General features: G+C 37.3%; 2 protein-coding genes across 3 annotated transcripts in view; one reads left to right on the top strand and one right to left on the bottom strand.

Moving 5' to 3' along the window:
* Window positions 1–37,498: 37,498 nt before the first annotated feature.
* STT3B (STT3 oligosaccharyltransferase complex catalytic subunit B) lies at window positions 37,499–120,567 on the top strand. The gene is made up of 16 exons (XM_072412377.1): window positions 37,499–38,130; window positions 66,707–66,815; window positions 72,599–72,886; window positions 85,663–85,728; window positions 86,433–86,532; window positions 94,027–94,125; window positions 95,520–95,666; window positions 96,380–96,428; window positions 98,581–98,735; window positions 100,618–100,826; window positions 108,521–108,708; window positions 110,428–110,599; window positions 111,607–111,780; window positions 112,523–112,636; window positions 114,591–114,803; window positions 118,164–120,567. Exons 1-16 carry the CDS (start codon window positions 37,850–37,852, stop codon window positions 118,242–118,244), a joined length of 2,445 nt encoding a protein of 814 aa, XP_072268478.1. The 5' UTR covers window positions 37,499–37,849; the 3' UTR covers window positions 118,245–120,567.
* Window positions 120,568–139,261: 18,694 nt separating this feature from the next.
* The window catches only part of OSBPL10 (oxysterol binding protein like 10), a 195,768-nt gene continuing 190,850 nt past the window's right edge, over window positions 139,262–144,179 (bottom strand). For both annotated transcript variants that reach the window (XM_072412375.1, XM_072412374.1), the window contains one exon: window positions 139,262–139,642. In XM_072412375.1, coding sequence (XP_072268476.1) covers window positions 139,598–139,642 — 45 coding nt within the window. In that variant the 3' untranslated portion in view covers window positions 139,262–139,597. The remainder of the gene's footprint in view (window positions 139,643–144,179) is intronic.

The raw sequence follows: 144,179 nt of genomic DNA, 5'->3' as shown, positions 1-144,179 counted from the left end.
ATGCAAAACTTTGTGTGAGTTTTGATTTGTTCAGCAACTAACATCAGATGGCAACATATCATTATGTGGATCACATTGGTGGGAAAGGAAGTGTATGGTAAATATTTCTTCTGAATAAATCATTGTGTGCAAAGTATAGGTTTGGTTGAAGATTAGGCCATCTGGTTTATGGACTTCTGAAATGGCCAGGTATAAAGCCTCTCTAATTACAATGCTCACCATATCAGTCTTTTGGACTTCAAATGTTCACCAAAACACAAAATGTGTGGGAATATCATTCCAGAGCAAACAAAACAACTAGCCACAATTATCTAGTCAAAAGTCAAGTTGAGATCAAGATTGAAAACAAAACTATAAACCACCAGACATTATAGTGAAGCAAAATAGAATGCATTTTAGGATAGGGAAAAAAGTTTGGAAACAAAAAAGCAATCCAAATGCATACTTTAAAAGGCAAATTTAACTTTATTATAGTCAATTAGTAAAAGTTAAAGTAGTCCTTTCAGTGCCTTTCCATACACATCAGTGAACTTGAATGACAGTCTAGTATGTATCTGCCCTCTGGCAGAGATGGGTCTCAAAATAAGAATATTTATGCACAAAGCATGAATGCAGCAGAACCCTAGTAAGAACCATCATTCTGAGCATTAGTGGGGGTGGAAGCAGCAACAAGGAACCTGTCAGCAGGCTTATTGTACTGTGGTGAAGGTGGAAAAAAAATATGTTAACAGTCTGTACACTGTAGACTTGTAATATTACTCACTCACTCACTCCCTTTGAAAATGATTAACTTTTCAGCATCAATGATGTTATTTGATTTGAACAAGCAAAATACATTCACAGCGACATATCAAATCCCAAATGTCATGCTATTGTGCAGTTCAGTAAGAAGAGTCATTTACTGAGCACCCAAGCACTGCCTGCTCATTCATAGAAAGCAAAAAGACACATCCGGATGTGCTAGCTATGGTGTCTAGCACTGCAATTGTTATTGTCATACTGCAGAATCTTTCCAGCTCTATGCACTATGATTTTTCCAGGTTAATATATTTATCCTTGACTTAAGCTTTGAAATTTGCTGTTTAATTGTGGCTATCTCTGCACCAGCTGGGTTTTGGGTTGCAAAACTAAAATTTGCTTTGAAAAAGATCATAAAATATCCTAAGTCATTCTAAAAAAGTGATGAGTTTGCACAGTTTAGTTTTTCAATCTCATTTTTATGATCATGTTGTTTGATGTAGCCATATATATTATTGAATTTTATGTTGCTGTCCATGCAGGTTTTATTCCAATATGAAATAAACTGTAAAACCCATTGAGAACAGATAGGCTGTTATGCAAGCTTTTAAAAAAAAAAAAATCCACATGGTTTTTAGTCCTTTCTTTTGTTAATATGCTACGTACACTTCATATGAGTGGCATTAATAATCTACGGTACTCCAAATATTGGCAGAAACACTATTGTTTTTATGCTTTCTGAAAACCCCCCAAAAATCCAAAGAACTGAATCGACTAGCAACCTGGGTCACTTTCTACCTGGCACCCTATACATATTCCTTATGTTCCCAGAGCCCTTGGTGAAAACCACAGTCATAGGAGCATGAAATGTTTGCCTAGGCTAGGTGAAAATTCTATCGCAAGAAGTTAATTTACTTTGCCTAGTGAACAGTTTAAATGCTTTTAGTAAATCAGTCCCTGTGTATGTGACACATTGAGCAGTGCCAATGATATGACTTATGTGGACGGTAAGAATCATGGACATTTGGTCCTGGTTCAGTGTTGCCAAAATAAATCATCTTCACAGACGTATGATGGTAATCGGAAATCCACCACTTTTCACATAAGACAATCAGGATTTATACACTCAGACAACAGCTAATACATTTCAGGAAAATTCAATTAGCTGAGTTGCATCATTTTAACTGATCATCAGGCAATAACCATCTCCTATTCTGACTGTTTTAATGAAAATGAATGGTAATAGCTATAGGTGACTATATTTAAAGATTACCATTACTCTCTATATTGGCAAACTCCAATGTCATCAAATCTGAGCATATTTCTTGAGTAGCTCATAGATAAAAAGCTCTTTCATAAAAAAGGAGAAGGTCAAAAATATATAAGCCAAGTAAGTAAGGTTACGTAAGATTATGTCCATCCAAATCCAGAAAATACTTTTCTACCGGATCAAGATTATGTTTGCTGTAACATACAGCTGAATGTGATAAAATGACTGCGTCACTTTCCCTAGACATTATATATTTCACTTGCAAGTTAATGTTACATACAACATGTGATGGTTGCATTGGTCACAACATAAGTAGTGACAGTAGTAGTAACATAAGTTGGATAACATAAGTAGTTATCAAGCTATTTATGGCAGGTTAAAGTGCAGGGGTTATAACAAATGGATGAATCAACCACCTTTCTCCAGAGAGCCCTGGTTTATCTTCAATGGTTGTAACACACTGAACTCTGTAAAGGCAATCAATGGAATCGCTCAGCCGATACTGTACTGTACAGGCAAAAAAAGAAGTTGTTATAAAAAGAATAAATAAGCCACATTTAGAAATTGCTGAACAACATAAAAAAAATGAATGGCAGACAAAAGGAAATCACACCACTGATTAAGTTAGTTGTCATTACATAGGAAACATGCACTATTTGCCAAAAGCCACATTAATCATCTAGGCTAGCAGGGTGGGTGACAGTTTAATACAGAAATTCACAATGTCCGTTCATTCAAAATAATAAGCAAATAAATGATTGATGCACTAACAGAGTAGAGACAATTATAAGTTTGAATCAATGGCTCAGTCTCCTAGGTTTGTTTATTTGCAAATAAAATGTAGGGAAACGGAGCACAATTGAAAATATCAATGCATTGTCAATACATAAATTATATGGCTTGGTATAAAAATACAGACTAATTAACCATAGGCAAAAACTAATGTTAATCTCCTTCCATATAGTTGTTTTTCTTTTCTGACTATAGCACACTATAATTTAATATTTTTATTATTACTATTATTATTATTATTAATAATAAACAGTATTTATATAGCGCCAAAATATTACGCAGAGCTGTACATTAAATAGGGATTGTTAATGACAGACAGATACAGACAGTGACTCAGGAGGGGGAAAACCCCGCCCAGAAGAGCTTACAATCTAAGATGTAATGTGATAATTCTCCCATAAAATGAATATTTGGTGTCCTGAGATTTGTTCTTCAGCTCTGAAAATCAATGGTCATTCACAAGAGGCAGGTCAGATGAAAAAGGAACATTTCATCCCTACCTAAGGAAATGCTAAAAGAGTTATCTGTAAACTTAGAGATACGTTTAAAAAGAATTGATGGATATTCAGCTCTTTTCAATTCTACATGGGCTGATAAGCTGAGAATAACAAAGGTGATATGTTTGAATGATTGAATACATGTTTGAATGTTTGAATACATGTGTTACCACTCGCTTGCAGGTCTCCCTTTGTGCTTTGCCCTTCAGTCTCCTATAAAGATGTGCAGCCATATGCACTAGACTTTATGCACACTTACAGCTTCTCTGTTTACCAGCTTGCAGTATCCACAACCACCCTTTAGTCATATTCCTTCTGTACATCTCAGTATCCCTGGCACAGCTGGAGGGGATTACCATGTATGTCCTGTACCCAAATAACAGATTCGTTTTTGGTCATTATCCTGTCCTAATATTGGCTGTTAGTCCTTTATAAGCCTCTCTACTTCTGGGCACATGTTGCTGGACCTTCAACTTCTTATATGCTATGTGCTCAGCAATATTCTGTTTGCTTGACTATATGTAGTATACCCTGGCTTCACTCTGACATCCCTCTCTGTTTTTTTAAGGTTGGTCTGTTCTGACAATGATTTTTGCCTTGACTCTGGAGACTGTCTCGATCACAATTATTACTTGTCACCAGTCTTGACATTAGATCGTAATAATTTTAACCTGTTGTCTGTCTTGACCTTAGTTCTCAGTGCAACCTATTGGTCATCTCAACTCTGGCAAGGGGCCACTACACCTTCTGCTGTTATCCAACTAACGCATTCACTGGCTATCCCTACACTGAAGCCTTCTTTACCCTGCTATAAGAGAATTACAGAAACTAATAATACATATATATTAAAAGTGTAAAAACTTAATGATATGGTTTTCATTGCATTTTGCAACAGCTGATCAACATCACAAGCAGACCAGCACTGCAAGTCCCAGAGAATGCTGGCAGGAACCTCAACAGGGCAAACCAGAGGACCAAACAACCTTAAAACTGGAGTTCCCACACACTGGGCAATCCTCTTCAAAAGTGGTGGCTGACATAAAAATATATATTCACCAAATTATGTAGGGTGGTTATATTAGATCAAAAATCTAATACCAAATAACCAAATAGTGTACTAATTCTGGACAAAACAAAAAACTTTAAAAAATTGAGAACTAAACAATACCAAGATTAAAGATTCTCTAAGCACACATGAGCACAAGCCCCAACATTGTTTAGGTATATGAAATTCCTTAGTATAAAGGGAGGAAAACTCAATGCAAACAAAATACAAAGAAATAATATACATTAGTGTACTGTGAGTTGTGGATATATTAATTATAGCAGGGGTTTCCTGAAGAACTTAAAGTTATTTCAAGGGTTCCACCATGTTATCAGAGGGAAGGTTCTAGTGCCAGAGAGAAGGCTTGATGTCATCCTGGCAAAGTGCTCTGCAAATCCTATCACTACAAAGATGCAGAGAACACAGCTGAGACAGTGCTGCTTCATGCCATAAACTAAAAGGCAGGTTATGAATCCAAAAAGGTTTCTCAAAATGATTTTAAAAGTGTGCATGGACTAAATGTTTAGTTGTTTTTTAAAAGCATCTTGGGGACACCTAAAAAGAAGGCTTGCATGGTACCAAGGTGTGAGCAATTTTTACTTCATCACAACATTTGTTTATCTTGTTGTTATGCGGTACTTTTTATCTATTACTATTAAAATATACTTATTCCAGTCTGAAAATCAACTCTCTCTTTAAGAAAGTCACCTAATAGAGTCAAGAGTCTTTGTTCTTAAATTCAGAAGTAGTCCATTCACATTATAAATGCTGCACTCAAGAAACAGTTTTATATTTTAATTCACGTTGTCTTTTTTAACAACATAAATATACAGTGGAGAAGTAATAAAAATGTAAATTGCTTGATGGTGTTTCTGTTTATCACTGGGTTTACTGTTAATCCTTTAAATTCCAAACAAATTCCTGTTGTGCTTGGTAATACATGAAGCAAATACTTCCTAACATTTTATTTAGTTGAATTTTGTCAGATAAAATATCAGATAGCAATGTGACTTAAAATAAACTTTACTTGGTCCTAAACAATTTTAAGGCAAAAACAGTATTGGCGTGCAGGCACTCCCCCTCTTTCCACACAAATGTTGTGATTGCATTTATGTTCTTGAAAAGGTTGGCAGGGGGTGTTCACAGCTGTCTCAAAGTTGCCTTCTTTTGGTCCATGGGAAACCAAATGGGATGAAAGGGTTGTTGAACTTTGACTTAACCAGTATGATTTAGTCAGATATGCTGAGAATAACAATCCATAAACAGAGCCATAATTGTACTAACATTATAATAATAATACCTAAAATATTTTCTTTCATTTGGGAACTAAATACAGTTTACCAACTGTGCAAATGTAATATCTGATTATTCCAGTCCAAAGCATTGGAGTTTTGAAATGAATCACGATTCAATAACATGAACAAAAGTTTACACACACATATAAAAATAAGCTAATGACAGAACGGGATATGGCTATTAGGACCTAAGGGATTAAATAGGAACAACATTTGTTAAAAAATACATTGTTTTTACAGTTGCATATTTGCTAAAACGAATATTGTAAGAAGATAAAAGGCCATTTTTTTAAATTTGCAAGTAAGCACTAACAAAAATATATTATAGTTTTAGATTTTTTTGGGAGGGACAACAATACCAGTATCTCGGCTGATTTGAACTTAAGTATCAATATAAACAAATAAAACTAAAATTTTTTGTATTAGGTGATCACCATGTAAGATATATGTCTATCTGCATACATTAATCATCATTAATCATCATCATGGATAGACTGTCAATCATCATTAATCATACATTAATCATACTTAATCATACTTGAGTATTTAAAAGGTATTTTCTAGACTTACATTGCATTTGGGGGTTCTCTGTGTAAATTGTTCTTAAAACTGATTGAAGCCTTAGAGATTGGGTCTTGTAGGCACTAGGTTTTACATCTGTGTGTAGTTGTGTAATGCTGGCAGGCAGAGCAGAGTGGCACTATGGGATTGGCAGAAGGTGCCAGAGGCATGCCCCACTGTGGTCATTATCAGGAAGCCAATCTAGGTTGCAGAAGTGCAACCAACAATTAGGCAAGTACAAGACAAAAAGTGTAAAAATGATTGAGGAGATCAGAAGACCAAGCACTAAGACCCAACAAAAATTAAAACAGTATCATGCTTTTATCCTATCCCTGGAGCCCCTATTACCAGCAATTTGCTCAAACCCAGATATTCAAGGCCTAATGTTGGATGGTTGTGAGCATAAGGGGCAGCTAATGCAGATGACCTTTTTATCAGCACTAATTCAGCCACGTCTCTACCAAACCTCATCAAGACGATACAGGAATATGGTACCGTGTAATTTCAAAATCAACTATTCTAAGTCAGCGGCCCTCAACATCTCCATGCCCCAGACTCTTTTTTCATGACTCATCCCCTCTCTTTCCTTTAAATGGGAAGATAAAGCAATAAGGTATTTGGGGACCTTGATCCTGGCAGACCTATCGCAACTATATACTTTAAATTTTGCCCCAATACTTGCCATTATTATTAAAGACTTGGATTGCTGGTCTTCCCTAACTCTGTCTTTGCTTGAACGCATTCAGGCTAGTAAAATGAATGTGTTGCCGAGAATCCTATACCTTCTCCAAGCATTACCAATATTTTTAGCTACCTCTTTTTTTAAATCTTTGTACTCCAAGATATTCTGTTTTATTTGGGGTAAGTAGGGTCTTTTACTCAGCAGAAACCTGCTTTTTTGGAGCAAAGGAGTAGGGGTGTTGGGAGTTTCCAACCTATCTCTTGATTATTTAGCGGCCCATATAGTCCAAATCATCAATTGGTTTGAACACCAGGAGTTCAAACAGTGGATAGGAGTTGAACAATCTTTCACACCTGTGCCTCTCACGGCAATCCCTTGGCTGCCTAAATTACCCCAACCAGTTTGAGGATGCACCCTCTGATCTATGCCACATGGAAAGCATGTCAAAAACCTTTGTTTAGACTCCAATTATCTCCCTGGCCCTTGCCCATGTTTTCGATTATAGGTAACCCGTCCTTCCCTCCAGGACTAGAAGACGGGAAACTAGGTGAGTTGTGGGAGAGAGGGATTCAATGGGTGGTACACTTTGTCTACCAGGGTCAATAAGTTTCGATGGAGAAGTTGATGGCTGAGTCTGGTGGTTTTAACTGAGATTTTCGGAGGTCACTGCAACTCATGCATTATCTCAGGTCTCTTCCCCTTGAGTACAGAAAGTTGTTTGAAATAGCTTGTACAGGGAGTGGGCCGACCAGGCATTCTCTGTCTCTGGTGTAAGCTGAACTGAATTCCGCTCCTGAAAATTTCACACCCACCTATTTACAGGCATGGGAGGCGGAACTTGGGTACACACTAAAGGCTGAGCGAAGATCTAAGATTCTCACATCAGTGCACAGATCCTCCACCAGCAGTACATATCAAGAACTGAGTTTTAGAATACTTTCTAGGTGGTACAGGACCCCGGAGCGGTTACATTACAGTTACAGTTTTTTCCCCGAAGTATCCGACAAATGTTGGCAGTGTGCTCAGGATAAGGGTACTATGCTCCATGTTTTCTGGTTGTGACCACTACTGCTTCCCTAAAGGGAACAAGTGAGGACCCTCATGAAGAAAGTCACTACCTACAACATACCGTGGGATCCCAGGTTTTTCCTGCTGCACCATAATGTAATTTCAGAAAAAGCCAATAAAGGCTCTATTCTCAGACATCTTATTGTGGCAGCTAATTCACGTATTTCTCTGTTCTGGACATAAAAGACTATTCCAACTGTGGGTATGTGGCTTCATAGGGTAAACAATATATTGCCGATGGAGGATCTTACGGCCAGTTTAAAAGGTACCCAAGACAAATTCAATACTATGTGAGGTAGCTGGATTTATTACCAAGAAACTCAGGATTTTAAGCACCACCTAAGCCCGACTCTTTCAGTTTGATGTTGTTATGATCAGAACCAGCCTTCACTGTGTGCTTCCATATGGCAGACCAGTAACTATCTTGAGGCATTTTTATGTTTGTACAACCTATTGCTGATTTGATGCTACATGTCTAACCTCACCACGATTTTTTCTCTGTTTTCTGTAAACAAGACACAATACAATGCAATACACTGTTTTTGTATGTTATGACACTATCTGCATGGGTTTGGCAGGTTTTTCCCATATCTCCACAATTCCAAAAACATGTAGTTAGGCAATCTGACTTTCCTTCAAATTGCCCTTAGACTGTGTTAATGACATATGATGATAGTTGGGACATTAGATTGTAAGCCTCTTTGAGGGACAGCTAGTGACATGACTATGGGCTTTGTAAAGCGCTGTGTAATATGTCGGTACCATATAAATACTGGATAATACCCATTGAAAAATAAAATCTATTTTAAAGGACAACTACTATATATCAAAGAAGTGACTCTAAAAGGGTCTGTTACAAACCTTTATGTTAAATCAACTACATGACCATGTTTTCTGATGTCCAAGGTTGTTAGATGTGGTTTTAGTTCTACTGATGGTGTGTTCACCTGTATTCCAAAGGTGTTAGGCTGCACCATAAGCCTTCAATTGTATGTTGCAACTGCGACCTGAATTTCCTGAGCCATAGGGCTTTATATGCTATGTTACGGACCCTGTACATTATGCAAACTCTATACACTCCCATACATTTGGCATACACTGCTGTACTTTTCATACAATTCACCATGCACCCTCCATCACATCCCATCCCAGCTTTGCTTGAACCCTGCATTTATCCTATCAATAGACAAAACTGCTTTTTTATGCACCCTTAATTTTAAAAAGCACATGTAGGACATTTTTATTTTAGGCTAATTTTTACACTAGTGTATAAACAACAACCTAAAAACACTGGGCATGATATTTAAATAATCAAATATGCTGATTTACAGAGGATGTGAAAATCACATCACTGCCTGTTCTCCCAGTGATCACTGAGCGGCTGCAGGTGAAAATTGCCTCTAACTTGAATAGTATTTTTATTGTTTATCATTTTTTTGTGGCTTTGTTATGGTAATGAAATAAATAAATTCCTTTACAGCAGCAGAGAAAGTCCCATGTGCTGGCTCTTCATTAGCTATCTATTATTTTTTTCAGTGAAACACCTGAACACTGATGATAGAATTGTACTTCTTCTTTGTTAGCTGTGAGTTATCCAAATGACAATAAGGTTTCAGCATACAGAAGCCTTTTTTTGACTGATTCTGCAAATATTCTCATTATTCCTAACCCATGGACTTTCCACCTTTTAGTATACATGGAAACTGCTGTTAGTACAATATGTTCTAAATTCTTGCGGGCACTTTTAGATTCTGCTAATGTTACGCTTCAAGTACTGTATATCTGTTCCATACATGTCACTCTGAACTACATGTATCACTGTTGCCCAGACTGATGCAGAAAGGTCTCAGGATTTAATATACAATCCACAAAAGAAACATATTTTTAGCAGTGTGGATAAAGGTCAGAGCCCCTAATAAGTTATGTCTGCTTCTGTACCCATGTTAGGAAGGTTCTCATTCTTTTTATGTAATATTTGAACAAAAAGTTAGGCGAAATCTCCCCAGCATAGAATAAACAGTGAAAACTACTAAACAAAAAATGGCTATTTAATGTATAGGAGGGGATTACAGGCATCAAAATAAGGCTTTTGATTAAATGTGTGGAAAAACCCAAAGATAAGGGTCACTTGTTTTTATGACTGATGTGAAATGTGGAGAATGTCCCCTAAATATTTCCAGGAAGAAAAAAGCAATTGGACAGGTTCTTCTACCAGCAATTTCTGGCACTGACAAAACAAAAATGAATTGGGTGACACAACACATCTTCTATCTATGACCATTTTAAAACTCAAGTTTTTGTCTTTGCAAATGTTCACATTTGTTCTGTCAAACAGGAAAACTAGTCAATAAGGGTGATGGCAGATAGGAGCATTTAGCGTAGTATGCAAATGACTGGTTCTTAACTCAAACCTGTAGTGAGGAAAAAGAAAATCAGAATAAGTCATCACTACTAACATGCATAATTTTTCACAGCCACTTACTCAGAAAGTACTAAAGCTTCTGGATCAGCATGACAGCCAGGAGAATAGTATTATCAAGTCAGCTTTGGTAGCCTCCAATACATTCTTATAACGAGTTACATATAAAGTGGACTACATTTTTTACATTATATAAAAGGGTAGTGTTTTTTCATCCCCTTGCCTTCTATCTTTACTGCTGTGAAGGCTGCGGGTTACAGCCCCAGTGGTAAAGACTGAATGGATAATCCACAGCCTCCTGGGATGTAAAAAAAGTGGCAATCTCAGACATGAGCAGTGAGATTGACACATTTTTCACATTTTGCACAGTGCGAGATCGGGTGACAAAACAAGAAGAACCTACACAAAGAGGAAGAAGATGGTGGCACCTGCTTTCCAGTCCACTCCCCGAAAGAAGAAGGTGAAGACAGAAACGATGCTGGATCTTCTGGACTGAAGAATCCACTTTAACTATCTATACCAGAGGTCCCCAACCCCTTGTCCTAGTGAGCCGCGGCCATCTGAGAGGTGGGCCGCAGCTCTGGCCATTGCACCCACCAGCAGGGTCAGGAGTAGGACCCTGCTTGGGAGGGGGGGGGGCGCACCATCCAGAGCCGCAGAGCACTTCTCCAGGAGACATCACAGGCTTAGGGAGGTGGGCAGGTTGTGTCCAGAGGCTCAGACCTTCAATGGGAGAATGAGTGGGTTCTGTCATCACAACATCATTCTTGGGGAAATTTCTTCCCCTTTGAGTGACACACGGCTCCCCGCACATGTGCAGTCTGGAGTCTGTGCATTTAGTGGTCTGCGACATGCAAAAGGTTGGGGACCACTGGTCTATACCACATTGAAGTTGATTTACTGAATAGGTTTAGGCTATTTCCTTTTCCAATTGAACTATGATTCTACAAATAAATACTTCACATAGCTTAGAGAATGTGTTGAATATTCACTTTTGCAAAGAATACCCAATTGTGCAAAGGCATTTATAAAAACATGATTTTTATTTTTGAACATGACGTCTTCAGTAAATAAAGCTCAATGTCTCACAAGTGGGTAATGGAAGCTGCAAAACATAATTTTCTTTCCCAATGTTTACAGATCTCACTGTCAACTATTAAATTGGCAGATTTTAAATGATTCACAAGTACATATTCAGATACCTAACTATTCGCTTGAGTCTGTCTCCTAAGACTCAGTTATACCCTTGCTAGGTGCCACCATTTTGGCCTATTACACAGCTGTCAGTCATATCCTACACCTCAAAAACATTATGCCTTTGACAAGGTTTACTGACTTTGGTCAAAAAGTCAACGTTTGCATATAGATATTAGCACTGTCCAGCCTAAGATATATATTTTGCAGTAAAGACACAGTATGTTTCAAATAGCTGATGAAATGGGCAATGGAGGCGTCATCATGTGTACAGAATAAACAATGGAAAGGTTCACTTTATGAAACATTAAAAATGGTCTATAAGTATTCAATAACATTTAATCAAAGTGTTAGTTCAGGTTTTCAAGCACCTCTTTGAATCATTTTATTCCTATTTACATATCTTACCATATTAAATGCCATAAAATTCTCATACATTATGATATTTTTTGTAACTCTGTTGCTATTTAAAATGTGGTGCTGTTATTTGCAAAGTAAGTGATCAATACTGCAGACAAATTATTATTTTGTGCTAGAAGGTACAAAAAAAATCATGCTGAAAACAGCGAAGCACATAACTAGTTACATTTGCATCAATAGTATGATTCATGACAAGAGGATACAAGTCCTCAAATGTGACTCATACTTTGATTAGTGAAGTGTGCAGCAAAATTGAACTCTATCTTAAACTCTACATACCAGCCATCAGTATAATTAATTCAAACTACCTTGTAATTAACAGAAGCATAAAGTGAAAATGAAAAATTAACCTCCCAGTGTTATTTTATTAATAGACTTTAATAGGCCACAGGTTTAGAGGACATCACATATGGACAGAGAGGTAAACAGATGAAAAGGGAAGAAAAATCTATAACTAATACACATCCATGGGCTGTAAACCAGATGACAAATCTCTCTTCCACTGAACTGTTGATTTTAAATTTGTCCTTTGGAAATATAATAAATGTGTGCCAAGCTTATTTTTGTAACAGAAAATATATCACAGGCAAAAAAATAAAATCATTTAATAACGTGAAAATCAGAATGTACACTGAATGTAGCACAAGGTAACACTGTATTAGCACCAACTTAATGCCGTACCTATAAAAAAGAAAGCATTTACCCACCTTTCCTTCATATCCACATCGTATGTTATTCCAAGTTTGAAATTCTGAAACACAGAATAAATAGCCCTGGTGCCATTCTTGTTCATATTCAGTGGTTTGGAGACATGAGATTCCTAAAGACTAACTAAGCGTATGCAGAGGCTACTTGCTTCTAACAGTTTGCAATCTCCAATAATTACATGAATGCATTGCAGCATGCAAATCATCTTTAATAACTGCTGCTAATTAAACATTGAATACAAAAAGATATGTAGAGATGTTTTGGTTGTTTGTACAGTTTGTTTGTCTGCAGTTTCAAAGTAAATGGGGGCAAGCTGAATATAAACAATCATTATTTGCAGCTGACAACTCTTGAAACACATGGAAGAAAATGCACAGATTAGAGAATATATTTGCAAAGTTACTTGGTATACTTACATATATTAAAAAGAATCAGCAGTTTAACCCCCCTAGCGTTCTAACTCTGTCAGTTTTTTGATGCAAAAAGTTATCCTATTTTTATATTGTGGGCCTGTAATTCTTAGAATCATAAATTATATTATAATACATAATTATAAATCATAATTATAAAAAATAATAAAATATTAGACCACAACAATATAATTTATGAAAAAAAAAAAATTTACCAAAAATTTCTTACTGAAATTTTCCAAACAAGGGTGCAATATTATTGATAAATAATATAAATTATATGCAGATTTTAGAAAAAAAAATATTTACTTTTTTAGTAGACATCCTGGGTGTGGTAGATTTTGAAGCAGGGTGCTGCACAAAGCCCAACATCACAGTCAGGACAGTAGAACCTGGTTTCTTTGCCTTTCTTCCTTCCTCCGTCATCGGTCTTTGAGCAGCAAACCACGCACATCCTTGTAGGTGCCGCCTTCTTCTGGGTTGGTGGGATGTATTCAACAAAGTGACGACCAGTCAGGCGTTCTGATTACATAGTAATCCGCTTTTAAATTTCCCGCCCCCAGAATTCATCACTCCATCGAATCACCCGGAAGATGTCACACATCTTGCCGGGTGATGCGGTGGGGATGTCCCCGCCCTGCTCACTCTCCTGCTCCCAACACCCGGAGGCTGATTCAGGAGGTGCTGCCAGTGGGAAATCTCCGCTGGCATCACCCCTGGAATTTACTATTGATGATCGCATCTTTTCCGAGATGCGTGCAGCGGAGTGGTGGGGACTCGGGCGGTATTTAAAAGCAGATTACTCGGTAATCTGCTTTTGAATTTCCCACCCGGCCACGCCCCCCAATGGAGAAGCAGCCCGGCATCACAGTGGGATCGTGCGATTGCCGCTGGTGCGCGGGGCTAAGGTAAGGGGGACTCCCACGGTTACCCTGAGTGTGACACAGGGTTACCGCTTTTTACATTGTTTTCCCACCCGGAGTCACACTCGGGATTGCCGCTAGGGGGGGGTTAAGAAGGGAGTTGGAGTCTGGGGCCAGGTATGGAAGTCAGAGCCAAAGAAGTTATCTGGTGACGTCCTTTTTTCCAATGACATACATAGGATTCATAATGTCTACCAACCCTTTTCACTTTTTTCAACTTTATGTTGCAGCCTGATGCTGCAATTGTTTAAATTCTTTTTTCTCATTAATCTACACTCAGTACCCTATAATGATTGTGTCAAAACAGAATGTTAGACAATTTAATACATTTATTAAAAAGTAAAAACTGTCACATCAGTGGAGAGAGGATGCCATTGCCATGAGTAACAAATGAAAGCAGAATGTGTAGAGCAGAGGTCTCCAACACTTGGTCCGAGGCCTACTAGTGGCCTTCTGACAGGTAGGCTGTTGCTCTGGCTGGTGCACCCACTGGCGGGTCAGGAGAAGGACCCCGCTTCGGGGGTTGCACCGGCCAGAGCTGTGGACCATGTCTCCCGGAGACATCGCAGGCTCAGGGAGGTGGGCAGGTTTTGTTTCCAAACACAACCCGTCCACTCTCCCATCGCAGGCTCAGGCTCAGACTCAGACATGTGTTGGGAGACTGGGTGAGTTCTAGCATCATTATGTCACTCTGGGGGAAGTTTCTTCCCCTATGAGTGACACATGGCTGCCTGCACATGCGTGGTCCGTAGGCTATGCATTTAGTGGTCCGTGACCTGCAAAAGGTTGGGGATCACTGGTGTAGAGCACTGACCAGCGGTTCAGAAGGAATTCATCTGGAACTGGTAAGACTTCTTATTCTAAAAAAGTGCAGAATACAGAAGTGAGGTCCTAAGGTCTATAAGAGTGGATCTGTGACTGTGTCCCAGGGCAACATTGTCTCCCTGGATAGGGGAGCAATCTGGATAGGGGTACAAGTAAAAGCAGTCCCAGATTTGAGGGGGATCATGGATTGAGGGTAAAAATCCGACTTTGGATCTCCAGATACCTCTAAACGCATGTCAGTACTGTGTCCTACTTTATTGTAACATCACATGGGAATGTGCAAACTAACTTTTAAGTATGAAACCAAGTTTGGTACAGTAGACTATAAACTACTGAAGTCAGAATCTGCAGAGCAGAGGTGATCTTGGGAAATCAAAAGCACAAAATATTTTAACCGTGGAAGGGTAGAAAAATTCATGCAGACTTAATACATTTTCCACTTTTAAATAAATGTTTTTTAAAATAAACACACTAAAGATATACTTATACACATTAATTTTACTGCCATTCTTGTTGATTACTGTTTTGAATGTAAACAGCGATGGTCGTATTTTGTGCCTTCAAAGTAATTTTTCAGTTTTTTTCAAGTGAAAATAGGCACCTATAGGTTTATATTTGGGTATATACTATAATTTAGTTCCCAACTGAAATTGTGGAATATTCACAGGAGGAATATTTTAGTTTATAAATTTAATTCTAAATATTCAGAAAAAGAAATCTGTACTTTCAGAAGATGCTTTGTAATATAGGTATAAAATAGCCTTAATAAAAATTAGACAGCTTGGAACATATATCAATATCTGTTGCTTATACATGCATATAAATGTCATCATCATTTTACATCCACACCTCATTGCCTTGCTGCTCCTCCTGAATAGGTTTTCAATGAATGTCATGCTGGTGATGTATTTTTCCAGACTGGTTGAAGTAATATTTTTAGGTACATGCAAGCTGTGTCCACCATCTGGTGAATTCATGGACAGGCATACCTTTACCTAGTGCGATATCAATTTGAGTAAAATTTAGGAGCCATCAAGCATTTTAAAGTATCACCTTATAATTTTTTTTTTTTTTTTTTTTACAAGAGTTTTAAGAGTGGCGCTTATTCAGTGCTGCCCATTGTCATCTTCACCCTACACTTTTATGTTTCAAAATCCTGGAGCTATAATTTAAGGATAGCAGAAAATGTGTCCAATTGGACATTTAGGCATTGCTTAAGTACATGCATGTAGACCAGACTGGCTGCAAAGAGGCTTTAGGACATCAGCAATATTAGACCAAAAAAGTGAAAACAGCACTTTATTTTAAAAATATAGCACCTAGCACATATTCAGAAAAAATCTAATTTGGTTAAGGTATTACATTACATTATATAATGGCAGCCATTTTTAGTCATGTGAATGATATTTTCTTCTCATATTGACTTCACTGTGGAAAACTATATTTGTCATGGCAAATAATTGTTATTTAAGTTTAGTAAATTAAGCTGGTTGTCTACAAACTCTTGGTAATGGCCCTGCCTCAAACCATATATAATAATATTCTGTAAAATTGAACTCAATTTTTAATATCTAGGTATATGTGCTAGAAAACAGGATATAAAAAAAAAAGATATATCGCCATGATAATTTACCGTAGAGTACACACAGCTACAAACTTATACCTAATACTGTTACATAATATGAGTACAAAAAGGGTGAATAAATTATTGGGTACATGTAAAGCTACTAGGCATACTGTCTTTTTTTTTTGTTTTATTAACAAAATGGTCTATTGGCCTACTTCAGTTCTGGCATTCTACTGGAAGTTCCTAACAAAACGGAACCATCCAAAATGCAAAATATATTATATATATTTATATATGAAAAATGTTACTCATTCATTTAACAATAATAATACCAAACTTACTGGTAAAGCTATACAACCATTAAACTATCTTTAGTAAAGGCACATAAACATTAGATCATAGGGACTCAAAATGCAGCCTAAACAAAGCATAAGATAGCATCATGTATCATATAAACAACAAACTTGCCAAAGCTAAAACCTAAAGGGGAAAGGAGCAGGCATACCATGGTAGTCCATCTAAAACCCTGCCCATCAGTCTAGATGAGAGAAGTCTGGTGTCAAAATTCAGAGAGCAGAAGTTGTGTACCATACTGCATTACATTTGGCCATTATAATTGGCCAACAATAATTGGCCATTACATTATATTTCATTTTGGCTGTCATATTTTCATATTCACATATTGTGGAATATCTTTCATTTAACTTCACTAATATTGAGTCTGTCAGATTTCTGGGACCTAGCAATCTCCTGCTTAGCCACTGTAAAGATATATCCAACACTTTTAACTGGGAAGAGGGGATGCCATATGGTTTCCAATTCAGTAAGGCCTTGCATATATCCATTGGTAGAGGCTTGCCAAGAATAGTGGTTTCACAGCCAATGGGCTACTAAATATGCGTATCCAAATGTAAGCAGCAGGGTGAGGTGCTGGGAGAGAACTTAGGCGGCCAAGCAGGTGCATGGCACCAGAATGATAGGCACTTGACTTTCAGATCAGGGAGATTTTGAGAGCAGCCACATATTTTGAAATAGAATAATGAAGAGGGAATATCAATGAGAGATACAATAGAGAGATTAGGCTTGTATTAGGAATCACTACACTTAGTTTATAAAAGTCTCTAAAATATTGAAAGAATATAAATCTGAATAGAAAATAGAAGTGATAGAGGTTCATACAGTTAGCATCCTTCCAAAGAAAAAAAAAGAGGCTGGTGATTCAGGACGTGTTATACAGGAAAGAACATAATGGGAAATGGGGAGAAAAAAGTCCACAACACTACTATGAGTACTTCATAGAGTCCCATATTTTTAAAGAATTAATGGTGATCAAGTTATTTAATTGTGAGTGATTGCAGGGTAGCAAAGTACGTTATTTGTAGTGGGGCCAAATCCATAGCTTCCAAAGTGACTCATACAGGTCTTTCGGTGCGAGCAAGATATTTGGCAAGTATACTTATTTGGACTGCCTCATAATACCTAGTCAAGGACGGAACTACAAAATCACCCAATAGTTTAAGGAGATAAAAGTCCATGTTCATATAGGAACATTGATAGAGTTTTTTAAATGATAGAGGCCAAAAAAAGAAGGAGCCTGGAGGGGACATGCCATTAAAAATATAACAGCTTGGGGAACCTTGTCATTTTAACTGCTGCTATTCTTCCAAACAAAGAACGATGGAACCAATCCCAAGCATATGGGAGGCCTTTCTGCTTGGCAAAAAGGGAAGGACAGCTAGGTTTATATAGAGTTGTGTGAAGCTGTGTGGTAAACACAAAGATAAAGGAGAGCTGTAATGCGCCTGGGCACACAAACCACAACCAACTCCAGATATCCTTCAATCACGTCATAAAACACGACAAGGGTTAAGTCCAAATAAGCAAAGTACAGGAGAGTAAGGCAAAAGGCAGGTCAAGAACAATCTGAGGTCAGGGCAGGCAGCAGGCAGAATGGTCGTTAACAATCCGAGGTCAGGGCAGGCAGAGTTCAGGCAGAGTCAGGTTCAGACCAGGTCGCTATAGAAATGACAAATGGGATAAGCATAAACAAATACAAGGACGCACCCAAGCACACTGTGTTCACAGAGGCTTATAGCGGGCAATGGTGTACAGGACAGGCTCTCCTTAAATGGCCAGAGTGACCAATGACCTTCTGCCACCTGGCGCCATCTGATTGGAGAGTAACTGAATCCCCTAACTATGTCCCGCCCTGCGGCGAGGGAGCCGAGTGCCACGCCCTCGGGGGTACAAGAGGCACGAATGGTAGCGCGCACACCTCTTTCCACAGCACCCCTAGGACGTGCACTATTTTGCACATGCAAAGGAGTGCTGGGAAGAGGAGTTTCAGTAACCACGTCCATGGAGATGCAAGGGATGCCGCCTGGCTGAATAGTAGTTTGGCCAGGACGGATCCCTCCGCCTGCAGAGAGACACGCTGCGAGCAGGGCAGCAGTCTCGGCCACGCTGCCTGCTACAGCGGCGTCTCTCTCTACGGCTGGGATCCCCAGGCTCGCAGGACGGGTAAGTTTCTTACAAGAGCCATATCACATCAATGAAACCTATAGGAGCTCTTTTAGGAAACAAGGGTACTCAGAGAGAGTTAATAAAAGCTTCAGACTTTAATTCCTTCACCCCAAGCCATGAGATACTTACAAATTGGTAATGTATAGGGAAGAGATTATGGAGAGAGATTATGAAGAGAGATCCCTGGGTTTGTTAGAAAAAGAAGGTGAGCCACATCAAGAGCCATCATATCTGGAATAAAGTGATTGTCTAGGGGACAGAGGGAATCCCTTTATTGCTCTCAATATTCCAAAAGAGGATGATTATTGCATAAAATTCACTATGCCACAGAAATTATCCTTGGTAAGTGATCAGCAGTAAATGAACTCCAATCTTAGGCAATATTACGCCTATCCTGCATCAATAAGCATCTGGGCACACTTAGTAATGTGAAACACAAATGAAGAATATTTGGATCAATCATATGAAATCAAAAAGATTTTTTGAAGCTTGTGCATCACATAGTAAGCGGACTTGGTACGTGTTTAGATTGTCATAACAAAGACTTTAGCTGTAGCCTAAATTAACCATGCAAAAATAAACTGAATTTAAATTGTTAAAGCGTTGACATACTGCTAGCCCCTCATTTTTCCTGCTATATTGATGTGCTAAAACAGAAATATGCCTAATAAAATACACTTTAGAATGACTGACAAAACATTTAGTAAATTCTGCTAAATAGCAAGTATGATTTTGTTGTTAGCAAATAATTGGGTCAAAAAAAAAAATTCAGAACACAAAATTACTTTACCACTTTACAGCATTTCATGGCCCTTGATGCCATCATAAAAGCCTTAAAAATGCAAAATGTTTACCAGTTTTGTTAGTAATAGCGTTCACTAATTATATCCATATGCGCATTTGCTGTAAATATTCTTGCAAATATAACACTTATCTGAACATTTTGACAAGGTTTTTTCTTGATGTGTCATCGGCTGGCCACACATTACATTTACATTTTTGGTTTATCACCAGCTAGTGTAGTTTATTTAATGGCCTACCTGGAAAAAAAATAAACAGAATGGATTGCGTAAGTAGTTGCAAAATGGCACACGTTGCAATCTTATTGTGACAGCAGCTGTGTAACACAAGGCCTACCTGACAGAATATAAACTAAGTGCAGGGGTATTGCTGTACTCGAGCACCTATGACATATATCCTGAGTCTCCCACTTGGGGCCCTAAGTAAGTATCATCACTGCAAACACATCTGGAACATTGATCTCCAGCCCTGTCTACATTTTTCCAATGGTAACAGATCCCTGACCCCTCCACTCTTTGCTGTTTTGTAACATATGGATGATCACTGCACTTTGTATGCTATGTTGTACATAGCATATTCCTTAAAGAGGACTTATCAGCACATTTTTTACTTCAAAGGTGGCTAACTTTTACATAATAATACTCTTTATGTAAAGGGAGATCCTTCAGCAGTAAATACTGAATGGGAATCCCACAGTCTCCTGGAATACATATGTCCCATTTCCCAGGAGGCTGCAGGCTGCTCCTTCTGTGCATTCCCAATCTCTGGCATTCACAGAAGAGCCTTTCCTCTAATGTAAAAACATTTCTCATCCCATGCATGTGCTTAGAAATTAGCACTTTTTAAAAAAAATTTCCAGTAGGAGCATTACCCATAGAAGAAGAACCCTAAAGAAGATGGTGGCACATGAACAAAACAAGGAAGAAGGAACAGCACAGGACCAACTGGACTTGGACCGTGGAGGGATTGACAGCTTTCCACCAAACGTAAGTGTTATTTTTAGTGTTCCACTTTAGCACTACAATTCATACACTATGCTGTATTTAGCATATTTCTGACCACTACAGTTTATGTGATATTTTGTTTATATAATATATATATATATTACATAGGCCTGACCCAACCATTGCACTTTGAACTTATTTCTAAATGCTACATTCTGTAAGATGTCCTGTAAAATATTCTTGAGTAAAGTGTTCATTACTTCAACAGTTACTGGTTAGACATTACCAATTAAAAATTTCATGAAGTTATTTCTTAAAGTAGTATCTCAGACAAAGAAGTAACTCTATTACTGTATTCTACATTCTGCAAGAAAAAAAAAGCAAGCAACAGAAAAGTTAAAACCCGGAAAAGAAAATGTATGCAGGTTTGTGAGTCTTGTAGCACAATAATAAAGAAGAATTTTTCAACTGTACATCTGAAAAATTTAATGCTATTAGAAAAAAGTTTAAGTAAGACAAAAATGCATAGCCCTGTAACATCATAACATCCTCTTTGGTATTCTGATTTGCAATTTTCAGTAATAGCATCATTTCTTCTCTGGTGATTTCCTCCTCCGTTATTCCTCTTTAATGACAGGTCCCCTGCCAACCTCACATGACATGAAACTGCATTATCACATGCCTTTAAGCAGGGGTGTAGTAAGGTGGGTACGGAGGGCACGCCATGCCCTCACTCTTTTCAGGAATTTTTTTTGCAAAAAAATCTTTGGTAGGCTGCAGCTCTGGCCAGTCCACCCCCTGCAGAGTCCGGAAAAGGGCAAGAGTCACGGACCATGTCTCCCGCATTGAATTAAAGGCTCAGGGTCGTGGGCGGGTTGTCTCTCTAAACACAACCCTCCCATCGGAGGCTCAGACCTGAGATAGGAGAAGGGGCAGGTTCTGTTATCATGATGTCACTCTGGGGGAAGTTTCCCCTTTGAGTGACACATAGGCAGAAGTGTAGTCGGGCGGGCATGTTTACATGGATAGTACCGCCGTGCGCCCACTTCTTTTTTTTGACTTATAAGCAGGGGTGGGTTATCCCAGCATACAGATCCCCTGGGTAACTGACTTTTGCAGCTCTGACACAGATTATACAAAGGAAGGACCAAAGGGATTAAACCATTTATAAAAGGTTAAAAATGTATATTGGTAAAAACATATTTAGTTGTTTGTATATAAGTGGGATGCCTACTGTGTAGAGAAGAAGATAGACATTAATTCCACTTTACAGCATATTTTTTTCCTATAAAAAAGATACAGCACAATCAGCTGTTTCTAAGGATATGTCTAGACTAATGGTGGGGGATGTGGTGCCATTGCATTTTGATTTTATGAAAAATATTATTATTAAACAGGATTTATATAGCGCCAATATAGTATGCAGCGCAGTACATTAAATAGGGGCTACAAATGACAGACAGTGACACAAGAGGAGGAGAGGACCCTGCCCTGAAGAGCTTACAATCTAGGAGGTGGAGGAAGTATTTTAGAATATGTAAATATATATGAAAAATAAATCCTAAGGAGAGAAATGAGAATAAGTTGCATGGTTGGAAAAAAATGGAATTGGACAATTGTATTGACACACTCACTTTTACATCTACTATGCACACATTGGCTTTGTGCATCCTTGAACCACTACTAAAGGCAGGTCCTGGTGAATTATGTTCTTCATCCACAATGTTATAAAAATTTCTTCCCAGCAGGATTAAGGATCAAGAAAAATGTTACTTCCAAAATGGCCAAGGGGCATACTATGTTATCGTGTTAAGACTGACACGTTTTTGCTAGACATCTGTCAGAAGATCAATGTTGCTGTTTAGGTAGAATCTGATGGCTGTTTTGTGCTTAAGGTCAATATGTGTAATTGTTGCCTCTTTGCCCAGATAGGCACATTTACCATCACAGAAAATTGATCAGTAGCAGATATGCTTGGAACGGCCTTGCATTATGATGCATATTTCCAGCATGATAGGCTTTCTTTAAATGCAATGCATGCCTTTATTCATAACACTGAGGGAATAGCTAATATGCAGTACAGGACTGGAAGCACTTAACATTTTGTATTTAGGCCCACCACCTTTTTACAATGCTGATAGAGTGTAACAGAGTAATTCTTATTCCATTAGGAGAACATTTTATCCTGGTTTATGCATAGTCAACATAAGACTGCTAGGAAGTTGGAATAGCTACCCACAGAGCTAAAACCCCTCAATTGTGAAAGGTAGAGAAAATATAAAAGTATTTTTTTTTCACAAAAACTATTTTTTTTTTAACTATAATACTAATGTTATGTGCCCATTCTAGGGTTGAATAGTGCTTAGCTATGTTTTGTGTGCAGCAGATCATATTTGCATAAAATAAAGTGTAAATCATAAAGTGTGTTTAAATGCCTTTTAAATAATTCTGATTAATGCATTTGGGCAGAAATAAATTGAATTGCTCTCTGTGACCAGTATTGTGCTTTGCTTTTCTTTAATGCAAAGGAATCCAGTTGAAATTGACGTATTTGCCATGTTTTTTTCTTGTAATGCTTACAATTGAATTATCTACATTATTTTAATGAGATGTCAAAGCATGAACAAATGCATTATTTGCTTTACATTCAAGAAGCTGACTAGAATATGGTCTTGATTTTATAAAGCTACATGAAAGTCTTATGCTTTATAAAGTAATATGGTAATGTTTGTTTATGCTGAAGGTAAAGAAACGATAAAACGAAGAATTAATAAATAAGGCATAGATTTATTAAAGTGACCCTGTCTCATATATAAAGACTTGTCCAGACCTGAGGTTTTTTTCAAACAACAGTTAACAATAAACTAAATAGGTCCATACATTATTCTTTGATTGACCGATGGCAGCATTTCTGTGCAGTTCTCTGGACGTTCTCTGCCACTTCTGCAACCTTCATAGAATTGTTTGGTAGGAGTCTATTATTGACAAACTTTGTCAGCACTGGAGGAGTAGCATGCCAGAGATGTTACTGAAGAAGGTAGCCTTGTAAACTACAGTTACAGAGCAGAACTAACAGGCTATTGGAAGGTTGTGGAGGAGCGTGCAGTTTTCCTTATCCATCTGCCATTCACACACCCAGTGGAGCTTCAGAAGATTTAAGAACCTTAAAAAATCACAGTAGGTTTTTTTTTTTTTTAATTTGAATAGTTTTTTTTAAGATGTAGGTAGAAAGCTGATGACGTTTTTTGTAGAGTAACAAAGTCAAAAGTTATTAAGTTAATGTGTGCATATACACATAGTGTGGTGAATTTAGTTCTAATTTAGGTCTGTGAATATCCTTGAACTTTATGTCCCTTTTCCTGCACAGTGCCTGTCTGTTGTCCTCCACAAGCAATTAGAGGGGTTTATAAAAAGGAGTTTATGCCTATTGGTACAAATCAGCAGACCAAAAATACACAAAATTGCATTCGTGTGAGCCCACTGAGTTTTAGAGGTACATGTGGTGTTCTCTACAGACAGCTGCTGAAAACTGGCAGTGCGAAGTCCAGGCATAAAGACCTTGGCTGTGCAAGCCAATTACAGCTAAGGTTGCCCTGAAGATAAAGGTAAACTAAACATAGGTGGAAAAGTTTACAGACAATTACATAATAAAAGAGTGAGACACCTTTGGTGTTTACTCAGAGGCACATTCAGAATTCACAATATCAGTAGATGGAACCCAGCTGGGACACAGCACTGCCAAGGCCAGAACACTAACCTCTGAGCCACCATGCTGCCGACTTAAAACAAACTTCAGTCTTCTCTGGACTGTGAAAAAATAAATGTCACGAATAACAGGGAGGGAAACTGAAAGGTTATACTCCATACTAGGCCTCCAATGGCTAGGGAAAAGGGAATGGTCACCCCTTGCAGACACCCTAACCTAGCCCTAACTCCTAACAGTATGAGTATCCCCTGATGGTGGGAATACTCATACACAGGAACCTAGGCCCTACCCGCCCTGTATAGCCCTAGGAGTAGTGTCTGGCTTGAGACTACTGGTTCCTTCCCTTATGAAAGACCCAGTGTCTCCCTGAGGCCTAGTAAACAACAAAAGAACAAACACCAAAACACCAAAAGTAATGCAACTTATCTTAATAGCAGATATATAAGCAGGAACTAAGGATGGCACAACACACCAGCTCTTCACATCCCAGCAGTGAATATCAACCGCATAGCATGGAGTGTGAGGCCAGACTAAATGGAGGAGCAGTAATGACCACCAGCTGCAGCTGATACAAGGGGAGTGGTCATTACAAACAACAACACAGAAACAAGTAAAAACAAAGAGACTGTCAGATAACCTCATGTGTAGCTTGTCTGACGGATCCTCAAACTTCAGTCACGGAAGGGACCGTAACAATAAACCCAGAAACATCAACCAACTACATAAACCATGGATGTTGCAGATGAGTATATAAATTTGTCTCTTCAAAGAAGCTCATCAGAAATAAGACATTCCAAAAATTTGGGGGAGAGATTTTCTGTCTCCACTGAGCACTCATCTAGCAGTTCATAGGCATCAAAATTAGCAGTGGGTCAGGAATAGGCATGTTCTAATTTACAAAGAAGTAACAAAATGTTAGCTAGTTTAGGCTATCATTTGTCCTTTACCTCAAGCAAACTATATAAAAAAAGAAAATTGCAACCAGGCTGAATCTTTATTGAAGAAAGGGCAGAAAAACAAGTTTTTATATTCCTTGATGGATTTTTCTTCTCTGTCATATGTGATCACGTTCCCTTTTAGTTGCCTGGAACAATGCCTTTGGACTCACATACTGTAAAATGGCTGTATGTAGAAAGGCCAGCACTACAGACTATTATACCACAGCCTTGAAATATTTACAACTTTATTCATACGATTTTATCTCCAGCGGTGGAAGCAATCATTTATTTACACCACATAGCAATGCTATTGTAATATATATCTGAATAATATGAAAAGACTTTTACTTGAAAAGAAAAATTGTGCATAGCAAATTACAGATAAATGTGCTAACAAAGATTTCAAATAATATCCTCAAAACTTCTCAAACAGGTGACCTTTTTTTATTGAACGTACAGCTCTATACTATACAATAAGAGGGAAAAATGAAAACAGTATGTTGTTTATAGCAAGATGCATGCACAAATAATATATTACTGTATTGTATACACCGTTGCTATAGCAGAGGGATTTCTATTTCTTATTGCATTGACTCTTATGTAGTGGTACTTTCAATGGAAGAAAGGTTACCTGTTTCCAAGGTCCCATTCATAGCACCAGCGCTGGGCTCCATTGATTACCATAGCTCACAACACAAGCTCAGGCATTGTTTTTTTTTCTGGTGCCAAGTCTCACCAATGACCTACATTGATGTGTGCTACAAAAAATGTAGGACAGGTTCCTTTTAATCACAGCACATTGCATTGTGCACGTTAAAATGATAAAAGGCAGAAAAGATAAAAAAGGAAAAAATATGCTGGTATTTGTGTTGAAAAGGCAAAAAGGCACAGCATAATTCAACATATTAAAATTGTGCTGTGCGGGTGCTAATGCATTAGCTCTAAGTGGCAAAGTTTTCACTTAATAGGTTATAGACACGTCACATTTCACAATATTACAATAAAATCTTTAGTAGCCAAACCTGTACCGTAGAATAATGGCCTACTGACCTAAACAGATTGTCTGGGTAAATAGGTGATCATTTAGTAGTTTTACTTAGTGATCCTTTATTGGCAATTAAGGAAACTTCTGGAATATTTTGTAATAGGAAAATCCAGTCTTTGTGCTATGAATCATAATGTAGCCAGATTTGCACAGAAGGGAGATTTGGTTTCTCTTTAATGTTTTCTTACCCCCAAATGTCAGTAAATTATGAAGAACACTGAGCATACCAAGAAGAAAGATATAAAATGGATTTAGCTAGCTAGCTTTATTCCATTTTAGTGATCCCTGGAATAGTGGGGTTGATTTATTAAAAGAAAAAAGTTTGTGCTCAAGCAAAATGAATTATCCTCTTGCAAGGCACATTTCATTTAGCATAGTAAATAAGATGAAGCTCTGCTGACTTTAATCATTCAATCACATGCAAGTAAAAATCCTGTTTTGTGTATGTATATAGGAGTATATCTTTGCTTTCTGTGTTTTGTCCTAGCATCACTTGGATAGTAAGTACGTAGAAATCTCCCTAATGAGTAGACAAAAAAGCAATAAAAAAAAAAAACTAAAGGTGAAATCCAGCTTTCTCTTCAGTAATGCTCAGTTGTACAGGCTTCTCTTCTATACTGAATCTGCTTACTCAGATGTAAGTTCACAGTGTGCATTAGAAGTGGCAGCAAATCAGATAGGCAGGGCATTGGTATCAATTATCTCTATTCTCCTTGTTCTTTATTATTATTATTATTATTATAAACAGGATTTATATAGCGCCAACATATTATGCAGCACTGTACATTAAATAGGGATTGCAAATGACAGACTAATACAGACAGTTATATAGGAGGAGAGGACCCTGCCCCGAAGAGCTTACAATCTCACTGTCTCTTGCCCTTCCCTTTCATTCATTAGATTTCAGTTTTATTAATCGTGAAGGCTCAGCATCACAAGTGAGTATTAGTAGATTGGTCTGCAATGAGGATGGATGCTACAATGTTTTCAAGAAGCCAAGAAAACAATTTTTGGGAAGCACGATAATGCTAATAATGGAAGACAATAATGACATCAATGGGTACGAAATTATGTAATGGAAAAAGTTTTATTAAAACAACAACCACAAAACCATTATTAGTAGGTTAAGGGGAAGGGAGGCTAGGAACCAAGAATGGCCAGAACACATGTGCAAGGGGTTTGTTTTTTCTCCCTATAATTGCATGATTTCCTCTGGGTACTCTAGTTTCCTCAATATCTCCAAAAACATGTTAGGTTAATTGGATCCCTCAAAAATTGTCCTTGTAATTGTGGAAATAGGCAACACAACTAAAGTGTGGTGTGGGCTGGATGTAATATGGATGTTTGATAATAATTATAATAAAGAATAAAGAAAAAAGAATAAATCAAAATAAAGATTTTCTTTCAAAATAAGTTCTACTTGGAATTTTGATGACGAACATTTTAATAAAGCACAACTTTAAACATTTTCTAGGCTGTAATTATCAAATAATTTTGCCAGTATCATTTAAAGGAAAATTCCACTAAATGATGATATATGGATGAGTGGGGGCTGAGTTAGAGCTCTTCAAGTAATTTTTTGGCCATATATCCAGTTTCAGGGTCCTTTGATAAATACTCATTTTTCAAAGTTTTCATACTGAATTTGATAGTATGGGTGTTTTCGAAGATTTCCTGGAAATGCCTTTAGAAAACTCTTCACACAGCCACATTTATTGTACGTCATTATAGAAATCAGTTGAATTTATGTAAACTTGCACACTAAGATCCAGAGGGCTAGGAGGGATAATTACTCTCTGTAAGATAGTACAAGAAATAAGCATGATTAAGAAGTCATTTTGCACTTAATATCATCTGCAAGTTAGTGAATTAGCAGTGAAAATACTGATAGCCACACTACCTGTAACATTTTTTTCATCTCATTGTAGTACAGTGAAGTGGACTTCACTGGCTGGACCAGCAATTATTTGTGGGACTTTGTAGAGGTATTAGGTGAAAAATGTAAGCACAAATGTACATATAATTAAAGCAGGACTCAACTAAAAAAAAAAAAAAACTCACCTTTTTTTCTGCAGATCCCTTGATCTCTCCAGGTTTCTCCTGGATTGGTTCCCGCACCGTTCTGTTATTCATCTTCGTCCCGGCACGGTTTATTTTTGCCAACCTGCCTTTTATGCAGAATGGCTCACGTTATTTTTTTTGAGCCTTGCTTAATGTGTGCAAGAATATTAGGTTCTACTTTAATTTTCCTATTATTTCTATAAAAATGATTATGTCATGTCATGTTTATGTCATATTGCCTGGTCCTTATTTAAAACTTTTGTTGGCACCTTTTATTTAAAAATACTTTTTTTTAGCCCTCGGTATACAAAAAATACTCAAAAATCTGAATAATATTACATATTAAATTTTACAGAAACAATATTACAGAACAGACATAACACCTAAAAAAGTGAATACCTAAATGAGTACCTCGTGCCTTTGGTAGAAGTCAATGTTCAAATGTGTGGTTCAAAGCCTAAACCCAATTCAGATTCACTGACAGTTACACAAAGTCACCTTTCAAGCAATTTGTTGGTTTCTAAAGGTAACACGCCCAAGAGTACCATGTGAAGAATGGTGTTTCAGACACTTGAGAGAGACTGTCCACTATTCCGAAACACAATAAAGGTCTCAGGGTTAAGACTGAAGGAGTTTTAAAGTGTTTTAATGGTCAGTAGTCCCAGTCTATAAATGGACTTTTCTTGGTGATTGTATACTTTTTTTAAGATAATGTTTTATAGCCTTTCACCTACATTTCCATTATGAAATTACTAATAATTACTAAAACTTGATTTTATATTAATGCATAATTTTCTGAAGAAGTATTATGTGTTTTGAGAATATCATAATCTAGACATGATTAGTGACTAAATGAAGCATATTTTCTTCTAATTACAGATAACTACTTTTGGATTATTACTTTGGGATTTATGAATATTGTCTGAAAGTTTGATTTTGTAGTTTAGCTATTCGTGATTGGCTGAGATTTTCAGATGTGTGTTGAAAAACTCTGTAGAGCAGGCCACTTCTACAGCAACCTGGTATGGAAATGTCTGACTAAATTCTTTGAAGCTTACCAGGAGTTATTTAATTTTTCTGCCCAAAAAAACTAGTATTAAAATCTGTCTGCAATCACTTTCCTATTCTCTTTACACATTTTTAAGGTTTAGTTGATATCTATATTATCATGGTATAAAGTGCTTTCAATCTCCTAAATTGGCCACATCCATAGCAATCTAAGGCTATGTACACGTCAGATGACTCTCAACAAATACAAGCTGTAGGGCTCATCTTGGAAGGGAATCTGACATGTATACAGAGGTCGTATAATGTTGTTCAAAGATCCCTCCTGGTGGATCCATGAACGACCAAAATGAAAGCGAAAGGAGGAAAGTGCAGCGGAGTGCCGCTCGCTTGTTCTCCCCCCTTTCCTCTCCATAAAACAGAATGGCTCATTCATTCACCTTCCAGCCATTTGTCATTGGAAATAATTGTGAAAGATTGATGCCAACAACATTAATCGAGTGTGTGTACATAGCCTAAGTGTACAGTTAAAGTGAGTTACATTTGTAAGGGACAACCTGATTAAATATAAAATGGGCAGTTTAGTTGGGCTATCCTACGACACAGTAAAACAAATTTGTCAGGATAGTGTTTTATAGGGATTGAATGAAATGCATTAAAAACAGCCACATTCAGAGCCCAGTGGATTCTTCTACTGAAACAAAAAGTAAATAAAGTGCCAATATTTCAGTCCACACCACAAGTTCACGGCCACAATATTACGTTAACAATTATATTTTTATATGCAGTTGATATACAAAATTGTCCACAAAAACCTTAAAACTCAAAAGCCTATATAACACCTTTAACAACAAACAAAACAACAGTGTACACATAAAAACAACTACAACTATGAGAAAATACGCAGCTATGAAGACCAATCCCCCCAAAGCAATATTAAAATAACAGTGACACAGAAAACAACATTTGAGCTAGGCAAATAAAAAAGTAGTATAAATCAATATAATATATAAAGTAGTGATAAGTCCTCCAAGTAATTAAATTGTCTCTGAGCTAGGTCTAGCAGTGGCATATATGAAAACCTGTATGATAAGGAATGATGGTGTAGTTCTCAGATCCAGTTACACTGAATTGGTGCAACTAGAATACGGGCAATGCTGGCCTCTAATGGTTCTATGTGCGTTACAGATAAACTATTTCATCAGGAGCAAAGTAGGGGTGATAGTCCCCACATTTAAATAGAGGGATTGAGTAAAAACATGTCTCAAGGGGAATATCCAGAAGTGATATGGATAGGCAACTCTTTAAACTAGGAAGAAATCTGATGGAACCATTAGTGACCTCATTCTGGTAAATACTTGTGTTCCACAAGAATGTGCAGTGTTAGGAAGTGAGAAGAACTTCCATATCACCACTAGTAAATGTAAACCACCTTTTAAAACTACTGAAGCTGTGCTAGTTATTCCTCATAGCTGCCAAACAAGTGCTGGTTCCTTGCATTTTTTGTTTTATTCATTATTTTAATTGTTTTTTATCTGTTTGTTTTTCTTGGTATTGTTTTCTTTTTTTTTTACTTTTGTATATGGATTGTGTATAAATAGATAGATAGATAGATAGATAGATAGATAGATAGATAGATGCAGATAAAGAATAGTCATTGTAAAACCAAAAACTTTTTCTTTACTTCCAGGATGAGCATGAAGCATGAGAAGCATGGGCATGCAGGTGACATTATTATTATTATTATTATTATTATTAATAAACAGGATTTATATAGTGCCAGCATATTATGCAGCGCTGTACATTAAATAAGGGTTGCAAATGACAGACTAATACAGACAGTGATACAGGAGGAGAGGACTCTACCCCAAAAAGCTTACAATCTAGTAGTGATATGCTTCTACATAGTGATATGCATCTTCTATAATAATAGCCAATATTCCTTTATAGCCAATATAGCTTTTGAAAGCATTTGTTATAGCAAGTTCACATGCTCCTTAACTTCCCTGGCAGTATGAATACTAAGTATTTTTAAATAAAAAAGCTGAATATTGAAAAATACTTTGTATTTTAAATTTCCCGCCTGGTTCTACCTCCTAGCCCCATGGAACTGCCTTCCCGCCACACACTCGCGAGCAGATGCCTGTCCGGCATCTGCTTCCCCTAGCCTCGCGTCCCCAACATTCACACGCCCGAACCAGGTAGGTCTTTTAATCTCCACCGCCAGGGAGGTACACCCCAGAAATCTTGGTTAGTATGTGCGGTAATGCCAGATAACAAAACAAAAAAGGTTTGGAACTTTCTTCAGTAAAGGTCAACTTTCAAAAACAGTAAAAAAAATAAAAAAAATAAAGCAGTATATGATGTCAGTTCAAGCAAAATTACAGGTAAAAAAAAAAATATATATATATATATATATATATTTTTTTTTTTTTTTTTAATTCCCTCTAACTTTTTGGTATTTTCTGTAGTTGCTATGTTTACAAAACCATTAATAAATAAATTTAACTAATTTTTGTAGCAAAGCTGGAGGAATTTTTTTAGTTTCCTTTTGACGTTTTGTATTTACTTTTCAGTTTTTCCCGATTTTTAGTGGGTCTCATATATCTGCTTTGTATTACTTGCTCAATATTCCCATAGTTTGGCCTAAGACGCACTGTACTTCTACTTTGTTTATTATGTTCCATGGATAACCAGTTTCTTTTCCTAATAAAAATGTAATAAATGGACAAATGCAAAACTGAAACATTTATTTTGTAAATCACTTTGCAGAATGTTGTACCAGACTATGACCTAGTTTACTAAAGTAGCAGGGCCGGTTCACTTTCAAAATACATTTTAACTTGGTGAATAAGGTGAAACAAGGTAAAATTACCTGTGCAGTGATTACCTACTCAAAACAAAAAAAGGATTTTGGGTTATGAAGAATGAATAAGTGAAGTCAGCACAACTAATTTTTTAAGCTAAGTGAATGTGAATTTTGCAAAGTGAAATACTACTTGCTTGATGAACCAGGTGAAGTTGTACTAACTTCAATTTTTCAATCATGTGAAATACAAGCAAGCTAATATTCCATGTTTTTTTCTTTTTTATTGTCCGTAACTTGTTTTTTCCTGCAAGGTGAATTTCCATCTTGTTTCACCTCATTATGAGAAATAAAAATTTACTTTGAAAGTGAATAAGCTCTTTTTCTTTAGTAAATCAATCCCACCGTTACCAACCAAATCCTTGAATAACTCCCCGTCTACAAAAAAAAACTATATATATATATATATATATATTTATATGTGTGTGTGTGTGTGCAATAACGAACCTGCCTGGTCACAATATTTTCTAGAGTTTAGTTCCCCTTTAACAGCAAACATATAAAAAGTTTGCTAAATATTCATCTTTTAAATCCACAACTGAAAAGTCTTCCGGGTGAAGCCAAGTAAATCACACGCAGAGTATTTATGCCATTTACCCTCAATCATGGCGTGCAGAAGAGGTAAAGGAATTTAATTCCATGAACATTAAGGTGGCTTCAATACTTTGACATTGCCTTCCCGATTGTGCAAATAAAGAGTTGGGATTGTGCTCTGATTTTATATGCTTAAATGTTTCTTCTTGGTCCTGACCCAAACTGCTGAAGCCAGAGACAGCTGGACAAAAATCCATTTTCAGATTGTCATTTATAAATGGCATCCAACATATACCTTATGTATATTGTATTATTTTAAATTTAATTTGATTAGGTAGATGTAAGAACCCTTACCAGGCTTCTATACCATTCTATTACAGGCGATTGACCGGCTCACCATGGGTCTGAAATGGCCCTAACTCACTATAGTCAGTTAGATTGGAAAAAGACATATATCCATCAAGATTAACCACTAGGGAAATATACATATCCCTATAGACATAGTTGATCCAGAGGAAGGCAAAAAAAACCTGGTACAATTTGTTCCAACATTCTTTCCTGATTTCCTGAAGCAATCGGATGTTTCCTAGATCAGCGGTCTGTTATCTTTACTTTAAAGCCTTAATACCCAGTTATATTCTGTGCTTCTAGAAAAGAATTCAGCTTTTTTCGTAAAGCAATCTATACAATTTGCTAAAATCATATCAGAGTCTCTGGAAGTCTGTTTTTTGATATTTTATGGTAAAAGAACAGACATTTTCCTTACATATAGCATTCAATGCCATTGGCCATATGGAAACTCCTGTGTATGCTGTGATAATAATGTCGGACTTTGTATATAGGTGTGCATGCTATGTCATTAGCACACATGATTAGGACCTTCCATGTTTGTGTGCTGGAAGATGAATTCCCCTATAGCATTTTGGAAATATACAAACCATGCACCTCTGTATAGGAGCTATTAGAATACAGATACACAAGAGAGAACAGAGTCTCTTTATTTGTTAGATCTGCTAGATATGCACAGCTTGTTTGTCAGATCAAATCGAAATCACTTATATCAGACACCGCACATTCAATCTCAATGGGTATTACTAGTTCAGCACCTTCATTCCTTTAATATATTTTTAATTAAAACTTGTTACAAAATTCTTCTGTGCTTCAGTAATAAGGTGGCTTTGCACATATTACCTTGTAGCAATTAAAAGAATGAGGAAAAGTTTTGTTTCCAATGCATTAATCACATCATGCGGCTGAACACAATGACTTGGACCTGTACCAGTACCACAATGTTCGAATCGAGTGCCTCCTAGTGTCTAAAAATACCGTCAGTGGAAAGTCAGAGAAATGCTGGAAGCTTGAGATGTTAAAAAGCGTGTGCTGAAAACAAATTACATAACAGTGTGTGTCACCTTTCTATGCAGTGTTACAAAAACTGATAAATGGCCAACGCTGCATGGACAGGGATTGTCAGGGATGAACATCTGACTTCAGGGAATCACACATGAAATCATTGTGATTAGGACTCCTCTTTAAAGTGAACCTGCAGCAAATGGTAATGAAACTCATTGTGAGAGAAATACGGGGCAACCATTAATGACCTGAAAATTGCATTTGCCCGGCTGCTTAAGGCTACGTACACACGTCAGATGATTCTCGTGGGGGGGGAGGGCTGATATCGGAGGAAAATCTGACGTGTGTAAAGCATTCGTTGTCTTTCGTCCGGACGACCATCCTGGCAGATCCACAAGTGAAGAATAATTGTAATGAAAGTGAAGGGGAGAGAGCACAGTGGGGTGCTGCTCCCTCATTCTCCCCCTACCCTCTCCATAAAGCAGCATTTGTTCATCTATCATGAAGTCGTTAGTCGTTGGAAAGGATCGAGAAAGATCCTTTCCAGCAACAATTATTGCATGTGTGTACATAGCCTAAGACTTCAATAGTTTGAGACAAAGTCCTGGAACTGAATCAGAATACATATAAAATGGGGGAGGGGAAGCTAAGGATTTGTCACCAGCTTCAGATTCGCTAAGAGGTGTCACTACAGTTTCTGAAAACGCTCCCAACATCACTGACACATTGCTAGCAATCAGGATTTCCCAGCATTCAGGTCAGAGAGGAAGCGATTCCACAGATACTAGCGAAAGGCTCTAAGTCCCTGGGGATCCCCAGATTTTTTGGGTTGAGGGGCAGGTTTGCAGTTCTATACCAGCAGGAAAATGGTCTACAAGAAAATGGCTGCCATGGTCAGGATGCGTCTCGGAATTCTGCATCCATTTTTTTTGTAGACCAGCAGTTCTGGTTAATAAAACAGCTAGCCAAACAGATAGGTTATTAGTGCACCAGATAGTCACATTGTTAGGGGCTTTCTGATAGGATGGCAGGGGATTCAATGTAAAACTGACAGCCTTTAATGTGCCATTATTTTTAAAATACCGGCTTCTAACCCGGGCTATTGACATCATGACAATAGGATTGGGTCCTCAGCCGTAGTTTGGGGGCCCCTGCTCTAACACATGAGCCTGCCCCTGGCAATGTATCGTTCCCAGCTGACATGGCCCTAAAGATTAGAAAACTCAGACCCAGCATGGCCAATAGTTGTTTTCAAGGCTGGTATAAAACAATCAGCGAGGGATCAAATACTTTCCTTGCTTGAGGATGACCATATGACCAAACAAGTATGTATAGTATGTAGTGAAATTACCTTCCCTAATAAGGCCACATGACCAAATGCCTAGGCCTTGATCACATGACTGGATCAGGGGTAAGCCTGGAGCAAAATATATGTTTATCAGCCCTGCTATTAATATTATCTGCCAGAGCACCTCATAGAAATATGGACCAAAGATTAAACAATTTATTCTCATTGATCTGGCTGAACACAATACTGAGCTGGGATGTTTCATAGACTTCTATGGGATACCTGTAGAGGAATAAATTATATGCAGCACACACATTAATGACAGAATATACCTTACTGACATTTTATGAGGACTGATTTACTGATGTGTGAGGAGGGATTTTCAATAAAATACCCATTTTCATCTTTTATACTCTGTTTATACAACTTCCCCGGCAATGTCTGCATGGCATTTCTCAGCACCGGTGTCCTGATGTGACAATGGGACCATTGAGAGAGTACCAGCAGGACAACGCAGGAAGGAACAGGAACGTATTGTGTGATGAGGATTTTCATAGAAGTATCAGCAGGTATTATTTCATAAATCTAGATCTTTTAGATTTACTTATACCCTAATACACGGTCCTTTGAATTTCCACTGACTCCAGTGAAGAGTCGGCTGCATCTGCTTTGTATGTGGCCAGCTGGTCTGTTGCTGCCCATGTTGTGTCCCATTATCATGAGCTCTGCTGATTGTAAGGTTTGGCTGTGACTTCGTAGATGGCATACAGGAGTGCGTCAGAGAGACTTCTGCTTCAAGGTTACAACTACACCGCAGAACTGCAGTATTGCACAGGACACAGAATTTGGTATTCTTCCTGGGGCTTTTACAGGAAAATAAAATATGACAAGACATTACTTGTATGCAGATCAAATCTTTATTGATTAATGTATGATGCCTTCTGCTTCCCCAGCCCCTCACTATTCCCTGCTCCTCTTTCTTTTAATATTATTAATAAACAGAATGTATACAGCGCCAACATATTACGCAGCTCTGTACATTAAATAGGGGTTGCAGATGACAGTGACACAGAGGGGAGGACCCTGCTCCAAAGAGCTTGCAATCCGTTCACTGCAGAAGGTATAAATTCTGGATTAAGCCCCTCATGGGGTAAAACACATCCAGCTCCTAGGGGCTCCCCTGGTGAGAAGCAATATTCACATTGCATTCTATGGAATAAAGATTTGCTGATGGAGTGAAATATCTGCCTGGACGATTAGCCTTGGCTTTCTATGGACTCCAAGCTGTAAGTATTGATGATCTATGTCAGGGCAGGAAAATCCAATCCCAAGGTGACAACACAGAATCTCTTTAAGGATTGTTGTCAAGCCAAGACAGGAAGTGAAGAAAATGTCAGGATCACTGAATATAAAAATAGTGGAGGGAAAGCAATGATTTTAATCTTGCAGTTTTGTACCAATAAGCCCCAGATGTGTGCGATGAGAAGGCAGCTGCATGCCAGCCTGTAGAAGGTGACAGCTACACTTTGAGGTAAGGATAGCAGGTGCTGGGGGGATCGTGTTATAAAATACAGCAATGGGACATTCTATTGGCGGGCAATGTAAAGCGGGTGGATAGACACAGCTCACCCGATCCCTGCGCACAATGCCCTCCGCTCTGACATCACACAGCGGCCCCGGCCCACGTAATTGGATGACATACACCTGGAAGCCCCGCCTCCACAGCGGCTTATTTCCCTAAAGTTCCGCCCACTCTAAAGGCATCGTACGCCTATTGGATCGCACAACCCGTCAGTCACTCTGCACTTTCCGCCTTTCCCGTTCATCAAACAGCACGTGCCGTAGGCCCACGGGGAAGTGTTCGTGGACGCCCCGCCTTAAGGTTACGTCACAGCCAGTGAGGAGGCGTGTCGCATGGCTCTATTGTCTACCACTGGTTGTCGTATTGTCTTTGTCCCACCTCCCACGTACCTGTCGCTGCTCTATTGGCTGAGAGTTTTAGTTCAATGAGGGTGTTGGGTGTGTTCTCCCGGCCAAGCTCCTCCTCCCAGTCAGCGCTGAGTAGGAAATGTCATTTGTAGCATAGAGGCGAGGAGCACAGCCGGCTCCGGTGGTCTCGGCCTTCCTTGGACTCAGCTTTGTCAGTGTGATGTGGACAGCGAGACCGGCCGGGACGCGGGAGAGTACAGCTGTAGGCTATCCGGAGAACGCGGGGACTGCTGGTGCCATCTAAAGGACGAGCCGCGTGCCCGCGCATTTTAAACCTCCCTCCTCATCCCCTGCTCCGCCGACCGTCACCGAACGTCTCCCCACCTCCAACACACACCCCCACCCGGGAGGAGGAGGAGCGGCCAGTGGGGGGGAATCCAACATGGCGGAGCACGCAACCCTGGATAATAAGCACAAAGCGACAACCGTCAACTCCGGGGCCTCCTCCCCCGCCCTGGGCTCTGGGCGCTCGGGGTCCTCGGCTAACAACAGCGTGGCGGTCCACTCCCCCGGAGGAGGGTTGTCGGGGGGTTTGTCGCAGCCCGCCGGCTGGCAGTCTCTGCTCTCCTTTACCATCCTCTTCCTGGCCTGGCTGGCCGGCTTCAGCTCCAGGCTCTTTGCAGTCATCCGCTTCGAGAGCATCATTCACGAGTTCGACCCCTGGTGAGTGCACACAATGCCCGGCCGTGACAACTACTTCCTGCCATGGGAAGGTGACACCGGAGCACCGCTGCTTCGCCACAGGGGCAACAGTGACATCAGGGGCAGCTAGGGGGAGCCCTGCCAGAAACACCATCACTTCTCTATGGTGGGGGGAGCCCTGCCACAAACACCGTCACTTCTCTATGGTTGGGGAGCCCTGCCAGAAACACTATCACTTCTCTATGGTGGGAGCCCTGACGCAAACACTGTCACTTCTCCATGGTGGGGGGAGCCCTGCCGCAAACACCGTCACTTCTCTATGGTGGTGGGAGCCCTGACGCAAACACCGTCACTTCTCTATGGTGGGGGGAGCCACACCGTCACTTCTCTATGGTGGGGGGAGCCCTGCCGCAAACACCGTCACTTCTCTATGGTGGGGGGCCCCTGACATAATGGGCACTGAGGAGTACCCTTGCCAAAAACACCTCCACTTTATTACGAGGTACCCCTAAATTATGGGGACATTTTGGGATACCCCTGATAAAAACACCACCAGTTCCCCACAGGGTACCCCTGGCACATGTGGGGAGACCTTTTCCAAAACCATCTCTACTTCATCACAGGGGACCCCTTGAAATAATGGGCACATCAAAGGGACCCCTGCCAAAAACTCACTGCTGGGGACTCCAAGTTCAAGAAAGTGAAATGAAGATATATGAAATTTGGAGTGACATGGTGGATGGGGAGGGAGGGGGGGGGGGCATTTATTTACATCCTGCAAAAAAATGATTATTCCTGACAATAAAATGAAATATTAACAGGACTGACAGTAAAAATGTCTGGTAGAATTAGGGTAGAAGTGAACACTTACATTATTTGTTGTTTTAAGTGATCACTTTATATTGGAGGCTCTCCATTCATCATTGAAGAAGTGACCCCTTGTGTTTATGTGGAGTTGGCCCCTTTTATGGTGGCCAGTGTAAAAAGGGACCCCTTCCATTATTTGTTGTTGAGGTGGCCACCTTATATTAAATTTTGGGCTAGAAGTTACTGCTTTCATTCGTTGTTGGAGTGACCCCTTATGGTGGCGACCCCATGCAATGGCAGCTTAGTGTGGAGTTGGTCCTTTGCAATGGCAGGTTAGCTGGAGCCCCTTACATTGGCATCCAGTGGTAAATAACCATCCGTAGACAGGTGGGCAACTAATTTGCAATTGCTCATTGAACCCCAGCCAAGTTCAGGAAGCACCCTGATTGGATAATGCTGTTCCAGCAATTGCATTGTGCAGTGTCCTGTACTAGTCATTGATATGAATGGATTACATGCTATGTAGTGCTGCTGGCAGATCATTATTGTGGTCACAGGCTTACATAGGGAAACTTGTCTCACTTCCCTTCTGATTGCACTTTTCCATTACAGCCTCCATTCATATTCAGTTTTTATAGTTCTATCACAGAAGTCTTCCTTATCATCCTGCAGTCCTCTGTGCAGAAGTCTTGTCCCAAGTACACAGACTTTGATGTCCTTGTAGATGTATACTCTGTGTCTTCCCCCAATTCCTCAATTTGTGTGTTCATTACTGAATGGCTCTTGTCACTTCCCCTCCTCCCACTTTCTTTACAATGATCAGACAGTCATAAGAAGCATGTCACTCCGGCACCTCTTTCTGCTGCCAGTTCTGCAATAAGACATTTTCACTGCCAGCGGAAATAGTAAAAGTGCCGGTGATATGCAAGAATGCTTTAGTCTGCTTTCTGTTGTTGGAATGGAAATGCGTGGCTGAAACAGAATATATGTGTAGACTTTCTTATGTTGGGGAGGAAGCTGTAACATGATTATCCGTTGTTACCTAAAGTCATACCTTGTCATTCAGCCAATCTGTGCTCATCAATTATAAATCTGATCAGTCCGAATTCTGGCAGATGATTAACTAGAGGATTTACACTAGTCATGTCATGATATCAATGTTTGTTTTTTTTTTTTTTTTTTTTTATTGCCTAATATATAACATTTGAATGCAATGTGTTTTTATTGGCTTTCAGAGAGCGCGCTTTTCTATGCAGTAAGAGTATTTCCCATGCATCCGATTGGCTTTCATATATGCTTTTGTCAGACAGGACCTGGCATCTCGTGTCTTATCATTGAATGGAGAGAAGTGCTTTATGTAAAGCTGATCTTTGGGTGTATGTCGTTCCTTCTATCTGCCTTATGCTGTTCTCTCTTGCTCGCTGTCAGATAGCTGTCTGGCAGGAGCGAAGACATTGGTAAAAAAATCCAGAGCCGCCTCTTCAGTTCGCCGCCTGTTCAAACTGTAGTGATTACAGAACTGTTGTGTCTTGGGTAACAATCCTGTCTTTGATTACAGGCAATTTAAAGGAAATACAGTTTTCTTTAGGCATATTATCTTAGCAAAACACACATTTGATATAATGCAGCTGTATAAATGTGCTGTTTGTGTGTATAGAATGATTCTACGGCTGCTGAACTAAATTAGGGAAGCCAGAGTTAGATTATTATAATGGATAATCTGGAGTTGGTGGATATCTAACAAAGACCAACCTGGCTTCATTGTGCACGGTGAATAGGCTTGTCTGTCACTGGATATACTCAGATGTCATTTATGGATGTGACATCTGTATGGACTCCATTGTATATTCTCCATAATTATTGGAGTCAGAGCTTGTCTGCCTGACGTTGATTTAGAGAATGCTTGGCCTTGACACATGCTTTTGCATTTACGGAAGTCACTGCAGCCAAAATCTCGCCTTTGCAAGTGAATGCACAGACCCAGAACAAGTTCTGCAAGTTGTATAGGTCACAATTCAAGTGAGATACATTGTACTTGTTGAGATAATGAATGTAATGTGTGCTTTTTTTTTTTTTTTTTTGCTAATTTTTTAAAATGCACATTGTAAATTGGTTAGATAAGAAGGCTTTTATCAGGCAATATTTGTCAACAGCTACCAGACGCTCCTTTGTAACCACTAGGCATCCGGTGATGTTTGATAGCGTTTGTCACAAGCACTTGCTGAAGAGGTTGGAAGTCTGTGCAAGTATTGGAGCTGCAGACCGCCCTAGGATACTGCATTGAGCTTCTGATAAACTGTACTTCGCAGCTTTTTAAACACCTGCAAAAAATAAAAAAATTGGGATTTAAATCATATTTATTTTTGTCAATAACTTTGGAGCAGTTGGGGTTTGGATAGACAGAGGTGAATCGAAGCAGTACAGTTGTTAAAAACTGCCCCTCTTAACATAGCACAGATCACAATTTCCAATATTTGCAATGCAACACATAGCCAGCTGCTTAGCCTTCCAGTGTGATGCTGACCTCATACATTGTATTGGGCAGTGCACAAAATTACCATAAATGGTACAGCATCTCTTAAATTGGTGGTCTGTAGCTTGTTTCCTAGTTGTGGTTAGTACCCCAAGGGCACTATGACCGTTTTTTAGGCCTTTAACATAAGCTGGTTACCACTGGTTATATCGTGCATTGTGTTAAAGTGGAACTAAACCTGCTTTACCTTCCTATACAGTCACAGGGCACTGACATCTTCCATCTTTTCTTCTTCCACCTTATGACCTTCAGCCATCTTAATTGTTTGTGCTGACGTAACTTACACGCAGGCCCACAGAAATTCATTCATTTTGTTGCGCCAGTTTGCCCTATTAACCACCACTCAGCTTTGCATTCTAGCTCAGCAAAATTCAGAATGGTTATTACAGAAGGGACATTACCTTTCATCAGTAATAACCCCTATAATCACATTTTTAAAGTGGACCTCCAAGCTTTACCTGTGTGCTTTGCCTGCAGTTTAGAATAGTTAGTGTCTTACTATGGTTTGTACTTTATCCTGGAAATTAAAGGGAAGACAGGTTATCAAGAATAACTTCAAGGCCTGGGTTCAGCACATTTACTCACGTTGCATGTTAAATGCCAATGTATCTTTGATCCTTGACTGTAAAAAGTTGAAGAGTCTTCCTTTATGATACCGAACACTCGTGAGCCTTGGAGGCACTCCTTATTGCTCCTGGAGACGACAGCTGGCATGAGTTGCAGGTGCTTGAAGTCTTGAACTTTGGTTGCTGTAGGGTGTTTGTGGTTACCGTTGTTGAACCAGTTACAGGATAAGCCCCATACCCTGTTCTTGGGTCTCTCTGAGCAGACTGATAGATGTGTGTTGGTGGAGTAATAATTAAAGAAACTTGGCATTCATACAAGCAAGGAAATATGGCTGCATCTATGTAAAAATTTCAGTTTTTTTCTTGTGAATAACTATTGTTATTTATTTGTTTTTATGATTGTACAGTTGGTTAAACACAACGATGCATTCTTATTTGACTGTGCTTTTTAACTCGGGTTGCAGAGGTATCTTGGTGGTATTATTGGCACTTTTTATACTGTGCACAGTTGATGAATAGCAGTCACTAGCAGCCGGCGTCACTGATGATCAAGGTAATTAGCAACGGCAATCATATTGACAGGGTAAACAGTGGGCACTGTACGGGGAAAGGGGGGCGGGGGGGGAGATGGAAAAAAAGAATCTTACCAGGCATGATCACATCTCACCAAGGTTTTGCATACTCCATTCACCAAATTAAAATTTAAAGTCAAGCATTATGGGGAATAATTGTGCCATAGTATTCTTTAGTACTGTTATACCATTCCAATCTCATACCATTGTAAGTGTAGTTATGGATTTTCCTTGACATGTATTAATGTACAAGTGTCAAACTAGCCTTCTAGTTTGTTCCAATGCTGTGTTCTGCCACTTTTTCCTAATATGTTGCTCTGCTTGAAAATGTAGAGGAGGAAGAAAAGGCATATGACTTAAAAACATGTAATTCATATGCTAAATCCTATCATTACATGTATTAACTGCATGCATCTTGAGGAATACAATACAATGAGAATGGTCCTTTTATTGTCTGCTTCTGCATTGTTGAATTGTGACTGTTCACATAGCTTGAGTATTGTACAGAGATCAGCAAGTAAATAGATATTTATTTTATCCTTGGCATGCATACAATACGTACACATAGCTGTGCTGAAATGTGTTTGCTTTTAGCCCAATTTCGGAAGAGTGCCTTTGTAAAGGAAAGCCAGTTCTATTCTTTTGCTCTTATCCTTGCCTTGATTTTGAGCTACAACAAAACAGATTCAAAGTTTGCCTTTCCCAGGAAAACGGTTTTAATTTTATTTTCTGATTTATATGAACTGATGCTACAGAGTATCATTTCACAAGTGTTTAATCCTTCTTAAAGCACAACTATGCTCTTTCAACCTCCAGTGATATGACATTTATGAGATCTCATATTGACCCTAACGTCCTCGGTCAGTTTTCTTTCGGGATCTTTGGCTGACTTGGTTTCCCACAGCAGCCTGAATGAGCTTTGGGGCAACAACCCCTCTCCATGGTCTACCTGTGAGAGAATGGCTTGCTTGGGAGCTATGCTGTTTTCTTGCCAGGAATAAACTCTTTATACTGTTGGTAAGAGATGACTATAGAACCGGTGATCAAAATAATAAAGGATTGAAGCTTGGCACACACTGGCAATTTGTGCTACTGCAGTCCCACTATTTATTGTTCACTCACATATACACCCATTTATTTGCTAGTGATTGCTACACAAGCAGTTGCATGTCTTAGAAATTGTATAAGGAGCACTCTTGTGCTGTTGGCATCCAATTACTTGTATGTGCTATGCTCTACAGTTTCCCATATATTACAATCAAGTGTTGTGTGATTATGGCGTATGACCGCTTCAGAAATCACCCATAGATACAGACTACTTTTGAGTTTTTAACACTGTTTAAGAGACAGGGAGTGCTGGGTATTTTACAAGTTACTCCTGCTTTGCAGTCTTTTTAGCTAACCCCCATTATTAAGATATAAATATAGTAAACTGAAACATCAGTGTAAAAATGTATAAACTAAAAAAAAAATGACCCAAGCCCATTACCATATTCCAAAGAAAAGAATAAAAAGTGAAACCTATTTCCCATCAATACCTATGCATGTTTCTATAATGAGATTGCTAGATGGAAAATGATTTTACATATTGTAATCAGATATCTTAAGAATCCACAATCAAACTCTGTTGATCCTATCTTTTCTACATTGTACGTCTTGTTATGGATGAGAATATGTAGCGCAGGTTAATCCATTTCTATTTTATCAGAAGAAAAGAAGATCAGTCTTGAACATGGATATGTTTTTCCCATTTGTATGGTGATGTTGTCAGAGGGGAGTTCCAAAATTTGTTTAGTGACAGCCTTGTTTAGTGACTTATCTGAAGTCAGTGCGGCTGTTCTGTGCTCCCTGCTGTATGGTAAGATTTATAAGACTCTGAAAGTCTATTGAGTCTCCACAATTAAAACTTTATCTTTTGGATTCTGTTAGCATAGGTTCCTTTGGATTCTGTTAGCATAACTTTTTCCTTAGGAACATCTGCAAACTTATTCTTAACTTTTCTTAGCTTAAAGCAGACAAACTATTAATAACTTTCTCAAAGATGCGTACCAGTTGCAGGAGTTTATTAGAACTGCTTGTATGTGAGACAGTTTCTGATCCAGACAGAAGATCTACTCCTTCACACTGCAAACTTCCTAAAAATAGTAACGGTATTAGGGGACGCTACTGTTAAACTGGTCTTTGCTGGAAGTGATCGGGCACATTAAATAGACTTTTTGTTTTTCTAAAGTGTGACTTATAAAGGTTACCTTAACTTTTATAGGAAAGCCTTGGCATTCCAGCTTGATAAAAGTGTCTGTATAATAAAGGCCTCCCTGTCCTTGTACTGATCCTGACCACAATGTCACCATGACATTTTTCCATAATCCAGTATGTCTTCCCAGCATATGCAACTTAAATTTATGTAATTTACTGGTTTTTAGATGACGGCTCGCTCTACCGACGCAATGTCCTTGGGTGTTGAAATGTATTCTCAATTATGCCGTAACTAAAGTTACAAATTGAAAAATTGCGTGTAGGCGGGTTCTGTGTAGCAGAAGGGACAGGTTATATCACTTCTGCAATCAAGTAAACTTGCCTACCTGTTCAGTTATTTAATTAAACTCCCCTCACTCCTGCAGATTCCATAAACTTCACTCGGTCTTCTGCTGGGTTTGGGATCTTTGGTCATCTTGATTGTCCAGGTTGAAATAATGTAACATTGTTCCATGCATGTCAGTGGGAGTTAGAGTATTCTTTGCAGCCAGGTATGCCAGGATTGTACACTGAGCAGCATATGCTTCGTTTAGGTTATTGGAATATGAACACTCAATTTTGTGGCAGGGCGTGTCCGTTTTGCAGTAAAGAACCTGCCTGGTCACAACGTTTTTGGTCTTTAAATTTAGTTACACCTTTTATTTTTCATAGTAAATTTTGTTTTTGTAAATGAAAAGCTTCAATCACACCTAAACAGATGTTGACCTCCATCACAATAGGCAGATTAAGCTCCTGTTCAGTACAGTGGGATCATCTCTTCCTCTGTGTTCCAGAGTTCAGAGATAACATCCGATGTTTCAATGATTCTTTACTATCAAAAAAAGTATCAAAATAAGCAGATCTTTGATTATTCCCACTGTTGTTGTGATGCTGCAAGACAGCAAACACTGCATAGATAGGTATCCCTTACTGGGACAGCATGCTTTCCATCAAAACATCTTAGAACACCTCCTTTTGATGTTATAAAATATCGCTGGACATAAAGAAAAGTTGCCTCTGGCTGTTTCATTTCATTGTATAAAAGCAGAAGGAAGCTTCCAGTGCAGCTGCATTGCTGCACACAGTGAAGAAATGTTGAAATACATAAAACGGTATTTCCTTTAGCGGAATAGTCATCCTAATTTCTCATCCGCTCAGTCTGCAGTAGGAAGCAAGTAAGATTCAGAAGAGTTATGTGTATAAAACTTTCATTGAATACCCTTCACCTTACCTTTAAAATGCTGGTTTAGGATGACCATTACATTCATTCACTAATTTATTAAATGTATCAATACCCAAAGATCATTTTTTTCCTTTTAGTTTGGATAGAAAGGAGAAAGGTTATAACCTGTCTGGATATATTTCGATCTGACACTACTATTGAGATTTCCTTTTGGTTTCTGTGGGACTGGAACAGACAGTTTCCAGCGTTCTTTTACTTAAGTCAAAGCCCAGCAATAAAAACAGTAGCAAGCAGATTGGCACTTTATTGCAAAGGGAGATTTTGTCTCTTCAATAAAACAAATGTGCCTGCTCTTTGTAAAATATACAGTGAGCTGTGCATGACCTTGGCATACCTGTGCCTGGTATTAATGAACTTCAATGCTCACATATGGGAGTTACCGCCATTCTGGTCTGGTCAATCAAGATGGCCGAAGATCCTGAATCTGGAAAGGGACCAGGGGAGAAGTTAAATACGAAAAACAATGGTATAGATAGGCCAATGTCATTGTGACTTTTATTTATTCAGTTGAATAATACACATTTAGTAACATTAAAGCCCATACCAACAACCTAGAAAAACAAACAATAAGGTTATATGTCATTTTTATCAAGAATCTAAACTTATATAAAACTATTGAAACAAATCAGGAACATATTTTACCATTTTAAAAATCTAAATTACTTCATGTGATATTACTAAAAGTAAACCAAAGTTAAAACTACAAAAAACAAAAATGATTAGATAAAAGATGAATAAAATGATGTATGAATGCTGGATTGCTTTGCAACAACTACTTATGTATCTTTAATTATGACTATTATCTCTAATATGGGAAAACCTAATATTGTAATCTGTTTACATAATATTGGGCATTTGTACATCTTTTCTGACTCCAGGTACCCAAGAATTGGTTCTGATACCACAGCCCTCTGGCTTCCTGTTGAATCTACAACTAAAATATCTTCATATGGGTGTTGGCCAAGTTTTGGCTGTAGTTGAGCTTTAAAATCTGTTCAGGTTTTAAATGTTACATTTGCAGTAGATCAGTGCTGTAAGAAAAAATTCCCCCCTGGTTTATTTAACCCATAATACTCTACTGATCTATCAAAATATCCTATTTTACTGATTTAACCTAAATAGTGCAGTTCTCTTCATTAGGGACACTTGTTCAATTCCGATTATTTGTGTTTCTAATGTGTTTTTTTTCCTCCCAAGGATTCCTTTTTATGTACTTAATTGACCTGTTTCTAAGTCTTGGGCATCAGATCAAAAGTCCACCTGTCATAAATGTCTTTTCAGAGAACTTGGTATTGTGGAGTGAAAAGAAGGGAGCAGTTCTTCATGGGAGAGCTAAATAAAGTACTAATTACTTTACAAGAATGACAAGAGGAAGTTGATACTTGCATTACCTAGGCTGCCAACCCAATCTGCTGCCAGGGATGGCTTAATGAGCAAATGGAAACTTCTGCAGGGTTTGGCAAGCAGGACTTTCAAGCGGGTAACATGGCAAACACGTAAAAGCATTTATGGTCTAATATATCACTACTACAGGGACAGATGGTAGCACCCTATTTACAGGAAACCAGCTAGCCTACAGTGTGCTTTTCATATTGTGTGAAGGGAAATAGAACATACAAAGTTGCTAAGGGTCATTTCCACTGTATGTATTAAACCCAGCCTGTAGCACTAAAAATCAAGGCTGCTAAACCACTCTTCTAACTCCCATTTAGATTTTAGGGTTGCATGGAAGAATCTTTGGGCTTTTTCATCCTTTTGCAGAGATTATACATATTTAGGTGGCCTTTGGACATGGTAGATACAACTTTGCCAGACCTCATACATTACAAACAGAAGTTTCAACAGTCATGGCCATTGTGGCTTTCAGTAGAACTGCTGCAAAACCCGAGAATGTCGGGATAAAGGAAATAGGAGTGCAAATAATCAGTCTCCATCCACTGGAATAAAAATTGGCCGCATTGGATAAAAATTGTACATTACCCAGTGTTTTAAGCCAAGTGGAAAGAAATTGTAGGCGGGTGGCAGCACGTATATTATGATCCAACTCTTCAGTAACCACCCAAAAACAGCTGGGTGGTGTACCCAGCTAAAAGGGGCTGGGGAGAATGCTGAATACCATATACCTTGAAGCTATTCTATTATCTGTGATGGTTAGCAGATTGTGAAAATCCTATACCGTTGGCCTGGCTGTCTGATTCCTCCTTGGTTACAGCCACAGTAACTGGCACCTATAGGTTACTATGTCGGTGCTTGCTTTGCTGTTTTCTAATACAAAGCAACAAAGGGAGTAGACAGAGAGAAATGTTGTAAATTGACTTTGGATCCACTTTAAAAGCTTGTTTATCCTGGCAACATTCAAATGCAAGACATAATGCTGATAAATGTCACTAGGAGGTCAAGCATTGGTTGAGAAGAGAAAGGTTAGGATTATGGGGAAATGTTAAGGAAGAATTAGGAGATGTTAATGATTTAGGTTTAATTATATATTTATTTTGTGTCTTAGAGTTCACTTCTACACATAAACCTGTCTGGCATCTGCAATGATTTGCCAAGATCAGAAAGGCTGCCATGGAGTAATAAGGTGAAAATGGGATTGTATCAAGAGCTGCTTCTGATATCAAAGCATTAGTATATCTGCAAGATTTCAAGAGATTTCAAACTTGTGTGAAGCCCTTGTCTTAGGAAGCCAGCAAAGGCTTTAAGCAGCTGGTGTTTGTATGACCCATAGGATCCCTGCATGTGTTCTTTGTAACCATAAATACTTTTTCTCAGTAATTATTGCCAGTTAGTTTTGCTTTGTGCTTGATTTTCACTTTTTTGATTCACATTTTTTAGAAATTCTTTTATGTTTTTGGCCAAATCATTTATATCGTTAAGGGCCAAGCTACAGAATTGGTAACCTGTGGTTTATTGCTGTGATATTGGGAATGGGATGCTGTGAAACACACTACAGTGTAGTAAATGTTTTATCAGCATTATTGAGGGCATGCATTATCTTGTACATCTCATGGAAGTCCATTGCAGTTGGCAGAATACAATCACCGTACTGAAACTGGAAATCACACAAACGTTACATTGCTGTTTGACTGGCACCAATCTATAGTTCTCAGTGCCAAAGCAAGAAACTGCTTATGTATTCAGTGCTTACCACTGAATGTTCAGGTGTAACAAGAATTTATTAACTTGTATTTAAAATAAGTAAAATACATCCATTTGTTGACATAAATTGCTTCGTTTTGAAGTATTTACATTTGTATATAATAGGGAGGGAATTTTATCAAGTGGTGAGCAGTTTGTGAAGAACATATTTTGATCTTTATATCTCATAAATAGGTTCCAAGGTGTTCTTCACACGTTGGTCATTTGTAGATAACATCACTTTTTTAAAAGTTTTATTACCACTCGTACCCTTGTATATTTAGAAGATATAGATGCATTATATCTACTATTTATTTATACTAGTAGGTTTATTGCTTTATCATGACTTCATAAGCTTGTCTCTTCTGGTCAGCATCTTCATCTGTGTTCATAGTTTTGCTGGACATCTTTACAACATAGAACTATAGAGCTCTAGGTCACCAGTGTATTTGGTTCCCCAAGTCCCAGCTTTTCTCACAGCTCCTCTCAGCCACAAACTTAAAACAAATGAAAACACAGGGGGAATTTTGTAGTTTAAGGTAAATCTGCCTAGGATCACTTGTGTAAAAATACAAGGTATTGGACTGGTCAGATTGGTTGAATGCCATTTTTTTTTTTATCTACTACATGCAATGGTTCCTTCTACATTTCGTACGTCTTGTACTGATGTGAGTTTGGAGAAACCACAATGTCCGTGTTTGCTTTGGAGGAAAAGTGGATGTGATATGTTCATATTTATCAAGAGATAAATCTTGACTTTGAGGCTAGGCACAAGACTTTCCACTCCTCATTATCATTGCCTGGTGTATGGCCATGCTAAGGGATGTAGTGGAAAGCCCTCTTACCACATCTCTATTATCACTTTGTATGCTAGAATACCCTTGGAATAATATTATTATTATTTAAATTGCACTAGTTACTGAATGCCAATGGATAACCCAGAGGATCTAAATTGCAGTGAATGTTATTGCTGTGGAGTGACTATTCACTTTCATGTATAAATATTAATGAGCATAAATGGTTGTTATCATTTTAGGAGACATGTTGGTTGGTGTGTCAGGAAGCTGGACTTTTCTAAACAGCATTGCCTTTATTTTACTATAATGAAAGAATTTACGGCTGCTTGCTGTATTAGCATGGATTTGTTTATGCAGCTGAGTGTCTGACATTTCCCCCATTGTAAAATTTGGTTGTACCATGTTGGTTTTTATGTTGTTGCTGAGTGAAGACTCTAGTGCTTTTGGTCAATTTCTGGTCACAAGTTTTGTGATGATTTGAATGTTCTTCCTTTTAGTTCCCCGAATCAAATGGTAAAGTGAAGTAAAATAGGGAGTAAAGGGCTAGTCAGCATTATCATATAAGAGCTGTCCTCCATGAAAACTGGTGTAAAGACATTTTTAGTCAAGGCAACATGCTCCCCTTCATGAATCTTTGGCTATACTTGTATCTTCCTAATGCGCTTTAGCATTGGCACAATTATACTCCAGCCAACATATAGGTAACATATAGTGTCACTAATGGTTCTATTACAGCTTATATTGTGCACTAAATTTACATTTTCTTCCCTTATTTCCCATTTAGGCTGCTTACATTGCTGTAACTGAATCTTTATTCAGAACGGTCTCGCCAGACAGAGACGGGGTTGTTTAATTATGTTAGTTGCTGCCTACCCAGTTTTGTTCATATGTTCAGAGTTTGTACCCTAAACTCTCATCCCAAGGGGGCAGCAGCGTAAGCCTGGATGGAATAGTTTGGGTGCATTATAGGTATTAAGAGATCATTTCTTCAGTTTGCATGTGCTAAATGTACAGTTAGAAAACAATGTTCGAATGACAGTTGCTAAATCTAGAAAAGTATATATGGGCAAAAATTACAGAGACTACAGTGTCTATGGCAAGAACTATTGCTCTTCTCCGTATATCCACCGGTAACATTGTAATCTACCACGCAGGTAAAGGCAGAAGGCCCTGACTGGGAAATAAGAGCTCTCTATGTGAAAGTAATAGAACGCAGCATCTAAATCATACCGACTTGGTCAGTATGTGGTGAGCGTGCAGCATGAGAACCACATGGCACCTGAAAGTGTCACCTATACCAGGCCATTTAATTTTGCCTTCAGTGATTTTCAGAACTAGAATGTTGTTCAGACTTTTTCACTTTTCTTTTGAGAATACCGGCATTAAAATGGATGATAAAGGCAACCATGGCCTACAGTTTTAGATGTGTGATTGTTGGGAAATTGGTGCGTGTGGTTTTTCTCATTACTCTTGGCTTTTGTTTCAGCTTAGCAAATCTCTGAAAGCTTTGAGGAAATTACCTTAATGCTGAGCGCTCTGAAATATTTGCATAGTGTAAAACTGTACCATGGATAATTCAGCTGAAGCTACAAGCAATGTTTAACTTTACAGGACTCTGTTTTAAGGGAGAAGGTGGAGCTGGGCCTTCAGAAAGTGGGTCTGCCTGCTGCAACTAACCTTTGCAAAATTCATATAGTTTATAACCAAAAAAAACTTTTCCTTGTACTTCTTTTGAGGAGTTGTCTGCATCCCTTTTAGGAGCTTGATGCTCTTGATTTGTCCTGACAAGGTTTTGCTATAGCTATTTAGGTCTACCTTTTTTGACAGGTAGAGACCCTTTAAATGACATGTGTAACTTTTAGAATTATTATATCCACAGCCCACAGTATATTAGCCTGTTGATCAGTGGGAAGACTGCCACCCTAAACGGATAGAAAAAAATCATTGACGTCAGTTTCACTGAGCTGAGTCATACATTGCTCAAGGAACCCCTAGCAACCTCATGAGGAACCCTGGTTGAGAAACACTAATTTTAAGGTTTTGCATGAAGCAAATAATTTAAACATACTTTGACACAAGGGCATTTTTTTATCTACTTCTTTTCCTAAACCTAACCTGCTCCTTGGCTAAGGGATGTTTTAGATCATTCACATAAAATGTCTTCTGTTTTCAGTTTTAGTGGGTATTTGTTTCAAATATATATTTGTAATAATACGACTGCTGGTGAGCGATGGTGTTCTTCAGTCAGTATTGCTAAATCATCCCCGCTTGCGATTGGGGAATGGAGCCTTTCTTAGGACATATCTGCAGGGCAGCAGAGATGATAAACAGGGTGGTGCATTGAGTGAACAGCTCTGCAACACAGTCTGGTCTGTGATTTAAGCTAGTCATTTAATGGTTATTAGGATTTTAATGATTGCTTAAAGGCCATTATTGCCTTATAGGGAAAGTTTGACATTATGGATTTTCTTTAATTAAGAGTGTAGTCTCACTTTTAATGACTTATGTCAGATAAAAGAAGCTCCCATTCTTCTGATTACATGCAGTACAAATTGTGTGTTAATCTTTATGAATATGTAACATCTGTGATTAATAGAAGAAACCTGTATCTGCAGGAGCCAACAAAGTTGTTAAACCTTTTCTTTTGTCTCCACAGTTTTTGGTTTTGAAGTGATATAGTCTGCTGGAACAGATTAGCACAAACCCTTTTTGTAGGGCCTGTTTTGGTGAGCCTTTGTTCAAGTCAAGTGGGTTTTGTATTTACAAACAAGTGTATGGAAGTGCAAAACCCATTTGAACTGGTCAAATGGATGTAATTTACAGGTAAAATGCAGCTGTCATAGAAGTCACAGATATCGACACAAATCCAAAGTCAATCTATTCTGGCCCTTTAGACCTTATAGGCCCCCTAATATTTTACATGGTTGTTAATGTTCTGTTTGAGCTACTTTGCATTGTATTACTCCAGTAAGACTGTCATCTATAACAAGAATTCTTCAAAGGTCCAGGCAAAGCAGTGTGAATTTGTCTGGTAATGCTAGGTGAAATTACACATCATAATGATCTGTTAAAATTTATAGAAAATCTTTGTTTTGTTACAATGCTCATCTTACTAAAAAAAAAGCTGTGCAAGTAATTGCACACTTATAAGTTTTGTGTTTAAGGAAAGGGGGCTGGGGGCTATCAGTGCTCATCTCACTACTAGCTGCTTCCTTGGCAATCTTGCACTTTGTAGGACTTTGGATCCTGGAATACATTGCTCTGATGAACTTTGTGCAGAACAAAATCCTCAGTCATTTTTCAAAACCTCTTGAGACACCACAAAAAGGTTTACCTGAAGGGTTTGTCCAAAATGTGTTCCTTCTTTACTTTGTATATCCGGGTGCATCGACAATAAAAGAAGTTTATGGTTAAAGATTATATACTTTTTCATTTTGTAAAAATACTCGCCAGGCTTTTTATGCTTTAGTATTATTTATAATGTAACATGGTATAAAACATAAAGTACCGTATCCATGCAGTGGTCACCAACCTTTTGTAGTTTGTGGACCATTAAATCTACAGACTCCTGGATTGCGCATGTGCTGGGTGCCGTGAGTCACTAAAGGGGAAGGAACTTTCTACCATTTGATGTCATAATGCAAGAACCCACCCGCTGCCCTGAGCCTGCCATCCGTACAGGGGGTATGGTCCGTGGCTCTGGCTGGGACCACCGCTGGTCTCTGTGTTCTCACTGCCCAGACGGCCGTGGCCCACTAGTGGGCTGTGAATCGAGGGTTGGGGACCCCTGCTCTACTGAATGCTCGGGCATTCTTCTCGGGCAGATCTCAAAACATTTTCATATTGCTGATGCTAGCACATCCCTACATTCTGCACATTCCTATTGGTCAGTGAAGTAGCCTAGTAGTAGTGGGACTGTGCAGGAATGGGAGTTGGGCAGCAAATTTCGCAGGTATAATGCCTGGACCAGGTAGCTATCTGCAGCTTTCAGTATAGTTAAATCAACAACCAAAAAGTACATTCTAGTGAGACTGAGTTAATGAGCAATGTGAATTTGTAGGAATATGCATCTGTTCCTTTAAACTTTAATGAGAAAGGCTCTCCTCCCTGGAGTAGGTGTGAGTGCTGTTCTTCAATTGTAATGTCAAAGCAGAAATGTCATTTCATTGTCAGCTTGTAAGGCCCAATAGAGACTGACCTGTCTCTTTCCTGAGCTCGGGGCTGATGGCATATAGTCGTCAGGCAGCTAGGGGAAGTAAAAATATGTCAATTAACAAAGCCTTTAGTGTTTTTTCATGTAAGCCTGACAGCACCTTTTAGCATGTGGCAGGTTTTCTTTGTGTGTGTCTCATCTGTGCTTATCCCCTGATTAACATTTGTCTTGTAGAGAAAATAAATACTAGTTAATGATCAAAAATAAGGTGCTATGGTTGCAACAGTAAAATCATTACAAAAGTCCCAGTTGGTTAATAATTTTTAGGACTGTTGGGCAGAACAGGAAATGAGGGCAAATAATATAACTTAAAAATCATGTATAAAAAAAAAAACAAAAAAAAACGGACTGGTTGGAATGCTTCCTTACTTCCGAATCAAGAAAAATTATTTTGGATGATCATACACGTTAAGCAGTTACCCCTCACAGTAGCCACTGGGACATGAAATGACTCCCAAAAACCCAAACTTTTTTCCTCTTTACCCAACAACTAAAACGTCTGAGGTTAGGACTTCCCACTAGTGCATTGCATTAAAACATTTAATTAGAGACAAAAAAAAACTTGGGTTTTTACAACATACAAAATATGCATTGGTAGGAAGGGTCCAATTTTTTTTAAATAAGATACCAAACAAATGTTACTGATTCACCTCAGCCTTTCACAATGCATTTTTGTGCTTTCAAACTTTAGCAAGTGCTAGATTTCGGTGTGATGTGTGGGCTGTGCCTGTTCACATAAATGGATAATGTGAATGCACATATGAAAACACAGCCATAGTGCAAACATGCCATTTTTTGGGGGGGCTGGTGATGTAAAAATGTATTATTCACCCGGTGTGATTGTAGTCTACAAAAAGTAGAAGTGGAGATGTTCTGCATTGTACAATCTTCTAGGTTGGATGTTCAGGTGTCATCCCTGTCACCAGCTGCCATCCCTTCAGGTTTTTCACTGTAGGATTTTAATGAATGTGTATTGGTATTCTGCTGCTCACTAGTAAAGATCCAGAATCTCTGCTGTGCAAATAAAAACATTTTCACAGCTTTTTTGTATCCCATAAGTGCGAATGTAGACACTCCTTTCCATGCAAGGCTCTGTTAAATTGGAATCCAGCTGCTCCTGTCTGACATTGTTTCCTATACAGCACTTTTCACGATAGGCACTTATTTTTGTGCTTCACAGGATGTCCATTTTTCCAACATATTTCATACTGTGTTCTACTGTTTTATCCGAACACATGATCATTTGGGATATAGGCAGAATGTTTACTGTGTTTTTACACATCCCTCTTGATGACTTAACTACGTGATAGCAAAAGCTTCAATAAAACTAAACAATGCCATTTATAAAGCTGTGCGTTTGACAACATCCATCACTACTGGGAATAGAGCTTAAATCGTTCCCATTTTTACTTCCCTCCGAAAGGTATTAGCAATATGCTCAGGGGATGTACATTTGATTTGTTCTTGATGATCTCAAGACACCAATATCTGTGCTTCAGCTAAGGCCAAGTAAACTTCTAAGAGGTAATGCATTTTTTTGGTCACATTTCTGTTTGAGTATTTGTTGACAGATAGGAAATAGGGGGGCAGGTAAAAGGTGTTTTAATAAAGCAAAACCTGGAATGCTCAATATCTATAGTTGTGTGGTATTGTCACAATATTAGTTCCAAAATTCCCCAGTAAGAGATAGTTTTGGATTTGATAGATCACTTGATAAAGGTGACAAATGTTTGTACTGCTGATAAACCATCATCACTTTTTTTTTTTTTAACCAAATAACTTTTAGTTCTGGCCAGTCAATCAAGTGATGTGTTTTGAAATATAAATTCCCTTGTTCAGCTTTTTAGAGTCCTAGATCCCTTCACTTTGAATAGACATCATTGTACATTGGTAAGCGAGTTAAATGCTGTGTTGGTAGGGGGTGACCTTTTGCCATAATTGTTGTGGCACATGCTTACCTTTCTGTAAGTTCCCTACAGAGGTGGCTTCTTGTAAATAAAATTGTGTTCATCTAGAATTTTTTATTTTTTTTTTTTAGAGTAAGAATAACTCTTGCCATGTCTTACTGCTATCCAGGAAGCAATTATAGAGATTTTTCCACATGTACAGCTGACAAAAGTTTTACCAGACAAGCACAGACCTAAATAAAACCTATTTCTGAGGAGTAAGGGAAGACTTGAACTACTATTGGATTTTTATTAGTTTAAATGTTTGTTATAGATTCTATTTGGATATTCTTCAAGTACTATTTTTCTTCCGAATAATGTTTTTACACCATAGTGACATCTACAATTTAGAATTAGGCAATTTAGTGTGAGAATTCTTAAAAGGTAAAAGGACAAACAGCAGCTTTAGGAACAGACATATTATGTGTCAGGCTTTAATACAAGTTATCATATAAGATTTACGTTATTTTTTGGGGCTTATTAGTTTTATTGATGAGAAACCCAAAAGTATCAGACTTGGTAGCAAAATTTGCATATGTTCTGTTGGCCACCAAGTACTTTGTTGGGCTTAGTACTAAGGTAATGGGAAGAAATCTTCAATAGAAAAGTGTAACTAGTTCCAGAGATGGACAAAGAGGTGGTTTAATGGCTGTTAAAGGTAATACACACTTTTTGTGGTGCCTTTGGTTAAGTAGCACATTTATTTAAAAGCTTAAAATGACCAACAGGTTCACTTTAAGTCACATATGGGACTGTTATGAAACTATTGCAACAACCTGTTCTTCCACTGCCAAATCCTTATTTCCTTGTAAAACAGCCCGAGGACATTGCTGAATCTTTGCTGTACATACAGATCCTGATCTCCACTACCTGTACTAAGCAGCCGGTAGCTAGCTCGGAGGCTCCATAGTAACTGTTTCATATTGCCATGGGTGAAAATTTCACAGATATTTGTACAATTGTACCACTGGGCAATAATAAATATCTGGTTGTAAAACAACAAGCATTTTGTTTTATAAAACCAGCGCAAAAGCCTTCTAGTTGCTGGTAATCCTAGAAGGCCATATTCATTTGGTGTCAGGGGGATTTGCAAAAAAATATCTAAACACAGGCAATTGTTTGTGTATTGTACTGTCTTATGGCAGTAATTTTCTCAATTACCTTGTACAATGTTAGGCATTTCCTGAGCCAATCTAAACCACTTCTCAGCAACTATGCCAACTGATGGTCTGCCATTTACTGACATACTTCCAAGTCTTTATTTTAGCAATTGTATATACACTGGCATGTCTATCATAGTAGAAATGACCATTCATGCTGCCAGTCTACCATCTGCTGAAATACTGTGCCTGTTTAAAAGAATTCAGTTTTTTATTGTGGTACAAATAAATCACAGTAGGTTTCATTTAACCTCACATGGATATACAGAAATATATATATAGAGGGGAAAAAACTTTGCCAAGTTTTTTAAAATTGCAATGGAAAAAATACATAAGAATATTTGTGTGTTGTTTTTATATCTTAGGGCTATGTTCAGACTGCCAGTAAAGTTGCGGTGTGATTATCACTTCCTAACATCCCTGTAACACACCTGCAGGTGAGAGACTACATGTATCATCCCACTTGTGGCCACACACAGGGTAAAAATGGGGTAAGTAGTGAATGGTTCAGAGGCACCTGCACATGTTCAACTGCCGGTTTTTTTACCAACCCTCCCAGTGGCGTGGCTGGCATGGAGCCATCCATCAGAATCTTTTGCACCTGCCACCAGGCCAAACAAGCTCCAATCACCTGGTACGACTACATCATTCCAAACTAAAATCAAATAAGTTGTTCAATGGCAATCAACCGGGTTAGGTCAATTAAGATGTCGATGATAACACAAATGTATATAGAAGGTTTAGTTTCTGGTTTGGAGATTATGGAGAAAAACCTGATGCAGTCCACCTTATGCCTTTTTACTAGATTATTACCTAGTCTTAGATTTGTCTTTTAGAAGGACTTCTGTTATATGTTGTTTTATAATAAAAAAAAAAGCTAAAAACGACCAAATGGATTAATACATTAATTAGGCACTATAATGCTATTGTAGTTTGATACACTTAGTTTGTTTTTCTCATGTTTGTGAAGGCTTTCCAGGCCAAAATAAACTACCTCTATTTTCATGGATTTTTGTTCCTTGTTGAAGTAACTGTTTGTTTTATGTTTGCAGACTTGTTTTTGTTGTATAACTAATTTATTGAGACGAGTAGTCCTACATTGTATGTGTGGACACAAAGGGACATTAGGTATTTCACCTTATTTATTATAATCATAAATAATTAAACCTTGATATTAACAAGATGATATTTAAGCTGACTGGAGTTTAGCTTTAACGCTTTTTTGATGGGCAGAAGATGTGCTCAAGTTTTTATTACCTTTGTAATTTTTTCATGAGCCTATTGAGCAGTACCTAATGCTTGGCCTATTTTCTGATGGCCATTTTCGGTTATACAGCCTTTGAAATTCTAGTTAAGGCCGCCTTAACTGATTTTGATTAATGAATGCGGTCAAAATCTGAAAGTGGAGTTAAAATTCATAACTAGCAAAGTGAGCTAGTGACAGATTTATTGCTGCACAGATGAATTTCCTTTTCTGTGACATACGCAGAGGCAGCCGTCCCATGTTCTTGCAGTAATATTAAAAATGCTCAGCATATTGGATTAGCAGCTCATGTCTAATGAGACCAAACCACTGGCCCTTGGAGAAGTAACTCGGATCACAGAATCCTTTTAAAGAAAGCATTCCTGTAATTAATAGTACTTAGTCATATACATCAGTTTCCATTATATCGCTGAGTTTTAAAGTTGGAACATCAATCTGCAGTGTTATTTTTTGCTTGGTTTTGTCAAAGAAAAAAGCAGTTTGATTCTTTTTTTTTTTTTTTTTTATATTAATGTATGTTGGTGATGTATAGGTCATGCACAGTATTTGTTGGCCCAAATGAATCTCATTCTTGGAGGTTTGCAATACGTCATGTCTATGTAAATCCTTTATTAGATCAAAACATGGCTTATCTTGAACATTTACCAGGGATCTCGAATAATGGCTTACCTTGCACATTTACCATGGAGCCCAGTGTTTTTGAAGGTGTTCTATATTTTTCATGTTTTTTAAATCCCTCAATATAGGACTCAACTCTGGTATTAGGACAATCATTTACTACATAGTAAAGCCAGAGTAGATAGCCCTGCAACTAGTAAACCTGTCATCGATGTACAGCGCTGCGTAATATGTTGGTGCTAAATAAATCCTGTTGCCCATTCATCAGTCTTCCATGAATAGAAAGAATAGGCTTGATGCTAAAGCATGTCGTGACCATGGCTTTAGGTGAGCTTAGACTGAGAAAGCTGTGTAGGAAAAGAAAGTGGGCAGCTTGGAGATAAACTTTAATACTCCCTGGTAGGTTCGCTTCCAGGTTGGACTTGTGGAGTAGTTCAGTAGCTTCCATAGAATATGCCTGACCTGATAAAATCTGGTAAATATTACCTTTAAAAACATGTTTCTGGTGGGTTTTTTTGACGCAGTGTTAACTATATAGTACGGAATACATTGTTCTTGTAGAATATCTGTCATGTGTTAGGATATTTGATTTTGATTTTCGGTTACTGTCTCCTTGTACCTGTTCCTACAGAGCATTGCACTCACTGAAAAGAAAAATCATGACTGATCTTCGGAAATTGGCTGAAACATTGCCAGGCAATGAATGCTCGCCAGCATTTTCTTCACATCCCCATTTGCTTACTTGACAGAGTTTCAATTTGAATGAACAGCATATAGTCTTGTACGTTAAATTTTGTGCATGCACATTTAGATCCCAGTAAAAAAAAAAAAATTCAGCATCTTTTGTTATTATTTATAACTTAAATAAATGGTAAAATTAAGCGACAGTTTTTTTTTTTCATTGTCGGTTATCTTTTAATATAATGCCTTCCTAATGTAGACACTTTGACAGAACCAAGGTGACCTTTTTTTCCCCTTGCAGTTTGCTGTTACTCTTTTGACAAGCTTCCAAGTATAAATTATAACATTTCTAATGTGAAAGTGCCGGTATGACTTGGCAGGCTGTTTATGAAACGTCAAAAAAATATTTTTGCCTTTTAGGTGGTGTAAATCTGTAGCTCTCTTTTTGTACAGTTTTAATTCTAATCCTTTCACCAACCTACTATTCGCTGCATTTCTGGATGTATTTTCTACGATTACTACCCTTTTTGATTTTTTTTTTTTTTGTAAGTGTATATTAGAAAACCTGTAGAGCCACCCTTTTTTCAAAACATGTATAAACTTTTTCTTGTGCTATATTGGTATGATCTTTTTTTATATACCGTATGCTTTACCTATTTTACTGCCTCAAGGTGTTTTCTATATGTTGGTTTCTTGTAGAACAACTGCCGCAGTAAATTCTCATGGTTTTCAATACATGTCTATTGACAGAGCTGTAGATTTAAATGACTGAAAAAGAAGAGTAAAACAAATTTACTACTGCATTACTGAAAAATATGGATGTAAGAAAAGTGAAAAATGTGATTTCCCCCCCCCCCCCCCCCCCCCCCCCCCCCCCCCCCCAAGCTTTATGTTTATATAGTTAAATGCATGTGTTAGAATAAAACCACTTACCTAATATCGTGTAGGTCCCTCTTTTTGCCATCAAATTAGTTCTTACACATGGACACATGGCCTTCACCAGACTAGGATCGGGATGCCAGCAGCAGATCCTTTAGGTCACACTGACCCCACCAACCATCTTCTTGTTTTGCTCTGTGGTACAATTCTGATACCTATTGTAGGGGCTTTTGAGGGGACAGCAAGCGCGGTCTGCCACTGCAGCTCCATTTTCAGCAAATTGTGATGCTCTGTGTGCTAACACCCTTCTGTCATAGACCAAAGAAGGTTTTTGACATTATTTGCAGGTATGCAGATCACAACATGTCTGCACATTATGACTGACTTACCTGCCAAAAGGACGCCCTCCAGCACTGTGATGTCTTAACTTACCTCCGACAATAGTCTTCCATCCTCACTCGATCTTCTTCTGGGTTCATAGTCTTTAGCTATTAGGAAGAGATGATTAAACTCCCCTGTGCGTTACTTTGTGTAGAGATCAGAGTCCAGGACTGAAAAATATATGAAGGCGACACGTTTTTGTTACTCGTGTAAATCAAAAGCTGGGTTAAACTTTACATTATTTCTAGGTAAGCAGAAATGTAATATGAATAATATGTATTCAATATAATTTACTTTTACACAAAAGGGTTTAAATTATTACATAAATCCTTATTGTGTATCACACTACCTAATACAGGCTGGTTGCAGAATTTTACAGGAAGGTGAACAAAAGACCAATGACCCCATTAAAGAAGAAAGCATCAATTTCCATCTTTTTTTTTTTTTTATAGCGAACCCAACACAGAGTAAAAGGGAATTATTTATCTTATATTTGTTTACTGAACAGATGAAATAAATACACAAAGGCTCATGTATCAAAGCACATGCCTTCTTTAATGTTAAAGGAAATGTGCTGTGTTCTTGCTAGGCCTTAATATATCAGAAGCAGGAAGGTGGACACAACCTAATTTTAAAGAATGCGGGTGCTTGTAGATAGTTTACTTGTCTTTATATATCTGACTAGTAATTGCTTCACAAATAGAGCAGAGAAATGAATTACCTGGGACTGGGAAGACTGATTACCAGTTTTATCACCAGAAGATGTTTAGTAAAGGCTTCAAACTCCCATAGGCTTCTAGTTTGTTCTAAGTAAGTTGTTAGTTGTTTTTTTTTTTTCTTTTCCTGTCTTTTATTTTATGTTGAAGTCTTGTTAATTTAAAGACTATATAGTTTGGTTTTTTGGAGTTAGTTGATATTATGCATATACATGCAAGCGTTCAATATGCCTAGATTAAAATGGCTTGGAGAAGCCTCAGATATTTTTGAAGAAGAGTCCATTGATAAAGTGTTACATTTAATGGCTGTATAGTGACTTGTATTAGCCAGGTATGATTATAGACTGGATGCAGTTTTGTTTTTACCATTGGCTTACTTGTGGCAGGATCACTATAGTGGATATCCACACATACTGTGAGGTGTCACACTTCCCCCAGTGACAATTTTTTGCAGCTGTTTGAATAAGTGATGCCAAAACACATACACGGGCAGGTGTGTGTTCTTCCGTGCTCTATGGATCTTGGAACTGTGCATTCTTTCAACTGGCAGGATCACACAGGTGGCTTCTGCCTTAGGCAGCAAAGGTGAAAACTAGAATAAAGAGTGTATAGGAGTATATTGTCCTGCTGTGGACTGATGATTTTGTTCTCTCAGATTGAGCCTAGAAAAAGTCAGTTCGGGGTTTTTTTGAAGACTGATTTTAAAGTTGATAAAAGTATATATTCTTTTGGGAAAGTTTATGATCTTTCTTTAAATTGTGAGATATTAGGAATTTCTGCAAACTTTTAAAGATGCTTTGTGGTTCAGATTTAAATGTACACAATTTCTGTGTGAGAAAAGGATCATTCATTTAAAGTATCAACAGTAAAAGTATAGGCACAGTAAGTGAAACTTCATACTAGTGGCAAAAAACTGCTAGTGTAAACAAATTCACAATGGCACAAGTCACAAAATAAGTGACCACAGCCTGCATTACCAGGCTGATCACATTTTTGTTAGCTGTTGCAGTCATATTGTAAAGTTGTCTACATTCACCTTCATTATTACTGTCCACATGAGTATTGCTGGGCATATGTGGGCATATTCCATTCCAAGCTCGAGATGAATCTTCCAACACTTGAGACAACCTGTGGTGAAATCATACCAGCCACCCACACAGCCCTGCTACTAATATACTGAATCTATCAGGATTCTATTAACTCCCCCCCCCCCCCCCCCCTGCACTTCCTTGAGAGTCATTATCTTCTGGAACACTTATTCCCAGAAGCTCCCTAAGAAACAGTCCACAGAAAAAATAAGTTTCTAGGGAATTGGATCCACCATTCACAGCAAGACAAAAAGACAAAGGCTAGGAATCAGCAGATGTAGCAGCTGCTTCTTTTTTTATTGGTCCAGGACACTAGACTGGAGAGGTAAGGATGTCATGGTGCATTCAGTTCAGCAAACCTGGAATGGACAGGCAGGAGGTCCAATGGGAATATTTAAAGCTTGTAGATTTTTATTTTTCTTAACACCAAGTGCCATAATCCTCTTTATTAATCCAGTTTGTTGGTGAAAACGCTCTACTTTCTACTTGCAGTTTACTAAAATATATGCAGCAATTACTTTTTTATGAAACCTGTTCATTATCTTCTCTGCATGTTATCCATCCAGCATGCCGAAGATAGTCAGTCATATTGGTCTTATAGTTTTGTAACAAATCTGAAAAGGTTTATTTCAGATATACTTTGTAAAGCTGCCTCTTGACTTTAAACTTCATTTGATAGCACATGTATATGTGTCTGGTATTGATTACTTTGGTATACCCTATTGGTGGAAATAAGTAGAATACACTGGTTTTAAATACAACCAGTGTTCTCCCCAGACCTTTTTAGCTGGACGCACCTCCCAGCAATTTTCAGTGGCCACCCGGCTGTTTTTGGGAGGTTACTGAAAAGTTTGGTCACAATACTGAGGGGGCCACCCAGCTTAAAAAAAAAATCTTTGGAAAATACTATACAACTATTTGTTGTATGATAAACCACTAATGTATTTGTACTACTTGGAGGTCCCCTGCTTTTATATATAACCTCGTATGTGTTTGAGGGATCCCTAACTTCAAAATGTCTAACAGGAATTGCTGTGTGATATTGGGATCTAGTTCTGATCTCCTATGCATTCATAGAACCCCGGTATAAATAAAAGGTCACTGAATTTTATGATAATTTTGTCTGCCTTGTATAGGTGAAACATTTTTTATTTCAAGTTGTGTAGAATTTAACTGTATTTGCATAAGTCCTTTATATCCTAATAGCATGTGTATGGAGATGTTCCCCATTGTACTATTCCATTTTAATGGCATTTACTTACAAATTTGCACCAAAGGTTAGAGAACATTAGCGCTACGTCTTGTGCTTTAAAAAAGCACCATGGTTTTGCATAGGAATTTACAGGGAGCTTTGACTTGAGAAAAAGCATGAGGTCAGCTTTTAGTCTAAGATTATATAAACATTCTAACAACATAAATCTATTCTATTGCTTGCTTGCACCCTTTCCACATGTTCAAACCTATGAAACCCTTTGAAAACATCAGGTTTTTTTATAGAGATTAGAGAGTTTGTCATTGAATTTCTTCAAAAGGCTTGCAGATTCATGGCACACATCACTTTTATACTTTGCCGTTTTTATTACTGTAGCTGCAATTACTTAGGTAATAGTTAGGAAGGACCATGGGGGCATGGATTCTGTGTTTTAGGTTTTTATCTTTCTATTATTGCCCCTATTAGAAAACAAATCTCTCCTTGCCTTCCTCTGATTAATTGGAAATGTGGGAAAATAAAAAAATTGTTACCCTTTTTTAATTTTTTTTTTCCCTAGGTTGTATGTTTAATAAAGCTGCTGCACAAACTAATAAGGTTAAGTTCAAATGACTGTGAGATCCCAATTCCAAAAGCAAGCAAGACTTCTTGCAAAACAGAAGTGTTTGCAAATTGCCTAAAAAAAACTAGCAGTTACTACCTGTTACCTCTCCCAGGTACCTTTTGGCAACTGGTTGCCACTTAGAAGAGGTAAACCTCAGATTTTATCCTCTAAACGTGGCCTGAGCTTGTCATCTGTGTGGTGTTTGGACAGGTAATAAAAATATTTTATTCACACAAAGATAGTATTATATTATTTTCTGTTGCAATATACATTTTAGGTGCAGCAACACACGGCATACAAAAGCTTAACACAGAAGAAGCTATAAAACTAAAGCTGCCAATATATGCATCTAGCCAGATGGCATATTGCATAGTTTTTGATGAAATTTGCAAAACACGTCTGAATGTATTTGCCAAAAGCAACATCTGATCCTGGTCAGCATCTAATAAGCATCATATTTCGTTCTGCACTAGCAGAGAACTAGGTACATTGTGTTATGCCCACTTTTCTTGTTGTTTAAGGTAGAATTGGAGATAGTCTATAGATTGCACACAAGTTACCTTCTGTTTTGGTAATGGTTCCCATTATTGCAAGGTGTTGATGTACACTGGCCATTTGTTTGATGCATCTGTTAACATTATGGTATTAAAGATGACCGTGGCAGAGAGTGACAATTCATGGTTAATGCATGAAAACATGTTCAGAACGGTTTCAATTCATCCTATGGGTTAGTCCACTCTAAATGTTCTTCTGCAGGTCTAGTTGTAGCCACTGAAAACATTCCTTCTTGTTGCTGATTAGAATAACCATTTAAAACATTATTTATAATGACACATATGCAGCAAGACTGAAGAAATTTTGTGTTTATTACCTTTCATCAAAACATGTGAAGGTTATGGTGAGAAGGGTTTTAGTATAGATATGTCTCATTCTACCACACATCCCCAAAAACTGGTAATTATTTCCAATCCCAGAACATTTGGCTTTATACATCAATAACCTCTGGTGTACAGTAAAGATACCACCTAATAATACATCCCCATTTTATTACAAACTTCATAGAACATATATAGAATAGGACTTGGAGACCTTTGAGAAAGTATAGAAGAAATTTGTATGACTCTTATGACGAATAGAATTTGATTACCTTCAGTTCTAAGAATTGTCAACTGTGCCGTGTATCTAGCTAGAAAATCTATCTTTACCGCTGTGATCCGGTTTCACTAAGGGTTCAACTTGTCTTTCGTTAGGGTTAATTCCCACCTACCTCCTTCCTCTTGTCTTTTAAAATCATTCTTATTGACCACTAAGGTACTTACCCTGATAGCTGATTTTAAGACCTATTCACCCATGTCTGTACAGTGCCATTTATTGTGAGTGGCACCTAAACTGTGCATTAACACAGTACCGGCTGTTGTGCTGCACTTCACCAGAGGTTTTTTTTTTTTTTTTTTTTTTTTTTGTTTTTTACAGCCCGGTGTGTTGAAAATCGATTTATTTGAATGGGCTAACTTAATGCAAAACACGTTAATGTGTGAGTACAAAAAGAATGTGTTTTGTTTGGGTATCTTTTTAAAAGTACATTCAAGAATTGTACAAAACCAATGGAATTGTCTTTTTTTTTTCCCCTAGATTCTTTAGCATTAGGTTTAAAATCACATGAACAGTCTGTTTTATGTATAAATGTAACATAGTTGGAAATTTCCATAACAAATACATATTTATACTGATTTGTGGCTAAGATCACAGTCATGGGATGGCCACATGCTGAGCCAAGCCTAAAAGTGACTGTACATAAAATGCTATTAAGTTGTTTCTGCACTGCAGTAAACCAGAAATAAAATTGTATTATAGCTTTTGTGTTTATTTAGTAAACCTCATACATGTTACTGAGACAAAAATTTCATTTAGGCTTAAAAGTTTAACTTACATTTTTTTTTCTTCAGGTTCAACTACAGATCAACACATCATCTAGCATCCCAAGGGTTTTATGAATTTTTAAATTGGTTTGACGAGCGAGCATGGTATCCATTGGGAAGAATAGTGGGTGGGACGGTAAGTACCTTGTTTATATGAATGTTTGGGGGGGGGGGGGGGCTTTTTTTAAAAAATTTTTTTTTTTTTTTTTTTTTTTTTTTTTTTTTTTACGAGTACATGAAGACCCAATTTTTAACACATTGTTTGTTTTTTTTATGTAATTTCAAAGAATAAGTATTATTTCAATGAATAGGTGTTTCAAGGTACACATATCCATTATCCCACACCTGTACATAGGAAGAATAAATTACATTACCGTGTAAAATGTACCAGTCATTATATAGAATTACTGCTGCTCACAATGTCCCTTGCTTCAATCTTCCAAGTGGCAAACTACTGGGTTGAGAGACAGCTGTGCGTCTCATAGGCAACTATGGGAACCCAGTCTGGTATTAAACTCAGAGTGGCACAGCTAGGCAGTGCTCCACAAGAGAATCAAAGCAGAGGTCACTGGCACGTCCGAAATGGGGACTTTCCTATGTACAGGTGAGGCAATGACAATGTGTAATTTACATTTAAATCTATGCTAATCCTTTTAAGTACTGATGAATCTGCAGTTTCCTTGAAAAAAAATACCTGGTGAGCCTTCCTTGAAGTTCTGTGTTCAGGCACTATACATAGAGTGACAACACTCTGTCCCTGTCTTTCAGTAGGGTCCACTTTTGCTGGAATTTGAGCTATGCAGGCAGTGTCCATTTATGAAGACTTTCCTGCCCTGTCTGCCTCCGTCATATAAACTTGTTCTGAGTCTGTAGACCACTGGCTACAAAGAAAGTGAGAGGAAGGGCTCTGGTTTTAAACCATAATCAAAATAGGTGTTGTGTAGTTATACACTTAGGGGGCTTTTTTTGTAATACAGTAAATTTGAATTCACCAAAACTTTCACAAACATTCTGGTGGAGAAGCTACAGTTCTTTAAAAGAAAGGCCTAAAGATTCTCAGAGTGTCAGCTGGAGCTTCTTGGACTGTAAACGCTTTTCTCTTGCAAGTCCTTTCTTCCTCCTATTGTTTTTATCCGTCTGTCATTTATATCCCCTATGTTATGTACAGCACTGAGCAATATGTTGGCTCTTTAAAGAAAGTTTAATAATATAATAATGTTAGATTGACTGCTTTTTTGCTGGATGTTCCTGCTGCAATTAAAGTATTTTTCCAAAGTATACTGACCATCCTGCTTCTACAGCACTGAAATTCCAGAGTTGTCCTATTCTGGACAACAGAATATCTCTACATTATGTTTTTGTAGAGAAGAAACAATATTCTGTGTCACAGTTTAGAACTCGAAATGGCTAATAATGCCTGGGTTTTATGAGTGGCAGATTGCTCGTGTTAGAAACATGGCAACAGGCATTGTTCTGTACCTGCATTGCTTTTAAATTGGTAAAACATTGGGTAAAAACATGGGAATGTACATATATAGGAGAAATGTACTTACATACATTCATACATGCCCATACGGATAAATCTATAGTTTTCATATTACACAAGAACTTTTAAAAACACTTCCCATTTAAGGTCTTGCTTTTTAAGAGCATTCAAAAACAGTTGAGTTGTAATGTAAGTATTGCTGTCCCCTTTTTTTAGATGTCACATTGACTTTTTACTGGCATTTTACTTTTTTAAAAGCTTTTTCAGTTTTGAAATATGATTTTTATGTTTGGTGTTAAGCTGTTTTTGTTATGTCTTATTCTCTTCCCTTTTTAAATATAATGGCACTTTGTTTTTTTGTTTTTTGTAATTTTTATTATAAACAAAAAAGGAAAAATACAAAGACAATAAGACTACGTACACCCAGCAGGTGACTCTTGTCTGGTTATCGCTTCTGGGCTAATACCAGTGGGGAATCTGACGTGTATATAGTGGCTGTGTGACGTTGTTCATGGATCTGTCCCGACGGATCCATAAACAACGAAAGACTGCAATACGAGTGAAGGGGGGAGACCACAGCTGGGTGCGTAGCCTATGTAAAGAAAATGGTACAGGAGGGGGGTGTGGGGAAAATGATACAACAAGAGGGGGTGTGGAGGGGATAGCAGACATTGGGGAAAATAAACATGTAATTTAAATCCATACAAAGAAGAGGTAGACCATATTTTTATTGGGTATGGATCTTTGGAAGGGCTATAGCTGTGGGTATAATGGCACTTTTCATATATTCAACTGCAAGACCGGGGATATAACTTTAATAAATAAAAATTTATCTTGCACATCATTTTTCTGTCATTATTTGCTCTGTGTACCAAAATTTGATGTGAAACCATTAAAAAATTAAGAACACAGCCATTACAGACTAATTTGTATGGCTGGTTTTCTTCCAATGCATTGCAATAACATGATAATTATGTACTTTTTAGCTCTACACATTACCCTAATGCAGGGTATTTACACACAAGGACTCGCTGCCAACAGACCTGCAATGCATTAACGCAAACCTTGTAACAGACACGTGTAGGCACTCATGAAGGTGGGTTTTCATCTCCACATATGAAAGTCCATCTTGGCATGTATGTCAGGTTGGAACTGACTGCCCAGTTTTTCTATAACTACAGATATCCTGATACAGAAAGTACGAAGCAGACACCTAAACGTGCCATCACATTCGTTTTTTTATCATATAAGGGAGATTTTCTGGTGTATAAACATTGCCCTGGACTACTTTGCAGTTTAGTTGTCATTAAAGAAAAATGACCTAATATTATCCAGTAAGGGGTAAATGTGTATGTTCCTTTTATTGAGCAAATTTGATGACCTACTTTTTGCACTCTGAGGTCTATAGACAAATGGCTTGATAGTCTAAAGCTTCTTCTCTCTAAGCAATTATCTACATTAGATTTTATCATTTAAACAAGCTTTTTTTTTTCTTCTGCAAATTATCTATTTGACTCAAGCCTCTACTCAACTTCATATGTGCAACCTTGTTCAATCATCACCTAAGTAGCATTAGACATTATCTACTTGTTTGCAGCTTGCTACTTGTTTTAGTCTAAATATAGGAGGCCATCTTTCGTTTAAACTTGAGTGCCTAAGGCTACATACACCTGTGCAATTATAGCCATTGTTTCACGATCCTTTCCAACGACTAAGGACTGCACGATGCATGAACGAGTGTTGTACACACGCCAGATTCTCATCCGATATTGGCTCTGAGGCTATTATCGGACGAGAACCATTGGTCGTTTGTATCATTTTTCTTTTTAAAATGAAGAACATTTACCTTTTTGAGCTAGATCATTTTCAGGATTTTAAAGAAGACATTATTTAAAAAAAAAAAAAATAATCTGTAACCCTTAAAGGTTATTAATTATAGCTGTTGTACATTTTGAAACCTGCAGAATTTTTATATAATGTTTTTACATTAGTACGTTTTGTCCCCTATCATACAAATTTTAAATGGTCTTAGAAGTAGGTTATGAAATCAGCATTCATTATATTGTTGAAAGCAGGTTACACATTATAATGCTGTTTCCTTACATATGCAATGTAATATTCCTTGTGGTGATAGGTTAAGTTGCCTGTCTTCCACCAGTTTGGTGTACTAGGAAGAGGTATATGTTAACCTTATGAGAAACATGTCAGAAAGAGATGTGGTGGGTTTCATACTGACCTTCTGAAAATGCAAATTGTCTTCAAAATGCTAACTTTAGGGCTTCATTTCATGCTCCCAATTTGTAATTTTTTATTTTTTTACAAGTCTGCCATAAAATTTTCAATCCAAGGGATCCAGAGTCAGTGATTTTTCAGGAGTTTAGCAATGACAGCCCCCCTATTTCTGTTTTGGCAGGTTTAATTTATCTATAAGACTGACCTCCTATCATCTGAGCCTATAGGCCTTGAAAAAAATTTATACTCTAGTACTCTGCTCACAATGTTCAGCAGTCATGCAATGTATGTGAAGTGAATGTACATGAGTAACATCAAGGTAAAATTTTGGGAGGACATCCGACTATTAAGTCATATTCCTACCAAGACCTTTGCACATGAGCATAGATTGGTCCTGATTTAAAAAAACTTGTTGTACAATGGTTATCATGGTAGAGTGATTCAGAAAACCTGGAGTGGATTTCTTACAAATCATTTGCTATTAGGTGGCAAATGTTTTCAATCCTGGATCAGATCCATGCCATATTTATCATTTTTAACTTTCTGGGTCATGCATGGTCAGTAAAGTTGGTATAGTTGCACGGCAACTTGCTAGCAGGCATGTACATTTTTCAAATAAAGTTTTTAACAATAAATGGACACTGTATATTGCCTGACAACTAACTTCTAGATTTTTCCAGATGGCCCTTTAAAGGATCCTTCCTTGGAGGACATTGGCAAGACACTGCATACAAACAAACCATATACCAAAACCTCAATCCAATCTAAGATAAACAATGCTTTCTTGTTTTCACAATATTTAATATATTATGTTGAAAAAATGAGGAGAAAAAAAGTTAGGATTGGTGCATGGCCACGTATTTTGGTCAGCAAGTCATAACTGAGGAATTAAGTATTGGGAACAAAATACATCTTTTCCTATGAATCACGAAGAGCTTCCCTTCCTGGGCTTCAGTCACAATTTAGTTTTGATTCTGTGTGCAATTCAATGAGTGAAATAGAAAAGAAAAAAAAAAACTGTTGTTGACACTTCAAGTGTTATATGGAGGCAGAAAAGCTGATGTTCAGCCTTTTCCTTCAGTCTTGCATCATTGTATAGGCTCCTCTCCTGTATGGAAATTTCTTATTCTTATTTCACTGCATTCAGTCATCTTCCAGTCTGTATTAGTAGCTGCAACAAGTTACATAACGCCCACCTAATTTCCTAAATGAACATCTAAATCATCTAGCCTCCCATAGCCATCTTCTCTCCAACTAAACTGTCACTGGCACCCACATTTCCTTTCATCATACTCGGTTTCACACGTGGACATTACCACAGCTTCCTATTATAAAAGCTGTGTACAGCACACTGCCAGCTTCTCCCGCCAACTAATCTGCCTGCATTGCAGAGACCTAGTGATGATGATGCTGGCCTTTAAATCAGTTAGATAATGAAAAGAAAATGTTTTATTTAGTAATTCTACTATCTTTTGAGTTAAATTGGGTAACTGGAGAGGGCAAAACAAATTAAAGTGAAGTTTATATTATATTGTTAAATTATACCTCATTTGTTTGTAATAATCTCATGTAAACTCCCCCCACATCACCATTTGTCACTGTATGGTTCTGAGCATCTCTTAAATGACACCAGAGAACACAAGTTCTGGTGTATTCAGTGTCTTTTTTTTCCTGGTCTGTCATGCTTTTTTGAAGCCTTAGCCTATCCATTTTGGTTGCAATCTTTTCAAGCAGTGTTCATTTTGGGTCTTCACCTTCACCAGAAGTCCTGCATATAGTTGAGACCCTTTGTTGGAAACAAATACATGTCAGTAGGTTAGGTTATAGATGGATATTTAGAATGTTCTACTTTTAGAAACTAAAGAAACCTTTTTGGACTAGATTTCCTTAGTATTTACCCCTGTCTTAATTTTGAAATCATCTACTTCTATACAGTCTCGTATAATGCATAACAAAACTTGAGAACACAATGTAAAAAGAGGAAGCACCTTTTTTCGGCTATTCACAGGTCCATTTATTTTGTAATTTGCCATTTTGCTTCTAGGGCACAGTGATTTCTATTTATGGGAAGGATGATGCGAGATGTAATTTTCTTTTATGTTCTTGTTGCGTATGTGTGTTTAAATTCTAAAACTTTGGGAGGAGGAAAATATTGGTTAATATAATTGTTTTGTCACTAAACTTTTCTATTCTTCTTACAGGTGTACCCAGGATTGATGGTTACAGCTGGCCTTATTCATTGGATTTTAAATATGCTGAACATCACAGTCCACATCCGAGATGTATGTGTGTTTCTAGCACCAGTTTTCAGCGGCCTTACATCAATTTCCACCTTCCTGCTCACCCGAGAACTGTGGAACCAAGGAGCAGGGCTTCTAGCCGCCTGCTTCATTGCTATAGTGCCAGGCTACATATCCAGATCAGTAGCTGGATCTTTTGACAATGAAGGCATTGCTATTTTTGCACTGCAGTTTACATATTATTTGTGGGTAAGTAATTGGATTTTCCTCTTCCCTGTAGCCTTTCTCCACGCTCTGGCAGAGAAACAATAACTACCTTTATGAACTGCATAAATTGTCTGCACGTTCATCTGCATTTTCCTCACACACCACTGGCTTTTTAACATACCCCATCACAATTTTAAGGAATGAATAGAAATACTGCTGTTTTTCAGATGAATTTCTGTGAAATGCCATTTTTCCCAATTTTTTTTTTTTAACACGTTACTGTCAGCCAAAATCTATTTCAAATTTCTTCCATCTCTCCTGAGCTGCCTTGAGCAGTGTTCAAGCTTTCACCCTCAGATTTGTGATATTCATGCTTTTTTATAGTTTACAGACAGGCTCTTCTAAATGCAAATTACTGTAAGCAAAGTTTCATTTCTGAAATGGACATCTCTATTTGGTAGGCACACTATGCCATGCTGGTATACCAGATCATTAATGAAGATGCTGCAATAATTTTTGGTTGTAACTAAAGTATTTAGATAAAGATTTATTAAATTGCTTTATGCTTACAACATTTACTATGACTTGGTTACTGTTTTTTGCACCGATTTTTAAATGAAAATAAAATTAATCTTACAATACATACATTAATGTTTTTGGGAAGTATGAGCTTCACCCTTTTGAGCTTAAGTTTTCATAGACGGAAAACATAGGCCTTAGGCTGAACTTTTTCTCATGCAGGACAAAACAGATTCACCCAACTATCACTGTGTTTTTTCATCCAATACTTGGCCTAATCATAGTGTAGTAGAATCCGGGTAGGGTTTATGTTCCTTATCATTTACCTCCTCCTCCTTTTTTTCCCCACTGGCCAGTAATGCAAGTTATATTCTTCCCACTGACCACAAAAATGTACTGTAAGCTGTGGAAATTATAGCATGGCTTCTACAGTAACTGAAAGTTACAATTTGAAGGTTTTGCCAAGTAAAAAAGGTTGGGAATCACTGTTCTACTGTAGTTGTTGGTTGGGGGTTCCTTGACCTATGGTTGGTTGACCTCCTATTTGATGCTGCTTGCCTAAACAATGCCACTTGGATCCAGCTACAGTACAGCAATGTTTTAGCGGTCTGTAAATGTGCATTCTGGTTCTTGGTACCCAGGTTTATCTTACTCCTCTGCAGGCCTGAAACTGTGATGGGTAGATGAATTTATGCCTTTTTTTATCATCCCCCATAGAGTGCTTAGTGAACAAACTACTAGACGTTCTGCCCCAAGTCTATCCGTACTCTTGGTAAGGGAGACATCGGGTACCTAACACATGCCTTTTTTCTGTCTGTCTTTAATGCATTAAATGCATAAAGCATTACATTTTTTTTGCATGGAAATTTTTTTTGGATTGTAGGTCTATAATTCTTAGGCATAACTCAACGAAATATGTCCAATATTTAATACATTTAATAATAATCGTAAAAAAAAAATCTGGTAAAACAAGGGTGCATAAAAATACTGAAACCTGGAATATACCTGTACCAGTAGCATGCATAATATATATTATAAAAAGGTTTCTTTGTATTGGATTCAATACAGTTATTTTGTATTGAATCCAATACAAAATCATTTGAATTTCCCGCCACGGCTCCCACCCGCACCAACGTCACCGGGAAACCCCGGAGAACGACTCTGCAGTCACTGGCTGAAGATCGGAGAAAGAAAACGTGTCCCGAGCACCTGCAGGACGCCAAAGAACAAAAATGTAAGTGTTTTTTTTTTTTTTTTTAATGTTTTTGGCGACCCCAAGTGTGACCTCGGGATTACGGCTTTTTGCAAGTAAAATCCACCCCGAGTCACACTCGGGAATACTGATAGCGGGTTAAGTAATAAACTGATCTAATATTTAAAAATATATTTAGGATAGTTCTAAAATTTTACTGAATAAAGAACCCCATGAAGAAGGGTTAAAAAAATTAGAAATCATTTGGTGCACGTGAGGTTGAATAAACCATGGTGCATATACCAGAACATTAACATTTTGCCTGGTCTCCAAGATTTTGAATACCACCAGAAGGTTAATAAGCTTGGCATGAAATACCATCTTTTCACTGCTTCTGTATAGCATCTGCTTGAATCTGCAATTGATATAGGTGGGGAAATCTGTATGGATAGTGGGGAACACAACTGTTAAATGTTATGCATTGTTTGCAGGGTAGGTTAGATGATGCATTAAATACTACAGCACAGAGATGGATATTTACTTTTTCATCAATGTCATAATGTTACAATTGTGCTTAAAACACAAACTTATTAGGAATGAACAGGGAGCACTGTATAAATAGTACTGTGATATGTATTCAGAAGGTCAGGTAAATGTTTATTGTATTTTTAAACCACTTTGATTTATAAAGGTATGCTAAGCATAGGGGGGGTTTAGTGAATAACCTATATTACCTAAACGTCCAGAAACAAGTTTTTGTTAGCAGAGAGAAGGGAGGACCCCTGGTATTTTTTTTTTTTTTTATTTGTTGATGGCTATGCCCTTGGAAATAAATAGAAAAGTTAATTGTCAGACAGAACAGAAGGTGTAGGCGATGGCTACATTGCAGCAATCAGAACACATTATTTACAAGACTGAGAAACACTTAAAACTGCCAGGATTTTATTGATGTATCACTGTTTTCCCTTCACTTCCTGTCCAGCCAACAAATGTAAGACAGAACAGGAAGAGAAAAGTAATCTTTGTAGAGACGTATCTGTTTTTTAGTTTTATGCTTCTAAGGGGTTGTTTTCATACCACGACCTGTTGAGTCTGTGTGTGCCATGGGGGTACTTAATTCAGATTATTGCAAGATAAGTAAAGAGTGTGGCCAGACATGGAAAAGATGATAGAATTCTGAGGTGCATTATTAGGGTGATAACCAGCATAGTAAAGAAGGCCTGGTTCACCCAATATAGATTATTGGTTAGAGCGGATCTAGAATATTGTGTCCAGTTCTGGAGATCTCCCTTACAAAAATAGAAATCCATCCTTATGTATGGAGGGGGCTTGATTGAAACCTTTACATATGTTAAGGGTGTCAATAGGCTCAAGAGAGAAATTGTTGTTCAATATGAAGCTAAAAACAGGAGGAGATTCAAAACAAACCTCCCGAAAGTAGTTGATCTTTGGAACGTGTGAGTGAGTCAGTGAACAGTATGTGAATTTAAACATTCTCAAATGAGACAAACACAAATACCTACCTGCCCATCATACTTTTCTAAAAAAAAAAATGCTGGAACAAGTAATTTAGTGATTTGTACAAACAGGGGGTTGCAATCACAGTACTTATAACCATAGTTTTAAAAAAGGAAGTCTTTTAAAAAAAAAAAAAAAAAAAAAAGACTTGCTTTTTTAAAACTATGGTTATAAGTACTGTGATTGCAACCCCCTGTTTGCACAAATCACTAAATTACTTGTTCCAGCAATTTTTTTTTTTTTTAAACGAGAGCAGAGGTGCCTAAAATGTCGATTGCGATCTACCAGTCGATCGCAAATGCAACACCAGTAGATAGCAGAACCCTGCCTTACCCCTCCCTGCTGTTTACCATCATACGGCTGCTACGTATACAGGGATGCTGGGGATGTCAGACAACACTGAGAAGGCTCCTGTACCAGTGGGGAGGGAGGCAGAAAGGGCAGTCTGAGGTGAGCAGTGCTGAGCAGTTTCTTGTTCAGCAGTTTTTGTTGTGCAGCACGTCATTCTTCTATGACAAATGAACTGTAGCTTTCCTGTCATCATAGTATTGAAGTGCAGTGTCTATGCAATGTTCCACCATTCAATGTCTTATTAGCTTCAGTCGCTTCTGTAAATAAATATATGTTTTTTACACTGTTTTTACTTGGTCATTTAAAAAGTATCTTGTGACCCAAAAAAAGTGTGGGCACCCCTGAGATAGAGTATGAAAATTGGTGGTCTTAGCCAAAAGAGCATTTCTTTTGTCAGTCACTGAGGTTCAACAATACCTCCTGTCCCTCTGTCGGCATTCTAATTCATCCTTAGGAGGTTTTAAAAGTGTTGCCATCAAAGCTCCATACAAGACCCTGAAGTTCATTCCAACCAAACTCCTCAAACCATGTTTTACTGTATTTTTTAATTATCTTAGATGAATGAAGTCTCATGAGTTAATGTTCAGTTTTGCAGGATTTTGTAAGCTGCACTTTGTGTCTCTGTCCTTACTGCTGTTAGATAAGCTTCCAGCACACAAACACTGAGCATAGTATGAATATGCCATATCTGATCTATCACAAGAGGAAATAAGCTGGACCTGAATGCTGCAATAATGGCACAGATTAAATCTTTGGAAAGGGGAGCTGTATTTCATGTTATATTATTAATCATTTTAAAGAAGCAAATGCTTCTAGTACAAAGGAATGGTTTGCATATAAAACCTCCTTTCTGCGCATGCATGTCATTTTATTTTTGAAGCAGATCTAAAACTAAAATGCAAGTCCTTTTTGTAGGTAAAATCAACAAAACCATAGAACTGAAATGTTTGCAGTGTTGTGCATATTTGTGTGAACCTGTACAGCTTTAAGGATTAAAGCCCAGTTGAAATGTTCATTTAAACTGGTATAATGCATTTTATTCATGGGTGTATCAAGAGATATCCCCCCCATACAATTTATTCAACTACAGCCTGCATAGAAAAGCTTTTGTTAGCAGCCCTTCAGTGAGACCCTTGCTCTCGGTGGGTCGTCCAACACTCCTGGTGGGAGTCCAATCCATACCAATAACCGTGTAAGAGTGCATTAAGTCCTCCTCTTCCAAAGGTTTTTTTTTTTTTTTTTCCTTTCAAACATCATAGAATACTCTTGTGCTCCTTTGTTTTGAAAAATGTACACACCAATGGTGTTGTATTTTGGTTTATTGTCTAAAGTAACAGAGCACGATTAGGTTTAATGAGGTTTTATTATACTGATCATCATATACTTCAGGTGCACACTCATGGCATTCCTGGACATCATTTGTGCTGAATATTTTTTGAAAATCATAAAATAAGTTTAATTATAAATGTCCCATAAAGTTGTAGACTGAATGGATGAAAAGACTGAATACTAGTTTGGTGCTGCTACATAGCAAATAGAATAGGATAAGGTGCCCCCAAAACCAGTATGCTAGTTAGGGAAATAGATCCTTCCATTAAAGTTTTCTCACAAAGGTATTTTGCTTCATGACGGATTCCCTTTAAAAGCCTATTTTTTCTGCAATAATAACGGTTATATCTTTTTGCCTCTGGCTTTTAGAAGACCTTTTTTTTCTGAGGCCGTGCCTTTATACATCTGACTGCTTTGATATATCCATCAGGCCACACAGTTTGTAATGCATTTACATTCATGTCTGCTATTCTCGGCTGAGTTAAGGGTTTTCATTTGCAGTGCAGGCAGGCTTGAACAGATAGCATTCTGAGTGGCACCTGGATGAGACTGCCTGCAGTCAATACGATTAAAAGCAAGCCTGTCTTGTAATATTACCAGTTTGCTGCTTTGGGGTCAGGAAATACATCTTAGGCCCACATTTTCAATTGAAGCCTGCAGAGACTTTGTGCCAGTCACAGGGATTAGACAATAATGCAATCATTGAAATGTAAGTTTCTGGTAAATCTTGTTGTAGGAACAAAAAAGATTAGGATGGCATATCTACAAGTTGTTTTTTTTTTTTTTTTTTTTTTACCTTGTTATGCAAGAACTGGCATTCCGGAGTATATTGCAGTTCGGTCAGAAAAGGGTGAACTGTTTACAGTAGCTAACACTCCTGGGGGGTTCATATTGGATACATGCAAACATTTTATATCCCAACTACAGAACTGAAGCTGGCTTTAAACAGCCCTGTTTTGTCCTGAGTTTGTTACTCAAGCATGGAGCTTCTGATCATTAGAACTGCAGTAACCACGCTTTGAAAAAACTTTGAAATGACAGCCAAAAGTTGTGAAAGGTTTGTCTTGGCCATGTTAGAGAGAATTGTGCAGCACATTTGTCATTGTGTTCAGTAGATTGTCTGCTAAATAGAATAATCTATTTTTAGTTTTCTTCTTTTTGTATATTGATTTCTGTTTCTCTTGGAGCTATTTCTATTCTTTAATATCTTTTTACACTTTCATATTTTTTATTTAAATGTTTAGCCACCTTCTATTATTATATGTACTTTTCACAGTCTCCAAATTTACAAAAAGCTTCTGACTCAGCATAGCAAATCTCAACTCCTCTGTCTGAGTTTGCATTTCCTACTCTCTGCCAACATATTTGTCATTCTTGTTACATGACAAGCATGTGAGTCTCATTCTGATTACTAATATGGCTGAAGATATACATGCCTGGTGCACTGTTTTATTATGTATTTCAGTAATACCTCTTGACTGTGTCTACAGCTTTAGTAAAGCTGCCCCATTTTCAAAAGAGAATTCCATGCTTATCACAGAAAAATATTTTTCTACTAATGCACTGTACACTTTACACCTAAACTCTTCTATGGTTGTATGCACTAAATGAAGTATTGAGCATACAGTTCTCTACTCTGCATCTCACAGGTTTCCTGATTATGTAAAGAAAGTCTGACTTTTAATAAAGTTGTTGGGTTGGTTTGTCACTTGGTATAGCAAAGTGCTAAAGATGCAGTTAAAGGTTTCCCATATGACTCCATGCAAAACAACAAGAATTTGTAGGAAAAATTTGGGCATCTTTGTTACCCTAGGTCTACATCAAATTTTCTACTCTACTGTGATTGAAAAAATGACCTGGCAGTCATTTTACTTAATTGATTTAAAAAATAGGGATCTTGACAGCATTGGATGTATACTGTCATATGAAGACATGAATGCTTTGTGACAGTAAGGGCTTGTCCAGACTACTATTGCATACAAAAAGGTATCCAGTTTTTGGGTGCAATTCCACCTGCAGTGAGACTGCTGACAGAAGCAATTGAAATCTGTCTAACAATCCAGGTGCCAAGTTTGCCGACTGCCTGCCTGTTTGGCTCCGTACTGCATGTCAAACTAAGCATTGGGCATGGATTCAAACTGCCTTTCCAAGCACCCCTCTGGACTAACCCGATTATGTGTAATTATTTTTTTCCTTTTTAATGTTAAAAGCCCTCTTACACTATTCTAATTAAATTGAAACCCTCATTGATTTCAAACCTTTTTTTTTGTTTGTTTTTTTGCACAAATTATCCGATAATTTTCATCCTAGTATTCATCTTGTAGACTTAACATTCTCTTTAACTAATGCCCTTTAGCTTACCTAACCTTTAAATGGGCTGTGAAAATAAAGCTGGTGTGATCACCGATGTTTGTGCCACATTGTATTCCTACTTCAGCCAAAACCACAGCCAAGAGCTTTAATCAGAAGTTTCACAACAAAATGGACTACAGACAAAGGAATGCAAACGCAGCTTAAAGCAGAATGGTCAAAAGCACCTATCAATCATTTCTGAATGATCTCCAAGGCATCTCGAACTGATGTCAAAGTTTAGGCTGAATGCAATGGCACACAAGCTTCATTTTACTGTCAGCTGAAGCTATACAATCTGGTTTCATTGGATTTAGTAAACAAAGCAAACCTTTTAAACTTGTCAGGCTGGAAAAAAAATCATTGGACTGCTAATGCTGTTTAGAAAGTAATGTTGTCCTGAATCGTCACAGCTATTGCTTTATGCATGATATGCAAAATAAGCATTTATAGTAACTTTTGTTTGTGGAATAGTCTCCTTTTATTTGTTTAGAAAGAAAAGTGTTATTGCACTGAACTGGAAAACAAACCAAAGAATCATAATGGAAGTGCTTGAAACTGGATTGCCATAGGTCTGCTCTATTTTTGTAGTTGGGTAGGCATATAATTCTCCAAACACTGCAGTAGCAATTTAGAAGAATGGTAAAGGCATGGTAGGAATGCTTTAGATATCGGATTTATGTAAACGAAAATATTTCTGGCTCTTTTGAAAGATGCCATTAGCTCTTTTTCTGCCTGCAATACCTTTAGCAATCCGATGCTATTTTTTTTGGAGAAACCTACTTTAAAATATACCTGAGGTCAACACATTTTCGTAAAACTAAAGACTTTTTGATTTTGTGCTTTTTTTTTTTTCCGTTACGTTTGTAGGTCGTGTGGTTTTTTGTTTTTTGTACTTTTCATTGATAAGAAGGCAGGCAACTAGCTTAAAAACCCAATAAATACATACTTCCATGTTACCTATTCACCTAAAGCTTATTAGGATCCCTGCCCAGCCGTGTGACGCAGAGCCAGCAAAGACGAAGACTTGCCTAAAACCCAGGACATTGAATAGCAAAGGAGCACATCAGCTGCTGGGGGCGTATGGAAATGGATAAGTATTCTTGCTTACTCCTTCACTTCCCCCCCCCCCCCCAAGCTAAACTATAGTTTACTGGTTCAGAGTGGCATTAGGGTATATTCTGTGATAATATTTAGTGTTTGGTTTTTGTTTTGTTTTTTCAAAGCTCAATTTGAATTTACACCTTTCCATGTTGAACTTTTATTAAAAAAAAAAAAAAGTTAGACTATATTGGGAGAGAGGGGACAAACGTTAGGGGACCATTTAAGACATTATGTTGCTGACCTTTGAATATAGTTGCAGTAGGCAGCCTTAGTAAGCATAGATCAAGCTGTCCTCCCCAATTTGGGAGTTTGAGTCTAGGATCAGGTGGCCCAGACACTAAGCACTGCAGGGTGTAGGAAATGTAAACATTTACCCCATACCCAGGAGTGCCAGTGGCATACAAGAACAGTGTTTGCAGAGTACCAGCAGGTACCTAATTACAGATTTACCCTAAACCAGACCCAAAGCCATGGATAGATACACAAAGTATACCCATTTCATATAAACATTTCATGCAGTTAGCTGCATACGCATTAGATTTTCGCACTGCATAGGCCTCCATTCACCAGTGTTTTTCTATTTTGTCTGGTTTGATTTCATTTCTATTCCTGCTTTTCAATAATGTTTTTTTCTACATTTATAATTTCTTCTATTTTTACAGATAGCAATTCTAGTGTAAACCTGAAATAAACCTGGGCAATTCAAACTTGAAATATATTACTATTTTGGATTTAATTCATTTGCTCTTTCTGTTGTTGTCTGGTATGATAAGGGCAAGCTGTATGAGCAAATCCTCCAATAGGTTTACAGTTTGCTATAAAATTACATTTGAGTGTTGAGTGGAAGACTTTTATGTCAGGCTTATTATTTGGGTGATTTCCAACCTCTTCCTGCTTAGGTGGTTTCACTGCAGTTCTGTTTCCTGTGCATGTTGGAACACAGATGGGAGTCCCAATCCAACGTTCTCCAATCCTCCCTAAACTTAAATAATAACTTTAGCTAACATTGAGCTTTAATGCAAACAATGACCTGATCCTTATGTAATAAAAAAAACAAGTATTATAAGCTGCATTCAAGTTTAGTACGGAAGGTAAAAACACAAAACAAAGTAGCTGGAGCTGCAAATCGGAAGTAGAGTAAGACACGGAATATCATCTCCTGAGCACCCCGAGTTGCCTTTTTAGACAGCCAACTAACCCCAGATAAACTAATTAGCTGGAAAATGTATTCAGACTATGGGGACATTGATGAGGGAGCTAAGCTTTCCAAAAGTAAGTAAGGCAAACTGTGTAGTCTCATTAATCAGTCATCAACTGTCACACATGCAACGGGGACTTTTATCATCACAGCATCACGCTACTGTATTTCCTGTAATGTTGTTTCCTGAAAGTTTTACATTGAAAATAATCAGCAAGGACATATAAAGAAGACTCACATGTGGTACTTTAAGATAGAAGTAAAGCAAAAGGGCTTCCGTTTATATTTAGCTATATTCTGATGATGTATTGATGTTGGGGGTTATATCTAAATGCATTTTTTAATTTTTTTTTTTTAAATTAAGTTACATACTTTTGCCTTGTACAGCTGCAAAAGGACTGGAAAAAAGAGGAAAGCCCTTTAGGTGTTTTCACACAAATATCTAGGTAAAGTTATATACACACGTTAGTTTTTTGTCGTTGGAAAGTATGTTTCATGAAAAATTCATGAATGAGCGCTATTCATACAGTGCCGTTGTGCTCTATGGAGAGGGAAGGGGAGGAACAAGGGAGCGCCACCCCACTGCGCTCTTTCACTTGCATTGTGGTCATCCGTCTTTCGACGTTTGTGGATCTGCCGGATCCATAAACAACTAATGATCACTGTACACACATCAGATTCTCGTCTGATACTAGCCCTGAGGCAAGAAACTGACCAGAATCATCTGATGTGTGTATGTAGTCTTAAGGAATTACTTTATCTCCTGCTGCCTTTTTACTATCCAGTAAACAAACTGAAAGTACAGTCGCCACTGTTTTCCTTTACATCTAGAAGTGTCCTCCTCATCCTGGCTGTGTTGTGTAAGTCTTAGGACTGAATGAACAAGAACACAATTCTTGGGCAGGTGAAACGACTACATTTTATGTATTTTTATCTTGGTATTTAGCAGTTTACAGTATAGCTTAAAACTTACCCTTTTGTTCACCTTCCTCTAAGGTGTCCACTTTGGTTTGTGTTGCCTTGCTGAGCACAGGAGGCAAAGCCTTCTTCTCTCTGGTAATGTAATTAGGTTTAAGTATTGTATATGTGATTACTATCACACATGAGTATTCCTGAAAGCAGAGCACTAAATATAAAGGTTTGATGTGGTGAACTCTTATAAAGAAAAATTGTTAAAATAATGTGAAGTATATTAATCTACATATGCAAAATAGAGAATTGGCTATAAGTGTGTTCAACAATCAGAAATACAGCAGGCTCTTTGCACATTGCTATAAAGTGTTTTGACAGGTTGTGAATAAAGTCTAGTGTCTATCTCTAATTTGTATGGTTAATAGTGATTGGTATTGGTATAAGCACCTTAATCCTCTACTAGTAATGACACTCGAAATACAGGGATTTGGAAATGGTGCAGTTTGAATAGGAAAAAGTCACTTGGGTAGTGTGAAAGAAGTACATTGAAAAGTTGAGTTTTTCTAAAAATGACTGGATCATTATTCACAACTTTTAAAGATGTATGTAAATGTAGCATTAGGTTATTCATTGTTAAATCTGTAAAGAATGCAAGCCTTAAAGATGATGACTCAGTGACAGTTTGCCATGTGGGACTAACAAATAATGGTCTTTTAATGTGTTTTAGCATTTTGTGATTGCATATATTTGTTTTTCGATATTATTCATTTGTATTTAGTTTAACAAAACTAGCTTGAAAATCTATCAGCAAGAAGGGATGTCTGAATAGTCAGGGTGGGTTATTCATTAAATAAATCTTCCACCTAATACAATATTCACATTGCTTAAATGTACTTAATAATTTTCTATAAGTTATTGTACTTTGCGTGGTATTGTGCTGCACTATACTGTTCTTTGGTGGAATAGGTTTTTAGGTTCCTAACACCAGTTTTCATTATTCTTGTGTTGTTTGTTACCAGCATTGTGTATATAGTATTACTGGATCAGAGTTTCCTAAATTATTGAGATTAGTGCTCGGTGTATTCGTTGTCTGTACCCATACAAGCATGGTCAGTGAGGCCACTTGTAAGAAATTGAATAAACCAATCTTTTGCAATGTTTTGTTAGCATGTTTGGAATAATTGAGCTTTGCTAATGCTACACACATTAATGTATTTTGTAATCAAGCATACCCAAAATGAAAGGGAATTAATTTTACTTTCAATCAGGTTGACAAGTGTATATAAATGCTGTGTAAAAGAAAAGTGGTGGACAAAATACCTGCTTCACGGGACATGGGTGTGTAAATGGCAAAGGAGTAACGGTGACCAACGAGGCAGTATTGGAAGCCCTGGGCATTATTGGCAGTAGTGCTAATACATTACCAGGGCAAAGCAGATTTGGACCAAACAAGTAGAGGTGTTGGTAGAATTGTGGAGGACCTGGGGGACAGTTGTAATAGAAGTATGTGAACTGCCACAACATTTGCAATTCTTTTCAGCCAGTCTAGTTTTAAATTATCATGACACGTTGCACAGTCAGGCATGTTTGTGCCACATTTCTGTGGTTCAAATATGCAGTTTTCCATGCCATCTCTCCACCTCTAGCCTACTCACTGGGCCATTTGTTGCCTCAAAAAAAAGTGTTGCCATTCTAGTGCTTTTCCTAGCTGTGGGTGTTACATAAGTGGGATATGCAGTGTGGCTCCTGCTGGCTGCCTGGGATATTAAACCGAACGGGGGCAACCAAGAATTTTGGGTCTCCAAGCTCCTGAAACTGGATTGATCACATGATGAAATAATGTTTTAAATGAAACCTGTGAAAAACCTGGACAATTTAAAACTGCCTGTGATCGTGAAGTGTTTCATTTGTACTATGGTAAATCTTGATTTAGGGATATTTTGAACTTTCCCATCATCTTCATATCTATGTTTAATATTGATTTATGATTCATCATTTTTTGTTTATGCATCTAACTTTTGTAAAAAGGTGCAGGACAACACTGCAATTAAAGGATCTGATTTCTGAACTTGTACACAACTTTTTACCTCAACTCCAACACCTGCTGGCTGTATGTGGCAAATAGGAAATAATCACATTTTCTAAGAAGAGAAAACTATTTTTTAGTCCTGAACATGTATAAAATATCATAGATTCACTTTTATTTATAAACGGTTTTCATATGTATATCTAGGGAACATTTAATATTCTGTAGTTACTCCCTGAACATTAATGAAAATGACCTACTTGTATGATTGCCTTTTCTATCAGTTTTTAATGTACTTTTACAAATTTTTATCGTTTCAGGTAAAATCCGTAAAAACGGGCTCTGTCTTTTGGACAATATGCTGCTGTTTGTCTTATTTTTACATGGTAGGTTCACACTAGTAATATTCTTTGATCTCTTCCTTATCTCCCCTTTATCTCACATGGACCAGCATTTCTTCTACGCAGTTTTTACAGTGACCATATACAGAATGGTTAAGATCTTCATGATGTAGGAAGAGCATAGATGCTGGTCAGGGCTGTCCCACTGCGGACATTTATGGTTTATAGGTTTAATAGAGGTTCGAGGCGTTTATATCCTAAAAAATGAAGCAGTTTTGCACTACATCTTGGCTCTAGTGTACATGGCAGCTCTATTGTGGCTATAGACAGTACATAGCAGTCTGGCACAAAAGCCTGATCTGAACTGTTTCAGGCATCTGTGCTGTCCTTAAGATCTGATTCACATCCCTATGCCACTCTACACGAAACAAACTTGGGTGTGTTGCAATGCCATTTGTTTTGAATAGGACGCCAACACATCTCAACCTCAACATGCGCATTTCAAAGCCCAACAAAACTATCTGCCCTTCTTTACAGCCGATTTTTTTAAGATTGTTTTGCATTTATATTAGGTATAATAAACATAACATGATTAGTGGTTGTTAGCTTAGAGTGTTTTTAAACAGTTTGCTGTACATTCCAGCTTTTCACATCTCAATGGTTAAATTTATAGGCCAGATAAAGAGATTGAGTTGTACCATAATGGCAGTTTTATTGTTTAATGCTTTTCTTTGCCTCCTGTTTTCTAGGTGTCTGCCTGGGGTGGCTATGTGTTTATTATCAATCTTATTCCACTTCATGTGTTTGTGTTGCTTCTGATGCAGCGTTACAGCAAGAGAGTCTACATAGGTAAGCAGCTTCAAGCGCTAACAAAGATTTGCCACATTTACTTTTCTTGCTATAATTTCCCACTTGAAGCTGAAAAACAGAAATGTTCTTTCTGTCATTTACCTTTACAAAATGTCATTTTTTCCCGAAACATATTTTGTTGAGGTCAGCCAGATAAGGAAAGGCTCTGTATCTATTTACTATGCTACCGTTTTTTAGTGAACAGCTCAGTAAAATTCAATGTCTACTTGTTGAATTTTCCCAGTCACTACCATATTAGTACCTGCCACCATAAGCCATGGACTTTCCATATTCCTGTTGCCTCACACATACCTTGTCAGTCATTACATGACCCACATACCAATTATCTGTGCAATGTGCCTCTACCCCTGCTTTTTATGTGTCAACTAGATGTAGGATTTTAGCTATTGAAATAACTGTACTGACTCTACCCTATTTGACTCCCTAATTCTTTACAGTGGACCTAAACTTGCTACACAAACAGCCTCCAGGAGGTTGACATTACATGCTAAGTCTCTTTTGCAAAAAAAAATAACAAAAAATCAATATTTCCTAGTCAATGTGCCTCCCCCCCCCCACCTACACTGCACCGTTCATGGGGCCAATATAACTCCTACTGGCTATGCTGCCTTAAGGTGACTGAAAGATGACTGTATGAAATCCACCTATGTGAGACTTAACATTGAGGTGGCTGGGGAAAAAGATTCAAAAAGGTACAGGTGATTCTTACTGGTGTAGTCTCAAGCTCACCACATATGTTACAATTTAATCTCCTTAGGATCTACCAGCTGCTATGTGCGTTGCTGATTGTATAGAGATTAATTAGACCATTTACGTAGGCCTTGTATTACATTTAAGTAAAAAAACTAAACCTGGGAACAAAGGTAAGATATTGTATCTTAACAGTCCTTGGGCATGGTGGCTGCATTTTTTTTTTTTTTTTCAGAAAAGTCAAATATATCTGTTGATCCCATCAGAAATGTAGAATCTTTGTCACTTCCTGTGATAAGGACTGGGAGAGTGAACATTTAGAAGTAAACCACTGATCTCATCACTATTTATGTAATGCCTAGCATGTTCAGGCAGAACACTGATAATTTAGCACTCAACTGTATGATCTGATCTGAGTGCTATCAGTATTTAATTGACAAGTCCCAAACCATTGCACACGAACAAAATACTTCTTTTCCAACACTCCCCCCAAATAAAAAGCATGTACTCAAATTGTTCTTGCATACTGTTTGTATACTTTAAATCAACCAGCAGTAGATCCAATTTATACATAACTGATTGGATTATATAGAGATGAGCCAGGGCAGACTTGAGACAGAAATCCCAGCCCAGGTGGCAACCGTAAAGGAGCAGAAGTAGAAAAAAAAAAACCTAAGCAGCCGTCATCTGGTAAAAAGGGACATATTACATTATTTGGGTTTTTGTGCGCTTTAAGATGAGGGGTCCATTGAGAAATCTAGATTGTGGCAAAAAATCGGTCGATGTGTTCCAAGAACTAAAATGTGGGTTGTAGTTGGTTTGGTTTCAATAAATGCTAAACAATTTAATTGTATAAAAGCACAAGTTTAAAAGGGTTTTAAACAAAACTGTCATATATTACAAAAATTAGTAGAATATTTATATTTTTAATATAGATTTATTGGGATAGAGTGATTTAGACACATGCAATGCTGTACTTCAAAAAATAAATAGTTGAAGGGTGGTAATCTTTTTTTTCATCTTTGCCGCTATTATCTAAATTTCAACATCCAAGCATTTCTTTTTAAAGGTGGAACTTTCACATTTTATCGTGGTATTTTGTTACCTTCTTTAGAAACTGTTAGTTATAACTGTTAGTAAGCTATAGATTGGGGAGAGATTGGTATAGTGGTAGCTGAAACTAGGAACCTAAACTTTGGAAGTTTAAAATTCAGCTATTTTCCTACATTTTTTTCAGTCATTTATATAGCTGACCTACAGGATTAAACTCATCAGATGGGATTACTGTTTTATATTTCTCCTACTGTTAACCACTGCCTTCTCCTAAAGTAAAACTAAAAATACATAATCACACTTGTGGCTTTGTGCATGCACGCTTGACTGCTCATGCATGTTCCCACTTTTTTTTTTTTTTTTGTGTGATTTATGAAAATGTAAATTATTTGATTCAAAAACAAATTTAGAAAACTCCTGCTAGCCTTAGGTCCAAGTGACATTGCTAGATTGTGATCTTCACTATATGCTTTTTGTGTATTAATACTGGAGAATTGACAAGGCATTGTCGCTTCTCTATCACAGAAGGGCTGCTGTAACAATGTTGTGAACGTTGTATAACAAGACAATTTCTCTGCAATCTTGTTCTAGGTCTCTTTATCCATGTGAGGCACAATGCAGATAGACTGCTGCAAGTACAGCTTGTACTGGTGGGGAAATAGGCTATCCGTTTGTGTCTACTAGTGTTTTGGCATAGATACAATTGAATGTTAATGATCATGGTTCAGTAGTGATATATTTTCTTTGATGTGAACAATGAGCATCAGTTCCTGCCAACTTTTTCTTTTAATGTTTTCTGCTGTTAATTCAATGCTTCAATATATATTTAATTTATTATTTTGGTAGCCCTTTTGGTAGAGATGCTTAATAAGCTGCTAAAAATAAAAATGGCAATGACCTTTTCATTTTTTCGAGGTCTTGTGACCTGACAAAGTCAGACCCGCAACTTTTTAACCAGGAAAGCTCATAAAGCTACTATAAAGACTACTGTGGGGTTTATGTATATGCTTGCAGGTATATTCACCAAGCTAACAAAAAGTCCTGGACTGGCCAATAAATCCTGTGCCTTAAACCTTTGCCTTAACCCCTCTTTCGCTTCTGCATGCATCTGGTTTTGGTGGGAGAAATAGTGCAGAATATACTAAATTGCTATATTGTACTTGTACATATTTTGCAGTCCTGGTTATTTGAGTATATGTGAAGTATTCATTAGAAAAGTAAACCACACAGAATTTGATGTTGGTGAGTCAGTAAAGAGCACAAAGCTCCCACCTGTGTCTGTATGTTGGTGATTTGAATAAACCTCCAATAAAATGTTATAGATGTTTTCATACACAGTAGTGTAAAAAAAAAAAAAAAAGACTGACTATTCCGTTATTGGGATCCATCACAACAATGGTTGCTGCCCACGTGGATAGTGTATAACCTCAGTCCAGCACACAAGAGCTGCCATTATTACATGCATGCAGCTGCTCTGTGTTTATAGACTTACAAGCAATTTGTAATTGCGCTTTTTCCCCAGATGATTGCTCAGGATTTCTTGGTGCAAACTAAAAATAGTTTAATTTTTACTTTTACTTTGATCTGGCATTTATCAGGGCACGAGAGGAAGGTATGCATTTTACTTTTAAAAATTGCAGTTGCTGATCAGCTTTCACTGAACAGTAGGATACCACTGGGACTCTGGGAAGATGGTTTTTATACAGTGAACAGTCAGCAAGTGATTAAAAGATTCTTGTAGCTAACACAGAGCTGTTCTCAATCCTTAGCTTTTTTTTTCCTAAACTATATTCACACTACAAATCACCGTACTTCTCTGAGGAAGGAATAAGACACTGTTTAATAGGTTATTTTTTGCACTGATAATCAGGGTAAAGAAGTATTCATTATTGCAAAAGCTGTACAAGTCATACTTACTCTGACCTTACTCAGGGAAACTGCAAAAACAGTGGTCATATTGGGCTGGGAGGATGTGCACATGTACCCAGTTTATTACTCTCCATTAAAATATTTACATATTCTGGGTAGACAAAAAGTATTTTTTTTAAAAAAAAGAGTAGTCTGTTTTCTGTAGCTACAGAAAACAATGTGGAGAAACTAGACTTCAAATTCTCAACAAGTAAAATCACTGCTAAAGTCACTACTGCTCCTCTTACCTTATTTTGTTTTAGCGGCAGAATCTTCACAACTTTCCAGTCTGATACAAACCATTACCAGGGGTGTTTGTAAACTGACAGAAACTTGATTTTACAGTCTCTCTTGTGAGGATGGATTATTTTAGAGTGCATGCAGCTACATAGGTCACTCAGTACTTGCTTTAAATGTCTTGACTGTACATTGATTATGTTACTATTTTAAAGTGCCTCCATCACAGTAGACTTCAGATGCTATCATTGCTAACTTCTTTCTGAAAATGATAGTTATGTGGCCAAATAGAAAAAGACGAAGCTGTTGATATGACAAAGTTCAATCATACATTATTATTTGTAGGACGTAAGTAACTGTTAGCTTACCCTCTACAATATACTATATGGACTGGAAAACAAGTTTCATAGACTAGAGGAAGATTTTGTCCAGTTAGGGGAACATTAACCTTCCTTCAGCCCTCTTCTGAAATAGTAATAAGGTTTTCATCAATTTGGGTAGAAATCATGTTTAATCGAGTAGCTATTTTAATGTTCAGGAGGATTGGATTCTACTGTAGCAGGACCTTCTGACTGCCGGACAGTTTGGCCTCACTTGTTTCATCTGTTTTTGCTTAATTGTACCACATTTTTCATGTAAAGCATTCATTCAAAATTTTCAGTAAAAATCTTAGAAATTGTTGTCGTGCTCTATAGTATTAGGTTTACATTGAAAGTATTAGATCATTTCATCATAGCTCTCTAACTGCTAGCATTCTCAGAATGAATGCTGTGGTTCTGCACAGCCTTGGCATGTTCAGACTGGCTGGCTCTCCTGATTGGTGTCCTGGGTGAGATGGTACCACCTGTTGTATAGTGCGCAAATGTTGGTTCTTTAAGAACCAATCAAGGTGCCAGCTGCCAAAGCACCACAGAGCTTCCTGCCTCTAGAGTCTCATAGTATGTATTATTATTTGTTCAGAATAAACCGTGTTTCCTAATTTGCCAAACGTGATGATGTCTTCTTCCCAAAAAGAGGTCTATGTTTGGCACTTGCCAGTTGTAAAGAGCAAAGGTATACAGTAATAAGTGTAGACTAAGTAAGCTACAAAACTAAGTGGGAAGTAAAAAAAAAATGGTAGACTAATTACAATAAAGTCTGCTTTTTAAGTTATCCTATTTATCTTTTTTTATTATTTTTACTGGTATGTTATCACTAGCTTAACCCTATGACTTAATTGAGATATATTAACATTCCTGGTTTCATTTTTTGATGAGAAAAAATTGTCATATCCTTTGTATGAATACTTAATAGTTTCACTAATATAAGTCAGATTTTCTTTTTCAAATAAGTCACATTCCCTGTTCCTGTACTCTGAGAAATGTTACCATAGAGATCCTCAATAGCTGTATACTGTTTCGGCTTCTGCTGAGGACTGGGTAAAGAATTTAAAACCTGCACTTATTGTATGACTATTCTAATCAAATACTGCAAAACTCTTCTCAGACTTTTATGTTTTCAGAAAACCTCTGTAATGAGATGCATTGTGTTGCATTGTTTGAGAGTATATTATGCAGTATATATTTTATTCTCAGTTTGTAAAAAAATGTTTTTTAATATATATATTTTCTTTTTGAGTCTATGTTCTATGCAGAATCTTAAAGAAATGTGTATGTTTGCCTCTCAGCAAGCCATTTCCCTTGATGAATGCTGTGTACTGCACTGTTGCCACAGGATGGCAGTCTAACAGTTATTATATAAAACCAATTTACAAGAAATTATTAAGAATTCTGGCTTTTAATAGGTTGATGTGACATCATTTGGTTATTTGGTAGTAAAACCTCTTGTGCCTGTGAGTTACGTCAGCAATGCAGTAAACAAAAGCATTTATATTCAGTTAAAACACGATTTTCTCAATATTATCAAGCTGCAATGCTCAGCTGTAAAACTGAAGGAAATTAAATAAAATATGTGCCATGTTTTTCTTGCCATGTTTCACTTTTGTTTTAAGTGGTTTGAAAAATGACCTAAAGACCTAAGTCATTTTGTGCAGGGCGCATTTTTTTTTTTTTTAATTTGTGTTTTGCCACATACTATTAAATTCTAATGATTATTGTCGGCACAAAAAATATACTGCATATAAAGTGTACTAGCAGCATAAAATAGAGCACTAAATGTGATGTTTTCATATAATTAAACCGTCATAAGAAAGATTTAGGGCTGTGTTAAAGGTCTGCATCTGAAAATACTAGTTGCCTGGCTGTCATGCTAACGTTGTTGTTTTACTTCTCTAAATCATTAACCTGGAAAATATATGCAAATAGGACTTTCCTCACACCATCCTGATCTGAATACTTTTGATGGTTCAGTTTCCTAATTTTTGGCTAAATGCTACAGAAACATGAATTGATTCATTAGTTACCCTATCACTAAACCAGAATTTCACCAAAAAAGCTGTGCCTGTGAGTGTACTTTTTTTTAGCAAACACCGCTCCAGTGTAAAAGAATTGTTTACTGTCATCGGAAGAATTTTAATACACCCAGGCTTCTAGGAGTGTCCATTGTACCCCCAGCACTCGCTGGTAACTTCCACTGACTTCCATGTCAGCACAAAACACAGTAGTGACATCAGGGTTGTCATGAAGAACTATTGAGCTCTTCATAGGTGACATATTCAGGGGATGAAATGATTGCAGAAGCGGCCGCACAGTTGGTTCAGTGGCTTTCTTACTGTTGCACTGGGTCCTAGGTTTGAATTTAGTCCGGGACACTTATCAGCAAGGATTTTCATGTTTATGTGCTCCCTGCACTCTGGTTTCTACCTACATTGCTGAAGCAGGCAGCTTAGCTGGCTAGGTTTACTGGATTAACCTAGGATAGCTTAATTGCCCCCTCCAAAACCAATCTTTGTGTGTTAAAATCTAAAAAACACGTGATTTACCCGGTGACATTTGGTTAAAATATGAAATAATAATAGTACATCTAAAATAAAAGAATTTTTTGTAAAAACTAGAAGAATGAATCCTGCTTTGTTCTTAAAACCTCACGTGACTAATAATGTGTAAATCCCTCCAGTCAACAGAACCTTTTTTAAGCCTACTAGTAAATTTCAGAACCCAGCTACAAGGTTAGGTCAATTGACTTCAAACAATTGAAGAGAACAGGTAGGGAGACTTTGGATAATGTTCCTTAAAGCGAATAAGGCTCTCAGGGTTAAATGACTTATGGGTATATGCTATGTTTCTATTGCATACCTATAACAAATGTCCATTCCACAGCCTTCCATTGCACACATATTGTAATGGTGTGATTTCAAAGCAGTCAGCCAGCAATGATTTTTTTGTAGTTTTTGTAATACTGCTGTGGTCACATCCTACATAACTGAATTTAATGTCTGGAGTGAACATTGTCATCATTTAGTAAATGTATGCTCTGTCTCAAATGATGAAGTGTAAAGTTATTCACCCTTATAAAGATGGTTTGATGTAGGTCAGAACACATTATCCGAAATGATTGTTCACTGTACTGAAGTTTAACTTTCATATAAATTGCACATATTAAATTTGCATATTTCTTTTGTGCTCTTGTTTTTTTTTTCCTCTGTAGCATACAGCACTTTCTACATTGTGGGTTTAATTTTATCCATGCAAATTCCTTTTGTTGGATTCCAGCCCATTCGGACTAGTGAGCACATGGCAGCAGCAGGTAAGATTGATATTTCTTAAGTTTTTTTTTTTTTTTCGTCTTTCTTTTTGCTCCCATTTTTTTGTAACTATTAGACCTTAAATGTTGGACTTTGTAGATGTCAGGCAACATATAATAATAAATTTTGTGGGGTAAAGTAATCCCTGAATGTTTTCTAATGGCAGTAGCGATCGATACAAAATCATTTTTTTTACAAAATACATTTCAGTGCAAAACTGGTATTTTCTGACCCCTCCTATGTTACTTTTTAAATCCCTTGTGATAATACCTGTGCTTGTCTATGCCCACCTCCTGGGTCCTCTGCCAGCACTGTTTTAGGATAATGGGGAACAATAATCAGTAATACAGATGTGCCCATATCAGTCAGTCACAAATTTCTCCCCTTTTTCTAGTATGACTGCTGTGACTCTTTTGTCTGGTAATAGTCTGGACTAATATGACCTAGCCGCTGCAAAACCAAAAAGTGTCCACATCACGCAGGTTGCAACATGGACACTTGATAGAGGATTCTACCTCCTGTACAGGGAAGAGAATACTTGAGACTCGAATTTTCACAATATTAACATTTTTTTTCTTTATTTTCCTTTAAACAGTTTATGAAAGAGTGGGGAGGGATCAGAACATCTGTCAGATTTTTATTGGTATTGATATCCACTTATTTATTGCCCTAGTCACTGTTTTCTCTGGAACGTAAAGTTATGGGTAGTTCAACAATAACTGTTACTAAAAGTTATACAGGCGCAGGGAATCTTACAGACAACAGTTCCATTTATGTTTTCCTGGATAAACACAGGCGAAACATACACATAATGGTTACATTAAATCAGAAGTATGTTTAACTTACAAAAATTTCCTGACAGTCTGGCTATTTGTTCATGGAAAAAGGAAATAGGGCTTTTTTTGGCACAAATGACAAACTTTTCTGTACACTCGGCTGCGCATGCACATGTACAGTTTCAGCACAATTTTGTGCCGAGATAAAAAAGCTAGTGTACACATGTGCCAAAGACTCCAATCCTAGAAAAAAAAACTTGGCAAAAATGACAGAAAAGGAACTACAAAAAGCATTGTGACTTGCAGCACTAGGTGGAAACGTTTGGTGGCTTCTGTACTTCCAAAGCCATTTTTGTAAACCCACATGCTGATGTTAACATTAGTGGAGCCTGTGTGTTGTCACATTGGCTTTAATATTTGGGAAAATGTTTTCTTTGCCCTTTTAGTTGCATAGCACATGAATCTTCATAGGCGGCTTCTGCTCCTTGTATTTTTTTGTACTGCCCTGTTGTAAAATGCTACATAATCAACACCCATTTATTATTTTAAACATTGGGCACTCTTTGGATGTTGAAACACTTTTAGTTCATAATGGGTTTTTTTTTTCTGACTTTTTTCAGGAGTATTTGCACTGCTGCAGGCATATGCTTTCCTCCAATACCTAAGAGACAAGCTGACTAAGCAAGAGTTCCAGACGCTCTTCTTCCTGGGAGTTTCTCTAGCTGCTGGAATTGTGTTCCTAACTGTGATCTACTTGACCTACACAGGTACACCTAGTATTTCTGGATTATTTTTATGCATTAGATGAATTTTATTTTCTGTTTGGTCTTGGCATGCTTTGGCAGAATATCAATGTTGCTAGTTCTGTTTGGATACGTATAATAAAATTGATCAGTTCTGTTCTGTTAGCAAATTACTTCTTTCTTGTACTTGCTTATGTTTCCGTTATCTACCCAGTTCAGATCTTCCCTAAAAGTTTTTAACTTGGTGGCTCTAGGAAAATAATGCAACATCTCAGTACAATAATATAATACAACATACTGGCCTTTAGAGGAATCCCGCACATGAATATTTTTAAAGTTCCTTTTATTCTGTATGAGGTTGCATGTAAAAGTAGACTGATTAGCTCATCTTTTAGTGAATGTAATGATTATTTGCGTGTATGTATGTATGTATAGCGTGTTTTTAAATTTTATTCATAACCATAAAAGGGGCTAAAAGTTTAAATAGAATAGCTGTTTTAGACTTGGCAGCTAATAATCCTAAAATTCCTGATGACCTCAGAATGACATCACATGATGAATCAAATTACATCAGATATGTGTGGTGTTATGATTTGGGGTAAATAAGATTTGCAGTATTTTGTGGTAGATTTTCAGGTGCTGTGCAAAGTGAGGACAAAAATCATAGCCAGCTCTAACATTCAGAAATAGGTTTTTGTACACTATTCTTAAACAAATTCTCTTGTATTACATTGCAGGGTACATTGCTCCTTGGAGTGGAAGGTTTTATTCCCTTTGGGACACAGGGTAAGTTTTGTCGGCATAGCTTGCAAAATTCTTTGTTGAACTAACCAAAGGAGCCTGGCATTGTCATAAAATCAGATCTGTTTGGAAAGATTGTTAGGTTTGTTCAAATACAGTGGTACCTTGGTAAGTCCTTAATCTGTTCCAGATCCTTGGACTTTTATACCAAACATTTTTTTTCCCTTAAGAAACAAAAGGAAAATGAATAATCCGTTCCCCTGCCTGGTATGGAGTGGACCTGCTCTCTAAATCCTTAGTCTTTTGACCTAATAGATATTGGTAATAAGTCAGCAGAACAAGCTTTTCACTGTTTCTCAGATGGTGATAGCCTGAGAAACTTAAAGAAAATAGCAACTTACCGCAACCTTTTCTATCCATATAAACAATCTAGCTGTTTAGCATGCACTGCATCTATTTCCATTTGGAGGGGGGCTGTTGTTTTTTGGGCGACCTGGACGAAAAGTAGACCTAAATCACTTTTAATAGCGCGCCACCTAATTGTTTACATAGGAGGACCGATGACAGGAAGGCTGGGTGGGGGAAGAGGCAGACAAAAGTATATCTACTCAATGGTACGTTCTATGTGGGAACAATTGATGTCTGCACTTTAGTTTGAAATTGCTTTTATCCTTTTAGCATACCGCTAAAATATTTTGTTAGGTGTTTGACAAACTAAAATTACCTGGCAATCCTGCTAGAAATCTTATGCTTCCGGCTCAGCTTGTCCCCATATAAGGCTCAGCTGGCCATGCAGACATTTTGGTCAAGATGATATTTTATTGAAATAAAGAAAGCATTCAGTGGTTTAAACGGGCATGTACATTCACCTAGTTTTGTGTGGTGCGATGTAAAACTAAATCTGTCTGTTGTAGATTTTACAAATGCTTTCTTCCAGTTTTTTGACATTCTGAAGTGATGCAAAACGTTGAGCATAAAAAAGCATATCAAGTTCCTTTTCAGTGGCTTCAGATTGCTTCCTCTCTGATCTTACTGCTAGAACCTGCAGGATGGTGATATTGAAGTTTTGTCTGGGTGCCGTGCAGGTGTAGGCGATCAATATCACCACTGTCTCGGAGGCCTGAACCATAAAAAGAGCTTTCAACCGAAAGCTTTTCTCCTTTTACTTAAAAACCTCTATTCAGTAAACCAGGGATTTTCAGAAACCTGTGATTTTGTCTCCTGAAGACAGTGGAAGTACATGGTGATCTAAGGCTTGTACCACCCTGAGCAGCAACTTTAGTCAAATGACTGTTTTTTTCCTTTTTTTTTTTTTTTTTTGTAAAAAAGATGCCAGTATCCTGCTCCCGTTTTTTCTCACTGGTCTACATGCATTACATATAATTGTTTTTACATGACCGCAGCTGGTTGGCATTGAGATCTCTGCATAGGGAAATCCAGCCAACTCAACAGCCGGGGAGGATCAAGCATCTGGGCAGAAAACTGACCTGTAAAATTGCAAGGCACATCCCTTGTTAGAAGCAATTGGTATATAAGCACTTGGCAGGTGCTTTCTGAAATGTTTTGGCATGGAATAGCAATAAAAGCTGTCTTTATACCTAAGATCCCTGTGAAATTGCCATCGGTTTAACGCTTTAGTCTGTAACTAAAAGGTCATCATTTAACATCAGGTTCACTGACTTCATCCATTGGCTGTGAACAGCGGCTAAGCAATCCAAACAACAAATTGACGGTTAAATTGCCACTTTTTGATATTTAATTGCAATATACTTGCGCCGCCATCACACTTTCAATCTTGGAGGATTTTTATTGGAATGGAGGAAAAACTTCGTGATTACAGTACTTTACAGTACTTATTGTTTGCTTAGTTTAATTTTCAATTTTTCTTTACACTTGAACAACTTTCTGCTGATTTTATAAATAATAAAGCTACTGCTCATAGGACTCTGTAAGATGATAAAGTTTGAGACTTTAGTTTGAGACTCAGTTTACAGCAGTTTCTATGATTAAGCAGCCTTCTACAATATTGGTATATCTGTCAGTCAAATAATTTGTAGTCGGCTCTCTAATATGGGGTGTCCAGGTTTTATTAAAGCCTACGGGGATCAACTGACTACCTAGCACAATTTCTCTTTCGTTTCTGTTAAACAGGATTCTTTATAGTAACTGTTTTTGTGTTTCCTCTTCTTTCTACCAGGTACGCAAAAATTCACATACCCATTATTGCTTCAGTATCAGAGCACCAGCCAACAACATGGGTTTCCTTCTTCTTTGACCTTCACATATTAGTATGTACATTTCCAGCAGGGCTGTGGTTCTGCATAAAAAACATCAACGATGAGCGAGTATTTGGTAAGAACTGCCAGCAATTAAATTTCATCTGCATGCAATGGATGTGTCCCATTTGTGTTCTGTTTTTGCTTTGGCATTTGTGTTGTCATTGTGTTATAAAAGGCAAATAGCCCTATAGTTGTACACCAGTCCTTGCAAGCCTGTGTGAGTCACCGTATGTTTAAAAATATCTTTTACTTGATGGACTGTGGCTATTGTGATGGGGAAAGGCTGGCCACCACTGGCATTTGCCAAATTGCCAGAATAGCTGAAAAAGTTGTTATAGGCTAGGGAAAGACTTTTCAGCTTTAAATGGAAACCAAATGTAATTCTAGCATGCTTTGACCTTTGTACCTATAACATAAAATAACCTTTGTTTTTTTTTGTTTTTTTGGGGGGGTTTTTTTGTCTGGTATTTCATACATAATATCATATTGTTTTTCAAGTGGCCATCTGTCTGAAATCCTACCTTTGTCATGCTGTTAAAAATTCTATTGGTTTCGCAGTGGCATTTGCCTTCAATCATCCTGAAGAACCAAGAATGATTATTAGGAATTGTATAATACAATCACTACTCAGGAAGTGGAGCCTGCTTATTAAATCAGCTTCTGCAGGTCCCCCATGCACATAATGGATATCATTGCAATATTAGGATTGTATTATAATTTATGTACTTTTGGTTTCAGCCACAATGTGTTCTTTATAGAGGGGGCGTGACCAGAAGAGTTACTTTCAGGTTTCGGTATTCTGTATCTATGGTATTTTTACTCAGACAGGAAGGGTGGTCATAAACTCTCCACTGTAGTTGCAGATAGCAATAGAAGAATATTAGAATGGGCCATGGTTACAACCTCTGAGTTTTTTGCTATATACCCATATAGAACTCCGATTACATTTTTAAAACCCATGTGCGTCCAAAGAATGGTCAAGAGGCCACATAAATCCCCCAAAAAACAATGCAAATTCTAATCATCCCCCTTTAACAAAGATTTTAGCCTTTCTAAAATAGAATTTTGGAGGAGTTTTGTTTGTGCATGTCAGCCTTCCCTGGCTTTTATTAAACACTGCTTTATGCAGATTTTTTTCAAACAAAAAATATCTGATCCCCCATAAATTTGTATTTACTAAACAATAGACCTGAATTATCACAATTCTCCAAGGCTGGAGATAATGGATGTCGAGGATGCAGAAAACCTGGATTGTTTTTAAAAAAAATTTGGTGTTGGTTGGCAAATGTTTTCAATGCTGGATCACCCAGGTTCACCCATATATCTATCATAACCAGTCTAGGATATTTTTTTTAAATCAGGCCTAATGCATCAAATTGTGCATTTCCACACTTTTCATTGGATATTTTATCTTTGGAAAAAACTTCCTGTAAGCACGGCAATATTCAAAGGTTATATAGGCTTTGAAAATGCCTTCCTGTAAACATAGCAATAATATATTTGGTATTAGGTGTCTGCTTGGAGCATTATGCTGACCAGCCTCTTCACACACTGGTTTTCTGGAAATGTGCAATATAGATTGTTTTATGCTTTGTATTTGTGCCATTACAGTGCAGGGCTCTCATATTCAACAAGGAACAGTACAATTTTATGGCTTTTGTTTGGCATCTATTTAAAAGCCCGGCTTGTTCACGTTAATGTTGTCGGTTTTGCCGGGCATGCCAAAGCAAATTATTTGAACTGCTCCTCTGACAGTCTGCAGTAATTGGCTTTAGTTAGCAGATCATCCGTTCTAAGCTGTAGTATTGTATACATCTGAGATTTACATTGTATTATTTCAATGTTTATAACACCTAATGCATTATAAGTACATAAACTGTAAGTAAATCATGTTTAGTTGTTTCTGGTTTTCCCATTCAACAAAAGGACTAAATACTTTCAATTTTCCTCTACAGTTGCCCTGTATGCAATTAGTGCGGTTTATTTTGCTGGAGTGATGGTTCGTTTGATGTTGACATTGACTCCTGTGGTCTGCATGCTGTCTGCTATTGCATTCTCCAATGTCTTTGAGCATTATCTGGGAGATGACATGAAAAGAGAGAATCCACCAATAGAAGATAGCAGTGATGAGGATGGGAAGAGCTCTGGCAATCTCTATGACAAGGTAAACTAGAGAGACTTCACCACATTATACTTACCTTGTGTCTGTAGTTTTTGGATTGATAAACTCTTACCACGCTGTCAGTTTTCTTTAACAACTTAGAAAAACAGAGATATGTGCAGTTCAGCAGCCCACTGTTCAATGTGGAGTACAAAATCTTGTGCTTGTGTATGTAATGTGCAATATAGTGTATAGATTGCAACAGTACAGTCTGTTTCCTTTGTATCAACCTGCGGACCTTGTGCAACAAGCTGACTCTCTTTTAGCCACACCTGTTATCAGTGGGCCAATTTATGTCCATGTAGTCATTTGGAGTTTTTGCTTTATGATCACTGAGACGCAGTGTTTTCAGCTAAGTTAAATCTGCTTAGTTTTCCTCTTGATCTGATGATCTGCTCATCAAGACAAATTTACTAGTGAATGAGGTTAATTTCATTCTGTCTCATAGTTTTAGTTCATGGTTTTAGTTCATAGTTCTGTCTCATAGGATTTAAAAATAAATCCTTGTGTTTATAATGCAAAAATGAATATTTTTAAATGAACAGTGGACTGCCACAGTATGTATATGCTAGAGCAGTGGTCGCCAACCTTTTCAGACTCACAGGCACTAATTTACCTGTTTCCGGATCGCTCGGGGAGCTGGGTGTCACTCCAAGGGGAAGAAACGTCCCCCCCCCCCCCCCCCCCATATCAACATCATGATGCCAGAACTCGCCCACTCTCCCGCAGGCTCTAGAGACACAACCCGCCCATTTCCTTGAGTCTGCGATCCGTATGGGGGACATGGTCTGCGTCTCTGGACGTTGGGCCCTCCCAGCGAGGGTCCTTCTCCTGACCCTGCTTGGGGGCGCACTGGCGAGAGAGACGCGGACCACCAAATTTTTCTCACAGACCACCAGTTGGATAGCTATGTCTCGTCCTAAATTTAAGTGATTGTGTAAAAAAAAAAAAAAAAAAAAAATTTAGTTCCTCACATTTTTATGCAGTCTCTTTGTTCAACCCACTGAATTAAAGCTGAAAGTCTGCAGTTCAACTGCATCTGAGTTGTTTCGTTTAAAATTAATTGTGGTAATGTACAGAACCAAAATTGGAAAATAGTTGTCTCCGTCCAAATATTTATTGACCTAAAAGCATAAAATGGATTTAAATGGGGTCCTTAAAAACCACATCCAATCTGAAATTCGTGTCCTCACTCATTAACCCCTGCATTCTGCTGTGAATGAGTCGTAACAGTAATGTCACAGATTTCACTGTAGTTTATCAGAAAAGGAAATTGTTTCATCCATCAGTGTCCTGTAATAGATAGATAGGGATGGAACTATTGTAGCTGAATTTTTTTTATTATAAGTCCTTTTTATATGAAAATATTGGACTAGTATTTCTGTAACATAGGCCAATCAGTGCAGATTGAACACTTGTGGAAACACAACAGCAAAAGTCAAGGGTTCCTCTCTCAAACAGTTGTCACTGCAGAATGAAGCAATTCAAAAAATGTTCTGTCTTGATTATAGTGATCACAAGGCAAAATATGTTGTATCACATGTTGTATGTATGAATGAGGTTTTTAAATAGGATTTAAAAGTCTGTACTTTAGGTATACTTTTAGGATCCCTACAACACCTAATTAGACATGCTGCATTTATAAAAAGTACAGCTTACTCACTTTTTCATTAGTGATGTTCTGTTGCAATTCTATTTTATAGTTCTCTACAACACTTTCTTGCACTATTACTGTCAAGCTCAACTAGCCAGGAAGCATAGCCTGCATATGTAATAATTAAATGTGGCTGATCCATGTACATGCAATAAATTATTGTAATTAAATTGTAGTTCTTGTAACTGGTAAACTAACCTCTGGAGTAGTTGGCTTTTTTGTGTTGTGCCCTCAGCTTCAAAATAACCATATTTAGGTGCCACTCAACACAGGATGGTGTTTCGTTCACTGCCATGATTCTATGAGGAAAGGTTTGCATTAATGCTATTCAACACATGCATTCCGGCCTGCCATTCATTCATTGAATACACTGCAGCATGCTACCATGAGCTTTAAAAAATGCATTTTTGTGTGTTGCGTTGCGTTTGAATGGGCTGCCAATCGCAACTCATTGTAAAACACGCCACATCTGTGAAAAAAGAGAATGAACCACAGACATTTCAAGATGCCACAGACATTTCAAGATACCACAGACATGTTCTGAGTAAAACTGCTGTATAAAAATAAGAGTTATATGAGGCTGGGCTCTCGGCAAATCTAGACTTCTGCTGATCAAATAGAGAATATTATAGGATAAAAGAATCAGTGGATAGAGAAGCATTGGCATTAAAATTTATGTGCAAAACTAGACTTTTCCTGTGAAATAAAGTGTACCTAACTCGAAGAAAAAAAAATATTGCCGTAAATTGTAGCCCAGTCCCCTATGTGTACCCACATATCCATCAGTGAGGTAATTTTAAATGGTCTGGCAACGTTTTGGCACTTTTGGGAAGTATGAAAGCTTCTCTGTCCCTCTCCCACACTTTATTGTTGGCCAGTCATCTTTTGGAGACATGTATGTGATGGAAGGGGCCAAGCTCTTCTAAAGAGTAAAGCTACGTACACACGGCAGATTTTTATCGCCCGATAATCGGCATCGGCCAAATATCGGGCGAAAATCTGCCATGTGTACAGTCGGTGTCGTCCATCGTCCGAACGACCGACCTGCCGGATCCACGGAGGATGGTCGACGACCGATTCTAATGAAAGGGAAGGGGGAGAGCGTGCAGCAGGGTGCCGCTCTGTCGCTCTCCCCCTACAACACCGTTCATGCATCGTGCAGTCCCTTGTCGTTGGAAAGGATCGTGAAAGATCCTTTCAAACGACAAAAATTGCAAGTGTGTATGCAGCTTAAGAATCCAGATTTGATTGTAAATTGAGCCGACACTTGGTTATCGCAATCTGTTTCACTGTAGGTAGATTCTATTTATGAATTATGAATTTTCATTACAAGCATGTTTATAGCTCTCTAGTTTTTCCATACTATCAACCTACTGAGAAAATGATGCTAATAGTTTATATAAGCCAAGGCCATTGTATATCTGCTCATAAAGAAAATTAGCTATTTCCACATACTATTTAAATATCAGAAGGATGTCTTTTTGCTCCAGGTTTCTATTTGCCAATGATTCATTGTTTTTTTTCCACATAAGTGCAGTGAACAGTAATAGAGGTGAAGTAGCGAGCAGTGTTTAATCTATGAATTGTGTAACCACCTCTACAAGAACTTAGGTAATGAAGTGCAGACAATCACAATTCAGACCGTTTTTTTTCCCCCTACTTTTAATTGCTGCACAAAATGAAAGCACTTGGCTAGGCAGTGAATGCGGGGGATAACAGTTTGATTATACAATTATCGTTTTCAATGTCAGATTATTTTCCATGCTGGTTGCCACTCAGCAGGGTGAATGCTAGATTGCCTGCTGCTGTGTGTTACATTATGAGCAATAGTCTGCCAAGAAGCCACCTGGGAACAACTGGCTGCTCTCATGCTTTGTTTGGAAAGCGCAGCACCACATCTGATGAGCTCGACTTAACATGTTTGATGCCGGGCTGATAGCATGCATGCTGGTTTCCCTGCATGCTGATGCAGCTTCATAGGCAGACATTGACATTGGTGTGTTGCTATACAGATCTGATGTCAAGCATATGCATATGTTTATCATGTTAGCTGTTAAAGTGTAATGGACATAAAAAGTCACAAAGGTCAGTCACTTTTTTTTTGGGAATACTCAACATAGTATACTACCAAGTCTATTCAAAGCGTACCTAAACTCAACATTTTTACTTTACATAGAATGGTAGACAACTAACCACTTAGCTTTCAACAATAAATAAAGTAAAAATGTTGTGTTTAAAAAAAGGAGTGCAGCACTGCCCCTTTAAGTCTTAATGGGAGCACAGAGCTTCTCCCGGAATACCTACGTAATGCATTCTGGGAGGCTCTCGCTGCTATTTCTGCCCATGCCCGAGAAGGGGCATCTTTTCCATCAGGGTGAAATGCATAGTGAGGCAATATGCATGCGCAGTAAGATCTACTGTCTTTCCCCATCCCCCCCCTTTCACAGTGGCTACATCACCCGATCACACACCTGCGCAGTGTCAGAGATCGGGTGATGGAGCGAGAAGACAGCAGTGCCCGGCGCTTCCTCTGCGCTTGGGACCAAGAGGAATCCCAAGACAATGCAGGATCGGATTGCAAGAAGGACCAGGGCCACCGAGGGATCTGCAGGATTAAAGGTAAGTGTCATTTCTTTTTTGTTTTTAGTTTACTTTCATTTTGAATCGCAGTGATGATTTTTCCTCAGTCTAGCATTTTGCTTCTCTACTTATCTCTACAATTATGGTAGAGTAGCATGATGTGGTACCTGCAGCTCACTCGGGTTGCACAGATAGTCCAGATCCTGCAGCATGGGACATGTGCCATCACAAGAGAAGATACCAGGAAATAAAAGGCCTTTACATAAGAAGGGCTTAACAGGGTGGTTGTATATGGGCAACAATCCAGCAGTAGGGCAGGTATTCCTTGTGCAAGGAGGAACCGTAGGAGCTTTTGCAGAGGTGACCACCTGCAGACTACCTGTATGCAGGAGTCTGACCAAAACTGACCGATATGAGGGATCCATGTGTGGCCTGTGCTCAAAGTCCTGAACCGTGCAGCCCAATTAGAAGGTTTGCAAGGGTTTCTCTGCACAAATGAAAGCAGATTCACGCTGAGCATGTGACAGATGTGAAGGAGTCTGAAAATACTGTCATGAACAATACCTTTCTGGAAATGCTCTTGACTTCACTAGTAGCTGTTTTTTTTTACAGTGACCTATGGGTTCACAAACCACTTTCTGTGAGGCAAATGCAGCCTCCCACATTGGAGTGTGAGAGGAAGGCTGCACAACAGGAGGCTTTCAGTTCTTATTGGGAGCAGTGTATAGTAAGGTCTAAGTTGGAAAGTCTATAGCTCATCAATATATATTGCAGGACTCCTCCAGGGTAAATACTCAAGTTAACTTACGTAGGACAAGTATGTAGGAAAGTTGTTTGAGCTAAATTCATTTATGTTTATTATGTTTGGCCCAAGTATCCCTCTTGACACGCATCTTCTGTAAAAAAAAAAAAAATATGGGACCTTTTGGCTGGTTGAAGTAATAATTGGGCAGCTAAATACACAAAGGGGAACATGGGACCATCGTGCCCCAGAAAACATTGTGGTTTGTCTAAATTTGTTTCCATCAGATATTATATATATATATATATATATATATATATATATATATATATATATATATATGTCACCATTGTTGTGCACCACATGTTTTTTTAGGGAGTCCATGCAGGAATAGTATAGAGATGATTTGAGCTAAACACAGAAATTAAATTCATACAAGCACAGTAGATAGAATATGGGTGATCCTGCTGTTCAGTTTTTGTGTCCTTTCTTACTTCAAGCCCACTTACTAGACTGTGAATTGGCATCACTTGCACCAAAGGTCTTCGTCTTAATTGCCCAAATCCATCCTATCTATATCCTGCAGTCTGAGACATTTTAGGATGACGGCACTCTGCAGTGTAACAAAGCCTGTCGGATATCCTCCGGTGTGTGAGCTGTCAGATACTCCACTTAGTGTGCCATAACAAACGTTTGCTTGTCTCTTCTGTGTGATTTGTTTGAGAACAGTGTGTTTATCAGCAGATCGGTTATAAATGACACGGAAAATATGCTGTACCTATCTGCTGGTTAAAGGGGATAAAGGCTTCACATATACTGTTTGTGGTTTACCAGACATTAGTTAGTAGAGTAGATTCCTTTTATTACTGATTTGGATTTGTGGTGTGGACTGTTCAGGGCTCTAATGTTTGTATATTTTCCAACTGATGAGGCACTGTGAAGAGTCCCTTTCATCGCCCTTACTGTGTAAAGAGACCGCAACTTGCCACAGACGTTAGATTAGGCTGAGTAATAGAAGTCTCATTAGACCCCCGGCACTATGTGATCTCTTACAGTACAAATGTGGTAGAGGCGAGCCCTGCCAACCTGGCCTGGATTAAAGAATTCTACAATAAATCATGTTGTTGGATCACATCATACAAATGTGTATTTTATTTAACCCCCTAAGGGGTGTTCCCGAGTGTGACTCGGGGCCGGAAAAATTGCAAAAAGCGGTAATCCCGAGTCACACTCGGGGTACCTTTGGGGGTCCCCCTTACCTGATCCCCGCGGTCCATCGGCGATCGCAGGATGCCGCTGCGATGGCGGGGCACTTCTCCGTCGGGGGGCGTGGCCGGGCGGGAAATTTAAAAGCAGATTACGGAGTAATCTGCTTTTAAAGCCTGCCCGGGGGTCCCCGCCACCCCGCTGCACGCATCTGCAGTTAGATGCGATCACCAATGGTAAATCCAGAGGGTGATGCCAGCGGAGATTTCCCGCTGGCAGCACCCCCTGGATCTACTCCTGCTCGCATCTCCCGGAGGCTGATCTCCGGGTGATGCGAGCAGGACAGTGAGCAGCGGGGACATCATCCCCTACTCCCGGAGACTGATCTCACCCTCCGGGAGTAGGGGATGATGTCCCCGCTGCTCACTCTCCTGCTCGCATCACCCGGAGATCAGCCTCCGGGAGATGCGAGCAGGGGAATGAAGTAGGGCGGGGACATCCCCACCGCATCACCCGGCAAGATGTGTGACATCTTCCGGATGATGCGGTGGAGTGATGGATTCTGGGGGCGGGAAATTTAAAAGCAGATTACTATGTAATCTGCTTTTAAATTTTTTTTTTAAAGTAAAAACACATCAAAACATATAATAAAAGTATAAATACATATTGTAGTGCACCAAGCATCATTGCCCAGTGCCCTGATTTACATTTTGCATGCTATTAGCCCTGACCTTGATCTAACCTTTTAATGACTTTTTAATCACTTCCTGAATTGAAGTAAATTTTTTTTTCTAAAATCTGAATATAATTTATATTATTAATAATCAATAATATTGCACCCTTGTTTGGAAAATTTCAGAAGGAAATTTTTGATAAAATTTTTTTTTTTGATAAATTACATTGTTTTGGGCTAATATTTCATTATTTTTTATAATAATGATTTATAATTATGTATTATTTTATAAATTATGATTCTAATATAATAAATAAATATAATAATTATACCCGGGAGTTACTCCTAAGAATTACAGGCCCACAATATAAACAAAAATTTCTACGCAAAAAAAATAGGATCACTTTTTGCATCAAAAAATGACAGAATTAGAACGCTAGGGGGGTTAAAGGGAAACAGTTTTTGGCAGTGGACATGCCTTTCGGCACCTGCTCAGCGTTGATCCTCTAATGAAGCACACACATTCCGGTTTGTAGGAAGACATTTTACTGTGGACAAAATTGATTTCTTTTCTTCTCTAACCACAAACTGCATTGTTAGAGAAGACAGTTCTTTAGGCCCTTTGAAAATGTAATTTGTGCTACCTTTCAAATTTTCAGGCTGAATTGGAGCTGGGCATTTTTCTCATCAATCAAATAAAACCCAGACTTTGACCTAAAAAAAGCTTTGACATGTTTTATTTATAATTAGTAGATTTTCAGATGCTGCTTCCTTATTGGCACTATTACTGCTGGCACTGTTCCTTGGCAGCACCGCAGCTAATTCTTTCTGTGTCCTTCCAGGCTGGTAAAGTGAAGAAGCCCGTGTCTGAGCAGGAGAAGACAGAGGAAGGTCTTGGGCCCAATATTAAAAGTATAGTTACCATGCTCATGCTTATGCTCTTGATGATGTTTGCTGTGCACTGTACATGGGTAACTAGCAATGCCTATTCCAGTCCCAGTGTCGTACTAGCATCTTACAATCATGATGGGTAAGAAATAATAGTCACTGCACTTTTCACCAATATGAAAGTTTAATTGTATTTTGGAATGGTTGTTTACCTACCTTACTCTCCCACCCCTCTATAAAAATGTTTGAAATGTTTTATGACAGTTGAGACTATTAATATTTTCTACTACTGGGCCCAGTGGCAACAGGCAGATAACATAGTGGCACACAGCACTGTGATTAAAAAGCATCCCAGAAATTAAAAAACACCATCAAATGCAGTTGTTTTTTTTCTTTTTTTCTTTTTTTTTTTTTTTTTGAATATTGCATTGTATTTCTAAATGCTTTTTAGTGGATGCATACAATATGCAGCTCCATGTTACCTAGGGGATGGAGGGGCAGCACTAGGGACCTATCAGGTAAGCTTCTTGCAAAACCTCATTATCTCAGAACCAGATAAGACAGAAATCCAAGCAAATCCAAATCTTGCCAAGCAAATCCAAATCTCAAATTGCAGAGCACACTGTAGTCACTTAAGACACCATGCAATGGGCCTGATTTATCAAAGCTGGAGAAGATAGACTATCATGGGTGCACCTGGGTGATCCAGCAAAACTAGAATGGATAAGGTCCAGGATTAAACATTTGCCAGCTAGTAGCAAATGACTTAAGAATTGAATTCCAGGTTTGCCGGTTACTCACCTATGCAAGTCTTTCTTCTCCAGACTTGGAAAGCTTTAATAAATCAGACCCAATGTCTGTCTACCCTATCTCTTCCTTCCAGTGCAGTGTTCACAACTAATGTATGGTAATGGAGTTCACAATTCGGTTTATTTCAAAGTGATTTCTGCCATAAGCTTAAATGTTATGCATTTTATACACAAATTTATGAAACTTTTTATTAATAGGCAGTTGGCTTCAGTCAATCTGAACAGTCAAATATTTATAATGAAAACTTGGGGAAAAAGTACAGCACATTCATTGTACCATGCTACAGGAATTAAGAAGTAAACCAAATGTAATTGTAATGTAAATGTTCAAATGTAAAATATTGTGGTCCTTATAATGAACATGTGAAATGATTATTATTATAAAAAAAACACAACATTGCAGTCCCAGAACTATAATCCTCACTACAATCATGTGTTGACTTACCTGAAATGGTAAAAATGCCATGGAGTAGTTAAGTACCACCAGATTTTATTCTGTAGGAATGTTCTTTGGTGTGGTCCGTATCTTTTAAATAGCAAAGCATTTGTATAATTTATATTACGGCTGCCTGTAGACATAAGGCAAAGCTCGTCAGACTTGTGGCTGAATTCTGTTCATGAACGCTAGTAACTGAACAAAATCATATATTCGCAAAATGCACTGTGCCAGAAAGCATTCTGTGGCATATTTATTCTATACATAGGCTTAGTCCACCCAAACAAAGATTTTCAGGACAACACTTACATTGTTTTGAACACATTTTATATCGGGTTGCATTTAGGAATGCTGCTGTTCTTCTGATGCACAGGAAACAACAGCTTGCTTTTTATACCCGTCTGTACAAATATTAGAGTAGTAACCTTTTGTGTGTTATGTTCCCCTGGCAATACCTAATTGTATAAACAATATCTGACCTGTGCCTTTATCATTTAGATTTTTTTCTGCTGCACCAACACTGGTGAATTTGGTGGATGTTTTGAAATTTTGAGGAGAAGGTTTATCTGGAAGGTATTCTATTTCAATGCTTTGACATCTATCGGTATTTTTTTAGGACAAGAAACATCTTGGATGACTTTAGAGAAGCTTACTACTGGCTAAGACAGAACACAGATGAACATGCCCGAGTCATGTCATGGTGGGATTACGGGTACCAAATAGCAGGAATGGCCAATCGGACAACACTAGTAGACAACAATACGTGGAATAACAGTCACATTGCACTGGTAAGAACTTGGTGGCAGATATAGTTTCCCAACCTTATGTATACCCCTTGGTGCTAATAATTTAGGGACACTTTCTGCTAATAGAGCCTTCCAATCCATCTAGGTTTTTATTAGGTAGCTGGGTTGCTATACCCAGTAGTTGACGTTGCACTTTTTTTTTCTATGATTGCCTAACTATATTAAGGAGTCCCTGAAAACATCTACTGTAGACAGTTCAAACCTGTAAAATCCTATAGAGGACTGTGGCACCTCCTTGACTAAAATCATGATATGATAATGGTATGATAATAGCACGTCACATTTTTTCCAATCCCTTTTGACCACAAATTTTGGCATACTGTTCGTTTGAACAGTTTAGGTGTTGTACAGTAAGGTGAGTGTATAGTGCAAGTATTTAATACTAATTAACACAGCTGTTTAATTACTTCTGACCTTAAAGGGGTTTCTTTGTTTTGGTAAAACTTTTAGTATTAGGTGTATGGGAAAACGGTCCTTTCACTGTAATTACAGAGAACATGTTTCTTTTGCTAATGCCTCTGGACGCCAGGTGGCATAGTAAAAAAAATTAACAACATTTGCTCATGACCCTTGGTGGACTTTGGAAGTGGTCCGGACAGATCCATATTACCTATCCCAGGCACTCCAGCTATAGTCAGTTATGTACAATACTCCTTAATATCTATAGGATTAAGCAGTGTGTTTTCTGATATTTACACCTCTATTGTTTTCTTCTGCAGCTGACAAACACTGGACCCCCTTGCTATGTTTTAGTGAGAAAACTAGATAATGCTGTTACACAATCCAAAGCCTATCAACCAGTGCCTCACAATAGATATAATAGCATTATATAATTCCTGGCTTCTTCCTGTCTGCTATAGTAGCATAAATGAGTCCTGTTCAGAGGCGCTAAATAGCTTAATAGCTTTTTGTGAACTTGTTGCCTGTTCTATCTCCTAGATGTTTACTTTTCAAACATTGATTAATGCTGCATCTGCAATTTCTTTCAGGTCGGAAAAGCAATGTCTTCAAATGAATCTGCTGCTTATGAAATCATGAGAAGCCTGGATGTAGATTATGTATTGATTATTTTTGGAGGTGTAATTGGCTACTCTGGCGATGACATCAATAAATTTCTCTGGATGGTTAGGATAGCAGAAGGAGAACATCCAAAAGACATCAGGGTAAGAAAATTGTCTGTGTACATGCCCTGAGAAAGAACCACCCTGCCAGTCCTTGTATGTTGAAGATTTCTGTACTTTTTAGTGTTAGAAACTTTTTGCTGGGGCATTTGAGTTTGAAATGCTAACACAACCTTGGCTGTATATGAAACTATCATTGGTGATTAGGTAATAATTGATTTACAATTAAAATATAGAATGCTTTAAAATGATCATTATTTCAACAGCTTTTACCTATAGGTATTTGTGTTCACTCTGAAGGTTAGCATGTTCTTTATATGATATTGATTTGAATAATGATGTTTGTAGGTCTAATGTCAATTCCTGAGGAAGCAGACGGTTAAACCGCAACACGAGTGCAATGTTCTATCACACGAGATTTTGTTTATTTTACTTGTTTTTTGTATATCACTTTTTATATATTAATTATCCATTTATATCTATGTATATCTATTATGTGTTTAAAAAAAACTTTTAATGAATTGAAATAAAATTGGCATTTTTATGATGTACAAAATATGATATGTGCCCTAAAAGTCCCTTCAATATTTCCGTTGGGATTGTCATCTGTTGAGGTTAGCAAAAGTATTTTTATTGTTTTTATATGCCAGGGTGTTGGCGAGGGTCAAATTAAAATGTAATGTGTGCAAGATTTACAGGCAAATTTTTGTATTGTGATAAGAAGTTAAAAATAAAGGTTTTTTAACATTATTTTTGTTAAAGCCATCAATGTTTTTACTTCTAGGAAAGTGATTATTTTACACCCCAAGGAGAATTTCGAGTTGACAAAGCTGGATCTCCAACTCTCCTAAATTGCCTCATGTATAAAATGTCATATTATCGATTTGGTGAAATGCAAGTAAGTATGTAATGGAACACTAGTTGTCTGCTCGATACAGAATATTTAGTGTTAAGGATAATTTCTGTGTAAGGAACCCCACAGAAAAGACAGTTTTTTTTGTTTTGTTTTTAGTTACCCAGAACTCTGTTGAATTGAATGGGCAAAGTGAGGTTTACTATCTCTCTTACATAGAACTCACAGATTTAGATATACTTGCTAAAACACTATTGTAGTACCTTCCAAGAATGGAGACTTTAAATATTTAACTATGAAAAAAATATAAATATACTAGCACCTACTTTGTTAATTCAAGTGAAAAACATCTTCACTTTATTCAGTAGCCCTCATATTGCAAAGTATTTTTATAAGATTTTATTAGATTTACCAAGTTTGGATAAGGCACAGCAGAAACTGTTGTTATTGCTTGCTGCTTTAAGTTAAAATATTTCTGTCCTGTTGACAGTGATTACACCCTTAAAACTCTAATAGAAATGGCAAAGACCTGACTGGTATTCTTCACTGTCTAAAACTAGAAAAAAAAACCTTTGGTTTTGACATTGAATGTTGCAAAATGAATCTGGGTGAAGTCTTAAAAACATTATTTATGTGGTGTTATGCCTTCATTTTATAAGACGTTTATTTGTATATTCTCCATATAGTATTGTAAAGAAAAGGTCAAAAGAAGCACCTGACATTCCTAATGTGGGTGAGGACAAAACAAAGTTATATTGTACTGTGTTAATTCTCACCTTTCTGTACACCTATAAATGGTTAAACGGTGACTATCATGTTGTTGATCTGGCTTGCATTTTGCAAGCTCTTTTGTTGGTTACTAGGGGTCCAGAAAGTGCTTTGTGTTACCTTGAACAGACATCGACTTGCTCACTGTATGTTCATTACACAAATGAAACTGTCTGTGGGTGGTTAAACTCTTAACCTGTCATTTATATTGGAAGCATTGTTACCAAAAAAAAAAAAATTTGTTTACGTACCTTTTTTTTTTTTTGTTCAGTTTAACACTATTTGTACTTGCTTACCATATGTTTATTTAAAAAGGAACGTTCTCAGATATTTCCTTCTCTATTGCTGACAATCAGACAGTTTTTGTAATTAAAGTAGTTCAAAATCCACTGCACTGACATAATTTAGTAATAATTACAATATAAGCTAACACTGTTTAACTTAAAAATGTGTAGTAAAATGCCTTCCAGAATTATTGCAGAAACACATAAAATACCAAGAATAAAAATGTAATTAAGGAAGGAATGCAGTAAAAATTAAATCAGATGGAAACAAGTTCAATTATCAAATATAATAGTTGTAGCTGATTTCTGAATTGAATGACTGTAGGTTTTCACATGGGTTGCAAAAAAGCTTTTTCCTGGAATGATTCCATAGGTGTGTTTTCTAGAACTGGTAAGCCCATCTATTTTTCTAATTCTTCTAGTAAAGAAGATATTTGTATTTCGCAGATAGCACAATGCTTGAAGTGTTGCAGTTTAAAACCACATCCCAATACGCACACTGATTTTTTTGAACACTGATATGAACCATTGTTATGTGTTGCTTTGAAAAAATTTACATTTATTAAAATCTGTTGTGTTTAATTTTACAGTCCATGCAGAGTAAATATGTTAGTTACCCCATGAAAAAAACATAACACACAACAATTACATTACTATAGATGGTGATATGTCAGAATTATTGTGTTTCTCAATTCTAATTTATTGTACAATGCTGTGTAATATATTGGCGCTATATACATACTGTTTATTAATCAGTGTTCTCCCCAGCCTCTTTTGCTGGGCGCACCACCCAGCACTATTCAGTAACCACCTGGCTGTTTTTGGGTGGTTTTTAAAAAAGCTGGTCACAAATCACAAAATTTCCTATTACCCGGCTTAAAAAATGTCTGGGTTTAACGCTGATAATATTATTAGTGATTAATTAAGAAACACTTTTTATTTTTCAGTTAGATTTTAGAACCCCGCCAGGTTTTGATCGCACTCGTAATGCTGAGATTGGGAATAAAGATATCAAGTTCAAACATCTGGAAGAGGCTTTCACATCAGAACACTGGCTTGTCAGAATATACAAAGTCAAACCATTAGACAACAGAGAGGCTCTGGACCACAAACCGAAAGTGTCTAACATTGTACCCAAACAGAAGTATTTATCTAAGAAGGTGAGTTCTGTGGTGAAACTTCATAAATAATGCAGTTTACCATTAATACAAATTGTCACCTGAAATAAATGTATTTAAAGTACTAATATTCCAGCTATCAGTGTGGCATTGCAGCTATATTAATAGTAAATAAGTTTGCTGAAAAAATCCATTGACCCACACCAAAGCATGTTAAGTGAATATGCAGGTCCAGTATTTAAATAATACTGGGAAGGCAAAAAAAAAAAAAAAAAACCTTTGCCCTTTTGTGTACGTAATCAAATTTAAACAAAAATGTAATAAATATAAATATGGACACACTATGTTTATTATTTTCCAAATAAAATTTGTGTGTGCTGCTTATTAAGAATCAAGCTATTTCTAAGATAGATGCAATGCTTACCCTAATGGTTTATGGGTTCCAGTGTATGATGCTCCAGGTAGAAAAAAAATGTTAGAAAATATGAAAAAAATTTAATGGTAATAGTATAAAAATGGATAGATGTCAGTTACCAGCTATGGAAAAATAAGTAAGGGCTAAATGCAAAGAGAAAAATACATTTAATTGTGAAGAAGTGAGGTGGATAAAAACACAATAGCTACAAGTTCAAAGTTCTGAATTATAACCAGTGGTGGCTCAGGAAATGGAGAAGGGTGTGCAGACTTTACTCCTGCCTTCCACTGGATTGGACTGCAAAATATATGATTCATGAGTAAATGTTTGTAGTTTTATACCTAGGCCCTTCGGTGTTCTAAAGCATTTAGAGGTTAGGATATGGTTATGTTTAGAGATATTTTAAAGTTTAGGTGTATAGATGTCATCACAGTAAACGTTAAAGTAAGTGAAACTAAGTTCCACTTGAAAAAAATGATTGACCAGGCTTCTTTAAAGTGTTTTATTCCCCTGCGGTTGTGGGGAGCAAAATAACTTCCACGCGCATGCATGGAAGGATATGGCAGCACAGATGAGCACATCAATAGAGTTTAGGTCTGCTTTAGGTATTAGAATTACGTTAATCTGTGTATATCAGACACAATCACATAACTTTCCCCCTATCAATACATACTCATGTTCTCTTCTCTTTCCCCCCACTGTGGTCACCAAGGCCAAAGACAAAATATATACTACCTCAAGGTAGACAAACTTAAAGCTCACTCCTCTTCCACATGACAGTGGTGGTTCTTGGCAGTTGACCCAACATTGTTAAATGGGGATGCACCCTATGTTGTTCTTATTTTTACTCATTGTCATACTTAGTAACATTTCATCTCGAATACAGTCTGTAAAAGACCTAAGTCGCAATATTGCATCTCAAATACAGTCTGTAAAAGACCTAAGTCGCAATATTGCATCTCAAATACAGTCTGTAAAAGACCTAAGTTGCAATATTCTTTTAAAGCTGCATAAAATATTGTAGCTCACATCACAAAAATTCTCAGTCCAATTTTTAAAGTTGAGGTATATAAAATTGAAAGCCACAAGTTCCAGAAATTCAGGTGCATAAAACTCTAACTTAATTCAAGTTTATACAAGTAGATTTGATTATATTTATTCCCACCATTGTAAACGGGTAATATGATAAACAAGACAAATAAGATTCTTTATATCTGCAGTGACCCTTTGCCTTATATAAGATCACAGTCTTTCATGGTTTAGCTCATTGTTTCTCAACCACAGTTCCTCCAGAAGTTGCTATGGGTTCATTGAGCAATTTGCACCTCTCAGTTTAGGTGACACCAATTATCTATTTTTTTCTATCTGTAAGGGTGACATTCTTCCCACTGGCCAGCAATGTAAGAGGGATTCATACCACTGACCACCACACTAATATACTGTGACCTGAGGATTATATTGATTATAAAAGGGATTCATTAGGACCTAAAAGTTATTTCAAGGGTTCCCCCATGTTAGGTTAGAGCAGTGTTTTTCAAACTTTGTGGTGGTCTGAAAAATTTCTCAGTTACTTTGCTGGTAGTGAGCTTGACTTGTGAAGAACTTTCTTTGAGTGATTTGGAAATGTGATCTAAGAAGAAATGTATAATTTAGGTGTTTTGTTTTTTTTTTATTTTACAAATTTTACACTGCTATTCGACAATTATTATTTTGAGTGGTTTTAGTAATTCTAGAATTTTGAAGAAAGCATGTTGGTGTTGGAGGTTTTAAAATCAGGGACATGTTTTCTAATAATATTCTACTTTAACCACCTGGGCGTTACACTGAGGTCTAGATTTCTGTACCAAAAGCGGTACACTGTTTTTCATGAATTTTTTTTTTTTTTAAATTGTAGACCTGTAAGTTACAGAAATATGTCCGAACAAGGGCCTAGTAGATATCATGAATATAAAAAAAGTTTGAAACACACAATCATGTAAAAAATCAGCTTAAACAAGACTACATAAATAAATCAAAAATACTGAAAATGCGATAATTCGGTATATTCATCATTCATATTCATCAGGAATCGCCGAGGGACGCCCACACGAACGCCGGGTCTTCTAATTCTTTCCGAACTTCCGTACTTCTATGCAAAAAGTGTTAAATTTTTTGCATGGAAATTTATTTTAGATTGTAGGCTATAATTCACCGAATTACTCAATAATTACTTATAATTCACCGAATTACCAAATAACTCACCGAAATATGTCCAAAATTTTATAAATTTAATAATAAAAATTTTTTTTATAAAACAAAAAAAATCTTTAAAAAAAGTGTATAATGTAATGTACCTGTACAGTAGCTTATATAAAACTTAAATATATAATACAATTATATATATTATATAAAGATTTCTTTGTATTGGACTCAATACAGCTTTTTTGTATTGAGTTCAATGCAAAGTGAGTTGAATTTCCTGCCCCGCCTCATGCCCGCACCGACGCATGCAGCGACGTCTCTGGGAAACCCCGGAGATAGTCACTGCACACGCCGAATGAAGAAAGAAGACAGAAGACGTCTCCGGAGGAGCTGCAGGGACAAGGTAAGTATTTTTTTTCAGTTGTAATCCGATTGCCATACAATGTTGTATGACAATCGGATTTTAATGTCACGCTTGTTTCTATTTTTAGCTAGCCTGACTAGGTAAAGTCAGTTTGGGGTAAACGATAATTTTGGAACTGTCAGATTATTTCGACGCTGCTGCGGAGACCATGCAGTGTGGTGACATCTATGGAAGACTAGATTTCTGTCCACTTTGAGGGTGTTTCCTTTAACTTCCTGTTGTCCATGTGATAGGAAGAAAAAGGAAACAGGACACAGACAAAAAAAAGGTTTTAACAATTTCATACCTAATATCTATAGTTAAAATAAAAAGGTTGAAAGTGGTGGATACGTCTTAAGGTAAAGCTATATAAATATTTTAATTCTCATCCTTCTGTTTTTAGACATCTAAGAGGAAGCGTGGCTACATCAAGAACAAGTTGACTCTGAAGAAAGGCAAGAAACCCAGCAAGAAGACGGTTTAAATCAACCATCTTAAAGGACCAGGTCCTTGAGATAACCAGTCTTTGCCTTTAGATGAACTCATGTTCAGTGACATGAGAGTACAGAACCATCTTTGGTCCAGGATATTGTACAAAATTTTCAGGCAATGTCTGATTACGAAATATATATTTATTGGCTTATTAAGAACAGCTGTTTTAGATTTGTAATGTGAAGCCAGACAGACAGTGCTGTTGTCCACGATTAACAGCAGTTTTTCTTTGTTTTTGTTTTTTTTTTTTACTTTTTTTTTCTTTTTAGTAAAAATAATTTTGAAATCCTTTGACAATTCGGACTAATCGCACCAAAGAGCCCTCTGATTTGGTTATTGGCATAATGCATACTTGTCAATTTTTTTCCCTTTTTTTTTTTATATTGAAATTAATAAAAAATAAGACATGAAACCCTTGAGCTGCATTGTCTTTGCAACACTCAAAGGAGTTTGCATAGATGTACTTTGTGGCATCTGTGAGTGGCCCACTTTTATGCCTGTGACTTGTACCATAACATAAGATAAAAAGCATGAGTTATTAAATAAAGTCATACTCTGTTCCCTAATGCTGTTTTTTTTTTCCTCCTCTTTAAAAACAATGAATAATGCAGTAGGAATGTCAATTTCCCTTTTTTTTTCTCTATAGTAGTCAGGGATGTGGGTGTTTGCTATAAATGCTGCTCTGTTTTATATTGGGACAATTTATTTACAGTGATTCAAAACAGTGTCTAGGCTGAGGTGTACAACTAAAGCAAAATATAACATTGTTTCATTATATTTTTGGTAACCTTCTGAAGATTTCCTATAGCAGTGATATCCATGTTGTGAAGCCTCTCTGTTCTCTAGAAACTGGTGATAATCCCTGAGGCAAAAGTCACCAAGTGCCTCACTGATGTTCCCAATTAATTTGGTATGATCTGTATATAATCTTTGATTTTGCTTTTAGACTACAACGTAGATGCTGCTTTTCAGGGCTCGCTGCTTTAAGCCACTTGGCTCCCCTGTGACAATACGTTTGCCCACAAAATGTATTTTGCAAATGTGGTAATCTAATAAGGGCACTGGCGATCCACTTATATTAGAACATTGAAGCCCAAGTCCTTGTAGCTACAAATAGAGTGAGTGGCTCCTGTCTATATGGCAGGTCTACCTAAATATTACAGATCTCATGGCACACTTTGCTGTCCCCCTCGTGCTCTGATATGATTACAATAATTTTTTCATACAGCCAGTGGCTGCAACTGATTACACAGGGAAGAAGAAAGAATAAATGCTGATTATGTTGAATGTTCTATACAATTCTTTTAGTTTAAACTGCTTATGATGATTGAATGTTTACACACTTAAAAAGTTGACAAGTATACAGACGTCCACTTTTTCTGATTAAGACTGAGATTATATTGAGGGTATCCAAGCTAGAATGGAATTTTCGAATTCATCTTAATTTTTTTTTCACTTTTTTTCTCTAGTGCAGTTTTCTTCCTAGACTAAAATTGACAATTCTGTCAATGTAATGCACTAAACATGTACATTGGGTTGAACATTTTGGGTGATCCTTCTGTGGCTTTAGACATTATGCAGACTTGAACTTTTCATAGCTAGACAATTTTTTTTTTTTTTCATTTTGTTTTCTTTTTATTTCTTTTTTATTCTGAGTTATTGTTCTTTCTTTTTTTTATTCTGAGTTATTGTTCTATGTTCATTTTGAAAATAATTCAAGCAGAGTTGTACTACCACAAATACTGGACTACCCTATGTTTAGGTTGTATGTTTTATAGTAAGATGGAAACCTGAAGATGTCAGACATGGCAATTTATCTAAAAAAAAAAAAAGAATACAATCATTTCTTTTCTATTTTTTTTTTTAATATATATTTTGTTTTTCAAGCTTGTGATATTTTTACATACCATAGGAGCTGCATTGCTATGAAGCATTTGTATGCAGCTCTAATGCCATTACAACATGCTGGCAATCTGTATATTGGATTGAAAACTTTGAAAATAGAGAACAATAAAATTTAATTAAGGTTTTATGTTAAGTGTCATGTTTTTGTTTCTAATCAAATTATTTGAATGGGAAACCTTTAATTGTATGTCTGTCAAGTTTGACAGCCATTGATGGGTGACTAAACTAAATAGTTTTCCAGGGTAGATTTTTTTTTTTTTTTTAATATAAATTTTCTTTGTATAGCTTAAAACAAAATACAAACACATTTTAAAGATGTTTAATAAAGAAATGGCATGTGAAAAGATGCAGTCAAACTGGAAAAAAAATACTTTCAAATAAAAAAGAAACAATCGTGTTTATCATTACAATTTCTTGTTTTGTTTCCTTTTTCAATTTGTATATTTGCTACTATCAAAGAATTTCCAAAGAATATGGGTTGGGGCATATTCAAGAAAACAATCCACCAAACAATTGGGGACCACTTTACACTGATATGGCTTCAGTAAAACCAAACTTGATTGGAAACTGCACTTAGCACTTTGTCCTTTGCATTATATGCTCAAAGTTGCCATAAGCGTACTTTTCCCCCCATTCAGTTAAACTTAAAGCACCTTAAATATAATAGATCAAAAATACAGAAACAATGTAATTACTGTAAAATAGGAGGAAAAAAGAGAACATGCAAGGATAGGCAGGAGTGACCCCTTAAAAGTTTTTAAAAAGATTTCCTCTTCTACCAGATGCTCTCCTGAAAAGAATTTTGGACCCCAAGGACTCTGCACAACAGCTTGCATTTCTAGCCTGAAGGAAGATTATGACGATGCAACTCTTAAGAGTTTCAGACTGCTTGATCTTAGTATATGTATTCTTTGTAGAGCCTAATTTAGGATCTCATTTTTTTTCAAACACACTGAACTAAATTACAGAATTAAGGAAGGAGAAGAAACAGAGGCTTGTTTAAGGCAACTTTAATCAATGTGTTTTACTAATTGATGAGCTATTCAAATCAACCTAGTCCATCAGTGCTCAAAAAACATAGTGATACATAAATGCTTACAACACTAGTTTACAATGTCATATTAAAACATATCAACTAGTTTATCTCAGTATGAGAGGAAGTCAGTTGGTGAAACGCGTCAGTATAATGACAAACATGTTGATACATTTCAATACGACAGTGCTATAGATAAATGCTTACAACACCAGGTTACAATGTTATTTTGAAATTTGTCAACTTTTCAGCGTTTCGCCTACTGGCTTTTGCAACTGGCTGCCTCTCATACTGAGACAAACAAGTTGATATATTTTGGTATGACATTGTATGTTTTTTGAGCACTGATGGACCATGTTGATTTTAATAGCTCATCAATTAGTAAAACACATTGACTGAAGTTGCCTCAAACAACCCTCTCTTCTCTTTCCTTAATTCTGTACTGAAATTATAGGCTTGGCAATGTTCCTAATTCCTTTACTTGGGCACCTTATACTTTTACTACACCGAAATATATTGTAATATCACAAAGAGTGTATTTTATTTTTTTGGAAGGTTTATAAACTTTTGCTATGGAGCACACTCTTGAAATCTATTGCTTTTTTTTTTTTTTTTTTTTTTTATCAACTCTCCCTAGAGGACCAGGTTACCGAAGTCGCCTCTTCATTGAGACTGGCATTTATCCTCTTGCACAGTTGACACTGATTGCAATGGAAAGAGGAGTGGAAAGCCCCGGTGCACAGTTTGTGGTGCTACTGTGAAGGAAGTAGTACACACCATTGTAGATGTTCAGTTTCTTGCATGGAATAGCCACCATTCCTCGGTACAACAATAGACTGAAGTGTCTCTGGGAAAGTTCTTTGTTTCTGGACATTTTGAGCCCATAGTTGATCCCTCTATTCACTGATGCAACAGATACCCAACTAGTCTAAAGAAGGCCAATTTTATTACTTGTTTTATTCAGTTCAACTGTTTCCCCCTGTAAATATTAATTTCAGATTGGTTTACTAATGATCAATTAACCTTTTACACAGACAGACCTGCAGTAGTGAACACAACATTCCATTGCAGCTCAAGACTAATTGTTGCTGATAATGGGCCTCTTTACATTTATACAAATATTCCATACATTAATGGCCATTTCCATTTATTATAGTCATTTACATCATTACCAATGACTGGGCAGTATTTTTGATCAATTTGATATAATTTTGGACAAAACAATGGTTTATTTTTAAAAATGAAGATATTTTTTCAACTGACCCTAAACTTTTGAAGGCAGTGCAAATATGTATTAAAACAAAAAAGAAATATAATACCCACAATATCCTCCTCAAGGCCTCATATAATCAAATGGGAAATGTATGGATGGGATTGTAGCATTAATTTGAATAGGTAGGTAGAGACCCAATAATTTTCTGTTATAGATAATCCACCAATAATGTACACACACTAGATATCGTTTGACCGATGCAGGAAGTGACAATCCACGATTGTTGAACAATCGTTGCCCAATCAGATCCCCTGGGACGGTCGTTCGTTTCCAGCGACATTCCTCCATCATCATCATCATTGGCCTGTTGTTCACTTTTTTTGTTATCGTTGTTAACGATCAATCGTTAGTCATTCATTACAATTGATATTGTATGTGTGTACGTAGCCTAAGGGAGGCATCCAATAAAGTACTGATAGGATCATTGTCTTCTTGACAAGGGGCAATTACCAGGCTGGTAAATTTTTGAACAGGTATAGAATTTTAGGCAAAGTGGACATCTTAAAGAATCAGGAGTATGATTAAAAGATGTTTAATACAATCCATCCTTCAGTGATACGGGTATATTGGTTGGAGGTGTTAAGGATTATATAAATTCAGACTTATCAGTAGTGCTTTCAGTTTAGTTTAGTTATTTGTAATACCCAACAGGGTTCCATACTCTTCTAGACCTCTACTGGGCAATGTACTGAGAGGGTTTGTAAGAGTTAGGAGGATATCATCTGCCTACAATGGGATGGTAAAAGGTTTAGACCCTGTAGAAATCCCTGACATCTGGATGCTGTCAGATGAATATACCTAGGGTATAAATCAAATAAAAATGGGGACAAGGGGCATCCTGATTGTGTAAACACAATTTTTTTATTGTTAAAAGTACAACAGAAACATATTGAATACTGAAAATGGGAAATGTTTTACTAAAAATATGTACACACCCTCCTTTATCAAACAACATGATGCAAACAGATTTTACAAAATTTGCAAATAGGGCAACAAAAGACAAAAAATAAACTATGCAAAAAAAAATTTAGGTTATTAAACACAACTTTTTACTCTAAGAAAACCGGCGATCGGTATATATATTTATTTTTAGAGCCACATCTACAAATTTTTCATAACCAAAACCGAATCAATTTTAGGAATTAAAAAGCATTAATTATGTAAAGTTAAAAAAATAATTTATTATGTAATTAAAAATGTAAGGCTATGTTAGTTTTTACAGAAACATTAGTTATACGTCCAATCTCACACAGCGTTTGATGCGTTTCGTGATCTTCGATTGATGCAAAATCATATCTGACAAGAATTAAAACCGAAATGAACTAGCCAACACTACCATCGCAATCTTTCAAGAGGCAAATCCAAAGGGGGAGCCGATATCCACTAATATTTATGACTATCCACATATTCCTGATGATTTAATCCATCTAGTCACTTCAATCACAGGAATGAGCCTGTGAGAAAAAAAAACACTAAATATCAAGTACAACAAGGCCTTTAGACCTGATGATATGGCCCACCCAAAAAATGTACTTACTGAGATGTCTGGTTGATGGTAGATACTGGCATCGATTGGTCTGCTTCCCCTTTTGGGTTTGCAACCTTGAAAGATTGTATATCAGGGGTCGTAGATCACTTTGAATAAATCAAAATACGATGCCTTACTTTAAGGAAATGCCCTTGAAATGGGTGGTTTCAAAAAGGTAACATCCGTAAACAAGCAACATTTTTGTTCTAGATCAACAAGCTTCACATTATGGATTAGCTAGCCCAATCCACAATAGAACCAATAGAAAACTTGGTGTGACATAAAAAGTGCTGTTTTAAGAAATGCAGAATTGTGAATGTAGTCCAATCATTCTGGGCTGAATTACCTGTTCACAGGGGCTGCAAATTGGTCGACTCCACGCAACACAGTTGTGCAGGAAACAGTGGTTATCCAACTAAATATTTGTTCAGTAATTAAAAGCAAAATCTTGAACCATTTTTCAAGTTTAGACAGTGAATGTCGAAGTTTGCAAAGAAGAATACATTATTTTTTTTTAAACAGCCTAATATTCCCTTTTCTTCACTTTCTGTAAAGGAAGAACACAATATTGGTATACTTCCTGTTTGGATTTGGAAAAGAATGTTCAGTGTTCCCAGTGCATTTGTATATAAATAAGAGCTTCTATCAGGATTTTTTAAACACACTGCTTTTATTCTGAACACAACTGTAATTTAGCAATTGTATCTTGTAAAACAGGTGTGTGTGTTATGCATATAATGAGGGACAATGTAATTGGTTAAATTCCTGTAAATCCAAACCTAAAAGTTCTGTATGTTAAAGTTCACATCTCTAAATTAGAAGCTTTAAGAGAACCATTCGGTAGCTCGCTTACAGAAGAACATTTTTTGCAAAAGCCCGAATGCTTGTGATGCTGGAAAAAAATACAATGGTAGGTGGCACTTTACCCAGACCGAGAGAATCCCCTAATGTCAATTGAGGGATTTAGTGAGGATTTTAGGTTGGCACATTTTGCTGGTACTGGTTGCAAACTATTCAATATTCCAACAGCATCTAGTTTTAAAAATCCTATGTTTTCAAAATACAGTAATCTTAAATAACGTTGCTGAAAGAGAAGGGCAGATGATTCATTTAAACCCCCCCCCCACACTGTTTTAAATCTAATAATACAACAATATAAAAATGTATTCTTTAAAAACAAACAAATGGATATACAACTTCCATTAGTTCAAGAATATCATGTTTTACACGTTTCACAGAACCTTAACACTTTTTCAGGAACTTTTGTAGGTCTCAGAAAATTCCCTGAAGAAGCAGCTAAGGTTCCGTGAACTGCGTAGAAAATGATATTCTGACCCTACCGCAAGATGTATATCCATTTGTTTGTTTTTAAAGAATACATTTTTAATGTTATATAATGAATGTGAATTTTAAAGAATTGATGAATTATATGTGAAATGTTGATGACCTAAAAGTCTAATTTCTTATTTTTTTGGAATTACTAGGCCTTTAATAGGTATTTTCTTTGTTTTTTCTGAAACAAAGAGCTCTATTTATAAACCAGGGAATCTAACATTCCTTCAAATTTTCCCTGGTGGGAATCAATTACTGCCATTCAAACACATGGTCCTGGAAGATCTCCATGAGGGAATCATCGAGAGAATGTCTGATTCCTTTTTTTATGAATAGAGCCCAAAATGTTTAAATGAAGGCTAAGTATATTCCGGGTGAAAAGAAGGATAGCAGATTATTTATTTTGGCTACAGATGGAGTGTTTCAGAGAGCTTTTACCAGAGGTAGTTTTGTTTGCCCAGACCCCCTCCAAAGTTTGACATAGATTTAGCAACTTTTAGAAATTTGGTTGCTTTCAATACATGGACAACCTTCAGTAAAGAAATGTGTATAGGTTATGACACCCCATTTGTATGAGCTGTGTTCTAGCTTTTATTTGCTTTATGATGCAACAAGGACTTCCTATAATCATTTAGTAAAAATGATGATTAGTGTACTAGCTATTTTTCAGTTAGAAAAAGTGTTAAAAGGTTATAAGAAACCCAGTTTTTACCCAAATTCCAGGGGACTGGTTACTTTGTTTTGTTTTTGTATTTGTTGAAAAGAATTTAGTGCTTTAATGAAAGTAATATGGCTATTATTGGCAGTTTGTTGCTTAGATTAATCATTATTGTATCATTGAATACACAATGCTTTTCTGTTGCTCTATAATCTGAACATACCACATTTGTAGCATTGTTCATACACCAGTGCATGCTTATAACACAGTACACAGAGACATGGTAAAATTTGACATATGTTTATTGATAAAGTATGAGATATGTTTATACATTATTACTCTTCAGAATGGTTTTTCCTGATTCTAACACATTTTCTTGGGGCATACTAATAGTTTAACATGAGAAATTGTTACAATGATCATTATCACTCAAAACGATTATCCTTCATGTGATTGGATAGGGATAAGTAAATGGGACAATGTAGTGTTGTCCTATACAAATGATGTAAGAGATAAATCCTCCATTGTGTAACATGTACTAAAATGTAGGTTATACAGTTGTCAGGGAGGCCAGGAAAGTGAGGATAGGGTATTCTTGGACTTTTAAATTTAGTTTGAACTCACCAAATCTTTATGTTTAGAGAGGTAATTTTTACTGTTCTTCTAAGATGGGACAGTGTGCTGGCCCAGACGTTACAAAGTTATTTAGATATTGATGCTTTAATATTCTTGGCTGAACATACTCCTTTTACACAGCTGTCTCCCAATCTGTGACCATGCACGTTACAAATCCATTGCACTCACACAACTTAGTCCATTTGGTACCATCTTGCTTTCCTTGGCGGGGTAAACATCCATCACATTCCCATAAATTGTAAATCTGTGCCTTGCCAATGTAAACATCCATCGCACCCAACACAGGTGCAGTATAGAATTCCATTACAGATAAAGCAGCCATACACTTGTGTAAGGGTGCATGACCAGTGAAAACAATATGTTCCTAAAATTAATAATTTACTTGTTACTGCCAAGCACCAGCACGAGACATTCACTTGGGTGTGCTGCTTGTATTTGATTTGTAGCTTTGGGTATTCTTCTACTTTATATTCGGGGACATAGACACAGCTTCATGCAGCATCCTATCATACACAACAGACCAGGGCTTATCTATAGGTGTGCTACAAGGCAGTGAATGATACCAGATTCACTAAACTTTTCCAAGACTGCAGAATATAAACCATCATGGCCCAACCTAAAATAGACATTTAAAAAAATATCTAATATTAGGTGGCAAACATTTTCAATAATGAACTGATTGATAGCAGACTACTGTGGGAAGTGTTTGAAAGGTCAGTTAAATAGCAGATTCACTTGGGTGTTAAAGACATTCACTTGGGTGTGCTGCCTGTCAACTTCCAGCCAGTGGGAATGATCTTCCACATTTACACTAACAGCCCAGGTTGTTGGTATGAACTCCAGGGAGAGCTCCCATTGACTGGTGATTGTAGGGAACTATTTCCAGCAAAATGTCTGATCTCTTGGTCAATTGCTAAAAAAAAAGGCACACAGAACAAAGAACATGTATTCTTGATCAATGTCAATTGAGAATGCCTCAATTTTTATTAGGATACCATAGATTTAGTGTTTGTAATATTCTAAAATTATAGAACTGCTTTTTTAGGCTAAAATGTAGAGTGACTTGTATGGGAAAGTTTTTAATTCTAACCTACTACTATACACATAAACCAAAACGATAAATATTTGGTCAGGTTTGGGAAAGTTACATTCATTATATGGCTAAACTGCATCATAATAGCCAGACTGGGGTGAACGATAGAATTTGTCTCATTCTTGAGGGAAAATGAGTATGTTGGTAATGTTCAGAATTGTAGTCCATATTTTTTTTTATAATACTGGTCTACGCTATTTAGAGCAATTAATACCAATGCTTGTTACAACAAAAACTATAGAATACCTATGTAGATGAAGGACCTGATTTATTAAAGCTTTTCATAACTGGAGGAGATAAACTATCATGGGAGATCCTGGATGATCCAGCAAACCTGAAATGGATCTGGTGTGGGATTAAAAACACATGTCAATTTTTAGGAATTGATTTTAAGACATCCATTCCAGATTTGCTGGATCACCCTGATCTCCCATGATCATCTATCTTCTTCAGCCTTGGAGAACCTGCAATGAATTTTTAAAAGATTACGCCATTAGGTAGAAAAGTTTGGAATCCTAAACCTGGTCATGGCTGATAACAGTGAAAATGAATAGTGAGAAATCGCAGTTATGCAATTATAACTGTTTGCATTTCCCCACAGCATTTTAGATGGGTGCACGTAACTATAACCACAAATCTGGTATTTAACTGACCTTTCAAACACTTCCCACAGTAGTCTGCTATCAATCAGTCCATTATTGAAAATATTTGCCACTTAATATTAGATATTTTTTTAAATGTCTATTTTAGGTTGGGCCATGATGGTTTATATTCTGCAGTCTTGGAAAAGTTTAGTGAATCTGGTATCATTCACTGCCTTGTAGCACACCTATAGATAACCCCTGGTCTGTTGTGTATGATCAGATGCTGCATGAAGCTGTGTCTATGTCCCTGAATATAAAGTAGAAGAATACCCAAAGCTACAAATAAAATACAAGCAGGACGAGAAATGAAAACTAACATCTGATCAGTTATTCTAAATAAAATTTTCCGGGTTCCATCCAAAAGCACCAGAAATCTGTTCAGCTATTGTACTAGTGAAGTATTGGTACCAAGGCATTGGTACCTTTTTATTTTTTATCTCATATTATATGTATTCCCACTGATCCACATCTTTATTTCAGTGCCCTACCTCGAAGTAGTAGTAAAGGAACTGATCCAAATTAAGTAACCAGAGATAATATACCACAACGTTTGATTAGAAATATTGATTTTGGCCCTGGGAGGAATCCCGTTTTTCTCTCGAAGGTATTTATTTCTCTCTGAGCCTCTAATTCTATTGTTAGCCTCTAAATCAATGCTTTAGATGACTGGAGCTATTTATATTCTTTGAAGATCTACAGTATCTGAATAGTTCTGTAAAAGAAGTGCAGTTTGAGTAAATACTTCTTGGTAAAGACACTTAAGCACAAATCACAATTGATGTATCTATTAGAGGAATACTCTAGTTTTGATGGACTCAAATACATATAATAACAAGACAAAAATGTTCTAATCTATTTTATGGAAAGCACCTGTTTCAGTATGACATTTTATAACTAATTATACACCTAATGTATTTTATTACAATGATGGCACCACTATTAAGTTTTTATTAAAGGTTTACTGGACCTCTCATCTCAATGCTTCCCTAATGGCACTGCCTCTTCCTGGGCATCTGCACTGATCTGGAAGTTCTAATAACAAGCATTTTATTTCTCTGGATATGGTATCATCAATAAAGTCTTGAACTTTACTGTACAGAGAGTTTAATCATTGGAAAGAAAACTGCAGATCAACGACTAATCAATGATAATAGACAGCACCTCCCCTATCTAAACTTCAGGCAAACCGCTCGATACATTTATAACATATGTTTTACCTGTCACTGTATTTGCTGTTCTGTTCAGCCAATCACAAGATTTAAAGAATCCAGCTAAATGGTAGAGCCAAGATAGTGACCTTACATTTCTCTGCAACAGTTAATTAATACAACTGGATCTCCTCCTTGTCTCTAGCATGATGATTGCTTAGTAAAGGAGAACCAGCAGGGTGAGGAGTTCATCATTCAGCTCATTTTGCTATTTATGTTCATTTTTATCATATCTGTTTTCCAGGAAAACCCAATTGGTTCAAGAGGCTTAAATTAGGTGTTGATAACTAGCTGCATTTAAAATGAATAAAAGTGGATAGCTATAGCACTTGGATTTAGCTTTAACACTAATGAATAGCATTTCTGAATAATTCTGAAGAGCAAAACATATCAATGATCTACAGTAATGTTTGCTGAAACTGCTCTATAATCATGCAAAATTTATCTTAACCAAATTTTTTGTTTCTCAACAAAACTGGGGTTTACCTGATTCACAGTAATCTCTTTAGAAGCAACATTATGTTTTCTGGAACCTCATTATAGTCAAAAAGAATAAAAACCCTGGTTGGCCTTTGCAGCGCTAGGTCCCAGGTACAAATCTCGGCCAGGACACTATCTGCATGGAGTTTGCAGGTTCTTCCCATGATTGTTTGGGTTTCCTCCAGGTACTTCAGTTTCCTCCCACATTCAAAAAAAAACAAAAACATGCAGATAGGTTAGTAGGCTTTCCCTCAAAAATTGCCCCTAGACTACATTAATGAAAATTGACTATGGTAGTGACATTAGATTGTGAGCCCCTTTGAGGGACAGCTAGTGACATAACTATGGACTTGTGTCCATTGCCGATGTGTAATAATAACAATAATAATAGAAACCCTGCACATGGTGAACACCTATTTAGTATATAGACCTTGTTTTACAGGGGCATCTGTCAACCATACCAGTAATTATATCTGATAGCATTATTGGTATAGAGTGACAAACCCACACTGGGGATCTCCCCCAATCACAATAAAGTCGTATTTGAATGAATGAACTACTGATGCATACATATCACACAGACACTCATCCCATAGGGCAGCTAGTCCTATGCCGCAATCAGTATAATTTATACACAGCCAAAGATTTATGTGTTGATTAGTCTAATTTGTGCTATTTGGGTACTGATGTACAGGGTTACTGTATTGTTTATTTAGGTCATGTTAATAAGTGGGCTTTTATCTGTCAAGTACAACTCTCCTGAGTACTTTTTTGATGGGGATGACAGGAGGTAGGGCTTTGTGTGGCCAACTGCTGATTACAAATCGAAGGCCTTTTTAATGACTATTTTACCCCCTGTGACATTATTACTGATTTATTCTAACACAAGGCAGCACAGGAGATGCAAAAGTGACAACATTGCCCTGAATTTGGAAATTAGTGAATCAGCGTGGTCACTCTTCTAAAGAAAGTGTGGCACAGAGTGTTAGGGTAGCAGATTTACCAAGTAATTGTGGCACAGCCATGGGATAGAGTGCAAATAAAAAGTACTATCTTAATTCACTTTTTTTGATGTGTTTACTACTTTAACACTAGTTGTGGAAGAATAAATAAGTATTTATGAAGATATAGCAGTCATGTGCTGACACATGCTATGTAACAGATAAAATGTACATTATTTATGTTCAGAGAGAACTTTCCCCCTCTTCATAAGAATCACGTTGTGTATTTGTTATGTCAAAATTCCGGCAATAAATAATGCAGGCATGTAATGCCAGAACAGATTAGAGTTATTCGTTACCTATTACTTCTCATATGCTGCTACTGGAAGGAAACCGGTGAAAACATCTGGCAGTACACAGAAAGCAGCCCAGCCTGACATGGACTAAATGTGGATGGCCCCAAAAACAGTATCCAGACCGGGTTTTGTCTGATGTCACATTTGTGCTCATTTCAATTAATTTGTCCATGTAAACTGACCCGTCACGCTATATATTCATATAGAACAGTGACCCAAATGATGGCAGTGTAGGTACTGAAACAACTGTACACAATAAAAATGGACCTAAAGTATGAAAATGTTTTTGTTTGCATCCTAACTGCTTCTCCCCCATGCAAATCAATAGGAATGCAAAAGCAATGTCAATGAACTGATCTCAGAAGCACTTCAGACTGCATTGCCCACTATGTAAGAACCTATTGGCATTAAAGGTCTTTAATAAGTTGTAGAGTTGCAAGTTGGTAAATGATTCAAAGTACATCTGAGGACATATAATCATTTACATTTCATTAGCTTTTTAGAGAACAATTTGATTGATTGAGCATTTCTGTGGTAAACTTCAAGAATCACTCCATGGTACCTGCAGCCACAAAGGTTGGCCAGTTATGGAGATTATTAAATTATCATTTGAATTGGCACTTACATGAGTTCCTGTAGGACACTGCTTAAAGGTCAGTCAATTATTTCATAATTAATACTTATAAAAATAACTAATTGCAAGACCTTGGAAAATAAAACCTTGGCTATAACAAAAAAAAAAACTATACATAAATATACTGCTTTTTAAATACATAGCACACCAGTAAAAGTGCCCCCATAAGGAACGGATTCCCATCACAGATTTATGATGAGTGCACTCACTGACTCTTGTACTTTATATAAAGCTGGAATGAGATTGGTCATTGTTGCCAAGTGACAGGATCATTAAAATTTAACTTGATCTTCTTAATACTAGGGCACCTAAAGCTACGTACACACTTCCAATTATTATCGTTGGAAAACGAACGACGAACGTTCCTGCACGATATATATGAACGATCGTATAGCACCGCTCCTGCACATAGAGGTAACGACACGATCGTACGTAGATATTGTACACACAATAGATACGATCGTTTGAACGATAGAGGAACTATGTGTACGACAGGAAAGTGAACGGACGTTCGTTCATCACGCATGCTCTGAACATGGACGATCAACGAACGACCGTACACACGAACGATGGTCAACGATCGTCGTCCGATCCGCCGGTCCGGTTGTTCGTTTCCAACGAGTTTCCTCGTTCGTCGGCGTCGTTGGTTACTTTTTTACGAACGATTTTTTGCCCAATCGATCGTTCGTCGTTCGATTGGAACGATAAAAATTGGAAGTGTGTATGCACCTTTACACAGATTATAATGCCTATCAAGCAGTCCTAATACTGAATGACCAGCCAGTTTATGGCACCCTTAAGATGTGGGACAATCAGCTACTCATTAAAAAATCCAAAGTTTACATCTCAATTTTGCCCGAAATAGTATTTTAAATTTGAGACACAATCTCAATGTCCTTCCACAAATCAATAACAAATGTACTCAGTATCTAAAACAAATCCTCAACTATTGCTTATATATAAATCAGGACTTTGCAATGGCTTTATAAACTCAATAATTCTAATTACTGGTGGTAATAATCACACTTCTGGAGTTTATAAGGGATAAGATGTAGTATACGGCTGAAAATTCTGTCAAGGACCTTGGTATTTAGTTGTCCCCACCACAATATTTGGTGCTCCAATTACTGCAGTCAATGAAAAGCTAACTAACATGCTCCCCTGTGGATTCAATGTAGAATAAGCAAATAAATTACAAGCCTAGATATGAGAGAATGGCAAGTGTATTATGGATTTGTGGGGGAGCATGAAGACAAGCAGCAGATTTTGCTGAATACATTATCATATTTGGCTAGCCATCTCTGTCTAAAGAGTCTAGACTTATCATTGTGTCATTATGTATTCTTCTTTTTGGCATCTTATTAGCAGTTTCATTGGCTTTCACTGACTTAAAAAGTTCTCGGTTTGCATACTATTATAAGAAAAGTATGTTGAAGTAAAAACGATCCATTTACAGAATAAAAAACTAAAAGCAGCAATACTTCAAAAGTCAAGATAGCTTCTATATGGAAAAAGCTTCAAATAGTTTCCTGGCTGTCAAAACTTATTTAACAAACACTTTTTCAATACAGAGAAAATGTGAGCTTAAAATTTGTACCTGTCATTTCTTGTGTTTTCTTCCATTTGAAAAGTGAAATAATTTTATCAAGGAGATAAAATGATATTTATTCTGTATTGTTGTATGGAATGTCTGGAAATTTTAGTTTTCCAGATAACAGGTATTGCTGAAGTTTAAAGTTCTAGGAAGACATTCTATAAACCCACAGTACTCTTCAGGTAGCCATACACCATAGACCATTTCACTGGGATCAGGTGATGATCATGATGACTATAGACTCTTTCACACCTCAGCAGCATACTTGGTCAGCAGGGTAAGCTAACTTTCAGATTTGATTCCATCTAGATCATTAGTTCTTACATTTTCAAACTTTTGTTTTACAAAAAAATAATTACACATTTGATTTAAAAAACAAAATATATAATTCAGCAACCACAATGCAATGCATATAAATGCTTTTACTTTTTAATGCTTTTAAATAACAAAATATGAGTAACTTTAAATCAAAATGCCTGTAAGCAAAAATCTAAAAAAAAAAAAAAATTATTTTAAGGCAAACCTGTCATCCCATCCTATTATTAAAAGCATATCCCCCCCCCCATGTCCACATCCTAGCTGCATGGTGGGAATCATCCAGTGGAAAATCTTACCATTAGCATTTCTGGCATTAACTGATTAAATAACACAATTTCTGGGTATATGGGCCACACATAGGCACTTACCCCAGCCTATCACAATGAAGTGCTTAGTGAATGAATGTTCATTTCCAAAAAAGTCAAATAGGAAGAGGTGGGGTGTGCTTAGTATTATTCTAACAACAATTTTCAAATGGAACACTGGTGTTTGCATCTTTGCTCTTTCACTGTTCAGGACAGGAATGCTACTTTTAAGTCTACTCTTAGTCTTACTCTACTTAGGGTGGTGGAGCACAAGTTTGGTGGAGGTTCCTAATGAATGCGATGATTGATATAGTATGGCAGCTCTCCCTTGCCAGGTGGATAGGCAACAGGGTCCATGGGAAAGTCAGTTTATGTGAAGTTAAAGATAAGAGTGCCAAGCTAAATATTCTTTATTGGTCCCAAAAAAAGGTCAAAACCCAACATGTTTCAGGGATTAAGCATGAATTCCTTTGGACTAGTAATTGATTTAATCGCACACAAGGAATCTAGCTTGTGGTTTGAATTCTTTGTAAACTGTAGTTCAAAGTTTGTTCAGTTGTTAGTCAAGTTACTTGAGCAAACTTCTAACTACAGCTGACAAATAAAAGTTAAGACTCAGGATTAAACATCTTTCCAGATTTTTCCTTTACTATACATTTAAGCCATTAGACAGGTCTCTAGGAATGGGTTTCTGCAATGCTTGCATATCTTCTGGTTAAGGTTTTGTCCCTGTACAATGTATAAAGAAGGGAATGTAATGGGCAAATTATGCTGAGAATGTGGCTGGAAGTTCAAGGATTTGAATTTTGCCTGTTTAGTGAGCCTAACTCTGAAGTTGGATGCCCCTTTAAATTCAAAGGCTGAGTTATGAATGTATGGCTCCATCTTCTGAAACTAACACCTTGTTATGCCCATTGGGATGATGAAAAAAACAAAAACAAATATTTTTGCCATTTTCTGGTAATGTTACTGAAAGCCTTTTATGTTTGTAAATAAATGGCCTGATCAATATTCTGGTTGTGGCCCCAACAGGGGAACTTGTGCATAACCCCTGAAATATGTTGGCTGTCAACTTTTTATATCCTTTCACTGTGTGATGAAAATATCATTATTAATCCCTATGACTTGTCATTCTCTAACTCAATACAATAGAAGTGTGGCATGAAGGTTGCCTGCATGCGAGGGGTTGTTTATTTTTAACAACCATTTGGCAGGTGCTTTTATAGAATAGCTACATCCTCAGTCCACCTGTAACACTTCACTTCAACAGAACCTGTAGTTGGAACATTGAGTTTTATTTCTCTTTGCATTTCTTTACCCCACTGTTTAAATAAGCATACGAAATAAAGCTTGTGCCTTGTGCCATTCTTATTATTTTTATTATTATTATTATTATTTTTATTATTATTATTAATAAACAGGTTTTTTTATAGCCTCAACATATTATGCAGCACTGTACATTAAATAGGGGTTGCAAATGACAGACTAATACAGACAGTGATACAGGAGGAGAGGACCCTGCCTCGAAGAGCTTTCAATCTAGAAGCCATACCCAGTGATGTGTCTTTGAAGTCACTGTTGGCTCCATGGACTTAGTGGTAAGTTGTACATTGATAAAGGTAGTAAAGGATGCATGGCAGATCCACAAATATGCAGAGTTCAATGGGCTCACCCAATTACAGGCAAAACACCACTGAGCTTGTAAACTAAACCAAGTAATACTGTCACTTTGTCACAGAGGAAACTGTTCCTTGACTATTCAATGAAGGTATTCAAAATTACAACCTCTGATATAAACATTAATCTTTTAAATGACAGATGTTTAAACATCTGTCAAAGATAAGTATTCACTATGGAGATCAGTGAGTTTTGCCACAGTTCCATATTGAGTGTGTGTTAGTTGTTTAAACATGGCATACAAGTACACATGAAACACTACTGAATCCATACTGTGCATACATATACATATGAAATGCCCATTTTGCACATTTCACATGCAGGTTTGGTGACTTCATGGTCCTAACAATACACTGGCTCTGTACCAGCAAACTGGTTTATCTTGTAATATGCACCCATGTCATTTGCAGGCTCCTTTCTCCCTGCACTCTTCATTCTATTTGCTGGCCTGGGTGCTGAAAGGTACTGTGGCCTATGATATTGATCATGCAGATATACACACCACCAAAAGTGGCCCCATGTATCGGTTTTGACCTACACTACAATGCTAAGTTAATTTGCAACCATTCCATAGCAACTATCACAACTACTAGACATTAGGTGATCTCCTAGCTCTGGCATTAAATTTGTTGATGCGAGTGTGCTTTTTGCCATAATCAGATAACATAATATATATGGGACACAATTATGTTTCTCTAAGAACTCTGCATTCTAACAATGTCTGTGATAGGAATGTACTTCTTACATTAAGCAGACCTTGTGAGAAAGGGTGCTTGAAGTGACAACCACAGATGGATCCGCGTAGAACTCAGAAGTCACCAGTACTATAAAATCCTTTGCAGTGCTTGTGACTTAATCATCTGTTTTCATGAGGTCCAGGATGCAGTCACCAAAGCCAGAGTCCTGCAGGAGTTATATTGTCCTTAGCATTTAAGTCTATTCTTGCCAGGTGGTGCCAGGAATAGAGCCGGGCTTTATGCTGCATGCATGTAAGCAAAAAACAAAAAGCCACCACCAGCAGGGTAAAATGTTGTTTTTTTTTCACCTCTACCTCTAGGTGACCTTAAGTAAAGTTTTGCTTTAAGCTCAAGAGCCAGACTCAAATAAGTAAAAAAAGATAAATAATGAGACTAAAATATTCTAATAATTATTAAAAAAATATTTTAAAATACATTGAAACAGTTTCAATACCATTAGTATTCAGAATATTTTATGAGCCAAGTCGCGACCCATATATTTGAGTTTTTAACATTTCTTTCTTTGATCAAACAACGGGTGTTCTTGTGTTTCTGTCCGCTGTGATCCAAGTATAGGGAATAAATGTTTTATGTGGATACCTTGTTCAATTTTGAAGGAAACAAATCCGTTTAAAGCTGCTAGTCTAACACTTTTAGGTCTTGTCACCTACCATATAAATAACAGAGAAATGTTACTCAAAGCCAAGAAACTAAAAAAGAAACCAAAGCCTATCCTATTACTGTGTTACAACACTGAAAAAAGCAGCAGACACTTTGATGAGTTATAAATCACAAGGTACTTTTCTATTCTAGCCATTCTTCAGCGCAGGTTCAGTGAATGTCGGTTGTTAACATATCGCCTGCAGAATACAGAGTTAACCTATCGCTGCATGGGCTTATTCTTTCCTGCCTATTTCCACCACACTACAGTCCGCCTATACAGTGTTATCAAAAGGAAGCATCAGGCCTTCCATGAACCTGGCTATGGGGGTGCTGTCTTGCCTGGTGTTATGAGGAGGACAAAATCAATGTCCTTTAAAATATAACTATAAAATTTCAAAATGCATAATGCATTTTTTATTGCTGTCCTTGTTCCTGTTGCAGATTTTTAGCCCCTTTCTGTCTATTGAGATTTAAACTAACCTTTCAAACAAACATAATTTTGAAGATTTTTCTAAAGTGAGGAAAGAAGGGTTTTTTTTTATTTCATCCTTGTTAACTTAATAACTTTTTTGTTTACATGATGTATTTATTTGAAGATCTATTCTAACAATTCTAGGTTGTAACCTTTTTCCCTCTTTAAATGATGACCAAATGATCGCAGGACTGATCTGTAGAGGTACTGAAAGAAAAGCATACTGTGCATATGCATTTTAAACATCACAATCTACAAAGCATTATGAAATGATGCTAAAATTACAAAAAAAGCTTCTCATTTTCTCTCTAAACATGTAAGAACAAGATCAAGTACCAACATTTTAAAGACACAGACTTCATACAATAACATAGAATGCTAATATCTTAACTGAACAAACCTGAGAATAACAGATTTTTTTTTTTAATAAAATTGCATGTTCCTGCAACAAGGCTCGAGGATCTTGTAATAATAAAGTAACTAGCTTTCATGATTAATTACCTACTTGTAGTAAAAGAGAATAAGGCAAGGTAGGGGGAAAAATGTCTAACTATGCAGGTAAAAAATAAAGAAAATATTCTCCTCTTTTTGTGGTGAATGAAATTTCCTGAGCTTATTTAGTCTACAGAATAGTATAATATACTACTCACCGACCATCCCATGGTAGACTGATACTCTTTTCCCCACCAATGGAACACTGAAATATATTCCAACTAAAAAGGACACATTCCATCCTGATGGTGAGGCTGCTGGTTCTTGGATGTAGTAATAAAACCAGTTAAAAGACTGGCAGGTGTGTGATTTTGCTGAACTAGTCAAAACGAATGGGACTGGCAGGGAAGAATATCACACTTGCTTATTATATCCCATAGAAAAATCAAGGATTGAACCATTTATATGCTCAGGAAAGCCGTGCTCTCCCCAGTAACCAGACGGCTGTTTTTGGGTGGTTACTGAAGAGTTGGGTCACAACACATGGGCTGCCACCCACCTCCAATTTCTTACCAAATTTCTTACTTTCTTTCCTAAACAAACTTCTGGGTTGAACACTGGAAAGGGATTTAAATTTTACTTATTTTTACCCGTCCCAATCTTTACATTACTAAGTCTTGCCCCATACTCCAGTTACAAAATATATCTTCTTACTGCAAGCACTTTTACTCTATACTACTAGCTTTGTATATGAGTACCAGAAAATTTCCAATAGACACATATTGGGTAATCATTTTGGCATGCAGCACAAGCTAAGCTACTAAAAAGGAGAATTCAGAGGCCACAATGGGTTTTTGTGAAATTTCCTATGGATGGATAACTTCTGGATGAAAGGCTTTGTCAATTACAAATTGAAGAAAAGCAAATGGTCCAAATATGATTAAGTTATGGGTGGCATTTGGGCACAATAGAAGAGCATAATGTTCTGCTTTAATTTAACAGGTTGCTAGATTAATATGATTAAATCCTGAGTCATAACCATATGCAATAGACATCCAATATACAAACATCCAATTAAAGTGTCATTCCCTTTTTGTTGTTGCAGTGTGACTATACTTTATATTAGATTGATATGTAACTAGATACTTTGATTCACCTGAAGAATGGAAAATTTTTGGCAAATAAATTTCAACAGGGTTTATAAAAATCTTACTGATTTTATATATAATTTGTATATATACATATATTTATAACAGTTTTGTTACACAGAGTGCATACCTATATAAATTGGCTTATGTACACACTAAGTGGAATATATAATGGCTTTAGAATACAGTTGGTAACTTTGCAGCTGCAGAAATATATAATTCCTTGGCAGAATTCTTCTTCACTTGGCGGGTTGCTAGGAGAACTTCAGTCATTGTAGTCACTGTGTTTTCCATAGTGGGTTCACATATACCCAGGCTTCACCCTAAAATGAATAAAACACAGGCATTTTTAACAAAATACATTTTTAAGGATCTGCTATGAAAACTGAATTGTGTCTTTATTTCACTGTATACTGATCACACATTGTGTTACTATTGTTTTAGCAGCCTAATCACTCAACACTGCTGGAAAAATGACATTTAGATTTAGTGCCTATGGGGACGTATGTCAATCCAAAGTACAGCAACTGTTGGCACTTATTAACCAGTGTGAAACTGAATTTTATTAGACTCCACACTGCCTACAGGATGTTGGACTGTGAATTATGATTTACTGCTATGATAACTCTCACACAGTCATCAGGCCCCTTTCAAAGTGGGTCAGGTCCTCACATTTTCTCATTTTTGCTTCGTCCAACATATCATATATGACTGTGCACTTGGTGTGTGTCTCCAATAGGGAGATTGAAAGTAATGGGATATCAAAAATTCTACAGAAATATAAAGTAACGGAAAGCCTTACAAAAAAGACACCTCTTGCTGCGACAACTGTCTAGGGCAGTCCTTCTCAACCAGGGTTCATGCAGATGTTGTTGGGGGTTTGTCGGACTCTTGCTGAGTGATCTCTTTTTTAAAAATACCTGCATAACCTTTGGGCTCATGCCACTGGGTAGAGAAAACTGTTGACACTAATTATCTTTTTCGTAAGCTTTAAGGGTGGTATTCTAGCCAACACTGTAAGGGGGGAGCATTCTTCCCTCTGGCTACCAATGTAAGAGACTTTTTCCCAATGACCCCTAGTAGTTGCTTTAAGTAGGTGTTCCTCGAAACCTGAAATTTATTTCAAGGCTTCTTGAGGGGTAAAATGGTTAAGAAAGGTTGGTCTAGGATTTACCCTAAATCTCCATACACATGCCCGAGATTGGTGGGAAATTTAAAATTAGAAATAGTTTTACATGTCAAATGTAGATGTAAATTTACAGGGCAAAACATTTTTTACAGAAAATATAATTTACAGGGCAAAAGTGCTGCTCACATTCGTGGTCAGTGGAAGGAATAGTGGTCCTTTTATTGGTGTCAACCGAAGGGAAATTTGGTGGAAGGAAGACCGTCTTTTACATTGATGCCTATATATATGATAAACCTACTAGAGGGTTCATTGGCCTTAGATGATTTAGATGATTAGATGATTTTTGGTAAAACCATTTTGTGTTTTGCTAGTTTAAAACATGAAAAAAAATATCTGATTGGTTACTGGGACTAAAGGGAAATCTGTTTCCGGTTTAGCAGTATACATGTCATAGTGTACTTCAACATTTTTACTGAAGGTTTAGATTTCAGAATTTGATCTCATAAGATGTTCTTCTTTAACTGTGAACTTTATCTTAAGAAACTTTTTTATGGGATTCAATCAATAATGGTCACAGAATGAAAGGCCAGCCATGCTGGATTCATGAATAAATCATGTTGGCGTTCTCAGTAATATTTTATTTATCTCCCACTACATACTTCAGAATGAAAGGATTCCTTTTGTAGTAACTTGACAGTGAGTGGATATTACCATTTACAGTTTACCGAGAGCGTCAATTGATTTCCATTTTTGCAAATCCTGCTCATGGGAATGCAGTAACTGAAAATGTTATCAATGGCAACACCAATGAACTCACGTAGTTATAAGAACAAATATGAATACTACTACTACAACAACTATTATTATTATTATTATTATTATTAAACAGGATTTATATAGCGCCAACATATTACGCAGCGCTGTACATTAAATAGGGATTGCAAATGACAGACTAATACAGACAGTGATACAGGAGGAGAGGACCCTGCCCCAAAGAGCTTACAATCTAGTAGGTGGGGGAATTTCACACACAAAGGATGTGAGATATGTAGTGTGGGAAGTAGTGATGGTTTCAAATGACAGAAGAAGCCGGGTAGGCAAGTTTGAAAAAATGGGTTTTGAGTGCTCTTTTAAATGAGCAGAAAGTAGGAGCAAGCCGAATAGGACGAGGAAGACCATTCCAGAGAGTTGGAGCAGCTCTAGAAAAGTCTTGTATTCGTGCGTGTGATGAGGTTATGAGTGAGGAAGTCATTAGTAGGTCATTGGAGGAGCGGAGAGAGCGGCAAGGGGAGTATTTTTTAACCATGTCAGAGATGTAAGTGGGACAATAACTGTGTAGGGATTTGAAGGCAAAGCACAGGAGCTTAAATTTGATTCTAAGGTGAAAAGGAAGCCAATGGAGAGAACTACAAAGAGATGCAGCGGAAGAGGAGCGGAGGGAAGGATGGATGAGTCTGGCTGCAGCATTCATAATAGATTGTAGAGGGGAGAGTCGGGTTAGTGGAATACCAGCGAGAAGGATGTTACAGTAGTCCAGACAAGAAATGATAAGAGCGTGTACAAGGAGTTTGGTGGTCTCAGGGGACAGGTAGGGGCGGATTTTGGAGATGTTGCGTAGGTGAAAGTGACAGGACCTGGAAATGTTCTGAATATGGGGGGTGAATGAGAGGGCCGAGTCAAAGGTGACACCAAGACAACGTGCCTGAGGGGAGGGCCGAATAACAGTGTTGTTAACAGTTAGATATATGTCAAGGGGGGATTTGGAATTTGAGGGGGGGATGATGATGAGTTCTGTTTTATCCAGGTTGAGTTTCAGGAATCGGTCAGACATCCATGATGAGATGGCCGACAGGCAGCATGAGACCTTATCCAGGACTGAGGGAGACAGGTCAGGGGTGGACAGATAAATTTGGGTGTCATCAGCATACAGATGGTACTGTATGCCAAAGGAGGATATGAGGCTACCGAGAGAGGAGGTGTACAGAGAATAGAGGACCGGTCCAAGGACTGACCCTTGGGGAACACCAACAGGGAGGGGAGTGGGTGAGGAGGAGTTACCATTGAAAGAAACTTGAAAGGAGCGGTCAGACAGATAGGAAGCAAACCAACTACTAATAAATACCACCATTATTACTGTTTGGATAATAAAATGAGAGACAAGAATTTATCTTCTGATATTAGGAAATACCAAAGGTTGGAGCTATTACACCTAAAAACAGATTAGAAAACAGAAAACTTTTACCCAAACATAAATCTTGCCCTGGTGCATTTTTTTTATTTGCAAATGACAATGCACCTTGTATATTAAAAGCATTTTCTGTCTGATTAAACACAATGATAAACTTTCCTCTGATGCAGTCTAAGGTGAAAGATGACAGCACACATTTATTCCTACCAGAATTGGTATCATGAAATATGGACCTTGCACCAGTTTATACCTCTGCCCAGCAGTATATTATGCTGAAAGCTTTGTTGGGGCCTTTTCTTTATTTACGTACACTTTATGCTGAGGTCAGCAACACACATTTTCACAATTGACACTACCAGGTGCCATAGAGAAAGATCACTCCTGCAATACCTTCAATATTGATAGATCTAAAAAACAGAGATGTGATTTTTTGACGAACAAGTACTAATTCTCAAACATGGAAACTCCAGAACAAAATGCACATAGAATGCAGACAATGTGTGTTAACTTTCAATATATTAGGCTGAAATGTGATTTTGAAAATGTATTGTTGCGTTTAGGAAGGAATACAAATTCATTATACAAAACCATGACAAATAATTGTTTAGGAGGGAAAAAAAATTGATTAGACAGTTGCTTAATGAGGGCATAAATATCCCTCTGTCAAAAAAAGTGTCAGAAACAGAAACGTTTATAGGTATAAATACAAGTGATTATCCCCCAAACACTACAACTCTATGTGGATATGGGTTCCTGACTCAGATAAGCGAGCTTATGACAAAGAAAAAAAAAGGAAAAAAAAAACCTTTGTAGCACATGCTTGACAGCAATAACTGTCAGTACATGACTTTAGTTTACTGACTAATACAGCACAATATGAGGTCCCCTGTACTTTCTTGCAGTGAAGATTAGGTACACCCTCACTCCCGCATCCCGCTGTGCAATGACTGGTGCCTCAGCAACCTATCATTAAGCCCAGGCAATGCAACATGGGGGGCAGGCTAATGGCTGTGAAAACAGCAACCGTTAGAAAGATGCTATTTATTCTGAGAGATCATAAGAATAAAGTGTTTTGTTGACCACTATGTACTAACACTAACATTTTTTTTATACAGTTGTATATGTTGACATATCAGCCATCTATTTATTAGGTCTGAGATAGGTCACATATAATTAATCAAATTAAATATATTTCTAAACATATCTTCTTTTAAATTACATCCATACTGTGCTGCTGTAATTATCTCTTCATCAATTCATTCAGAACTGCTTGCTGTTTTAGGTTAATTTGTGTTCAGAAATCTTACAGTGTGACCCAGCAAAAGCGACATGGTGCAGACAGCAAAGGTGGAATTATCGTGATATATCCACATACATTCCACTCAGGCATTACCACTGCATGGGTGTAAAACACAACCTAAATAGATAATTTCTTGTAAAAGACAGAATATCGTGAAATAAGTTTAATTTTACATTGATTTCAGCACCTTCTGTTGCATAATCGTGAGATGAAAGTGACTGTGAGAAGAGCCTATTGTCTCAT

This window comes from Pyxicephalus adspersus, chromosome 5 (assembly GCF_032062135.1).
Source record: "Pyxicephalus adspersus chromosome 5, UCB_Pads_2.0, whole genome shotgun sequence".
Lineage (NCBI taxonomy): Eukaryota > Metazoa > Chordata > Amphibia > Anura > Pyxicephalidae > Pyxicephalus > Pyxicephalus adspersus.
This window is presented reverse-complemented; position numbering and strand designations above follow the sequence as displayed.

Excerpts from the sequence above, each read along its gene's own strand:
- STT3B (XM_072412377.1), top strand. The coding sequence starts at position 37,850 with ATGGCGGAGCACGCAACCCTGGATAATAAGCACAAAGCGACAACCGTC. Across the intron at positions 108,709-110,427 it reads GCATCTTACAATCATGATGG|GACAAGAAACATCTTGGATG; the intron begins GTAAGAAATAAT and ends GTATTTTTTTAG. Across the intron at positions 111,781-112,522 it reads AACATCCAAAAGACATCAGG|GAAAGTGATTATTTTACACC; the intron begins GTAAGAAAATTG and ends TTTTACTTCTAG.